The sequence below is a fragment of the Necator americanus genome, chromosome IV, assembly GCF_031761385.1.
Source record: "Necator americanus strain Aroian chromosome IV, whole genome shotgun sequence".
Taxonomy (NCBI): Eukaryota; Metazoa; Nematoda; class Chromadorea; order Rhabditida; family Ancylostomatidae; genus Necator; species Necator americanus.
This window is the reverse complement of record NC_087374.1, coordinates 37,280,951-37,402,846: the sequence shown is the minus strand read 5'-3', so window position 1 is coordinate 37,402,846 and position 121,896 is coordinate 37,280,951. Positions and strand designations below refer to the sequence as shown.

At 38.0% G+C, this 121,896-nt stretch overlaps 10 protein-coding genes across 18 annotated transcripts; 6 read left to right on the top strand and 4 right to left on the bottom strand.

Annotated features, from left to right (window-relative positions):
• Positions 1–2,151: 2,151 nt before the first annotated feature.
• On the top strand, positions 2,152–3,150 carry RB195_003900 (uncharacterized protein; the record flags this gene model as incomplete). Its single annotated transcript, XM_064201768.1, has 3 exons — positions 2,152–2,319; positions 2,378–2,900; positions 2,972–3,150. The coding sequence occupies 3 exons, from the start codon at positions 2,152–2,154 to the stop codon at positions 3,148–3,150; spliced, it is 870 nt and encodes a 289-aa protein (XP_064057649.1).
• A 6,282-nt stretch (positions 3,151–9,432) lies between these two features.
• On the top strand, positions 9,433–30,080 carry RB195_003899 (uncharacterized protein; the record flags this gene model as incomplete). 2 transcript variants are annotated; one of them, XM_064201767.1, is made up of 18 exons in its annotated part: positions 9,433–9,490; positions 9,550–9,573; positions 13,811–13,855; positions 14,375–14,512; positions 15,992–16,123; positions 21,982–22,117; positions 22,180–22,264; positions 22,349–22,470; positions 22,551–22,683; positions 23,871–24,005; positions 24,119–24,222; positions 24,382–24,493; positions 25,597–25,722; positions 26,180–26,320; positions 26,826–26,928; positions 26,989–27,089; positions 29,729–29,902; positions 29,982–30,080. In XM_064201767.1, the coding sequence occupies 18 exons, from the start codon at positions 9,433–9,435 to the stop codon at positions 30,078–30,080; spliced, it is 1,968 nt and encodes a 655-aa protein (XP_064057647.1). The 2 variants fall into 2 exon arrangements, with proteins under 2 accessions (XP_064057647.1, XP_064057648.1); XM_064201766.1 differs by lacking the exons at positions 9,433–9,490; positions 9,550–9,573 and having other exon boundaries at positions 13,819–13,855.
• Positions 30,081–31,838: 1,758 nt separating this feature from the next.
• On the bottom strand, positions 31,839–46,781 carry RB195_003898 (uncharacterized protein; the record flags this gene model as incomplete). Of its 2 annotated transcripts, XM_064201765.1 has the most annotated exons (41): positions 31,839–31,901; positions 31,974–32,096; positions 32,224–32,337; positions 32,401–32,491; positions 32,553–32,633; positions 32,711–32,805; positions 32,882–32,998; positions 33,958–34,036; positions 34,106–34,261; positions 34,380–34,563; positions 34,629–34,884; positions 34,942–35,028; positions 35,485–35,545; positions 35,609–35,709; positions 35,774–35,898; positions 35,999–36,089; positions 36,157–36,277; positions 36,336–36,400; positions 36,526–36,612; positions 36,867–36,933; positions 37,472–37,582; positions 37,652–37,782; positions 38,319–38,496; positions 39,120–39,227; positions 39,362–39,512; positions 40,080–40,149; positions 40,411–40,502; positions 40,844–40,964; positions 41,023–41,154; positions 41,216–41,403; positions 41,465–41,575; positions 41,742–41,875; positions 42,208–42,326; positions 42,381–42,501; positions 42,574–42,671; positions 43,153–43,229; positions 43,641–43,702; positions 44,728–44,803; positions 44,920–45,027; positions 45,240–45,273; positions 46,710–46,781. In XM_064201765.1, 41 exons carry the CDS (start codon positions 46,779–46,781, stop codon positions 31,839–31,841), a joined length of 4,458 nt encoding a protein of 1,485 aa, XP_064057645.1. The 2 variants fall into 2 exon arrangements, with proteins under 2 accessions (XP_064057645.1, XP_064057646.1); XM_064201764.1 differs by lacking the exon at positions 46,710–46,781 and having other exon boundaries at positions 44,920–45,032; positions 45,240–45,283.
• A 132-nt stretch (positions 46,782–46,913) lies between these two features.
• Positions 46,914–47,300, top strand: RB195_003897 (uncharacterized protein; the record flags this gene model as incomplete). Its single annotated transcript, XM_064201763.1, has 2 exons — positions 46,914–47,007; positions 47,140–47,300. 2 exons carry the CDS (start codon positions 46,914–46,916, stop codon positions 47,298–47,300), a joined length of 255 nt encoding a protein of 84 aa, XP_064057644.1.
• Positions 47,301–47,715: 415 nt separating this feature from the next.
• RB195_003896 (uncharacterized protein) lies at positions 47,716–48,984 on the bottom strand (the record flags this gene model as incomplete). The annotated part of the gene is made up of 6 exons (XM_064201762.1): positions 47,716–47,936; positions 47,996–48,130; positions 48,190–48,324; positions 48,422–48,538; positions 48,598–48,732; positions 48,792–48,984. 6 exons carry the CDS (start codon positions 48,982–48,984, stop codon positions 47,716–47,718), a joined length of 936 nt encoding a protein of 311 aa, XP_064057643.1.
• Positions 48,985–56,370: 7,386 nt separating this feature from the next.
• Positions 56,371–60,222, top strand: RB195_003895 (uncharacterized protein; the record flags this gene model as incomplete). Its single annotated transcript, XM_013449940.2, has 5 exons — positions 56,371–56,451; positions 59,462–59,608; positions 59,678–59,848; positions 59,921–60,001; positions 60,064–60,222. The coding sequence occupies 5 exons, from the start codon at positions 56,371–56,373 to the stop codon at positions 60,220–60,222; spliced, it is 639 nt and encodes a 212-aa protein (XP_013305394.2).
• A 12,628-nt stretch (positions 60,223–72,850) lies between these two features.
• On the bottom strand, positions 72,851–82,742 carry RB195_003894 (uncharacterized protein; the record flags this gene model as incomplete). Of its 5 annotated transcripts, XM_064201759.1 has the most annotated exons (20): positions 72,851–72,972; positions 73,773–73,834; positions 74,232–74,422; positions 74,487–74,553; positions 75,263–75,363; positions 75,413–75,565; positions 75,654–75,794; positions 76,282–76,351; positions 76,428–76,519; positions 76,638–76,747; positions 76,804–76,864; positions 77,176–77,253; positions 77,515–77,627; positions 78,121–78,224; positions 78,289–78,331; positions 79,582–79,643; positions 79,695–79,865; positions 80,609–80,656; positions 80,754–80,868; positions 82,658–82,706. In XM_064201759.1, 20 exons carry the CDS (start codon positions 82,704–82,706, stop codon positions 72,851–72,853), a joined length of 1,953 nt encoding a protein of 650 aa, XP_064057639.1. The 5 variants fall into 5 exon arrangements, with proteins under 5 accessions (XP_064057639.1, XP_064057640.1, XP_064057642.1 ...); XM_064201760.1 differs by lacking the exon at positions 77,176–77,253; XM_064201758.1 differs by lacking the exons at positions 79,582–79,643; positions 79,695–79,865; positions 80,609–80,656; positions 80,754–80,868; positions 82,658–82,706 and adding an exon at positions 78,464–78,511 and having other exon boundaries at positions 78,289–78,356.
• A 563-nt stretch (positions 82,743–83,305) lies between these two features.
• On the bottom strand, positions 83,306–83,756 carry RB195_003893 (uncharacterized protein; the record flags this gene model as incomplete). Its single annotated transcript, XM_064201756.1, has 2 exons — positions 83,306–83,449; positions 83,586–83,756. 2 exons carry the CDS (start codon positions 83,754–83,756, stop codon positions 83,306–83,308), a joined length of 315 nt encoding a protein of 104 aa, XP_064057637.1.
• Positions 83,757–85,334: 1,578 nt separating this feature from the next.
• RB195_003891 (uncharacterized protein) lies at positions 85,335–113,141 on the top strand (the record flags this gene model as incomplete). 3 transcript variants are annotated; one of them, XM_064201754.1, is made up of 9 exons in its annotated part: positions 85,335–85,377; positions 85,709–90,531; positions 90,798–91,970; positions 95,305–95,415; positions 96,354–96,509; positions 96,636–96,761; positions 97,300–97,509; positions 97,721–97,789; positions 97,849–97,959. In XM_064201754.1, 9 exons carry the CDS (start codon positions 85,335–85,337, stop codon positions 97,957–97,959), a joined length of 6,822 nt encoding a protein of 2,273 aa, XP_064057634.1. The 3 variants fall into 3 exon arrangements, with proteins under 3 accessions (XP_064057634.1, XP_064057635.1, XP_064057633.1); XM_064201752.1 differs by lacking the exons at positions 85,335–85,377; positions 85,709–90,531; positions 90,798–91,970; positions 95,305–95,415; positions 97,849–97,959 and adding exons at positions 109,583–109,725; positions 109,922–110,077; positions 110,513–110,638; positions 110,709–110,848; positions 113,042–113,141 and having other exon boundaries at positions 96,357–96,509; positions 97,721–97,835; XM_064201753.1 differs by lacking the exons at positions 85,335–85,377; positions 85,709–90,531; positions 95,305–95,415; ... (3 more) ...; positions 97,721–97,789; positions 97,849–97,959 and having other exon boundaries at positions 90,804–92,195.
• RB195_003892 (uncharacterized protein) lies at positions 85,780–90,621 on the top strand (the record flags this gene model as incomplete). Its single annotated transcript, XM_064201755.1, has 1 exon — positions 85,780–90,621. One exon carries the CDS (start codon positions 85,780–85,782, stop codon positions 90,619–90,621), a length of 4,842 nt encoding a protein of 1,613 aa, XP_064057636.1.
• Positions 113,142–121,896: the final 8,755 nt, after the last annotated feature.

Below are 121,896 nucleotides of genomic sequence, written 5' to 3'. Positions count from 1 at the left end.
TGGATACACAAACATGCCACGCTCCAATCGTTCAAGGAGTCACAGACAACCATCACAGAAGCTCTCGTGGCAACAGAGACGGAGAGCACTGCAGAGTTACAAGAGAACGTGAAAAGAAGAAACATATAGAGTTGAGTTGAGAGTTATCGAAGTTATATAATAGATACGGTAGGCTCGTAGTGCAGATAGAAAATGAGCCTGTACACGAAGTTTAGAAAGCTGTTTACTTAGAACTACATGACAATATGTTATTAAATAAAATATTAACATTAAATAAAATATATTAAATACATTGCATATTAAATCGTGTGGTGGTCCAGTAAGAAAGAAGAGGAACTAAAATCGCCTCCATATTATCCGCAAAGAGTTTAGAAATCTATCCGAACAAACACTTTCCTTTTAAGAGGTCAGAGATACAGAAGGTCTCTCGCTTAAACACCTCTTTTTCATCCGTAGTTTTTTTTTTATCTTTTATCACTTCCATTTGTTCCTACTCTTTCGAGGTTACCACAACAATTCGTAAATTTCACACGGAGGCAACTTAAGCTACAAAAAAAACATGGAATCTACGAGAAATCGATTATCGTCATCCGATACTTCTGAAGGCAGGAAAGTTCCCTGTTTTCATTTTTTTTTAAATTTACCTGTATGAAATTTGAAGCCAGAAAAGAAAAAGAAGCCTAAAATGCAGATAGTTCTATTATTTCACGCAGGATTTTGCCAGCTTCTGGTGTGGTTACAAAATATGATCACACATTACATAATAATATTTCTCCTCAGGGTTTCCATTTGGAGAAAATTCCGATCGATATGCCTGATTTTCAATATCTCAAAAAAGTTTGTTATTAATGGAGATCAAAATCCTTTTCAACGCATCGTATGATCGGTTAGGTAAGGTTACTTATATGGGCAGGACGGTATAGGGTAGGTAAAAAAAAAAGTAATAAAACGACAGTGGATTTCCTCAGGATACCCTCTATTGCTAATTACACAGAGGAGGCATTAACGGAGGCATGCTGGAAATCCACGGAAATCCAAGAAAATATTTATCCACTGTCTATTATTCACATTTTATCAGAGTTTAGAGCAACGAGAATTTGGAAAACAAGAACATCGTTTCATTCGTTCATACACAGATTTTTCATATAAAAATGAATTCATCAAAAAAAAAAAATCCAAACAATAGCTTTAGAAATCGTCAGAATTTTCACTTTTCTTCTTATTATTATTCTTATTTCTTATTTTATAGTATAAATTGATCGAACAATTCTATCATTCAAGTTATTAATAAAATACCTAACAGTAATACTTGTGAGCAATGCACTTAGTGAAAGGAGATACTAAAGAAAGTTTAAGGAACCAAACGGTAAACTTACTTCTGTGATTTAAAATATTTTTTTTTCGCCTTATACACTTAAAATCATTCTGACCATTCTGATTGTTAATGTGTTAAATGTATAAAACTATTTTAAATCACATTTAATTGTGCCGTTTTAATTTTCCTCTTATGAAAACGACATTAAATGATTAGGAATGAATGGTGAGATATTTCATGGAACAAAGCGAAAAAATCTATTTTATTAAGGAAATGGAACTAAATACAATGCGTTTGATTTGATTTTTCAATTGGTTCAAAGAAAAAAAAAAAGAAAACAAAGACTACACCAACACATGGGTTGTTCCGGTGCTACTCGCAGGTTCCAGCATTTTTTTCCTACTCGCGTTGCGACCTTCAGCATGTTGACATTGCTTTTTTTTCGCTACAGTAAACTTGTAATGAAAAAAGTGAGCACTTCAACAAAAAATATGAATGATTGATGTAATATAGACTCCAGAATTTGTGACTCAAAGAGGAAGTGGAGGCAGAGTTCTAAATTTGTGGTAGAAGGCATTATGTTATCAGTGCTGATGCTTCAAACACTTCGCAGTTCATTGAATTTGTGCAGCGAGATATCGAAACTATAGAATTCCGCCATGATTTTTACAATCACGAAGATTACTGACAGCGTTTGGAAATCTCCTTGGTGTGACCACGGACTGAAATCTTATCATCAAAGCGAAATTAACAGAAAAAATGGCCGAAGAAGGACGTTAGTGTAAACTTACTATGGTATAAAAGCGGAGCCACACGAAAAATCAGCACCTCGCAAAATGGAGGCAGATGACAGGCATCGCCTGGCTGCATATCGTTTTGTCGCCTACTCTGCTGTCACCTTTTCGGTGATAGCAGTAGTCTCCATCTGCATTACTCTGCCCATGGTGTACAACTACATCCACCATGTGAAAAGATCCATGAGGACAGAAATTCACTATTGCAAGGTAACAAGATTAAAACCGAAGACGACCAAATCTTTGATCCTCACTTCTTTCTTTACAGGGATCTGCTAAGAGTATCTGGGGCGAGGTGACCCACGTGAAAAGCATCCCCTCCTCTAACAGAACTACTAGACAAGCAGGAATGTGCGACGATTGCTGTGCGCCCGGACCAGCAGGACCAGCAGGAGCACCAGGAAAGCCTGGCCGACCTGGTACTCCGGGCGCACCGGGAATGCCAGGTGCACCCGGTCGTCCACCTCAAAAACCTTGTGTACCGGTTGCACCTCCACCGTGCCCACCATGTGCTGGCGGACCACCTGGACCACCAGGTCCTCCTGGTCCTCCGGGACCTGCAGGGCAACCGGGCACGGGTGGCTATGAAAGAGGAATGGGTCTCCCAGGTCCTCCCGGGCCAAAGGGACCACCAGGTCCACCTGGAAATCCAGGCGCACCCGGTGCTCCAGGAGCACCGGGAGATTCGGCGACAGGGACAAGAGAAGCTGGTCCACCAGGCCCTCCCGGACCGCCAGGACCCGCTGGTCCGAAAGGACCCGATGGCATGGGCGATGTAGGAAGAGGAATGGGTAAGAAATTACCGTTGATTGTTTGTTGTGTCCACATTTCCAGTGACAATGTTGACTGAGATTGACTTCAGGAATTCCTGGACCAAAAGGACCTCCCGGACCTCCTGGATATCCTGGTTCTCCTGGAAATCCTGGAGCACCAGGTATGCCCGGAGGAGCAGGAACAGGTGGCGAACGTGGTATCTGTCCGAAGTACTGCGCTCTCGATGGCGGAATCTTCTTCGAAGACGGAACAATGCGTCGACGCTAAGGGATTCCGACATTTTCATAATGTAGTTCTGTGCACTTTGTGGAAACTATTTCTACCAATAAATAGTGCGGAAGCGAATTCGTATACAATTTAATTAGGCCATGTCAAATGTCAACACAACTAAAACACGAATGAATTTAGAAAAAAATGAATTAATGACTTTGTTTCGGTCTTCTTACAATATTCCATCTCTATGAAACTTTCTCTTTCTTAGTATCGATCGATCGAAAATGCGCTACGGTTGAGATCAGCTTTGGAATGTCACACAAAATAAAAATGACTAGTTTAGCCGCATGTCACTTTCCTTAAGAATCGAATAATCTGGATGTTTTTCAATCCAGTATTTGAAGAATCGAATATCTACATTTTTCTGAGATTTGAGGCCTTATCCCTGAGAACTCGGACTCGGACGAGTACATCCAAGGAATGAAAAAGCCTTCTCGCATTAAGGATATTTGGAATTACATCAGTGAGTACCGTACTCCATATATACATTTTTCATCACACTTTCTATACAGCGACGGGTAAAAGGGGTCCTGAAATTTTTCGTCTGTGTCTTCTTACTTTTTTTCAAGTTCATTCTGTCTTTTTTTTTTTCTTAAAATACTCAATTGCTAATATCCTAGAATTATTGAAGCATTGGTTGAAATGTTTCGCAGAGTGTGATTACTTTGCTATTGCGGACAATTCAGTCCTTGCTCCAGTGAATTGTGAAAAATTCAAAATATGATGTGATCCTCAAAAGTATGTAAATCATTCTGAATCATTCTTGTGATGAATAGAGATGAAACTCTGTTATGACGTAATTCCGATAATTCATTGAGTCACATAATTTTTTTAATTCCTCTTCTATGGCTGTCTTTTTGTTGTAGAGATTACTTGAATCCACTAATCATCCTGGAACATTGGATTTTCAAAAGCTATCAAGCTTGTGCATAGTATTTCGCAGGATTTTCTTGAAGATTGCAATATTTCCGCAGCTCATTCTTGTGACTAGTTTTTGGATTTTTTATTTTTTAATTTATTTTTCAGTTTTTTGAATTTCATAGAATATGTAGTTTATATTGTCTTAGAAGCGTAAAGTTCGACTTTTTTTGGGTCTTCTAAAAACTTCTGCAACATGGCGAGCACATATGTGAAATGTTGATGGTCTTCGTCGAAGCTAGCCTGAAATCCCAGAACATTTGCTTTAAATCAGAGATCAGAGCAACCCAATTACAAAGATTCCTTTTGAACCTTTTTTAAATCATAAAAATCATAAGGAAAAGTCAAATTTAAATCATAATCAAATTTAAATACATGAATAATAATTTAAAAAATATAATTACAGAGGTATGGCAGATTCTCATAATTTCTCATAATCCTGAACAACATAAACGCCTCATCTGGAACAAATCTCACCACTCCATCTTCAGAATATCACGTCCGGAACCAATAAACAAAAGAGCCCTGCCTACACGAATAGCCGAGGCGCTGTGACGTTAGTGGTCCACCACATGGGAGAATTTTGCTGTGCTAACATTTCTTGGGATCCGATTCGCATGTGACCGTGCGGATCAAAACTCAGAAAGTTCCTACTCTTAGAGCCAGCCCGCTGGTACCACTGGCTGGGTTGGTACTCAAAAAAGCATTTTTTCGTTCCTGAAATATAAATAGTGCTGCGAACAATGGATTTGACAGATTTACCTTCGACTAAGCGAAAGGAACGTGTTCGTACAAAACCAAATTTATAAAATATAGGTTCTACGGATAATTTAAACGATAGAAGCGCTACTAGAATAGGCATGTACTGTCAATTGAGACGCATTTTAAAAAATCCTTTAAAAAAAAAGCCTTAAAATGCTTCAATTGTACTGTAAAATAATACTGTATACCTTAAAATAATACTTTTATAGGAAAAAAATTGCAGGAAGAGAAAAAAACGCATCAGATTCCCATATGCATCAGATTGCATTTATCTCTTTTTTTTATAAAACTTTATGAACTTTTCAACTTTTTTTAAAAAACTTTATGAACTTTTCAACTTTCTGCGATCGTAGTTGTCTACTGCGCTGAGCAAATTCCGTTCCATAAAATCAGTGCAATGATTATTGTGTAGCGCAGCAGCAAAGCTCTGTGAGAAGGTTGCGGTTAAGCTTCAAGCTTTGCAAATCCATGACGGGCTTACGGCGTGTTTGTGCTTTTCAGTCTTTCATCAGAATCATTAATTTTTTTTTTATAAATGTAGTTCATTATAGTGTTAGTTTTTTGTATGTTTAAGAATATTATATGAAAATATTTTTCTCCCGGCTAATTTGCAGTTGCTAACGGCATCGATTCTTTCCCCCTCCATAACTTTCCTTTACATCTCAAGTACTGCTGTCGAACAATGCAACAACGATGGTTGAGTAGAGATGCTTGAAGCGCACTTCTCCCTATAAGAATCGTTTGAAGAATTGAAAGAAGAACACACAACGACAGCGCCGTTGATTATGTATTCGGCAAATCAAGCGTATCGCTTCGGCGAATCGCTTCCCTGATGAGATTTGTTGTTAATTGACTAACGATAGCTTTTGATTTAAGTTTTGCGATTGTTTTTTTTTTCTTCGTAGAATTGCATCTACTTTACAAATTATGATAGAGAAAAAGTAAAATTTCTAAAGAAAAAATTTGGACAATTTTAGTCTCCCCGAAATTATGGTAATTATAGAAAAGCTAATTTTTATCTTGCTGATTCCAAGATTCCACTATAATTTAACGCTAGAGGGATGAAATTCTTTTCAACTTCAACGATTTTAGTAGTAGTTAATCAATACGACGGTAATTTGTTGCTATTTCCAAAATAGTTGACAAAATCACGGCCATAACCCTACAAAATCCAGGAAATTTTTAAGGGAAAAAAACGGGACTTTTACTTTACTTTTGTGGGAACTTGAGACTGCACATACTTAGGAGGAGCGAAAAAAAATTTCTACGTTCCCTCCTAAATGATAATTGTCTAGGTTGTAGATGTTTTCTTGAATTATGAATGCCGAACTCGAGTGCAAATAATTATTCGAAGACTTAATTCACTTACATCGTTGGCAGGTATTGTGTAGTGTAGTGGTAAAAGGTCAGCACTACGTTCTCGTAACCGAGGGTTCAACATCGCCGAGAGCATTCAAAACGCCCTCCTTCGGCAGGACGCATTTACTATCTTAAAACTTTGACGATCCTAGGTTGAAGACTAATACATTGACGTATCTCGAAACAAACTATCGAAAGGTAGTATTTTTCCAGAATCCTCAGTGTTTTAAGAAAGTATAGCAGCCAGAAATGATCTACAATGAATATTCACTATGTATATAGTTGCGACTTTTACAGTTTTATGTCATTTTCATACTTATTATAAACTATTCACGATTGTTGACGCCATTTTGCCAAGAAAAATCGAGGAACAAATTATTTCCTATCAATTATTTCTTAAATTTTTTTCGAAGAAAAACTGATGTATGAAAAAAACTTGACCTTCATACACTCTTTACAAAAAGTTCGTTTAAAAGAAAAATCTTAAAAACTCGATAAAAGCGCTGTTTAGTAAGAAATATTTCAAAAAAGGACCTTAGCTGGGGTCATATATCTTTTTTGATGACTCTGTAAGCCTTCAAGCTGCTGGCATAGTCATGGGACCGCAATTTTTAACGGAGGTGTGTACCGTGGGGACAAATTAAAGAAAGGTATACAGTTTCCGGACTATTTTAAGATGTTTTGTTGGGGTGGATCCCGATTAGAGCAAATTATATAGATTAGAATGCGAAGATTAGTTTAGCCGACAGAAGCTAACGAAATAAGAAAAATAAATTTAAAATAACTTTTAAAAAGCAATTAACCATGTAATGAAGCAAAGAAAATTTTTCTAAAAAGCAGTTAGCTAATGAAGCATGCGTTCTTAGCTGCTTTATACCGAAGCAACCGGATAACGAAGAGTGTTTCTGTCCTTTTTTTAAATCTAAAACCTATCGAAAGATAGCATTTTTCCAGAATCCTCAGTGTTTTAAGAAAGTACAACAGCCAGAAATTATCTACAATGAATATTTATTATGTATATAATTGCAACTTTTACAATTTTATGTCATTTTCGTTCTTATAAACATAAATATAAATATAAAATAAATATAAATATAAATATAAATATAAATATAATATAAATATAAACTAATGACGATTGTTGACGCCATTTTTTCCATGAAATATCGAGGAACAAATCATTTCCTATCAATTATTTCTTACAAATCACGGTTTAAGCTTAAGTTTAGTTGCATAGATGTGCGAATTCTCAGCATTTCTTATATTCCTAAATGGATGTAGATGGTACACCGAGAAGATTCATATCGCGTTTTTCGAGCGAATTACTTTAAGAATTGAGTCTTTTCTTGGGCACCTGTGAAGTGCGAGAGCGTGTTCTCATGAAATATGAACAATAAAACCATGTTTTTCAAGGAAATATGGGAAATTTAATCGCATTAGCGAATTCATAGTTGCAGCGATTCTCATTTCAAAATTAAAAGGAAATATTAGGGATTTCCGGTGTACCGCAATATTACTTCTTACTATTTCTTCTCATTATTATTTCTTAAGATTATCGGCGTAGCACAGTCAGGTAAGAGTTCCGGCCGTGATCAATTGGAGGTTCGAAACTGCCCCAATGCTCACCAAGACTTTCATCCCTCCGGGGTCGATAAATTGCTACCAGACTTTTCTGGGAGAAGAAAAACACTGACTTGACACAGCGGCTAACCCCCGCAAGTCATTATATAGGCCACGTTCGTAAACCTCAACGGATTCTGATTTGAAATGAACGCAGTGACGCATCCTCCAAGCGGGTGGATTAACACGAGACACTTTACACTTTTATTAGGAATTTTACGGGAGAGAATACAACTTGAAAAATCTTTCGATTAGAAGGATTCGTTAGACGAGCTGCTTTCTATTGGCAATAATAATTTTTTAACAAAGATATATTCCAGCGCGTTGCTTTCTCTTCTTAATAAATTTATTTGTAATTTACATCCTATCGCGAATCCCGACTAGTCATGCTCTTCACGAGTTGCGAAGTCTAAGCGGTAGTGAAAAAAATATATACATACAATTAATTCTTATTCTTACTTTAAATAATAGCCCTGATAGATGAGTCGCCTAGGAAAGTTATATTCTTCTTTAATATTTAATTAATCACTGACCACCAGACTTGTATTATCATATTACTAATTATAATATTAGGTTTAAAAAAAGTTATTTTATTATTATTATAATACTAGGTTCAAAAAAAGAGATTTCTTCCCTTTGCAAGCAGGATTTTTATTCAAGAGCACGGATGTTTATTCAAAATTCCACAATTTCTACATATCACATGAGTTTGCCATTAATATACATATTTATTGCTTATTTTCACAATGGGAATAGCACATATGTGTTCAAAATCGAAGCAGAATTATGCCGTTTAAAATTCACCACATTCGATGAGGTTTCGGTACGAATTTTTGAACAAATTTGTTCAGCAACGTTCATAGAAGTTTATAGCTGTCTAAATATTCCAGCGGTGGTTGAAAATCGGCCTGAAACCCGCGTCGGTTTCTTTCGTCTGGGTGATTTTTTTTTCAACAGGTGAAAACAATGAGCTGCGCGATCAAATGTGCTCAAACGAGACTTCTGGAAGATTTATTCTGGAATATAAGTGGAGGTTTTCTCTTTTTATAGGTGAATTGATTGATCTTGATCAGTAGATGTACCGTTCCACTTTGTTATTGTAGGATTTTCGTCACCATTCGGATCCACTCTACGTAATAAGGCGGGTAAGACGTGTTCGTAACTCCTCTTAGCCATTTTAATAAGTTAGGCATTAATTATTTTTTTTTATCAATTATTAATTATTTTTTACTAATTTATTTTAAAAGATAGTGAGTTTTTTCAACTGGAAATAAAAGATGGAAGAAATTATCCTTAGATAGGGAACGTAAAATAGAGGAGTTATTAAACAAAGGTGCAGAAAACTTTTAAAAAATAAAAATTGAAAAATAATTGATTGAAATAGAGAACAACACACTTTAATACCTTATATAAGTTGAGATTAAGAAAAGATTAGTTCACAAATCAATTCAAATTTTTTGATTAAGGGTAAAAGTCGACTAATTACAGTAAACAAATCTAGTAAACAAGTTAACGAAATAATGATTACATAGTTCGTAGATGGGAAGTTCAATCTCTGGGATTTATGGATTTCCCTGTATTTTGATGTGATTTTCAAATTCTAGCGATATTTCACGAATGAATAATAGCTGTGATCGTTCGATGACGGTGCTATCAACATCACTGATCGCGCTGAGTGAGCAACACTCATACACTCTGACCATTGTGTGCTCTTGTGAGGTTTTCTCGTGTGAGGCAAGCGATTATCATCAGATTACGGTAAGCATCGTCAAATACTGAATTGAAGCTGAGCTTTTGTTTTGTTTTTTCTCTTATTTTCTTCTCCATTCTAATATTTTTTCTTTTTCTTTATTTTCTACTATTTTTTTGAATTTATTTTTCTCCTTCAGGAAGATTATTCCGAGAAAAAGCAGATATTTGTTAGCAAATATAAATTATGAGCAATAATAGTAAATACTTGTAACCCGCCGCAAAAAAATACAGCGCCAGTCTTCTCTGACAATAAATTGGGTTTCGGTTTTAGTAAATTTTGTATTTTTTTTTGTTCGTAAGATTCTCTGACTGAGACAACGTGCGTTCTACTTTTTTGTCTTTCTTTTCTGGTGCACCATTGGTGTATGTGAATAAATAAATAAGTAAATAAATACATAAACAAATAATAAGATAAAATAATAATGACAACATATGTAAATTAATTTAAATAAATAACAAAACGATTTCAACAATGAAATAAATAATGAGAAATAATAAAATAATAATAAATAATGACTATACGAATATAGATTATAAATAATAATAAATAGTGCGTTTAGTATCTACAGACGCAACGCTGATTTCCTCCGGGATAAATCCGCTAATAAAAACTTTGTCAAATGTCGACCGTCGATGCTTGATAAACGTGATCGTCAAGAGTTTGAGCGATAACCGAAAACTTAAATATATCGTTTTGTTTTTGTTCTGATCATGTGTTGTGAACCACATTCTCTGCCAATATCATATCGCTGTGGATCATAGATGTGATGAATCGGGGCCGTACGCATCGGGCGGCAGTGAAAAGCGACAACGATGGTCTTTCTTATGAATTTTTCATATCCTGTTTCTATACGGCTTCAGTGCTATTTCATTGCAAACTGTGAATGAATGACACATTTTATTGATGATTTTACCTGGAATTTTTGATAGTTTATTGGTGCGGAATCCGCTGAAAATTCTGGGAAAAAGCTTTAGGATTTATGAGAAATGTGCTCATAAACATATGTCGTTCTGAAAGTGCAAAGTGGAGCTGACTCAAGTAGACACATAGACAGATGTCCTGTTACTGGATAACTGCCATATTGAAGTACTGATAGAGTTGAATGTACACGAGAATTTTTAGTTTTTTTTTAATGAAAATATCGTGAAAATGACTCATTTCGTATATATCCATCCTCGTTTATTTTTTCCTTGTTTTTTTTGCATAAAACTGCCCCCATATGTACAGCAACCGATATGAGCGCTTAAGAAACTGTAGGTTGCATATATTCATTCCTAGGCTAACAAATGAAAGCTACAATTGTTCTTACTGTACAGAATTCTTGGAATCTGGATAATTTCAGGATCTAGGCAGCTGGCACCAGTTCCACAAATAAATTTCTAGCCGAAAAATTGTTGTTGTTGAAATAGAAAATTGTTGAAAATTGTTCTTAAATAAATTACTAGCCGAAAAAAAAAACATCTTCTGTTTGCTTTCCGTAGACATTTCGGATTCACGGTCATTAAGATGTTCTTTTTAAATGTAGGATTACTTGTTACCCCTCTCTTGGACATCTTCTATAGCATAATAAGGATTTAAAACAACCTCACATTCCGTCAAATCCCTTTAGATGGCGATATTCCACTGAATAATAGGATAAAAAGTTCAAATAGCAGTGTATTCCAGCGAAATTAAGCATTTCTTGCGATGCGAAAAAAATTATTGATTAATTTCTTAGAGAAATACTATGCAAGCAGTGGAATCAAATGAGAAAATCGGGCTGAAATTGGATAAAACGCTCGTAGTTCTATAGAAACCACAAATTTTTAACGCAATATCTTAGATGTCAAGAAAAAAATCTCTGAACTGAATGAAAGTTTTCCTAAGGTCCTGGATCCAATTAAAACAGCCAGAAGAGCGTATCGAGGGTCAGAGAGGGGTAGAGAGAAAAAAGTGGGCGGAGCTGTTGCTGGCAGGCGCCCATCGTTGCTCACAAATGTTTGTGAACTCTTAACCTTTATCTTCATCTCATCCTTCATTCGGAGCTAAAGTTATATCCAGGAGAAAAAAAAAACTAACTAATAAAAATATTCTCCAGTTTTTTTGTCAACTCCTCACCCTGAGTATTTTTCTGGATTTTTCCCTGGATTTGTTAGTAATTTCCATAGTTTTTTCTTGTCACGTTTTCTCTGCTTTAATTTTCTACGAGACTTCAAAATGATCACAGCATGGTTTGCATGTTTCTCCTTATCTGTGAATTTTAACACATTTTTCATTGTTTTGCGTTGACATCATTGTCTGGATTACACAATTTCCAGTTTGAAAAGTTACTAGGAATAAAAACCACACGAGAAGATGGCTGTTTCTTCACATATTTCGCACATTCATATTATAAAGTTCTTTATTCCATTCATTTCATCTCAGAAATTCTTTATTCTTTTGATTTATCTCTAAAAGGAAAAAAAAACCATCCAATGTGTTTCTGACTATTAGAAGATTTATTAATCTGATTTATATGTCATGTGACTTCTTGCAATATGGATTTATTTCCTTGGAGTTAATATCAATTTTTACCCAGCGCAAACATTTTACTCTTATTTCTTACAATGATTCTGCCGTAATATTTATTCTCTATCGATCACTGTCTGGAATTTTCTCTTAATTTTTTCACTTCTTTTCACTTCCGAAATTCTTTCGTGTAGCTGCCTTTTGGAAGACGGGAATTCATCAAATAAATCTTTTCTATTAGTCTGGACAAGATTCCGCATCCTTTTTTCACGACTCCTTCATGGATTCGCCGGTCATGGTGTCATAGTACCTGTTTGCGAATGCTTCTATGGCACTTAATTTGTTACTGACGATCTTGAACAAAGCAAATTTTTGTCAAAATTACTGGATATAGTGGGAGGAGGTACGGTCCTGAAACGACTAAACGAATAAAACCGAAACTGATGAATTTAAAAAATGCTTTAGAAATTCCAGAACATCAAAAATTTGAGAATTTTAAATATCCATATTTGAACAACAAACGCGAGTATAGATATCTTTCATTCATATTTCTACCAGGATCTGCACAATGAATGGTTTTTCCTTAAATTATAGGTGTCATGATTTTTGGGAACCTTAATGCAAAAGAGATGCTCCTATTGATTTTGATAAATAATAAATAGAAAGTCAATACTTATTATCACAATGAGTGATTTTAATAAATTGAAAATAAGTTTTAAAATATAATATATGCAATAAAATAAAATATAATACATATAATAAATAAATCGAAGTGTGAAGTTTTTCACAATCATTTTCATCTGTACTCGAGTCTGCTTTTTGAATATAGAAATTTTTTGAAGAAATTGGAGTCGGAATTTAGTGCTTTTTCAAAGAATTTTTCTAAAATTCAATAACTTGCCGCAACTTTTCTGATTTAGTAAAAGGTACCTAAGTGAGGTTTAGCAAAAATTTTTTTAATATACTCATTCAGTGATGCGGATTGCTGAGAAATGATCCACTCTAGACGTGTGTCTTCTCATACATTCTGATTTTTATCGTTAAAAAATGCTTACATTTTATATAAGAGCACTTTTTGTTTATTTCATCGACCATTTGCTGTAATTAGCTGTTACAACAACAGAACAAACTGAAAAACAACAATTGATTTCACTTTTCATTTTAGTGAGCTGATCAATCAAACCATTCCTGAAAAAAAGCAACATTCTACCGCGTTGCACTTGTACAACATGTCGAAAGTGTCGTGAAAAACTCGGACACAAAGTTTAATTTCCCGACCATGAACAGCACTAGTTTATCATTTTTTTTTCATCAAAACACTTTCAAGAACGAGTTGATAGGCAGCTGCATTGCATCGAAAAATTCTTGGTTTCTATGGCTGCTTGAAGGAGTCAGGAACGGATTGAAAAAGAAAAAAAAACACGCATAGCGGTTTTTCCGAGCGGTTATGGTCACGTTCATGCGATTTTCTGAAGCCAACTGACTCAGAAGATTTCTTCAACAAGTAGGTAATATGAGCACTGTTATGACGTTACGAAGCGGATCAATAGTTAGTTTTTATATTTTTTTTTTGAAAAACGAGCTCTCACCTATAACTATGTGATGCTTCCTGCCTTCCTCAGAAATCGTAACTTTCTCGAATAAAGCTTATCAGTTCAGTTATCAGTGTTATCCTTACACGCGCTACTAAGCGAACACAATTATTCCGTAAAATATTTCCTAAAATATCAGGACGGATTGAAAATTTAATTTCAGGAAATCTTATGGGTGACCGAAAACCGTCTAGTCATCAGAATGACAGTGAGTCTGCGTTTCTTCACGAAATATTTCTGCATTTTTTCCTCGTTTCTTATATATTTTCCTACATATTTGTTCAAGAAAATGAAACTATGACACTAATTCTGTTGCAGTGTTTTTTTTTTTCTTTGAAAGGAAAAGGACATTAGTAAATGTACTTTTGATGCAGAAGTAAATGAATTTGAAGGAGTTCACGTAGAAAATGTCCGGAAAAAAACGAAGGCAATACTATTTGCATTGCAAAATGTTCGTTTTTTGAATTTTTTTCTCCGGAATTTCCCTAATTGTAGTTTGAAGCTATCATTTTGTGCACGATTTTTAGTACGTTTCAGTTCTTCAGAGCTTTGTTTAGATCCTCAATTTTTGCACTTTAAGAATTGTTCTCTTTGGGATATTTCCCGTTCGATTTCAGATAAGATTGAAAAGGATTTCCCATAAGAAAACGATGATTATTTCGATTCCGGATGGTTTTTACAATTCTTAAGTGAAATCCTGAAATCCTGAAAATATCTGCTCTTCCAGCTCTGCTCGAGACGCATGAAACCGCACCACGCGAACAATGGAGCTCATGGGCGGATTTTATCATGAGCTGTATCGGCTATGCAATTGGTCTCGGAAATGTATGGAGATTCCCCTATCTGTGCTATCAGAACGGAGGAGGTGAGAGAAATCCCGGATTTACGCGTAAAACAATAAATATTTAAGTTTTGCGGGTTTTTCAAATTGGTAATTGACGATATTGGTGGGAGTTCTTCTCCAAGTGCTTCTTAGATGTATGTAATCTAATCCAGATGTGGTATGCACAACGCCAGATTGTGCTCGCCTACAAAAAGCTGGTGGTGTTGTTCTCCACGAGCCCTAAGGATAGCACCATCAAGGGGTTGAGCTAATTCCAAACCCTGTTTCTTTAGGAATTAGTAGGAAATAAAAAAATCTTAGTTGTAGCAGTTCGCACAGTCGTGGTTGTGACAGAAACAGGAATTCCTTGATTTCCGAGGATTTCAGTCCCCATAGTAGGTCTCTAATAATAATTTTCTTGACGCTTGCCCTCAAACCACAATCAAACTTTTTTTCAATGATCTCTAAGGAAGAAAAGCTTGCTTTTTGCTATGGTAACATCCCTGTACTTCTGAAGGTCCCATATATTTCTGTCCTCACAGAACTGAAACTCTTTATAACCTCTGAAGACGGCGAAAAAGCCGAAACGTCAAGCAAATAAAAAGGTTTTCATCCAAAAACCTCGCAGGCACACCATCTTTATAATCTCTTTTTTTCCTTTTTGCATGTGAAAAGAGTAAGAGAAAGAAGAACTCTTGAAAAATTAAATTTTTCTGGAGTTTTCCACTGGAATACTTTTCTTTTGATTCAGAGAAACTAAACTGAGATTATTCTGTTCGGATCTATTTGACAGGAGATTACTCCATTCCAATCTATAAATTCCTGAATAATGTCATTCTTTTTTCCGACGACAGTATCTTATTGTCGAGAAAACCAGACATTTCTTCGATGTAATAATTAGACCATCCGAAATCCGAAGTATCCGCCGCCGGATGTAAGTGGAAGACGTTGTGTGACCCTTAGGTCGCATAAGAGTCGGCTGTTTCCCGTTGCTGCTGTGTAAGACCGGCGGCGGATGGTGGTTGTAACCGAGGACCCAACGGGCGTTGTGCCGGAGCCGAATCCGAGAGCAGTCGACATGACTGGCGTTGTGGATTCGATTAATTGCATGGCTTTGAGTTTGATTCATCGACACTAAATGAAAAATTGCCGACTGATCGATTGCGCGTATTGTTGGCGATGGTTAATGGGGAATTCCTTAGCGTATCATGGGGATAAAATACGGATTCGTCATCCCAAAACATCTAGTTCATCAAACATTCCAATCTGAGTGCATGTAACAAATTGTCAACAACATCGTTGCATTCTTACTGCATCATTGTTGTTCTGGAAGTGCTTATTTTGCATCCATAACATAAGACATATGATCTGTTGACGAAAAAACAACGAACAGCTGATTTGAAAAGGCGAACATTATATACATATGCTATATGCGTATCGAATGTCACAATTTACAGAAAATTGAACAGTTGTTTGTCAAGAAAAAAAATGGAATAGTCGACTTTTTTCCCTTCATTTCAGGGGCATTTCTCATCCCGTATGTGATCTCGTTGGTGTTTTGTGGAGCACCGCTGTTCATTCTCGAAACATCATGGGGACAACTATTGTCCGTTGGTGGCCTAGGAATGTTCAAAATATGCCCGATATTTAAAGGTTTGCAATAATTGTTTATGCTTGAGAGAATATTTCTATAGCCATAACTTCTAAAGGAATAAACAACGCGTCAAAATTTCACAAAGCAAAATAGTTTCTCTAAAACCGCATTTTTAACGAAAAATAAGAAAAGAACTCTCATACAACTGGTTGATTTTTCTACGCAATTACGTCTTGATTTTCCATTCGTGGATTTTTCATTCCACTGAAATTCAAATTTTGAAGCCGATCAAACCAAAAAAGGCTAAGAGCTGGGCTGTCACATTCACATTTGAAATATGACAAAAGTAAGTAAGGATCAGCTCATCCATTAAAGTAATGTGTTTTTTAATTCTTGTTCTTAAAAAAACTTAAACAAAAACAAAACAATAAAACTAAAACAATAGAACTTAAACATGAAATCTAAGTTAGTGGCTGCAAGATTTTGCGATTTTATTTCATTTTTTTAAAATAATGTTATACCAAAAACTCTGCACAGAATTTATATCAATTAATCAGGCTAGAAATGAATATGGTGAGAATTTTTTTTTCTAAAGTAGGTTAGACAAATAGCTCATCCCATAAGGAACGAGTTTTTTAAATTAAATAATTATAATTTTAGGCCTCTATGAATTAATACAGGATGGCTAGCAACTAATAATTCTATGCTTTGATGACACAGGACCGATTTCACCATTTCTAAGCAATGACTGAATCAGCTAAAAAATTTTCCTCCGTTCCTCAAACAACGCTTTGCAGTTCTCATTCACATTCCACCGAATGACTGGCGAAGCTTAAATCATTTTGCGGTAAACTTCCAGAAATGTAGGAACTGAAGAGAATTCTGACGGCGGCCTCGTTTGTGAGGTTGCCACTGTTGAAACCGCCGCCTGGTTCAAATAGCCATTGACAACCGGCATACTTTTTGACAACGCTGCCCGTTGGGTCAAAAAAGTGAAAACTCGTCTCCGGCGGGACATGCAGATGAGGATGTTGCGAAGGCTGTCTGACGTTACGACTCCTCACTATCTTAGCAGATAAGGGACGAGGGGATCCACTTCCAATAGTACGGATGTGCTCTGTCCGACGGTGTTCTCAAATTCGTTGACTCGCTACGACATGAGGGAAGTCGCCATCTACTTCATCATTCCCTTGGAGAAAATGGCACAGAATGACCAGCGAAGAGTATTGCGCCACCTAAAAGAACGATGGTTTCAAAAGAATAAAAAAAAAAACACACGTGAATACCTAAATACAACGTATCACGATGGTAGCGTGGGTCTCTGTGGGCAAACACATAGTTCATGGTGTAGATTACGATTATTCGTGCGGCCTCGCTCAATTCTACCGTACTCGTCCTGAAAAACGGCGTGGGAAACTGTATTTTTTTTCCAACGAAAGGAGTGAGAACGCGCCAACTTTGTGCACGCGCGCCCCACCAGGGGTCGAAAATCAATGAGGTCGTCTCAGCAGACTGTTAGAGTTAAACCAATAAATATTCTGCTAAAGGAACCGGAGCGTGTGCGAGGTTGTCACCTTCGTGATGCGTTGTCTTTGAGGTCAGAATATCCGTCACCTTGTCCAGGTGCTCATTTAAACAAGAATGAAACAACCTAATACAGTGCTACTTTCTCATTGTTAGCTAATCTCCGATGTGGTTACTCGTGTGGACCTTAAATCCTTGGAAATTAGTACCGTAGGAAGTCAAACGTGACAGTAAGCTCCTTCCGCTGCGAAGAAGATCGTTACTGCGTGAGTCTCTGCTGGTGTCGCCTTACTTAGTGGTGGTGTTCCGTAGGATATTGCTGTTTATTAATTCCTGATCCACTTTTTTTGCGATCGGGAAAAGTCATCTAACATGGACATCAAAGGTCTTTATCACTTTTTGATCAATAATTGTTTTCTTCAATTGAGCAGGACAATTATTGAAACATCAACATGCCGAGGTTTATCGAAAGTCGCATATGGAGACTTTTTGATCAATTCCAGTGCAGTCTTGCAAAAAGGAATGAATTTAGAGTCGTTATGTAGTCGAGTCAAGGCGACCAGACGCTCGGCGCAGCTGCATAAACGGCTACGCTCGAAGCGGCACGGTGGAGCGTAGCGGTTGGAATCGGCTGGGGACCATCGCTTGTTCCACTTGGGCTGCAACGATGAATGGTGTCGACGATGCGTCCTAAAACCTAAGCATTAGTCTTAAAGGATCTATTGCATGTATGCTAAAGCTACTAAGAGAAAAAAAAACAAAAGTCGAGCTTTCAGAAATAGAAGTGCGGTTGATTCCCTCCCTCCCCAAATTACATTTTCCTCCGCCACTTGCTACTTTTTTATCAATCGGTCGTTTGTAGCAAATTGTTCTTTTCTTTCCATATTCATGAATTTTTTGAGTTGATCAGCTCTGTTTTTTTTGGTGCACTTTCAGTGAATATACAGGCCAATTTCAAGATTCTTTTTTTTTCAAATAAGACCCAAAAATAGCGCAATAAATTTCAAATTTTTAGTTTTCTACCCGTTCAAGTGCTTTCACTTCTTATCGAACGTGGAGCTGAGAGTCAAAGTGTTCATTGAACTTTTAACACTAGACATACGCCCGTTTTTTTACAATTTTCTGAATGCAATAAAGTGCAAACGGTTAACGTTACACAAGGTTTGAAGTTAAAAATTTGCAGAAAAAAAAAACGTCACCGAAAAGTTCTTCAAGAACAGATATGTTGTAATCTTCTTCTTTTTTTTCCTGACATTTTGCTTCAGCTCCTCTTGATACATGACTTTGGCCCTCTCATACATGTGTTTGAGGTCTTTTTTGAAAAAAAAAAACACTCACTGGACATTCTCGAGTTTACATTGCTAATACCTCATTTCTTTTTCGTGCAACGGTGACGTAAAGAAGTTTGAACGGGAACGAGTGCATGTGCACGTTTGAAGGATTAAAGTATTTAAAGTTCGTACGCTTCTTGAAATGGAATTTTTTGTTTCTAGCAGAAAAAAACCTGCAAATTTTCAAGTAATCGTGATGTGACGGTAAATTTAAGTATTGTCAGTGGCAGGTATTTGCTGGAGGACCTTAACGGAACACAAGTGCGAGCAATTTGTGACCTTGTTCGACTCAATACTTCTTCGTAGAAGAGATCTTTCGGATTCCGATTTCCGGATCGGAATTTTCCCACAGAAATATAGTAATACACAGGGAAATTCGCAGAACCAACGGTAGAACTGTCCATCTACTCGTAACAAATAATCGCCAGCTGGATTCTTACCAGTAGTGACGACTGCTAAACCGATCCGTCCACAATCAATACCTATCTAAAGCACGATCGTAGTCGTTCAAATCGTTGGTAACTATAAAATAGAAGGATTCATTCATAGAAGTCTAACGGTATCCGGAACTTACTAGTATTTATTTATTCACTATTTACTACCTAGTATTTACTTCCATTATGAACACTGTTGATCAGTCTGGTTGGGATTTGATGACTTCCAGGACTGTTGTTCTGGAACTCACGTTCTTTCTGAGATAGCATCCCCCCGATCCGATGGTGGTTTCTGCAACGGTTGCCAAATTTTTCTTCTTTTCAGAAGCTTCATTAGTTCTTCGGCGCCCATCTTGTACTTTACTTTTTTCCCGGGAATTTTTCTTCTTTTTTTTAGTTCGTTCTCAGCATTGCAATTTTTAGCTCAACAGACTAAAACAATGTCTTTCCTTTAGGGTTTTTTTTTAAATTATAACATAGAGCCAAAGATTAGAAAGGACAATTGGAGTTTTTAGTTTGCTTTTGTTTGGCATTTGCTGCAGAATTGGGGGATTTGATGTGCACTTTTGTTAATAAATATTTTAGAGGTAATTCGTGCCACTAACATTGGAATATTAAGTTGGTCCTCTAGTTCTTTGGATCCTACAAGAACAAAAAGTATAAGAAAAAGATTGTAAAATGTGATAGAATTAGGATGGAACCGCAGGAAGAACAACTAACCATAGAGCCTCCTGAATACGCAAGGCGGTTTATGATTAACAGAAATATATCTAACGATCCAAAATGTGATAGAATTTACGAGGTATTTTTGAGGCTACCTATGGGATCGCAATTTATTTTCAACGACGAAAATTCTTCCGCTTTAGGATTGCTAAGAAATTGGAACCAGCGAAATCTAATTGGAACTTCCCTTTAATATTTATGGAGTAGCTTTGGCTTTGTAGCAAAAATTCTTCTGCGAATCCAGAAAAAAACGTACGTATTAGCGAAATGCAATAGAATGAGGATATTTAAACATAGAAGGTTAACTTGGTTATAACTTAAGGATAAATAACCAAGCCTACCTAGCCGTTCTTTAAATGTAAACGTTACCCATACGTATATCGAACCTTTTCAAGTACTTTTTCTAATAACTAGCTTTTTTTTAGCAAATAAAAATACTGTAAGGTCTCTTTTTCTGTAATGCAGTTGTTCAATAGGCTTCAAATACTTCGATTTATTTGATGCTATTTCGTTCAGCACATGAAATTCAAAAAAGAGAATGAATCCACATAAATTTGATGCAGAATTTTATCTGCTCTTCCACAGGTTCCGCACTCGTAAAACAAAGAAAAAGAGAATGCGGGAAGTTTTCCCTTTATGAACAAAGAAGCAGATTCTTTTTCCTTGGTCACAACGGAACGGAAGAGTGCAGCGAAGCGGAAAAGAATTTTCATTTGTTTTTTTCACGTGGTCACGATCTCTTTAGACATTGCGTCGAACATGCAGAGCCTTCTTTCTGCACGTGTGGATGCTTTCAGCAGCTGACATTGAAATGCCTTTTAATGAAAGAAAGCATCGAATACTTTCGAATAATATGTCGTTGTAATTTCATTTTCAGAGGGACTATATTTTTTTGAAAATCAGCCTGTAATTTTCTACCAACCATCTATTTTTCGCTGCCAAACGTCATCGTCACAATCGAATCCTGGGTTGATTTAGGAGGTTTAGAATGATTTTTTTGGAGGATTTTATAAGATGATTTTGTTATGATGAGCATCTTCAAGAATATCTAGCAAGCTGCTAACAAATCCCAATGTTCCACCGGTTTGTCACCTCAGGCACATCTTCGATATTTTGTTCGCTGGTCCCTGAGGGAACAGAATAAGCCTCATGTACGAATTTTTGAAAGCATACTGTTTAAGTCCACCATTTTGGTGGTATATGATGAGTGCGTTAATTTCTAAAAAAAAAAGTGTTCAAGAACAATATCAGCAAAAGATTTTCAATAAAATTTGAGCCAATATTTTTCCAAGGATCATGCTCTGGATTAAACTCATCACCCCACGAATCTGAGGTGGTGCAGATTTCAGGTGGAATATTCGTATACGGGATGGGAGACCATGGAGAGGGGGGTGATTCCGTCCATTTCTTCCCAATTGCCGTAAAAAAACGGTCCGGATGATGCGACGCCGCACAAGGCTGGCGCGCTCCAGTCGAACTCCTTGTAGAAAGTAGTGCGCTCGAAGCCGTATCTTCCGGGTCGTTTTTTACGGCAATTAGGAAGAAATGGACGGAGTCACCCCCTCTCCATAGTCTCCCATCCCTTATACGAATACTCCACCTGAAATCCGTACCACCTCAGATTCGTGGAGTGATGCCTTTAACTCTATAGGTGCGGCGTGCTCGTGTGATCAGGTCTCAACTGCGATCTGTCAGACACCCAAAGCCTTGTGCTACATTTTATGGATATAAAAGCTTTATAATTTTTTATTTTATTTCATAAAAGTATAAAACATAAATGTGGGATGTGCCACAGAAAGTCGAGGCTCAGTCACCCGCATGGCATCACAATTAGATTACTTAGCTTTTAGCAAACCATCTCTAAAAATCGTACGACCTCAGAATTGTTTACTCACTTCCTTACAGGGGTAGGAATTGCTGCCGCTGTGATGGCATTCTGGTTGAATATCTACTATATTGTCGTGCTTAGTTGGGCACTTTGCTATTTTTGGAACTCTGCCAGATTGGACGTGAACGTCCCGTGGAGAAATTGCAATAACGAGTACGTTGCGCTTGATTTATTTCTCCTAGCAATTATTTTAAATGTAAGAATAAATTTATTAGATGGAATACTCCAAGATGTAGATCCGAATATGAGAAACTTCCATGTGATAGTAATCGAACAATAGCCGACTTTTTCAATGTAAAAGTGAGTGCGCTCGTTTTCTGGTTCGATTTTTAAAATTAATTGATTTATTTCGATTTTTTCTAACAAATTATAAACTATGTGTAGGTGCTGACAGCCGATCACCTTCTCGAATACAAAAAGCAATTCTTTGTCGGACCGAAAGCGAATTTCACTGTTTGTACTGCTGCTGATCTCAGTGTCCAGTCACCGGTAAAGGAATTCTGGAAGTAAGTGTGTCTTACAATTTCTGGGAGAACAAAGTGAAGACAAATGTGCTGATTATGGGAATTGTTTGTTTGTTTTTCAGTTTCAAAGTGTTAGGAATCTCAGATGGTATTGATCATCCAGGAGGTCTACGCTATGATCTCGCTTTCTATCTCTTTATTGCTTGGGTGATTTGTTATCTGTGCATTTTTAAAGGAGTGAAATGGACTGGAAAGGTGAGTTTCTTTAGAAATTTTGTAGCTAGAACGCTTTCCATTACAAATGGGAAAATGTGTTTGAAAACGCTGTTAAGCCAATCAAAACTTTTTCTGAGAAAAGTAAAACAGTTCAGGAACTCTTAAGCCAGTTCAACAAAAATTACTTTTGTATTGTTTCTTGATCAGCTTAAAAAAAGTGTTGTTAAGTGATTTTATTGGCCACCGTTGTTCTGGCAAATCTTTGTGATTAGAGCCATAAATGTCCTATTCCAGCTGTCAGCCATGAGACTGTTTTTTTTCGATAATTAATTTATCTCTAAGACTCCGTGCCACAATGATCTCTAATGAATCCCATGAACAAATAATTTCCATATTGCACTCAAAACAGCCATGTGAGTGATGGTGCGATTTCCCGGATAGTCCAAATTCTCCTTCTCCTGATGCATCATTTTAAGACCTTCGTCTTGTATTCAAAAAGCTTCTAAAGGTTCCCAAACCAAAGTGTTACTATGTTGTTAGCAGTATATAGTAGTAGTTAGTATATGGTATATAGTTTCCATTTCGACTTGCATAAAAAAAATTTTCTGGTAAAAAAAAACTTCTCTCGTCATAAGTAAAATATAGTTAGGGATTTCCAGGAAAATAAAATAAGAAAATAAAATTCTCTACTCCAAAAGAACAGAATTTTTAGAAACTTCGATCCTTTCCATTCCTTCCCCTCCCTCTTTGCTCGCTGTGATGACAGCAATTTTCTGGAGTTTTTTTTTTTGGATTTTCGTTTTCACTAGATCCTCGGAGTTGTAGACCAGAAAAAATGACAATCCATCAGTTCACATTGGTTTTTGCTGCTCGTTTTCCGGCAAAGCTTTTCAATAAGAGATTTCCTACAGAAAATTTTTAAAATTCTCTTCTAATTTTAGGCATCTCAGGAGCGGTGATTAGCCCCAAAGCAAATCAAAATCTGAAAATTTGCTGAAAAAATTTTGCTAAACTAAAAAGTTCGCTCAACATTGTTTATCAAAAACAATAAGAGTGTTGGAGCGCAATATATGAAGTTTTTCATAATATTTTATATTTAAGAGTAAATAAGAAAGAAGTATGGTTAGAATCGAAATTCAACGAATAGTTTGGTGAAAATCTATGGAGAAAAAAGAAATTTTAAACTTCTAACATTCCCTTATTCTCTTCGGGATGTTTAATTACAGGTTGTTTACTTAACCGCATCATTTCCCTACATCATGCTTTTCTTCTTACTTGTTCGCGGTCTTACACTACCGGGCGCATCAACTGGATTGGAATTCTATTTGAAACCGGATTTCTCGAAATTGTTGGAATCGAAGGTAATTGTAGTTTTTAACTACTCCTTTTCACTATTATTCGGGTGATCGAATATTCTAAAATATGTTTTTTTTTTGTTTGTTTTTTGCCTCGAGCTATTTCAAACTATGTTTAGGTGTGGGTGGATGCTGTCACTCAGGTATTCTTCTCCTATGGTTTAGGATTAGGAGCTTTGGTGGCATTGGGAAGCTACAACAAATACCACAACAATGTGTACAAGTGAGTAGTATATTGGCAATTTTAGAATCATAGGTCATCTTTTATCCAAGACTGGAATTTTACGGAATTTTTTTTCTTTTATTTTTAACAATTTTTTTTAACTTTAACTGGAATTTAAAAAAAAACCTCTGTAAAAATTCTAAAAGTATTTCATTTTAGACAAGCGCTTACCGTATGCTTTGTGAACAGTGGAACCAGTGTGTTCGCTGGATTTGTTATCTTTTCCTTCATCGGATTTATGGCCACTCAACAGGAAAAAAGTGTTGCCGAGGTAGGAATTAGTTCCATTTTCATCACTATTTTATCGTAAAATTGTTCTCGTGAAGGAAAATGTCGGATTTTCGTCCGAGAAAAGAGCGAATGTCGGAGAGAGATCCGTATCCGTGGATAATTGAAGAAAATAAAGACATTTACGAGCTGCACAGGTTCCAAAAAATTCGCGAAATATCTCGGATAATTCTCTCTCCGATATTTTGTGTTCATCGCGAATTCTTCGTACCTTATTTTATAAAGTATCAAGAAGTATTTTATGTTTTTTTTTTACTTCTTCACTTTATTTCCCTCCTCTGGTGCTAGGTTTATGAGTTTTCCATGAGTGTTAGGTCATTATTAATATATTTTAAGTCATTTTAAACTAAATCTTGGATACAAAAAAGTGGATTAAAGTGGACGAAATCGCTGGTGATAATCCTGAAATTAGCAGAAGTCAAACGATGAGCCCGGATGAGAGCAGAGAGGTCCTCTCTGTTCAAAAACTTCGACAATCCTGTATTCAGTTTTAGTGAATCTTTAAAACTTCAGAAAAGTCTTATATAGAAAGAAATCTCGAAAAAAAAAACAAATCTTAACAGAAAGACCAAGCACCATGTAAATATCTCTCAATATACGATTCCAAAACGACGAAAAATATTTTTCGGGACTACACACAAAAAAAAATAGCATACAACATGCAACACAAATAAATACAAATAACATGTATGTAAAATGAAGGCAAAAAAAAGGAAACGAAACGAACCGTTAAAAGAAACAAAAATTCTACCGTTAAAAGAAACAAAAATTGGTCTAGAAACACTGATTTTTTTATAATATTTATTCTTTTCCTTATTTATTTAATGTTATTTGTTCTTTTCCTTTCTTTTCTTTAATTCTTTATAGAAGAAACACAAATTGGTCTATAAATATTGATTTTGTTATAATAGTTATTCTTTTCCTTTCTTTTCTTCTTCTTCTTTTTTTTCTTCTGTTTCTTCCTTATCTCAGAGTTAGTTTCAAAACCATTGTGACCTTACTGTTTACTCGGGATCATGTAAAGACTGAACGTTTTGTTCGAAAACATTATCCAATGTACGTTGATCGTGATTTTTTTCATTAAAGGTTGCTCAAGCTGGACCGGGCTTGCTGTTCTTGGCATATCCATCTGGAATCCTACAATTACCATACACTAACGTCTGGTCACTACTCTTCTTCTCAATGGTGCTATTCTTAGGCATCGACTCACAGGTGAAAATATCCGCTAAAAAGCACTTCATTGTTCACCTATTTCATTCTCAAGAGGTGTCTTAACGATCGCAAGGTGTCTGGATAACTATTGGGAAACTTTTGTTCCCTTGAAGAACAAAATTCGAGAATTGAAAAAAAATGTTATCATTCTGCTGTTATTGTTTTGCGCAACCTTTATCTTCCAACCCAGGCTCTCTAGTTTTTTTTTTTGATTTTTAAAAATTTTTCAAGTGGGATAAACATTTTGAGGTGGAAACGATATTCAGTAGGCGAAGAGGTAAATTATCTAAATTTTGGGGTTTTAATAAAGTCGCAAACGTACAACAACAAAGGTTTTTCTTCCTCGAAATTCCTGACGAACACCTTTGATGTTTGATTTCGTTTTGGTTACAATTCTGTGATATTATACGCTTACTATGTTTATTTTTCGTAAACAACGATATAACGACCAGTTCAGTTCTGCACAATGGAAGGTTTCTTCACAGCGATCATCGACGAATTCCCACAAGTGATTCGTAGAAGGAAGTATGGACGGGAGATTTTTGTCGGAGTTATATGTTTAATCTCGTACCTGATTGGACTTAGTACCGTAACCAGGGTACGTTTTTCCCACTTCACCCTTCCGATGTCGTTCAGCGAAATATATAGTGAGAAGTGGTCGAAGAAATGGTCGCTATGTTTTATTGCGTTGATTTTTATCGCGATAAGCAGGAACAGCTGCCGACAAGGCGCTAAGGACCAAGGATAACTTGTGAGGTGGTCGAAATGAGTCTAAAAAATGAGATGTTAATGTCTCTGGCGCAATCCGCTCGGGATGCGTCATCACGTTCACTTCAGTTCAGAATCGTTTGAGGTTTACGTAAGTGTAACTGGGCTACGCAATCGGTTGCGGGGCCAGCCGATGTGTCAAGTCAGTGTTTTTATCCTCCCAGACAACTCTGCTAGAAATTTATCGAACCCGAAGAGATTAAGGGCTTGGTTGGCAATGCGGCGGTTTCGAACCTCCTGATCGATCGTGTAATGACAGTCGGATCTCTTACCGACTGCGCTATGCCGATAGTTTTAAGAAATAATAATGGGAAAGAGGATGAGTTGATTTTTAGGGTGGATTCTATGTCTTCCAATTATTTGACTTCTATGCTGCATCTGGATGGGCACTTCTATGGTTACTTTTCTTTGAATGCATTGCAATCTCATGGAGTGTAGGTAGGAATCATCTCTTCATACCTCTTTCTCTCTCCTTTTTCGCATAGATCTCCACTTTAGGAATTGATCGATGGTATGAGCATATGAAGAGCATGATTGGATATTATCCTAGCCGATGGTGGAAATTCTGTTGGGTTTTTGCCACTCCTTCTGTTTGTATGGTTGGTTCATTGAATTTTTTTCAATTATCACCAATGTGTTACACTTCTGACTGACTGACGTACGTAGGTAACAGACACGATTTGTTATCGGCTCACTTTTTAAACGTATTTCGACCTCACGGAGGAGTGTAAGTAGGAGTGGCCAGTACAGTGATTTTAATTGAGATTATTCTCCATTTTTTATTTGTATCTTATTTTTGAAATTATTTGAAAGAGAGGAAATCAAGAAAAATCAAAAAAATTGTATTATATGGGCTTTATTTTATTGATAAGTATGTCAAAATGTATCCACATATGCAGCGCCTCATGACTTTTTTCTGATTTTACTGCTGGAAAAAAAAACGGAGGAAGGAAGACATCCTGACTCAAACTTCATTTAAATCCTACTGTAGTGGATTATCTAGCATTTCAAAGCTGTCTTTTTCGAAAGAATCGATTAGAAGCAAGTCTCAGCTTAAGCATACATATATCTGCAGACATACATAGTAATTATAAAAGTGATTTTTCTGATATTCTCGAAGGAGGAAGGATTTTCGCGGAAAATCTGAATTTGCAGAAATTTTTCTAGGCTTAAAATAAGAAAATGCTCGATTATTTAATTTGCAAGAGTAATGGTTTGGAGAGTATTTGTTATTGGTGAAAATTCTCTTTTCCTTTTTGACTTTTCTGATGTTTTTACCCTTAAGATATATCAAGAAATTCAAAAGTGTTTTTTATTCAAAATTATTCAAAAGTTTTTTTTTCTTTTTCGAAATTCTCAAACATAGAAGCTCATCTACTTTTTTTCGCAAAAAAGCACCTATCTAAAACAAGTTATCATCTATGGTTTTGTGAGGAAATCCTGAAAGGTTGCAAGAAGATCTCTTCGAGAAGAAATCTTCCCTCGGATTTTTTTTTTGTATTGAACCGTAAAACTGAGGGAGTTATTGTCTGAAGCGTTTATTATTGCTTGCTATATGCCGTGTAGCTTTTCGCGTTGACCTCACACCTCCACCAGCGCGGTCCGCTCGTGACGATGGCTGATGTGGAAGAGCTGTCCGTGCCCGGGAACAGTTGTCATTGACAGATTGGTGGATGTGCGATATCAATTTGTCTCTCATAGTATTTGATGGAAGGGAATAAACGAAAAAAAAGTCGTTAAAACAGAAATGGATCGAGTTGTTGTTCACATGTTCGTCAAAGAAGAAAAAACCAAAAGAAAAAACCATCAGAGTATCACCTGTTCCCTTGTACAACAGACACGAATGAAGTTGTGGGAAGGATCGCCTTTAATTCCGTCAGTTGATTGTTGATTCGGCCGTTATTGATTGATTGCGGAATATTTCTTCTTTTTTTCCGGGAAAGAAGTAGCGGGTGTCAAAAGGGACCCTAGTTGTGCACAGTTTCTCCTTTTCGCCATCGTTTTTGCTTTCAAGTTCACATCGCTTGTGCGACCCGTGTCTCCCATCACTAAATTTTTCATCTATTCTGCTTTTTCTGGCACTTTCGGTGGCACTGGAACAAATTTATAGAAAAAGGATAGCACGAATTTTTACCAGAGTACTTCACAGGTACTCATGCTTCCCTTTTTGATAACTTTCCGAAGCATTTTTCTAGAACTAGGCATTGCACAATTTCTCAATATCAGAGAGCATTACATTTGGAACCTACAAGTAAGAAAATATAGAAATATAGGTGAATCGAAGAAGCTTCAGACCAGAAAAAGTGCTAACAGATCTGGATTTAATCTTCTTTCTTCCTTGACTAACCGCAAATTCTTTGGCCTCATTCCAAGGAGTAATTCTTTAATGAGATGCGACGAGTAAGTGGCACGAAAAATTCCAAGTACTTATAGATACTCTTTGCAGGAAATAGTCATTTCTTCCTGAGGAATTTATGAGAACAGATCTCGTAGATACTATGGAAAAGTTCTCTTGTGCTAATTTCAGTGCCACTCTACCCATATACATATTTGAGATCAGATTCCTACGGAATCTAAATATCCACACAAATCTGGATATTGCTTAATATTTTTTACTGGAATATTTGAAACGATTGAATGCAATATGGATAATGATGAATGTTTGATAACGGTGACCGTTCAGGGAATTTTCCCCTATGAAAGAAAAAGAAGTATTTGGGCTGGAGAAAGCAGAAAAAAATATAAATATTATGAGAAGTCTCAAATGATAGAGAAATACTTGTAAATACTGAAGAAAGTACTGAATAAAAAACAAGTCAAGAGCAATTTTTTCACGAGCTCACAGAAATTTTTCAAAAGCTCCAGACTAGTTTGGAGAAGGCTTTGAACTCAGTAAGGTGATGAACTTTATTTTTTAAGCAAAATAGCATTTCACTGAAATTTACATTAATTCTTCTTCTAGTATTAGGTAAGTCCTGTTTTTATCGTTTTTCATGAATTTTCATCTATTCTTACGTTCGTTTTGCGTTCATATGCATTAGACATGTTATAAGTTGCTCATTAGCTCTGATAAGGAGCGTTGAACATTGAAAATTCCTGCAGAGGTCTGAATACATGTGTTTTCAACTTCTGGATCATAAAGATCAATTGTGTTGCAGCTTTTCAGAGGCTTTTCCATTACTTCACTATTTATATGTAAATTTTTCATCTCACCCGAATTGGTATCACTCAATTTCAGGGAGTCATGATCTTTGGTCTAGTCAAATATCAACCGCTACGAATTGCTGCCTACAATTATGATTATCCGTTCTGGGGACATGTCTTCGGATGGTTCTTGTCCTTATCGTCAATGCTTTGCATACCGGGTTATGCAATTTATGCTTGGGTCACTACGGAAGGGACTTTTTCGGAGGTATCATCGATTTTTTGGGATATTTTTTTCCATCAAAGTTTTCTCTTCTACACCTCTAAAATGCTGTTTTTCTTTCCAGAAATTCAAGATTCTTTGCCGTCCAGATATTGAAATTGAGAAGGCAAATCATGAAGTACGTGATGATACAGAAATGCATGATTTTCATCAGTTAATATAATCTCAGTAAATAATGTAACGATGAGCTGGGAAGCTCGAAGAGAATTTTTTTTTGTCTAGTCAACACTAGCCTTTTTTTTTGTAATTGTTGTTCTCGCCACAAACATTCCTAATTCCTCTAAAATCGCTCTAAACACCATTTATCTCTCTGTTTCTTTAGTCATAGATGAAACTTCCTCCGTTTCCTATCCATTTCCGCTACTTACAATGATTTTTTATTCTTTAGTCTTTGGATTGAGAGACACACACTTACGTTCGGCTATTGTTCATGTACTACAAGCGCTTTCTCAAGCAGCTACCATACTTTCAATAAATGAGTACTTAAGGATTCTTGAATGGACCAAGATGTCCGTAAAGAATGCTACAGCACTCATTAGAGAACATTAACCGAGAGCTTCGAAATGAAGCAAAACTGAGAATTTACGTAGTGTCACTAGAGAAATTGTATATTACATTATGATTTGTATTCGATGGAATGGCTACGATCTTTTTTTTTTCCTATTGTTGTTGAGATTTATAGATTTAGAGCTTGTATCAAGATTAACGGTGCAATATATATGTGAAATAATAATGAAAAAAGATCCCCTTAGGGGGGAATATCTCGTCTGCCTGTTATTCATTGTGAATGAAGCTGCAAAGACTTTTCTTATTACTACATTATTACAACTTAGATCACTTCGGATCAAAAGATGCATTGGAAGAGGTGACGGCGTTGTTGAATGGAAGTAAAGCAGTAATCCCGAATCAGTCATCAGCGAAAAGTTCTTATCTTCCCTACTCGAAAAAAAATGAACAGAGCAATATTGTGCTAGAATCAAAGTAGGACCACCATAATAGGAAAAAAAAACAAAGGACAAAGTGCACGACGTTAATCAACCCCTATGGGACTGTCCCTACACGCCCCGACTTTCCTACAGAATCGTTTAAAATTCATGAACCTCACCCAGCCAACCTCTGCAACCTTGCAATGAATTGTTTGCAGCAAACCAATGTGTTAAATCAGTGTTTTTATCCTTCCAGACAAGTTGAGTACCAATTTATCGACGCTGCATAGAGATGAAAGGGTCAGTTGGCACTTGAACGGTTTTGAACCATCACGCAATCACAGGAGAACCTCGTACCGACTCAATTCGGATACACAGAACAAATTCTAAAAAAAAATTGGCTTCTTGTTATTGACATTCTGAGAACAAAACCTTTACTAAAGCTAATGATATCAAAATTGTTCTATAAAACACCAAAAGAGAACACGAAAGGTTAGAGAGTAGTATGCTTCTAATCTTCAGGTGTATGAAACTACAAACATGTGCTAAAGTAAAATAATAAGCTCACAAAAACAGGTTCCGAGGTATCATAAAAGTCTGAGACACTTTATCAGCTACAAGAACTCTTCGGAAGGTCTGGTTTTCTTAAAGAATACAGAGATTTCTAATTGTATTGAAAGAAGATTATAAAGTGCTTCGCTTTAAAGCTTAACTAAGCAAAAAGTTCCTCAGAGGTGAAAATACACTTACAGTGTCCTACTTAATCAATTCACAACAAAAAACACAACAAGAACAAGATAAAAACGAGAACGAGAACAAGTAGAACTTGAATAAAATAAAGAAAAAAAAAGCGTAATCAGTGGGAAACGAATTTCTGGAGAAGAAAGAGGATCGTGAAGTGAAAACAGGTTTCATAAAACCATCATACGGCAGTTAATAATAAAAAATAGAATCAATTGAGTACTCCGAAGAGATAGTTATAAGGAGTTTACGAACTATATTGGCTGCTCGCAATCTTCAAAACTGAATACAGCAGTCGGACAACCATCCGCACCATTCTTCAAAAGAAACTATTCAAAGACAAACAGTGACGGCAAAGCGTTACTACGAGAATTAAAAAGAAAACAAACCTCCACTGAAACATTAAGGTTGATAACGCCAACGCTTTCTAACATTCTCTTATTTTCCTCTTCAGATAAACACGATTTTTTGTGTAAGTACTCCATCTTACGAAGCAATTCTTCTGCTGTTTCCTGGAATTATTATAAATTTAAGCATGATTACATGTTACAAAATAAGAATGCACATGATTTTTCGAAATCTACAGCAACTGGGTTAAAAGTGCACTTCCATAAAGTATATATTCTTAAGAAATCAAACCTTTGCAGAAGTGGTGGGGTCATTGTCCATGAAGGATTTAACCACCCCAGTGAAGTCGTTAAAGATCACGTCGTCGTCGAGAAATGGTGCAAAATGAGGAAGGAACGAGCACATCTAAAAAGAACAATTCAGAAGGAAATGAGTTTAAAAAAACTCTTTACTCCAATTAAAACGAACCTTTGAAAGTGATTTCTCCGAAAGGGTGAGTTGTGAGATGAAGTGAGAGAAATATTGGGCGATCTTCTCATTATTCTCCACTGCTTCTTTACTATATTAACGCAAGTAATATGCTGCCATAAAACAGCTTAAAAAATTATCTGAAAATAGACCTTCCACAAAAGTCGAAGCGATGGCACATCTTCTCCACCATAAAGTCGTGTGAATAATCTCCAATCATTCCCAGCAATCGACTGGAATCAAAACCGCATCCGTATGCAAAAATCAATAGATGTCAACAACAATGTCGCAAAAGATACAGAATACATACCTCACAACTGTTTTGAAAGCATCCATTGAAACTTTGTCTCCATAGCGAGACAGCCGACAGATGATGTCAGGAAGGACATTTACTAAAAGAGTCCCCTGCAAATACATTGCGAATAAGTGAATATTATTTACCGTTATTTATAATCGAAACATCGACTGTAAACATTCTTACCTTCTTTGATAGTTCTGTAAAAAGATTACAAGCAGCAGCAGCCACTTCTCTTTCGCCGCTACTCGACGACTTTGAAGGCAACATACAAAATGCAACATCTGACAGACAACCACGTGGCTGGAATTAGTTTTCTTTTGCAACTTGCCCGTTCTTTCTATGAAAATCTTACAAAAAAAACGTCCCAGAAATAAAATCAATGCAAAGTCAGCCAAAACTCTATCAAACTAATCGAGGAAGTGTTACATCATTAAGAAGTTCGCCACCTTTGCAAACAAGGTGACAGTTGATCCACGCAGAACTCGTAGCGGAGGTTCTTAAATTAGCTTCTAACTCATCTTTATGACATTGGCCTTTCAAACAGGACTGTTCTGTAGTGACAACTAGTAATGAAGTTAGACACAAGTCTTTGATATTTCCTTTTTGTGGTCATTGGCAGATTTTTGCCGGAATACGAACGTCAACGTGACCAGCTATGACCTGCGGTCAATCTTAGGGATCAGGAAGTGATAGCTGCAGTGTAAGAAGTCACAAACAATGACTTCTCAGCCATCTATTTTAACGAGTGTCTGGCCGGTAGAGTCGGATATTTAGTAGATTATTTTTCCATTAATTTCGTGCGGAATTTGTCACTTCCTCCGTCGTTGCTCCATTGCTATAAGTGCCTGGTTATTAAATCTCATTTCCAATCCATACTTATTCACCTATGCTGTTTACAAAATCCACCATGAACGTTTTAATTAGGGGCGCTGGAAACAGTGCATAGAAACTTGATGCAGATCTGCCTGCATTATCTGCCAAAGCAAACATCTAGGAGGTGCCGACAACTGAGTTGCGGTGAACGATCTTTGATATCCTTGTTCCATCCAGTACAACCCCACATAGCAAAGTTCAACATAACCTCAAATTCGCACCGACAAGGTCGCGAAGGAACTTCTGGTGGCGTTTACAGGTCAACTCGCGCCAAAATTTGAGTTGTATTCTATATTTGAGAAACTTTTGGATTTCAATAAAGAGTCCTACAGACGCAGATGTGTAGCACTAACGGTCATCTACATTTTAGAACTAGACTTGCGAACCTTAAGGAAGTCATTGGAGAGCAAATGAGTCAAGTGCAGTATCGCAGTAAGCCGAACAGATGCATCTTCGTCTCTTGTCCTACAAGATGAAAATAACAAAATGACATTAGGAACAAATTCCGAAACAAGTAATCAATGAAAAACTAACATTCTATAAATAAACAGTGCATATTTCTCCAACATTGCTGGAAAACGACGCAACACATCGATACTGCTTGTTAGCAGATATTTTCTCATTTGAGGTTCTTCGTCACAACAGAGGACTGTAAACAGAAACGAAGCGCCTCGTTCCGCCAAATGGGGACTGTAACGGGGCACGATTCTTTCGCTAACTTCGAGTTTTCAACGACAAAAAGCTTTAGAAAAATAACTTTAAGCCATAGCAAGTTTGTCGGAATCAAATGGTTGAATTCTCGACGAACCTAATCAACATGAACTTTGAAAACGTCCTTGTAGCAGCATCACGGATCGCTTTACAGTAACTAGCTGTCCTCATGCATGAGACAACAAAAGTGAGACAAACCCCCAACGTACTGCTTGGTTCCAACAAAGAATCTTCTAACAGCTTGTTCACATGTGTTCGTATCAGATCATCAACAGTAGTGGCTGAAAAGTCCAGCTGAGCCATAAAACATGCCAGCGATATAAGAGTTCATTTAAAAGATGCCCACGATTGGTTTGGCCTTTTTCTTCTTCGGAGTCATTCACCACTTCCGTAATCGGCTTACTTTTGTCATCTTTTTCGTCACAAACTTCCTGCTTTATGTAAATAGTAGTTTTAGTCGAAGGAACTGTTGCTATCACTTCGATATCCTTTTCACTGGTTGGTTTCATGTTGAATATGCCAGCTTCGTACGCAAAGTCCGTCTCTACTTCAGACCTGTTAACGTCAAAATTCCCATAGTCCTCATCCGTTTCATGGTCGCTCTGAAACAACAACTTGCAGCCGGCTGAAATTAATCGCAGAGCACTAGAAAACCTTACCTTAAGCTCTACTTCGACTAACTCTGCAACTCGCTTCAATTCATGTTTGAATGAGCCGCTGATGTGCACAAACATGGCTTCAACAATCTAGAAACGGTCTCTTAGAAACCTGATCAGTTGTTCGAGACGTAGCAACGTTAGTGGTTTTCGTGAGATGAGCACAAATGTGCTAGTGTGTTAGTTTTGAATGCTGCTTTATAGATGTTTGAATTTTCTTAATTCTGGTCGCTAAATGTGGTCAAGCGACGAACAAACAACCATCTCCTAACTGTTACAGTTATAGATACAAGTCACTAATTAGCAAAGCTAACCAAAAAATGAGCAACATTCCGGTTGGGGTAGAATTCTAAAGGCTGTGTACACCGCTTCATCGATAATTTGTTGTTCCAGTCTCGCAAACATAATTAGCTGTTCCAAATTAAACAGTGATAGTGATGTACGTTTCGTTTAGATGTAAAATAAACTCCGAATAATCAATTGCTATAAAATTAACATAAGTTGTAGCATCACAACAGTCGGTAGCAAAGGCACAAGAATAGTCACCTCTCCTATAATTGTCAACGTGCGCTCTAACGTCCTCTGCCATTTCATATTCCAGTAGACTCTGAGAAACGATGGTGAATTCCGTAAACCAACAGAAAACAAAAACAATGCTGCAAACACAAACCGTCTATCCTCAATAAGATCGGAATTCAAGTTTTTCTGAGTTTCCTTGAATTTTTCATAGAAAATAAGAATGTCTGCTGATCGTTTCGCGTACCAGATAGTCTGAATGAGAATGCAGAAACGCGAAACACGGGATAAATAATATTGAGCTAGATATAAAAAATACTTTGCCAAGAACCCGTGACATCATAAAATCTACTTCGCTAGATAAGGCAAAAAGCACGCGGATAGCGTTCCTTGCACATGTGTGCCACAATGTGGCGGTTGCTTCGGCATCGTCTGACAGCATGACTGCAAGTAATTTATTTCCTAGAGGTTCTAGAAAGAAGCACCCTAATTTCCTCAAATCAATAAAGCAAGTGGGAATACTCATTAAGAACGTTAAACTCACGCCTGAAGAGAAGCCTTTCGATATCTGGGAACAATGAGTCAAAAATGCGAAGACGAAAAATATCTCGATCAGATTTTTCTTCAGGGGAATCCTGAAAGATTTCCGTCATTTTCTTTCTTCACACATTTCGCATTTTTTCAAAAATGATGAACACCAACGCTATGAAGAGGTACGAGGTTAGAGAGCGCTCGAAGAGCTTCACAGGCCAGGATGTCATCGGATCCACGAATATACTTTTGGAATTCCCGCAGATGTTGACGCATAAATATTCTATTTCCTCTAAACGATGAGAACAACAACGTGAGTTGTTGCATTATGCAACTGCACTGAAACCCACTTAGCTAAAATGGTCAATGCCTTCATCGCCAGGACTCTGTCCTCCAGATATTTTGTTTCAAGAATCTTAAAGAGGAGTAGGACTAAGGCACCATGAGCATTATATAAGTTCCCACATATGATGCTTTACTTTTGGTTTAGAAATTCGAATCTGAGAAAAGCAACGTGAGAGTAAGAAGAGAAAATCTTGCCTGGAAAAGCACACAGGCCACAGTAGTCGGGTAGTTATACTGCTGCGACATCACACAAAACAAATTCTCGACGGCATAGTGATCGGTCTAAGTTGAAACAAAATTGTATATCATTCTGAAACTTCAAGCCTACAGAATGGTGCAATTCGTCTTTTTCTAAATACGCTAATAAAAAAATACTTTTTGGCTGAACAGCTCCTAAATATCTTAACCACAAAATGTACACAGTTTAAAGATGAATGGGAAGCCACTCTCAATTATTTGTGAATTTGTTACCCTGTCTCAAGCGCTGACAAATCAGAAAAATTAAAGGTTTCTAGGAAAACACAGTGGAACTGTACCTCTTCAACTCGCTTCAAAAGCTTCAACAGCTGTAGAGAAGTGTCAAATACTTCTATTTTACCATCTCTGAAAATAGGAACAAATGATGTAGATTGTAAAGTAGAAATTGAGCAGTTTTCCTCTTCAAGTCATCAATCAACCAATCCAATCCTTTCATTCTTGCAAATCCAAAACACTACTCAATAGCTGTGGCCGTACAGCTGTCACGTGCAACAGATTTCAACCGCTCATACGTTTCATGTTTGGAATATAATATAGAAATCTCGAAGTATTCCCCGGTTCAAATGTTAAGGTAAGAAACTAATCTGAAATGGTTATACCCGATACTAATCCGGTTCCCATCACTAATTACTTGTACATTTAGCATTAAAAGTCAATGATATTCGGTAAACAACAGGCAACAGATAACAGGAATCCAACATAACAGGAAATAGAAGAACTCAGTGCATCTGTTGAAACGCGATCATGTTTCACATACTTGTTTCCTTTGCCTCTAAGGTATGAAGATAGTGTACACTTTCTTTTGCTTCCATAAACTTCTGATATTCTGCACGCATTAGAACACATTTTGAGCAGTAAATAAAAAGAAGAGTAAGGTGTTTACGTTCTTCTGACTATAAAAAGAGAGGCGATGGCATCGATAACCTCCGTTTTCGAATCGTCTGATAAGTTCTCGACCCTTCTATATAGCTCAAAAAGTGCAGCTTCACATCCGCTGAAAACGAAGAAATAGAAATGAGAACGTTTCAGAAAGCGTAAAAAGTGAGAAAAACTACTAAAGTACCGGATTAAAAAGCGGCAGCAGATAAGAAGGAAGTTAACTGCTTCACGTACATCAGCCAAATCTTTTGCTACCACACTTCTAACGACTTCAGGAACCAATTTGTATATCTGATCGTGCAATATGAAAGCGTCCTAAATGTTTTCTTACGCAGATACATAATCACTAGTGTTTATTCACGACAATGAAAATAAGTAATAGACCTAAGAGAGTGATGGTGTGGTAATTTGCGAAGAAGATCGATACAACTCTATCCTTTCCTTAGATATGGTTCGGCAAATATGCAAAAACAGCAGCAGACATCATGACTTTAGTCTGGGTTTGGAGGAAGAATCAAAGAGAACGAAAAGGAAAGCTGACCGACCAGCCACTTTCGATTTTCTCCCAACAGGATTGGATTCAACTACAAAAGCAGGACGTGATTCCACAACAGTATTTTGAGCAGTTCTTGGAGATCATATTTTGTTATTAGCACTGGCTGCATTCATACTCTCACTCTACCACCAAATTGCAAAAATTTGTTGTTTGGGGTCGAGATGTGCAGACGTTATCTTCCACTAAAGTTCATTTTTTGCTACATTTATTGGCACTGCAAGGTACGTATCATTCTCGATCGCATATCTTTTCTGTTGCATTTCTCTAAATGTGAATGTTTGCTCAAGAGTAATACCTCTAGAAATTGAAGTTTCTTTTCATTTCGATCTGCATCATTCAAATCACAAGACAATGAACTGGGAACAACATTTGCATTCTCATCGCAACCGTCGACCAGTTCTTTTGGTGCATTCAAAAATCGCTGACGAAGCATGACCAGCAAAGAGTCGACTATCTCCTCCTTTGATTGCTCTCTGGAATTGCATGCACTGAATATGAAGCTCTAAGAAGCGTACAAATCCGAGTTTCTATGGCCTCTGGCTACCGGTAGAGCTTGCAGCTGCAAAGGCGGCGCCTTCCTGGTGTTCTGCGGAATAGTGGCCACTTGATAGCGACTCGCGCGGTCCATATTCAGCAAAGAGCTCAAGAACTCGTCGATTTCGCGGCCACAGACTTAAAGGCATCACCCCACGAATCTGAGGTGGTGCAGATTTCAGGTAGAGTATTCGTATACGAGATGGGAGACTACGGAGAGGGAGGTGATTCCGTCCGTTTCTTCCTAATTGCCGTAAAAAACGGCCCGGAAGATGCGGTGCCGCACAAGGCTGGCGCGCTCCAGTCGAACTCCCTGCAGAAAATAGTGCGCCAAAACGCCTGAAGCTGTATCTTCCGGGCCGTTTTTTACGGCTATTAGGAAGAAATGGACGGATCCACCCCCCTCTTCGTAGTCTCCCATCCAGTATACGAATACTCCACCTGAAATCTGCACCACCTCAGATTCGTGGGGTGACGCCTTTAACTGGCAGACTTGCAGGCCAGCGAACAAACAATTCTAGCAACAATCTCAAAGCCTAACCACAGAGTGGAGCAAACTTACAAACTCATATTGTCGAATTTGCCTAGATAAAATAACTTCACGACCACCTTCAAAGCATTCTGTACTGAGTTGGGGAAGAAAAGTTGATGAACAACTAACTGCATAACTCTGTAAAAGAAGCTTGTGAAGGCAAATCAAAACTCATAACAAATTCTATGAATACAAACTTGTGAGTATACATCAACTGCAACGAATAAACGAAAAAACATGTGTTTGGTAACGACTTGCACAAAGGGACTCACTCTTCTAGCGGTGTCGTTATGAGTTCGTAATCATCATGTTGAAGGCTGCTCTGCTCTTCAACCAACCTTTTCAGAATATTTCCAAGTTTGTCCGAAATAGAATCGAAGAACTGTTCTGCGATCCTCTTCAAGAAATCATCCGAGGCGAGACCTACAACACTTTCGGTGGGAATGTACACTGAAATGCTGTACAGCATTCAGACCTAACACCCAAATAGAAATAAATGGATAAATTAGTGGTAGACTTTCCGACGTACAATCCAGCGTGTTCAGATGATTATAGTAGGGTCAAAATGACATGAAGCACGGTGCAGTTGTGTAAGCTGTTGCGATGGATGCGGTGCGGCAAAGCGTAGCGGTTAGAACCCAAGAGAGACCTTCGCTGACTCCATTCCTTGCTTTATTTCATGATGTTTTATTTCGCAATTTTCGCAACAGCTGTCTCCACCGCCCCACTTACGCAACTGCACCGTGCTTCATGTCGTTTTGACTCGACTGTACATTTGCGACTGTCACGGTAACTTTTTGAGTACATATACTTTACCATACAAATTGTGAATAGATGCAGCGTGTTGTGAACAAGATCCTGTGAAAATTGAGAACTATCATATTCACTTCTAAGCTCAGTAGAAAAACACGAGTCTTGACGTTTTTGCTGCTCCCGATTTTCTGCACGATTATTCCTCTTTACAATAACATGATGTAACTGTTTACGCACCGGTATCTGTAGATAGCTTTTCAACAATTTGGAGTCTCTGGTACACGGCAAACAAATGGGAACGGCTAAGCTGAAAGGAAGGAAGAATAACTCTATGGAAGCATGTGGGATCTTTGGAGATCCCCTCGACAGGGGGGTTTGAGGAGAGGGAAACGAAAACAGACCATGTCAGCAAACGTATGACAGCGCCATATAATAGCAATTTACCAAACTTAGCTCACAATCTTTTTATAATTCTCGTAACTTATCTAATGATCCTTGTTTCTTGATAAAAAGAAAAAAAAACATCTAAGAAAGTGATATATCTTAGGTCGAATCATGAACAACTCACATTCGTCCCAAAGGGGTTCCTGGCGAGGTAGAATTTCAAGAATTTTACTGCAGCTCTTCTCAGAGTCGCGGTCTTTTCTGTTAAGTGTTCCGCTGCAAGTAGAAATGATCAGCAGTAGCCATGCTATGGTAAATCATGATGAATTACTTAGTAGCTATAAGTGGGAGCTGTTTAAAAACATATCATTGAGAAACGCAAGCGCAAAGTCAAATTTAAATTTCGTCAAAATGTCATGCCTTTCGGAATTTTATTATGTTCTATTGAATTGCTGTCTTGTTATTGCTGTCTTGCAGAAAATATTTAATATTCTGGCTGTGGAGTGACAGTAAAACAAGCGGCAGGTGCGAGACTCAAAGGGGATGGGAGCACTTGTAATGACATATTTACTGGTAATGCCCAAAAGTTTATTATTTTCTTATTAGGTGTGACTCACCAACAGCATTCACCAATCCTTTCCTTAGATATATTTCCGGGACGTTTCCGCTCTGCGCCATTTCAACGCAACAACTAATCGCTTTTGAACGAACTTGTAAAGCAGTATCGGAGAGATGGAGCTTAACAAACGGTTTTAGTCGACCAAGTACTAGAATCCTGTATGAAAAAAACCCGCACCTGGATTTCATCTACCATTCTCTCACGAATTATTGCAGTGTTCTGCTTAACAACGGAAAACCGTGTTTCTTCTACGCCCGTGGTTAGCATCGTAGAGAAAGCAGAAAGTATCCGTGAACGAAGCGTATATGGCTAAATATTGGAGTAGTTGAGTTCTACGTAGATTAAGAATAGAAGAAGGTTTTAAATTTACATCATAATCAAGAATCGGTATCAAAGGCGCAATGTTTTCAAAGAAAATGTAGGGTGCAATTTCAGCCATCGACTCAATGAAAAGAATGTATGGTCGAGGTATATGGCAACATGACGTCGATAAAAAATTGCGATGAAGTTCGTCCATCGCAAAATAGTACATATAATACAACAAATGGTCCAAATCACCTGAAAATATTATTTCTGTTGTCAAAGCGGAAATATTTTTCAACAGGATAGGAGAACGAACCATCTACAGACACAGATTTCACTGCCGCAAGAAAAGGAAAATTCTCGATTGTGGTTGAATCCTTGAGATACTTCAATTCCATCGTTGTGGAAACAAGCAACCACGCAACCGCTGAATTCAGGTTAGCAAAACAAATCCAGGTAGAAATGTTGAAAAAATATAGCACATTTATGTCATGGACACTGTAATAGTAGCTGAACGAAGAACTTTCTGTAGCAATCAATACTTATTTTGTAATTTCATGAAAAAGAGCGGAACTGAATGTAGCATGAGCTACCTTTGTGTTGGTTGAATTCGACGCAGATGGGCCGCAAAAAGCAGAACATTTGACGGAGGCTATTAAGAGCGCCTGTGGATTTGCAACAGAATTTAGGATGTTTAATGAACTCGATGATTGCCGAAGCCATTGTGCTGAAAGGAAATATACACATGAGCAAATTAAACAACAATTTGCCAAGCGATATTCATATTCACTTTAAGGGACTACTTGCGATATCTCCTTCTATAACACAATATGCTACGAGTAATTTTTTTTTATTCGAACTGTTTATGTTCACTTTCCATCGACTACGAGAGTTTACGGTTTAAAATGAAGATTCGCAATAGTTCGGACACCAATAAGTAACTTGTAAGCTGCACCTTTTAAGTTTGCCGCAGCAAAAGAAGGTAATTAGCGATGAATAAAGCTGGCCTTCGCGTTTTTCCTTAAAAACGTTGAGAGAATCAATTTTTGAAGTTCTCACCAAAGCAGTTCTTTGTCAACTTCTTCATGTTCCCAAAGAAAACGAAGAGCATTCCGTATTGTATTACCCGTTCGATCAGGAACAGAAAATGTGCAGATTGAGTGAAACATTTCCAAAACCTGTAGTTAGGATCGTTTCTAGCAAGGTTAACTATGTGCAAATACGAACACGACCTTTCGCTTGAGAATATCGTAGCATTGCAACACATTGTTGTCAATATCTTCTCTTTCTGAGCACAGCTCTCTTTCCCCTAATCTACAAGTGTTCGCTTGGCTAATAATGTTTGCATAGGCGCTGGAACACAAGTAATTCCACAGAATAATCAGAGTACTTGGTTTTGCAATATACTAACAGAAAAAAACTAACATGCTATTGATTTCATCTTCACAGATTTCAGTGATGGCTTTAACCAGGCTTACGATCACTGATAAAGTATCAGAAAATGCCAACGCCTTCTCAGCATCCTGTGAACGAGAATCTTTTTAACATACCTCGCAAAGAAACCCCTATAAAAAACAAATAACTGATTATTATTAAGCGGAGCTCGGGACAGGATTGCCTGTGGTAGAATGAGTAGATTATTTGATGCACGGATGAAATATAAAATATTGGACGATTTAACGAATTTCATGTCACGAATTCGATAAAAAAACAACAAGCGAAGGGATCTTTCCAGAAAATCTAGTTGAAAATTATTTTACAGCGATGTGTAGACTCCTATATGCTTATACTTGCGTGGATGCAACACGTCCACAGCAATTTAAGCATTTTCTCTATCCAACACACACAAGTTCCCTCTTGTCACAATCGAAGGAGCACCAAACAAGCGAAGCTAACGTCTTTTATAAAATCATTTATAAGACGACTATTTACAGCAGTAAGCTGGGTCTCCATTCACCACAACCAAAAAAATAAGCAAAAAAAAGATGGTGTAGCAAAAATAACCTCTTCACTTCGATCTTGTCCGCAATTAAGAGAACGAAACAAAAACTTCATTAGGACTGACTTCATCGAGTCGAATGCTAGAAGGAAAATAAATAGAAAGAATGAAATGGAATCTTGAACTCTACAAAATCTAATTATTTCGAAGTGTTCTCCTATGATAATGCTTACTACATCTTCATGTTTCTGACAAGATTTCACGCCACAGGTCCGGTTTTAGATAAGCAGATTGGACAAAATAAAAGCTTTTGCTTCAGTAGAATGTATCTAATAAGACGACAGTAACGCGGTTGGCGCACTCCTCTACCTCTCTTTAGTCTCACTCTTTCTTCTGCCTTTCCCTAATCGAGAACGACTTGCGGTCACTTAGTTGAACATATCGTAGCAAAACTGTACTACTGAATACGGAAATCCGATTTGCATTTGAAACAAATCTCCAGAGATTGCGATGTGGGCCAAAAGAGGAGACTTCATCCAATAATAAAATGTACCTCTCAGAAGTGTTTCTAAAGTGATCAGTCGCAGTTGCCAGGTGAAGCCATTGTTAAAGTCTCTGAAAGAAAACGGAAAGGATAACGACAAAACTACGTTGTGCCTACTAGGGTATCTGATCGATAGTCTTTCGCGCTATTGATCAGTTGGAAACACCCAGCGTCAGCTGAGCTACGGCTCGCAAAAGTCCTAATGTGGCAATAAACAAAAAAGAAACTGTGGCAGACAAATAATCTTGCATTTCTGCAGCTTTTCAATTGTGTTTCGTTCCGCTGTTCTACTTACAGCAATTCTGTTTGCAATTTCACGAAGGCAATCCAATGGAAATAATAGTCTTGACAGCAACTTTAAGCGCAAAAAGTCTGGCAGTATAACTGTAGAAGTTAGCAGCTCCGTGTGATTTAATCGCACGACAATGGGAGGAATGCTATGTTCCATAGCCTGGTCAAAACGAGTTGAAGTTCGATGCAGTTGTGTAAGCGGCTGCGTTCAAAGTGGCACGGTGGAGGCAGCCAGCGACTGGGATCGAGGTAAACCCTCTCTGGCTTCACTATTTTTGCACTTTGAGTGGAGCCAGCGATGTTTCCCTCATCGCGACGGTTCGAATTCAGTCGTTTACGCAACTGCAGAGAGCTTCAGACTCAAATGTACCTTCTCCAAATTTAGAAATTCCAACATTAAAAAAATTCAATTGATTCCCATATCACACAGGAAACTGTAAATGTGTATATTTATCACGGTAACCCGTACGGTTTAATGATTGTTAGGCATGGTCAAAACGCCCTCACCTAGTGAAAATGTGCGGCTTTCAAACATTGATCTAGCAGTAATGGTAAGAAGATCAAAATTCAAAATATTTGAAACCAAAAACAGGTTTTTACTTTTACAAACAAGGTTTTTACTCGGCTATAGTTTAACTGACAAAAACTGAAATATATACCAAGATACACAAGATTTCTCTCAAAAGTTAGTCTTTTTCTCAATAGTGGCTGCTTTCTAATGAAAATGAAATTGATTGGAATCAGAAAGTGAAACGACAGCTGGACAAGTAAACATTATGTTCATCACAGAAGTATGCCAAATCACCTGCACAAGAATAGAAGACTGTCGTAGTATTCTGGTATAATTTCGTAGCCCTTCTCATCGAAGACTGTTTCAAACTCTGAAAACACCTAAATCTAAGGAAGAAAATTAATGCCGAAAAGATGGTGATGAAAGCAAAATAGCAAATGAATTAGCGGTAAAAAATAAGTTGAAGCAGCGGCAACTTTTTCTCACCATCCACAAGTTCTCTTGGATTCACGTACTCTTCGTCTTCTTCTTCTTCGCCTTCACAGCTCTGGTCGAGCCTCTCTGCTGGTTCTCCGGAATTAGATTCGTACCCCTCTGGCCTTACAATATAGTAAGAGAAATAGATTTAAAAAAAAGAAAAGGAACAAATAATACTACAAATCTTTACATTGACATATATACATGACTAACACTTTTTTGATAAGATTTTGTGTAACGAAGCTATCTGTAAGAAGTATATGGCACAACGGGATACTAACATCTAAGGTTCCCTAGAAAATAGAGAATGTAGAATAAAAAATTCGAACCTGACGCTAGCACTACAGTTTGATTCGCTGCTTGCTGAACTCATAACCTCAGTTGAGAGAATTTGAGAAGCCCTCTAAAACATACAACAACAAAACAAAGCAGAAAATCCTGTACTGAAAAAAAAGAGTTGAAATTTAAGTGAATCAGCAACAGGCACACACAACACAAATAGTGCGATAGCGAGACAAACGAACACCACAAACGTTGGAACAAAAAACGTGGAGTGGAAAAAAGATGGTTGCACAATAGAACATAATTCTAGAAAAAAAAATAACGAAGGGCAATAATGATGCGACAAAAATGAAACGCATTTAGCCACATTTAACCCAAAAATAGACAGAAGCATAGAACGAGTATTTTAAGATAATTCCTCTCAGTATTCAGGGAAGGTAAAAATTTGAAAGGGTTCATTATGACAGTTGGTTGTGTCATATCAAATACATGAAAATAAGCGCAAGCATGCCATGTTGATCCGATCGTGGTCTCTGCATAACATTTGTCACGAGCTACCACGTGCACCACAGTGTACCATAGACACAGCGCAGTCCAAAGGCGTGCGGAAAAGTTTAGAAAAGGTCTTCGCGTACGTTGTGAAACTTATACATTTCAAATGTCTTCCTGAAATTGAATGAGTTTCCCTTCAAAACAGATAGTCGCTTGCTATGGGAACTCCACTAGTATCTGCTCGTTTCAGCCACGCAATATTAGGTCATCAGACTATTAGACTGGTGCATAGTCGGGTCAAAACGACATGAAGCGTGGTGCATTTGCGTACGCGCTTGAAACGGCATTGTGAGGCAGCAGTTGGGAGCGTGGAGCAGCTGGGACTTGAGCTGTAGCCAAGATTGGTATTGATCGTTTTTATTAAACAACGGCTAACGTTTCGGCGTTTACGCCTTCGTCAGAGCCTGGAAAATTCAAAGCCATTAGTGATTTATCCTCTCAAGCGCCTCATCACCCTACAGAAAGCATCCAAACGGTAGGAAAACTTCCATAAGGCTTATAACCGCTGCGCCTCACCGCACCGCCTCGAGAGAATCTGTGTACGCAATTGCGCCGTGCTTCACGTCGTTTTGACCCTACTATAACTTCAAATGCTTCATCTAACAACTCATAATTTCTCTATTTTGATTTTTTAGTTAGTGGGAACAACTGCGATTGTGTGAATGTCAACGTCGGTGGAATTGAAAGTTGGGTGCGCCTCTTCCACTTGGAAAATTGTATTTGCTTACCTTGAGTTAATGTCAGCGAAGCAGTAAAGGAGAGATGTTTTTCGGTCCAACGTAAGTGTCTAAACGTCAGACTCCAGACGGTAATGGAACGTCCACCTAACAACCTTTGAGGCACAGTGCATTTCAATGCTATTCTAGGCAAAAAAAAATGCCTAGTATCAAGGGAAAGAGGACGTGGAAAATGTCAGGATTTTTCCTCCGTGATGCTCGTCGTCGTCCAAAACGTGTGAAACGAACACTGAAATAGTGTAGGATGAAGATCTCCTCAGATTTCTGCTCTGTCAGGACTGACTCATGACATCCTTGCATCTCGCGCGTTGGTCCCACCAAAAGCCTGCAATCAAGTGATTGGGAGGTGCAAGGAAGGCGGTTTGGAGTCGCCTTCAACATATAAGCTCCATTTGCCCACTCTGGGAAGACACAACGTTTTCCCACTAACCCATGGGACTAAAGGGTTGCACAGGCTCATGGGTTTCGAAGTTTTACGCATGTCACAGTGTTAAGAAAGAATCTCCTGGCTCCGCAGCGAAGCCTGGTACGGTAGCTCCATTAAAGAAGGTGTGGGGGTCATTTAGGCTGCCGTTACGGAAAAGGACAAGGATGGCGATTTGAACCTACAGCACCACCGCTGGAAACCGAACGGGAAACTAGAAAAAAATCTTTTTAGGAGCAACCGTACAGGAGCTGATGGAGTTGATTTCCTCGTCGACACCAATGTGGCAAAGAACATCGACACGACCTGAATCGGATATCTTCGGATCAACGCCGACATTGACTATTTTCGTCGCTCACGGTCCAACATCAAGCTACGAAGAGGAAGCTACATGAATCTAAAGAAGTTCTACAGAGAAGTTCGTACCTTGTACAGAGTCATCGATGGTGATTTCGACGGCAAAATTGGCCCAAGAAAAACGCCTGAGGAACTTCACACCGAGAACCAAGATTGAAAAGATTTCCCTTCGCACGAAGAGAAGAATAATAAACTTCAGAAAGCGAAGTCCAATGACTATCTTTAATTGAGGTCTCGCTACTGCTTCGGGAAATTTCCACAATGGACAACATTAACGAATGTTCGACTGAGAATGGATTTCAAAATTTGGGCCGAACCGGGATTCGAACCCGGGACCTCTCGCACCCGAAGCGAGAATCATACCCCTAGACCATCCGGCCAGACGACGACTTTCAAGTTCTACTTTTCCAGAGTGCTTTTCCATTGTTCTCAGTGTCATTTTCAAGTACTCAGCTATTCTGGTCTGCCGATAATGTTCGGCTGAGGATGGATTTCAAAATTTGGGCCGAACCGGGATTCGAACCCGGGACCTCTCGCACCCGAAGCGAGAATCATACCCCTAGACCATCCGGCCAGACGACGACTTTCAAGTTCTACTTTTCCACAGTGCTTTTCCATTGTTCTCAGTGTCATTTTCAAGTACTCAGCTATTCTGGTCTGCCGATAATGTTCGGCTGAGGATGGATTTCAAAATTTGGGCCGAACCGGGATTCGAACCCGGGACCTCTCGCACCCGAAGCGAGAATCATACCCCTAGACCATCCGGCCAGACGACGACTTTCAAGTTCTACTTTTCCACAGTGCTTTTCCATTGTTCTCAGTGTCATTTTCAAGTACTCAGCTATTCTGGTCTGCCGATAATGTTCGGCTGAGGATGGATTTCAAAATTTGGGCCGAACCGGGATTCGAACCCGGGACCTCTCGCACCCGAAGCGAGAATCATACCCCTAGACCATCCGGCCAGACGATGAGTTTCAAGTTCTACTTTTCCAGAGTGCTTTTCCATTGTTCTCAGTGTCATTTTCAAGTACTCAGCTATTCTGGTCTGCCGATAATGTTCGGCTGAGGATGGATTTCAAAATTAAAAGGATAGATTTAAAATTTGGGCCGAACCGGGATTCGAACCCGGGACCTCTCGCATCCGAAGCGAGAATCATACCCCTAGACCATCCGGCCAGACGATGAGTTTCAAGTTCTACTTTTCCACAGTGCTTTTCCATTGTTCTCAGTGTCATTTTCAAGTACTCAGCTATTCTGGTCTGCCGATAATGTTCGGCTGAGGATGGATTTCAAAATTTGGGCCGAACCGAGATTCGAACCCGCGACCTCTCGCACCCGAAGCGAGAATCATACCCCTAGACCATCCGGCCAGACGATGAGTTTCAAGTTCTACTTTTCCACAGTGCTTTTCCATTGTTCTCAGTGTCATTTTCAAGTACTCAGCTATTCTGGTCTGCCGATAATGTTCGGCTGAGGATGGATTTCAAAATTTGGGCCGAACCGGGATTCGAACCCGGGACCTCTCGCACCCGAAGCGAGAATCATACCCCTAGACCATCCGGCCAGACGATGAGTTTCAAGTTCTACTTTTCCAGAGTGCTTTTCCATTGTTCTCAGTGTCATTTTCAAGTACTCAGCTATTCTGGTCTGCCGATAATGTTCGGCTGAGGATGGATTTAAAATTTGGGCCGAACCGGGATTCGAACCCGGGACCTCTCGCATCCGAAGCGAGAATCATACCCCTAGACCATCCGGCCAAAACACCGAATCTCTCTTGTTTTTTAGGGTGACCAGCGAGAATTAAGCGTGACTACGCTCATATTTGTAAATATGCTTGTAAATATTTATATTCCTGACTCTATCTGTTCGTGAAGGGATCCCAGCACCCTCTATTTCGTAGTGCTCTGCCTGTAAATCCAGAAAGTGGAAGGTGCCCAGTTTGTCCAACTAACTTTCCATTTTAATGATTTGAAAAAGGGAACAAGAATGAGGTTGATTAAAAATCATAGTTCCGTAACTTTGAATAGAGAGGAATTTTCTATGCAAACTCCTGTAGCATTCTGGCAGTATTTTTTTTTAATTTCCATGAATGCTTTTGTTTTTGTTTTTTAGTGACGGAGGGACAACTAGTTATGATAGTATCTCTAAACAGCGCTCTATTTCCGTAGTTTTTTTTTGAGTAGTAAGTTTAATTCACATGTGAAGGAGAATTTGATCATGAAAATTGCCTGTTTTCCCCTGTATGTGGACATTTTCCCATGATCGCTCGTAGTTTAGTTTGTTCTCCTCTTTCCTATCTTCTTTTGATCCATCTAAAAATCCAGTTTTCGGAAACTTTTTTTCCCCTCCTTCAGATCTGTTCATTGCACCTCGTCGAAAGAGATAAGAAAGCACAGTTCATATTCGGCAAATGTCCGTAGCGATCTTCTGCGTCATTAAATGAAAATCGAGGGTTTTCGGCGAAGTCGCCTCTAGTTCACACCGCCAATTAAATGAGACCTTCCTAATGTTGCTGATCTTTGATGCTGTTGTCGTACAACCAGAATACATCTAATCAGTCAAGGTCTCGAACACAATTGATGTCAATTTTCTAAACTCATTAGCATGGAAAAAAAAAACCCTTGGCTCTTTGGAGAAGGATTTTTAAAAAAAGCGTTTCTATGACTCATTCCAGAAGAAATGTTATGCTACCGAAATGTGGCGACAACCTTCGCGATAAGTCTCCAATGACAATTTCTGCGAAACCGAACCATCAATAATTCTACAAAATCAGTTAACGTTATAAAATCTTATGCACACACCTGTTATAGTCTACGATAACACCTGTACAGGAAGCATATTTATATGTCGCTATAAAAAATATACCTTAGTAGATCTGGAAACTTTTTCCACTTAAAAAATCAATTTGAGTTAATTTTCTAAACTTATGACCATGGGAAGAGCTCTGGATTGGAAAAGCTTAGAAAATATTGCTGCAATGTTTTCTTTTACTTCTGTCTAACTTGCTAACGTAGTGAACAACGATAAAGGAAACTTTTTTTCCCGCAAATACGTTTCTTTTTATCAGTTTTCACACACCATCTTGTTATTTTTCTAGTTCTTTTCCAGTTTTTTCTTTCTATTTTCTTTCGCTCAATAAAAATTGCTTTCTGAGAGAATATACACCAAATAATACGTTTAGTGCAGTCCAGTGTACCAAACTCGATCTAATAATGTATATGTAGATGGAGACAGAGGATTTTCCCTTTACACATACTTATTTTACCTCTTTCTTCATTCTTTATTAGTTTATTTCCTCGAAATCTAATTTTTTCAAAGTCAGTTTAACTCTTAGAATTGTACTTGGAAATGTATATCTTCTTCTCCTTAAGTTAATGCGTTAATGTGTTTTTTCGCCTTCCTCATTCTTCGTATTTGCAGTTTAGTCAACAATATGGAACGGTCATGTCATTTTTCTTGTACTTTTATGAATGAGATGTGCACAAATGAGAGAACCGTTAAATTGTTCCACTTTATTAGATGACAAATGGGTAATATGTATACAAAATGAATTTAAAAAAAAACGAAATGAAAATGAAATGAATTATGAATGAAATGTATGTTTACCGTGACCAATATCTATTTCTAAATTCCAAGAATTTTTCACTGTAAAGAGTTAACGTGAGGAGCATGTATGGCTTAATTGAAACACATCTTTTATAAATAGTAATTGTCATAGTAATGGAAAATTCATTAAGTTAAGAGTTGAAAAGTTATTATAAAACTGTACAATAGATGTCTACATATTTCGTGCCTTTGGAATTTTGTCTACTACTCATTAAAAATATTTTTTTCAGGTAATAAAACGTTTACAGTATTAGAAAATACAATTTCTTCAAACCTGAAAATCTGCGCTAATACCTTCAAGAAGGAGATTTTCCACAAACACACATTAACAATACATTTTCGTTTCCAGGATTCTTCTACGTATCATGGTCATAAATAAAATTCCCAATCAAAATCGATGTTTCTTTCGAGTTCTGTGGCAGTTCATACAGATTCGCTGTTTTTTTTCACTTTTTTGTTTTTTTTTTCTGTTTTTTCTAAGAGATCCGTACTTTAATCAAAGGACATAGGCGCATCTTTTCATTTTCTCTGTAAAAAATTCTTCTAGCAACTTTAATTTGAAATTGTTCGAAATTGTATTGTAATTCTTTGTTACATGGAAATAGACCACATCACTAATGCATTGCCTGTCCATGAAATTCAGAAACACAATAGGACAACTCGAAAATTATGAGTTTTTGAGTCCTATCCACTTAAAATTGAAGTTTATTTAACGTTCAGCATTTTAGCAGTATCTAAAAAATCGAAATGTCTTTTTATAGGTCAAATTCGCTGGTTGTGAACTGTAAAATACAGCGCTATCATAAAAATAGCGTTGAAATGCGGTTTATTTGCGTCGGCGATTCCTCGGCGAATCCTCGGCGAATCCCAATGAATTCAGAGCTGCTATCAATGGCGATTTTGACAGCGACTGTTTGGTTTTATAGCGCCAACTGCTAGAAATCCATCTTTATAGACGCAAGATGTTAATTACTTTAATTACATTAATTATTAATTATTACGTTAATTTCTTTATAACTCGATAAACTCATAGCGGAACTGTTTACAGCTACGTCAATTTCCAATCAGTAAAATCACCATTCAACGATTTTTCTTGCACTTTCACATCGCAGAGGTGACCTCCGTGTGAAACAAAATGGAAGCATAGATCGTTGTGCTGTAATATTCTTAAGTTCTCAAAAGTTCTCTTCGAAAAAAAACATTTTTTGAGAGAACCTAAACGTTGCAGCAGTTTGTTATTCGGCATTGAAAGAGTGGCAATGTTTGGAAATGAGAAAACATCCTTGATAAAGTCCTTCACGACGAACGAGCTCAACGAACTATTGTAATTTTCAACAAAATATTTTAAAAAATTCTTTAAAGAGATATCTAATCCGAGCAGCACAAAATCAATCACTGTTCAGGATGAACCGAGAGGAATGTACAGGAATATGGTGTTATGTCAGCGTTAATATCCAGACGGACAAAGAATGACCTCACGTCAGTCGGTGCTCTGATCCTTCTCCTTTAGGTTTTTCATAATAGATTAAACCTCTAGGTTCAATAGAGAGACGACAGTATCCAAGAAACCGAAATCCTCAGCTTTGAGGATGGCTCTCAATCCTCCAGGCATCCACCATCTCTAGCTCCTCACGAACTGGCCCTGGAGCGTCTCGTCACCCATGTTCGCCATCAGATCCTTTTGCTGTCGTGATCATTTAAGTTTTTTTTCGGATGGTTCGAGTTATTTGTCTGGTCGTACAATAAAGGTTCAGGAGCAGTAGCAAGAAAAATTTCAAACAGCTCACGTCCAGCAATTTGTCAAACCTTTTCTGCAAACCAGTAGGTAGTAAAAATTGTGCGAAACTGTACTGTAATTTCTTGAATTGTGGAAACAGGTCAATGAATATATCGAGAAGTTATTCTTCATAAATTTCTACTTCTTCTACGTGTTTCTCCCTTTCCCTGAAGGTGATCTCCTTAGGAACGTTTAGGAGTAGAATTTCGTCCATTGATTTTCATTTCCCTTAATACCAAGGTAAAAAATCCTCTACTAATGATCATCCAAGGTACTGGGTCCAATTGTTTTTTGATACCCTCCTTCTCTTGATATTCTCTGCGATGTCAGGACAACAGCGTTCTGACAACAAAAATTAGATTCTCAAAAAAAAAACCAAAAGAAAAATACCGAATCACAAAGGGTCTGATTAGGAGGATGTGGACAGCGTGCAGCGATCTACCACCCACAATGCACAATTTTTTTGTCGATGGACGATGGGTATAATGTGAAAATCTACAGAGATTTGTGTATAATACATAGAAACGGGCACGAATATGGTGAAACTAACAGCTTGGTTACTTCCTTACATTTCTAAATCATAGAAAAAATACTGCGAAGATTTATGAGCATTAAAAAATTAGGATAAAAGTTGGAATTAAATCAAAAGGAATAAATTTAACTGCTTCCACATTGAATTATTAATAGATTTTAAAAACTGTTTGCCGAGGAGAATAAAACGACCGTGGGCAGAAATTAAACACAATCCTAAAGATTTACGTCCTGATGGGCACAGGATTCGATATCGCCGGGAATAGAGAGGTGCAATGAAAGAGTGAAATTTGAGGTCATACCACCAACGTGAAGCTGTGATAGCGCAAAAAATTTCTGATCCAACACTCAGAGGCTTAATTACCTTGACAGTAGGGAAATAACACAAAATCGGCTGTGGAAATCTAAACTACGTTAGTCTCCCAAAATTCTATTACTTTAACTTTTTCTTTTTCGTTCAGAACGTTAATAAAAGCCTGAAAATTAATTTTTTTTCGACACTTCAATGATGGCAATGTAGTACGTATGTAGCTATAGTACTCGATCCGATAGGATTTGGGAAAAATCTACTCATCAAAATTTATGTGAACATAGCACTATAGCATTATAGAACAAAAACACTATTTGCTCTATAATTGTTGGTTGACGCGAAAACAAAAAAAAACGGTATGTGTCGTAAAACTAGTTGTATGTACAGTCCTAGTTTCACTTACGTTTGATACAGTATTTCATTTTCATACCAGTAATGCGTTACAACAACAGAACTGTGATGTTTGCGAAGAAATAAAAAAAGCAAAGAAATGATAATACTTTCACATGGGAAGCGTCGGAGAGTTTTTTTTTTTTTTTTTTTTTTGGAAAAGAAAATCCACCACCTAAACTTCCTAAAGTTAGTCCACATACCTTAACGGAAACCAAAATGATCCTACTTGAAGACCTGGGATCCAGAAGATCTACATGAAGTACTATAATTCAATCAATGGACAATAAGTATATGAATTTTTCAGTATCGAGCTTGGAACTGATTGTGTACTTAAAATTCCACGGAATTCTATACACATTTCTGTTTGGAATATGAGACTGAAATAATTTTTTTTGATCTCTCGACCACTCAAAATTCCAGTAAACGTCGTCCAGGTGAATTTTACTGAAGGTAAGTAAAATAAGTATTACTATGTAGGGTCGGATAAAGTTATTTCTAAACGTTTATCAGTATTTTGGTTTACGAACGAATGAACCGATCCATACGAAATTCTTTAACAGCATATTGAAATTTTTTAGTCGCTTAACAATGAATGGGAAAAGAACTCTATGGATTTTACTTTTGTTTAAATCGTCTTCCATGTCAATCCATGAATAGCATACGTTTAACTTCTTCGTAAATAACACGCAACTAGTTTTTTTTTGCCACAAAAGCAGAACTAAGCGCATAAATGTCGTTGTTAATTGTAGAAAAACTCTCGAGAAGTGCTGTTGAAATGATGAAAATAATTTTTAATGTGCTGAAACCACAATGCATAGCAAAATGTCATAAACCGGATCTCTTCCCGAAGAACCAACACCAAACATTTCTGCAAAATTCACTGCAGAAAGGTTGCAAATTGAGATATGGAAAAGGAAAACGGAGAAAGGAAAGTGAAAGGTGAAAATAATCAAATTCTGTTGGTTGTTTCTCTTTTTTTTAATTTTCTCTTGAAATGCGAACCATTGTTATTTGAACATAGTTTTACTGTACTCTGACAATGTTTTTTCTTTACTCAAAAAATTCAAGAAAAGTCGTTTAGAGATTCAATTGGTAAAAAATCATGAAAAATATGATTTTTTCTGATTTCTGATTTTGGGGTCTGTCCTCTCCTAAACAGACAGTTTTCAGTAAGTTTTGTTTTTTTTAAGATTAAGGACACCGTGGAGTGGCAAAAGAAGGCTTTGAAACATTTTTCTTGCTGGAAATTACAATGCATAGATCATATCAAGTTCGATTTTTCTGATTTTTCTAATCGTCATTAAGTCCTGAGATCTGGATCGTAGGATCCGAAAAAAACACAATTTTTCCAATGTTGCACTTAGCGCAAAAACAGCATCGAATCTCCGAAGTTTGGCTGAAATCATATTTTGTGTTTTTTTTTTTTCTGTGCAAGATCTACGTGATATGATCTTGAAAGATGTCCGAGAAGATTTATTGAAAGTATGTATCAATCGATTACAACCTGGATAAAAAGGTTGAAAAAGGATCACTTGAGATGTTAGGACTTAAAAGAATTTCTTTTAGTGAACTAAGCGTCATGTGAAGCTACATTTCTAGTAAAAGAAAACTTTAAACGATAGAACATATGACGAGGTTGAGAGGATATAAATAGATCTGGGAACAGCTTATATTACTACAATGACATTTTATTTCAATTTTACTGTTTTATTAATACTTCTAATATTTCTAAATATTTCTTGAATTCAATTAATATTTCTATTTCTTAACGTTGCACTTCAACTACGCTTAAAACTTAAGATATCATTTTTTTTTAGAAAAGATGTCAATCTACACTGGAATACTCTTCATCTTCTTTCTTAATTTTAAACATTTTTTTCATATTTTATATTTTTATTTTCTAATTTTATTTATGATTCCATTAGTTTTTTTTATTTTTTATTTTTAAAAGAATATTTCTTGACTAAATTATCAGTGGTGATACCACTCACTCGGATTAGAATTTATTGCAGCTGATATTTTTCCATTGAAAATTCCAGAAAATTTTCGAGAAGAAGGCAATTCCAAGGCAGAATTGTTTGAATGATTTTTAGGATCTTTCAACCAAAGCAATGATTTCTTATGGAAAGGTCTCTATCACTTTCGATCGGCATACATTGAAATTGGGCCGGAAGCTTTTCCTGAGATTTCAGGATCAGAAGCACCAATGGAACCGAAATTTTGTGATATCAGTAATAATACGAATATCAGTAATAGTATCTACTACGAGCAATGTTTTTTTTCTCTTCAGGAACACTTGGTACAATATTTTCTAGTTTATTTTCTGGTCTCCAGGAGGATGCGCGCACGCACACACATCCACTCCCACACATCAGCGTCACATTCGTGCACGAAATTGTTTGCCGAAAAAACAATAGTGCGCTGACCGCTGCCCGCCCCTACGGTACACGTATAAAACGGCGGGGATTCACACGGTTAGAGCATCAACGTCATGTCGCGAGCAGTTCACTTCTCAGCAGTTATCGTTGGCCTCATTGCCATGGTTAGCGCTCATGGATTCGGTAGAGGACTAGTGAGTTTTTTTTTTGACGATTTTCATCAATTCCCATCCAAATAAAATATGTTAGAAGTCTGGAAAGTAGTTAAAATCATCCATCACCAGGTACCTTAAAGTAACTTGAATAGGTTTATTTTAAGTAACTTGAATAGGTTTACGAATTTCGGAACTAGTTCCCAAAATTGTCAACAAAATCAGCTCCGAACCGACACTATATGCATTATATGAAAAAAATAATAATGCGATCCTTAGAATGTACCTGTCGAACCGGTACCTATGCATGTTCCCATGGTTTTCCACTAAAAATTTTTCCCAGCCATTAGGATCCTCTTAGTCATGTTTAATGTGTATCTAGAATTATTGTATTAGAGAATAGTGGTACTGCTTTTATTTTTTCCTGAACTATTTTGAGATATTTCAACGTAATTCTTATGTAGATACTTTGCATGAAAGTTAGGCAGTCCAATTTACAAAAAAAAACACATTAAAATAATCTCCAAGTCTTCTCATAAAAGAAAACATAAATACACAATAAAATATTTCCTTTTTTACTTCTCTTTCCTTATGAATTCGATCTACGTCAGAAATGTTTAGAGTTTTGAAAAAAAAAACAACTTAAACCTACCGTAAATTCAAAAAATGATTTGCCGTACTGTTTAAAAAGTGGGATACCTGTTTGTAAGATTTCTAACCAACCATGGAAAGACAACAATTTTTTTTTCTACTGAAGATTTAATATTTAAGAAAACCGAAAAAATAACTGGAACTATTATCTATTTATTATTTAGCCATTTTTTCGTGTTTGCTCGTACTCAACTGGTTTTCTTTAACAGACGAATATTTACATATAAACTTGAGTTTGTTTCCTCTGTTTGGAGTAATTTGGATTAAAAAAAAGTAAAAAAAAAGTAAATAGTGAAAGTTAAGTCAAGCTTTACCATAATCTTTAATTAGTGGGGTTATCCGAGAAAATTTACATGGGAATTTCGTAAACATTACTCAATGTAGAATTTTTAGTTTTTGCAAGTCATAGATGGTAATGGTCCTACATCGATACTTCCGTAACTTCTTACTTCTTTAACTCGTAACAGAACTGAATAAGGAAGGTTCTCTTCCATTCGTCAGAAATGTTCCAAGCCTTCGCTATCAATAGTTGTCATGGATTTTCAGGAATTGCTGCGATAGCTAATCCATAGATGCTATACAATAGCAAGGGTGACGTTAAGACGCTATTTTGATGTCTTCCACTCGTCCACTGTCTCATAAACACTAAACAACTTATAATTTTCCTAAAAATTTCCAATCGTTGAAAAAGATTTCATTTTGCCTGGCCACACTGGCTCTAGAAACCTCATTGACCGTTTCAAGTGATACATTCTATGATTTGCATGCCGAAAGACTTAAAGAGTTCAAAACTTGACCAAAAAATTAAACGATATAAATAAAAAATTTGAAGCTAGATTTGAAATGTCGAAAAATATAAATCAAGATGGAATTAGGTGTAAATTGGTGAAATTAAAAGTTTCTTACAATTATTCCATTTAGCAATTTCCCTTCATCGAACACTCTCCGATGAATGGAGCACAAATGAAAGAAGAATGAATGAATGAAGGGAGAAATTAGAGGAATTTCCAAAGCATAAAATCTTAGAGTGGCTTTTTACAGTATTGCGAAGAAATGCGCTTATTAAGGCATCCGTTTTTATATTCACAATCGCAAAACTCCTTACTGTAATAGGTCAGAATTGAGGTTAATTTCAACCACTCTATAGATCTTAGCGAACGCTACCTTTATTATTATATTTTATTATTTTAGTATTTATTTTTCAAGTGGGCAGCCGCGATCCTCGTCCGACTGAAGCCGGATAGAGATGTACATTGTTAGTTGGGGGACCAAAAAAAATTTAAAAAATCAAAATGCGCACAAAAAGCGGCAGCTATTCTATGGTGACCTCGTCAAAAATTTAGTCCTCGTACATCTTATGAAAAAAAAAGAATTTCTTAGTAAATTATATAAACTTGAACTTGGTAAAACTTCTGCGATGCTTTCGTCCCTCACAGTTCCTCTCGGTTGAACCTCCAAAATGAAGAAAAAAAGAGCGTAGCAGAGCTATTTGCCCGTTCTCTATAATTCTGACCACAATGAAAAAACCTCCATGTTGACCGTGTTTTCCAGATCCAGAATGTATTCGCGAGCAAAATAATATCCGCTGCGCTTTCAAACTAGCTGGACATACATTATCTGCGCTCGCTGATACTCCCCCATTATTACGCGTTGATCATGACTTCCGGTTTTGCCTGGGAATTTACCATATGATGGTGGTTAGAAAAAGCCAAGTGAATTTATTGGCTAGTTCTGACTTGCAAGTTGTAATTTCTAATGGTTAGATGTGTTTTATAGTAATAGGGGAAAATTTCAAAAGTTTGGAACCGAAACAATGGATATTTCTTCCGATTCTGGAAAAATCGTATTTCTAGTGTAATAAAAATCGAATGTGTGAGTGGAATCGTGGCGATCCAACAATTCGTAGATTTATCCACAGATAAATTACTTACTAATTATTTTACTATTATTTTTAATATTTATAAGTAGTTTACGTTTCTGTTTAAATATTCCTGAGCAAATAGACATTTCAAAGCGGGGACCTTTTTTCATTTTGCTTTCAATTTCATTTTCCCTCAATAAGGTTTCAAGGTAAAGGTCAAAATGGTTCATCCTCAATCTCCACACACAGGACAATCTTAACAATGGTAAATTCGTCCACCGATGGGCAGAAACATTTTTTATGCATCGAATTGTTTCCAATGGTGCATTTGCGGACTTTACACACTGTGGTCGTCATCTAAATTTCTCTGGTGGAAACTCGCCAACCTTCTGTAATCATATTTCGAAAAAGCAGCAAATATATATATATATACATATTTAAATAGCCGAATGAATTACCTCCTGGGATTTCATTACCCTTTCAATCACGGGTAAATTACGGAAAAGTTCAAGGATAAGATCATACAGTTGTTCTATTCAGTTCGGCCACCCACCACCTCCACCATGTGGACTTCCACCGTTCGTTGATGATCTACCAGCAGATGCACAGAAGAAGCTGAGAGAAATCTGGGCGGATTACAAAGAAGGCGAGAAATGCTACCATCAACATGGTCTTACCAGAGAACTCGTGAGCATTTCTATAAATTATCCGATACAATTTGAAAAATGTACAGAAAGAAAAATTCTAATGGTTTAGATGGACTCACTTCCGGATGACGTCCGTAGGGAGATTCACAAAGGTGCTTTCCTACCGCCACCGTTGAAGAAGGCTCCAAAGGATATTCAGGATCAGTTCAAAGCAATTATGCAAGATAAGAGCATACCTTTTGAGGATAAGCCCAAGAAAATGCATGAACTTGCTCAAAAGGTGTCGTGTTTTGTTATAAAACCATCCAGTGTTATCCAGAAAGTACAAGTGCGTAACAGAGAATGGTTCTAGATATTGAAAGGAGACATGCTGAAGGAGTTCAACGATTTCCACAATAAAATGGAGGAACATAAAAAAACAATCGCCGAAAAGGTACGTTCAACAGCAACGCTGCCTTCCACAATCCCCTCATCTTCCGAATGCAAAATTTTTAGGCCGAAAAACTCTCACCTGAAGCGAAAGAGGCTTACGACAAAATCGGAAAACTTGAGAAGGAAAAACATGAAATAATTCATAAACTTAGCGAACCTGCACAACAAGAACTGTTCGAGCTGTATCGGGAGAGACGCGACAAGTTCCCAAAACCTCTGTAAGCCGGGTTGTATACTAAACGAAACTATTTAAATGTGATCCAGCACTGCTTATGGTGTACATAACCTGTTAAAATCAGTGTTCTCGGCTTCCAAGCAATAAATTATTACAATATCTCTCTGATTTCAAACACAACTACGAAAAAAAGATTTTTAGAGTGAAGTTCAAGCGAACTGCTACCTATATGTGCATATGATTTTTTCCCAACAGGTCAAAATATTGAGGTAGACAAGCGAAAACATTTTTAAAAAAATTACAAAAGAAAAAAAAAATACTATCAAGGTAACCTAAAATGAAATGTATGTTTGGACAAAGCAACGCTAACTAACAATTTCAAAAAAGATGAGAAAAACTAGTGAAAAAACTCTTAAAACGATAAATGCAGCGCTTAGGTTGAGCGCTGCCGTGTTTTCAGCTGCGTCGTGGATTCCACCATTTTTCCACACCCTTACTGATTTCATAGCGAGCCCTATCGATAAGAAGGGATTCATTGCGGAGGCACCCGTACTGAAAATCCTACAACTCCTGATTTTCAAAAACACTGGAGTAAATTTTGATATAAAAAGGAATTGGTTTTTTTAAATTGATTTCATGATAATTTCATAGACTGCAAATATTATAATGCAATATTTATCTGTAAACCGTAATGTTATGCCAAATTTTTGGTTGTTTCTATGAAAGAAAAAGAAATTCTAGTTGGGAATGAATTGAAAAATTAAAATTGAATCGCAACACATCTTCTGTTCGGAGAATTTTTTTTTGACTGGAACCTATACGACGAGAAATTTTTGACGCCGTTATTTTCACTGCTCTGATGAAAATCAAGAAATAACTAATAAAAGTTTTCCGGAAAAATAGCAGTGAAAATTATTCCGAAATGTGTTTCATATTTCTGTCTGGTTTGTACATATGTTATTGCTATGTTAAATTAGTTCTGTTCTGTTATGTATTCTTTTTTTATTTTTTTCTCTTCTTCGAGAAAACGTTTATGAAGTAATGGATCCATAGTTATGAACTTTGAATAAACACTAGGACTAGCAACGAGTTCGAAAACGTGATTCCAGATTCTATTGTAATTTTCCTTCTGCTCGCAATCGTTTCTTCATTCTGTTCAGCAGAATTTTCTGGATTCGCGCTCTTCTTCGGTTCGATGTCGCATTGACGAACGGGTACAGTAATACCAGTAACACCGTACTGATCACTCTAACAACATAAAATAAATTTTCTATTTTTTTTTTGGAATACATTTCTAATAATCTTAATCTCCTACTCCGGTCCTAACTCAGCGCAAGAAAATAGCTACAATTCCTTAACGAAGGGGAAACTAAACAAAATTGAGTAAAGGCTACTTAATTAATTTGAGAATGAGTATTTGTCACATTTTTTCAAGCTTCCCGATAATTTAGTGGTGCGAAAAATGTTCCCCAAGGATGTTGATCGTTCTAAGACCAGATTTTTACGTTCTATAGATTGTTTGCACGTTCTATAGATTGTTTTCGGCATATTTCGAATTCGTTTTAACTTTCTGACAATTTCTTTAATAAAAAAAAGAAGTCAAGTCAACTTCGTCACACCTTTTCTCACATAGCTCTCACATTACAGCGCATAGAACGATCATTTTTTCTTTTCAAGTAACCAGTTACCGAACTGTAACGATTGTTGAATTCGGGCCTGCTCCAAGGAGACTCATAGAAATACACGTCTCTTCGATGCCGGAAACATATTTTTACAGAGGTGAAGTGTCTCGATTACTCAAAAAAAAAGTTGTTTCTGATGTATGGTGTTAGTGAATCGCGATGACGCAAAGAATTTATTACGCTGAGGTTTCTTTAACTCAATCCAAACTGCATTTGCTGACACAAACTATTCAGAATTAGAGAAAAAAAAACGAGGAAAAAATTAGAGAAAAGAAAGAATCCTAACATTTTTTACGAATTATTATAAACTTGCTCAAATTTCTAAATTCTTACGTAATTTTGGTCCCAATTCTAAATTAGAAAGTATCTGTTGTTTTTTTTCTGGCAATAGGAACAATATAAGAAGAAATTTTTGCTAATATTGATACTAATAAGAGATTTATTTTAGCTTCAGCCATCAATCTAACACACTATCAACCACCATATGATCCGTATAAGTTGTTGTATTTCCTTCGTGAAGTAAAAAAATAGAAAAAAAACAGAAAAGAAGAAATAAACGCAGATTTTGGAAGTGTTACTCTCCTACAAAAATATTAAATAGTATATAAAACTGGAAAAAATATATATCTCCGAGGAAAATCTTAGAGAGAATATAAAACTGAAATAAATATAAATCAAAAATATAAATAATAGTAATTAAATTTCCCGATTCTAACTGGTGCCCTTATCTCAACATTTAATTAACACTAGACAAATATAGTTTTCTTTTTAATAAATTCATGTTTTTAGAACCTCAATATATACCTTTTTCAAAAGAAAATAAAATAAATAGCAATAAGAAATAATAATAAGATTTTGCGGAGGGATGAAAAATTAGATGACTAATTGTAAAATTTTCTCAATGTATTAGTTCATTTCCAACCGAAACATACTAAATCACAAAATTTAATTTGTTAAGCATAATTTTTGGATAGGACAAAAAACCAAATAAATTTAGTAGTAGTGTTTAATTAGTTAATTAATTTAGGAGTAGTGTTTCTCGCGTATTTTCTCTTTAGGACCAATACAATCACAATCGAATAATTTTTCTAAGCCAACAAAAGAAGAAGGAAAATTCTGTTGTGTCATTCTACCTGTAAGGGAGTGTTTTGTCATGCATATCCTGTAATTACCATGTACCAGGGAGAGGTAAGAATATCATCGGACGAAAATATCATCACGAACCACAGAGATGAAACAGTACATAGAGGAAACTGATTGCTCTCACAGAACTCGGTGATTTTTCATCAAAAAAGAGAAGTAGCGATCATCACGCAGGTTTTAGCTGTTGTACGAAAATCTCTACGAATCAAACTTAAAGGCATCACACACGAATCTGAGGTGGTGCTAATTTCAGGCAGAGTATTCTTATAAGGGATAGTAGATTATGGAGAGGAGGGTTATTCCATCCATTTCTTCCTAATTGCCGTTAAAAAAAAGACCCGGAAGATGCGGCGCCGCGCAAGGCTGGCGCGCTCCAATCAAACTCGTTATAGAAAATAGTGCGCTAGAACGCCCAAAGCCGTATCTTCCGTTCGGTTTTTTACGCCAATTGGTAAGAAATGGACGGAATCACCCCTTCTCCATAATCTACTATCCCGTATACGATTACTCAACTTGAAATCCGTACCACCTCAGATTCGTGGAGTGATGCCTTTAAACATGAAGACACTCAATCCAATAACGTTATTTTTGAGAAATAAGTGAACTTCTTTATTCGTAATCAGAAGCTGATTGCAAATATTCTTTTCCTTCATCCATATGTGAATCTAAAAGTTGTCAGAAGCTTTACACTAGAAATCAATTAAAAAGCAACATGTTATTACTCGGAAAGAACTTGGCCGATAATTCTCTCAAGGAAAAATTGTTTTTGACAACAAGGCATAGGTTTTTGTTCCGTTACAGTACTGTTTTTATAACATCAAACTCGCTCTTTTGCCTTATTCATCAGTTATTTCAACCTTCGAACAGCTGTCAATAACTCACAATCAATGTTTAAGTTTTACGGATTGGCAGTTGCCTGAACAGAAGTCAAAACGATCTGAAGCTGCACTCATGCAACTGAAGCCCATTCTTTTTACCCGGACAAAGAAAGTTTCTTTCTTCACAAACTGTTGCTAATTGTTGCTCCTTATTTTCAATTGGCAAAATCGAGGAAGAAGCTGATTTTACAGAGAGAAAATTTCCGCAAGTTCCACTTCCTCTCAGACTACATAATTTGGTATTTGGAATAGCTTGTTTTTTTTCTGAAAGAACAATCCTTGAACAGCTAATGCTTGCTCCGTGTTACACCCTCTCAGCCTCGCTGTTCTGCTCAAAGGCATCACCCCACGAATCTGAGGTGGTGCAGATTTCAGGTGGAGTATTCGTATACGGGATGGGAGACTACGGAGAGGGAGGTGATTCCGTCCGTTTCTTGCTAATTGCCGTAAAAAAACGGCCCGGAAGATGCGGCGCACCACAAGACTGGCGCGCTCCAATCGAACCTCTTGTACAAAATGGTGCACCAAAGCGAATGAAGCCGTATCTTACGGTTCGATTGGAGCGCGCCAGTCTTGCGGCGCACCACAAGACTGGCGCGCTCCAATCGAACCTCTTGTACAAAATGGTGCACCAAAGCGAATGAAGCCGTATCTTACGGTTCGATTGGAGCGCGCCAGTCTTGCGGCGCACCACAAGACTGGCGCGCTCCAATCGAACCTCTTGTACAAAATGGTGCGCCAAAACGAATGAAGCCGTATCTTCCGGGCCGTTTTTTACGGCAACTAGAAAGAAATGGACGGAATCACCCCCCCCCCCCCCCCCCCTCTCCGTAGTCTCCCATCCTGTATACGAATACTCCACCTGAAATCTGCACCACCTCAGATTTATGGGGTGATGCCTTTGAAGATTGCCACGTCACTGGATCCTAGTGCCGCAGGCGCAGGGCCAAAAGCTCGTTAATATGTGGGACGCGAGAGGCGCCGGCACCGACATCCTAACATTCCAGGTATACAACAAAGTGGGTACCAGGCTAGAGTATACCTGCACGAAGAGATGGTAGCCATTAGACTTGCGTCCGGCATCGATGGTCCACGGGCTCCCTCGCGGGGACACCTACTAGGACGTCTTAGGGTTACCGGCGCACTTTCCTCTTTTTTACCATTACTTTGGTCTTATGCGGGCTCGTACACTAGAATCTGGAATATGCGCGACGTCGCTGGCCCTCTGATCGCTGTTCCTCCGGGGCCCATGCCTGCCCTACTTTAGCCCTTTACAACACACATTACGTACATACGTACATATGTACATTGGGTTGCTTAGCCGCCTCCTTGTGCCTCCTTTGTACTCGACTGCATTCAAAACGCAACGTGATATTACTCAGTCTTCATCCCACTTCACATATTTACACATACTACATACAGTAGAAAAGAGTGGTCCTAATCAATTTCTTGCTACGGTTCAAGCAAGTGCAAATCCTCGGATCCCCGTCATACGAGCCAAATCCGAGCGCGAGAACGTGCGCTCCACTGAACCAAACAGCCTCCCAGATGCCCGGTCAATCCAGGTCGCTACAGCTCCTCTTGTTCTTCCTCTGGCTGATGGTACTGCTCAAGAGTAGTGTATGTTGTTTTTTTCCTCGCTTAAGTTCCCAATTACCTGTTTCGCCCGGCGACCACGAATGAATGACGATGAGGTCCGAAACTGGGATCTTCATAGAGGCAAAAAAGAAGGTGGAGGCGAAAAGCGCTCGCAATGTAGGAGCGTTGCAGGGCCTCGTCGTACCCGTGTGGGCGGGCCCTTTAGATGGGAGGTCAACTAGTCGCGTTGAGATCGAAGATCATCAATGTAGACGACGAAGTCGTCTACATTGATGACGTTAAAAACATCATTTACGTCCATGCTTGAACTCTCATCGGAGGAAAACGAAAAGGTTCTCAAGGTGCTCAAAATTCAATCTCCTTCTTCCTTCTGTATTTTATTGTTTACCATTCTTCATTTTGCGTCTTTCATATCATTTTTCGTTATACGAGTCCATAGCTATTGTTTTGTTTCGAATGATTCTACTCGGAAAATTGTTTTCGGTGTGTTTTGTCCACAACATTGTTATGCAAGATTAGAGAGAAGGAAGTTTTGTAAGTAGATAATAGTTGTATTTAGGATGGCTACAAATGATGCATATACATTCCTCAGCCGTTGCAAATTTCCAAGGTTCTTAACTCTAGGATCTATCACGAATTCAGTTAGCTTTTTTGCCCAATATTTTTTCACCCCGAAATCTTTAATTCTCCCAAATAACTATTATTTGAGCGTTTCTCTTATTCACTGTCAAATTTTCTTATTTCTGATATTTCTTGATATTTCTACATATGTCATACTCTTTTGACACTTTTTGCTTTCTTGGAGAATGCTAAGACGAATTTATTGTTATCTCCTACTGCTTTTCTAATTTTCATGTAAGGTTTTATTTTAGGTCTCTCCATAATTTGCGCTGTCAAACCCTCTTGCTTTCGCTCGCCCGGACAATACGAAACCTCTCAATAAATACCAGTACATAAAAAGCTTTCGCACCGGAGAAAATTAAATTTGTTTGTGCTGGAAGCGAACACGGATCCGCCCAAGCCTAGAAACAGAACACAATCACCAGCATTTGTGTACAGTCGCAACGTTTCCGAGATTGCTTCTCATCGTTCACATCTTTGTAAACAAATAAATCCTTCTTGTTAGACAAGTGAGACGCTGAGATTCCAGAACTAATATCCTTTTCAAGGTGCATGTGTTGAATTTGATTTGAAATTAAATTGGTAGAATTTTCCTTTGATTTTCTTTGTAATTTAATTTTTTTTTCTCGCATGGATTATACAAAGTTTCAGCATTTACGTCGCTGTTTAAATTTTAAATTAAACTACAACTACTGTGCGTGTTGGCTACAAAAACATATTTTTTAAATTTTAAATTCAAAAAATATGTTTTTGTAGCCAACACGAACAATCCCAAGACGGCAAAACAGACTACAACTATAAATTTTTCTTCTAAACATCACCATTCATTTCGTTTCATAAAAGATGGAATTTCGGCAAGATCGAGCCCTCAACCTCACCCCCTCTTTAGGATTTTCTTATGTTTTTTTTTTCATTTAGGGGAAAGAGTAATATCAGATTCTCTTCTTTGTTTCTTATTCTTTGCATTTTTCTTCTATCTCAAACTCAGAATTTTCGTTTAAGTCCATCCTTTTGATACACAGTAACCTAGAGATAAATCTTTTCAATTCTATCTGACGAACAGTTGCAAACAACTACATCAAGGGAATTAATAAGCACGTCCTCATAATTGAGTTGTTCCACTGAAAACTATATTTTAGCAGAAAAAAAGAAAACTATATTTTCCTTTACTTTTGCCAAAATCATGGAATTTTGTCTCACTTTTCTTTCACTCATATACCACCATTGTTTAAATATCGCATACCGACCGAGCAAAGAAGAAATCTTTCGTAGAAGTCGGATTCTTGCATTCTCTTCAATGACATTGAAATTTTCTTCCGTTTTTTTTCCTTTATTCTTCAAAGGAGCCAGCTGTTGTTGATCATCAAGGAGATCTAATGAATATCCATATCCATATGTCTCTGAATACACGAGGAAGCGTTCTGATTCACGAAACTTCTTCGTTCTATGGAGCGAACAAATGAACATTGATGATCTTCTTGATCAGTTTTTATGCGGAAGGAAACTTCTCTACGCTACCAACCCAACTCACCAACTATTGCAGAACTTTCTGTAAAAATTTGATCGATATTTAACATCTAATCACCATTGTTTGAATACCTTCATTAAAAAGACGGCAAAATGTTCTAAGCTTTGTCAACAAAACAGCTCAGCTTCCTAGTGAAAAAACTAAAAAAAAAGTTTTTGCCTTTATCTTTTTTTCGCTTACTACGGAAACAAAAAGCGAAAGCAGGCATTAGAGCTTAGCTGTCGATCTGGACCCACGAGGATGAAAGTATTTGCTGACGAATCGTCTAGGAATTATTTTCGAGGTCTCAACGAAGATGTTCGTCAGTCATGAATAAACAAAAAAAGTAAAGAGCGGGCGCTATGCCGTTCTAGTCGTAGTTCTTTCTGTGAGTTCTCTTTCAACGAAAGGAAAAATTCTAGGTTATCAGTAAGAATAATAAAAGTAAATATTGCGGAGATTTTTAATACTGTAAATATTGCCCAGATGTTGAATGTGCATTTTAAATCACATTCAACTATTGGAGAAACGATGATTAGGCTGCTTACAAACGACGGAAACGTTATCAGTTTTTTAAAATGCCAATTTCAGTAATAAAACATAATTTTGATGCTCAATTTAATAACGAGGACATTTGAAGGAATTGTGAGCAAAATTGGATAACTCTAATGAATCATGAATCATTCATTTTCTGACATTTCATCCACCGCCATCAAAATGTCTCTTAGCGCTATGAAATACGTTCCATGAAAAGTTATGGATATTCTAAAGAAAACTTGCGTTCAACTAGTTTTTCATTTGTAGTGATGTGATTTTTTTTCTACACTAATGCGTCGGTAGTTCTAATCGCACGTTATAATTTTAAATTTAAATTTGATAGGCTGGATTTTTTTCTTCACTCGTTATCGCTTTGTTGAAATATTCCCAAAATTCCGTTCAGAGTATGAATCAATCTGCGACGGGTGCAGAATCCACGAATCTGTTCTCTCTAAATCCTATCAAAGAAGAACTTATTATTGGTGTTATATATTCTATTCTCGCTGTGGGGGCTATGCCGCTCTACGTCGTAGTTCTTACTGTGAGTTCTTCTTTGAAGGCATCACTCCATGAATCTGAGGTGGTACGGATTTCAGGTGGAGTATTCGTATACGGGATAGTATTATAGATTATGGAGAGGTGGGATTCGTGAGATTCCGTCTATTTCTTCCTAATTGCCGTAAAAAACGGTCCGGAAGATACGGCTTCGGATGTTCTGGCGTACTATTTTCTACAAGGAGTTCGATTAGAGCGCGCCAGCCTTGTGCACTCGCCGCATATTATTTTTTTTACAGGAATTAGGAAAAAAAATGAACGGAATCACTGCCGTCTCTATTATCTACTATGCCGTATACGAATATTCCACCTGAAATCCGTACCACCTCAGATTCGTGAGGTGATGCATTTAAGGGAAAGAAAAATTCTAGGTTTTCAGTAAATTCTAAATTCTAGGTTCATTCAGTTGACTTTATCTAATAAGATATCCAAAATAACATTTATTGCTAATTTAAAGACATCACCCCACGAATCTGAGGTGGTGCAGATTTCAGGTGGAGTATTCGTATACAGGATGGGAGACTACGGAGAGGGGGGTGATTCAGTCCATTTCCTCCTAATTGCCGTAAAAAACGGCCCGGAAGATACGGCTTCATTCGTTTTGGCGCACCATTTTGTGCAAGAGGTTCGATTGGAGCGCGCCAGTCTTGTGCGGCGCCGCATCTTCCGGGCCGTTTTCTACGGCAATTAGGAAGAAATGGACGGAATCACCTCCCTCTCCGTAGTCTCCCATCCTGTATACGAATACTCCACCTGAAATCTGCACCACCTCAGATTCGTGGGGTGATGCCTTTAACATGACTAGTTCAGCATTTACGTCTGCAAAAATTGCAAAGAATATCCATATAAGAGTAATGTTCCCTTTGAGGTAATGACAACGGATCGGGATCTCGCATCGAACAAACAATATCAGCTTATGAACCAGATTAATTTCGTCGACTTTGGTCAAACGATTATCCATATGTTATCAGGAATCTATTTAATTTTTCCGCAGATACAAGTGAAATACCAGGTTTTAATTCGAGTGAGTAGAGGATTGCTGTAAAGAACCTTATTTTCTCATTACATGTATTTCTTATTTTCTTTTTATATTTTTTTAATGTTTTTTCTTCTTTTTTTTTCAATACTTTAAAATTATATTCTAGGTGAGTGGTTGTACAGCTAATTCGTTATGGTTGGCTATGTTTCCCATTATGTCTATCCTTTCAATAAAGCAAATTTTAATTCTACGAGAAGCTATACGTGCAAACGTTACACCATTTGCGTTAAAGGTTCATGAATTCTTTGTCAACCTTTGTATATACATATTTTTTAAAATTAAAATCCATTTTTTTCAGATTTTGATGGTGATCGGTTGGTTGTACACGATAGGTGTATGGTTGTGGGGTTGTATAACACAGAATTTTTATTTGAGCGGTGTAGGTTGGTCCTATGATTTCACAAAGCTCGGAGCCGCAACCTTATCTGCCTTGGAATGGTATTTTTGCTTCCCGTGCCTTGGTCTCACATATTTAGCATATCTGATAATTGTACTTCATGTACATACGGTAAGTAGTTTAAAATGATAAAATAGAAATTTTCCACAGTTTGATGTTATAAAAACAATCGTGTAATGGAACAAAAACCTATGCCTTGTTGTCAAAAACAATTTTTTTCATTATCGGCCAAGTTTTCTCCGAGTAATAGCATGCTTCTTTTTAATTAATTTCCAGTTTGAAACTTCCGACAACTTTTGAATTCACATATGGATGAAGGAAAAGAATATTCGCAATCAGCTTCTGATCACGAATAAAGAAGTTAAATTAAGGATAAAGGATAAAGTTTCTGGCGTTAATCAATCCGCTTGGGATGCGCCCCCACGTTCACTTCAATTCAGAATCGTCCGAGGTTTACGAATGCGTAACTGGCCCATACAATGAATTACGGGGGCTAGCCGATGTGTCAAGTCAGTGTTTTTAACCTCCCAGTCAAGTCGGGTACCAATTTATCGACTTCGTAAGGATTAAAGGCTTGGTGAACACTAGGACGGATTCGAACCTCCGATCGATCGTACGGGAAGCCGAACCTCTAACCGCTACACTACACTCGCCCCTAAGGAAGTTTACGTATTTTTCAAAAAGAACGTTATTGTTTGGATTGAGTGCCTTCACGCTTAGCGAAGGCATATCTCTAGAGTCGTGGAGAGGCGAAAGTAATCAGCGAATCCTTCAAAGCTTCGCCTCTTCTTGGGCCAAACATATGACGAAACTCCAAAAACATATCTGGAATCAATGACTTGCATACCCTCGACTTTATTTTAGAACATTAGTTTTTTTTTTCAGATACACTGGTTTTTTTGACGTATCAAATACAGCGTATGACGAATATAGGGCTGGTGTAGTGTAGTGGTTAGAGCACCCGCTTCCTGCACGATCGATCGGAGGTTCGAATCCGCCCTAGCGCTCACTAAGCCTCTCATCCTTGTGGAGTCTATAAATTGATGCCAAGCCTGTCTGGGAGGATAAAAACACCGAGTTGCCCCGTAAGCCAGGCCCCGTAAGTCATTGTATAGGCCACTTACACGTTCATAAAACGTCAAACGATTCTGAATTGAAGTGAACGTGGTGGCGAAGGTCCCAAGCGGATTGACTGACGCCAGCGACTTTATCCTTTTTTATTTATCACTATTACTAGGTGACTACGTCTTCACATAGATTGACATATGCAATTTAGACAAGAAAAATTGCGAGCAGCAGGAGAACAGAAAAACACGAGATCAGAATATTTTTACAGTCTACTGTACTTTGCGTTTGTATAATGTTATTGATAGTATTGTGGCATAATGCAGGTATGTTTGGCAAAATTGCAATTTTTTTCACCATGCACCTGTTTTTATTCGATTAAATTTAGAATCATGGTTCGCTATGACAAATATCACTATAGCCGTGCTGAATAGTTCATGGATTTGTTTTTTGTATCTTAATCCTATATTTCTTCTTGTATTAAATAAGTAAGTTCACTTCTTCCTACTTGTAATTTTGCAATTGTTGATAGTTTTAATTTATTGATTAGACGTGAGCTATAGGAGGGGTGTAGGTACGGGAACAGTTCACCCTCTTCGAATAGGTTTTTAATGATTTCTGGACTTCTATCGCAAACGATAGATGTTTCGTATTTTTATTATTTTTTTTTATTTTTTGCTTTGTATCTCGTATTCGAGAACGAGAAACAACGCTTTGGTTAAAGAAAAAGTATATGGATTGTTTCAGCAAATTTAAGATTGATTTTGGATTTTTTTCCATTTGCAATAAGAAATTATTCAATGGTGTAACTTTTGTGAAAGAGTTTGGGCAGCTGATTAGTATTTTAAAACATCTGCATTTCTCAAACTGTCATTTTCAAAAAAAAACGAGTTTCAGGACCATACGAGCAAAGGTTTTGCGATTAATCAATAGTAAAAGTGAATCAACAACGAATTTAAGCATGATCAAAACGAATAAACGGGTGATGATGAGGTGAGTGAAATAGAGATGTGCTAAGCGCTTTTTTTTTTGAACTGAATCTATAGATAGCGTCGACATCGCCTCTAGGGGTCAGAGAGTGGTTTCTTTTCCCTTTTCAACGCTGTAGTATGAAAAGCTGTAATGTTGTCTGGATTGTATTATGGAAGTATGCTGCTCTCAAAAAAAAAAATCACTTAATGAGTAACTTAAGTACCGTTTCGATAAAAAAAAAAACGACGAAACTTTCTTTATTCTTCCCAATACAACATTCTTCCTTCCTTCCTGGTACACGGTTTTTTTTCAAACAATTAAAATAAAGAATATGAAGTTTTACACTTGTAAGAATTACGGTAGCCAAGCATTGACAATCTTATAATATTTCGGATTGAATAGTTTACGAGTACCGAATCTAAGGGGAAAAACACGAAAGAAAATGAGTAATTTTTTTTCAAAAACGATGAAAAATCGTTAAAACTATTTTAGCGCTTCGTTGAAAATCAGCTATTGCTGATGAAAAAAGTGTATACGAAAATGTGTTCTGTATTTCCTTTCGGTTCCTCCGATTTCTTTCCCCTCTTGTTGAAAAATTTATTAAGGTAAAATTGATCCATAAATATTTAAATTAAGTAAAGAATTGGATTAACAACTAGTTAAAGACGTGATTCCAAATTCTACTGTAATTTTCCTTCTGCTCGCAATCGTTTCTTCATTCTGTTCACCAGGATTTGTTGGGTTCGTGCTCTTCTTCGGTTAGATGTCACTTTGACAAAAGCGTACAATAATACAAGAAACACTGTAATAATTACTTTAACAACATAATGCCATAAATTTCTAATAATTTTATCCCTTCATAGTTTCTCAGTTTAGCACAAAAAAAGCTGTTCTTAATTTCTATCAATAGAGCAAACTAAGCAGTATTGATTGAAGGCATTGGATCAGTATCTCAGTATTGGAAGTGAGTTTTCTCGAAAATTTTCGTGGACTTCACCGTACTTCAATGGTGCGAAAAATGATCCCCAATTCTAAGATCAGATTTTCACGTGAATTTGGATGTGCTATAGATTGTTTTCAGCATATTTCAAATTCTACGTTTTTGACAGTTTTTTCAAATTCAAAAAAAAGTACAGAATTCAATTTTTTTGGCAAAACAGGACACAGGAAGATGCCGTAGATCCGTGGGCAGGGCGGTTTGTTGGAGTTCACTCGAACAGTGTTCGGCAGTCCAGTAATCAGAATAATGATAAGATTTCGCGTAGGGATGAGGAATTAGAATGCGTTACTGTATTATTCTCTTGCGTCTTTTAGTTCATATACAACAAAAACAGTTTAAATCACTACATTAAGCTTGTTATACATTTGTTGAGTTGAATAGTACTTAAATTGCTTTCTAAAAGAACCAGGATAGCTCTGCCTGTCTATTCTGGATCGTATATGTTCACTCGAATGGGTGCGATGCGTGTTTGATGGGGGAAGTAGAAAATAAAGATGTGTTTACAAAAAAATGAATGTAAATCAGAAAGAGCTGTGCGTTGGTGCAGACGCGTCGCGTTCACCTGACTAAACATATTCGGAAACGAGTATACGTTAGCTTACCTATGATAATAATTCCCCAGGTGATAACTTTTCCACTATCGTCACCCAGGCCAAGTCGAATGCTAAACAAAAAAAATGATAAACTTAATACTTTTTGTTTGTAAATTTAGTAATTTTCAATAATTTTTACTTTTAATAATTTAATAATTCAATAATTAAAAACTTATAATTTTTGTTTGCAGTGTTCCATTGTGTATTTTCTCTTTAGGACCAATGGAAACGTCGCCAATCACGGTATAATTACTACAAATCACACAGATCAAAAATATATGACTACATAGAGGATATTGCGAAAAATTGATCGTTGCTCCTACAGAACTCGGTAATTTTTCAATCACTTCTTGGTTGATTTATTATTTATTTTATTTATTTTTGGCTTATGATTTATTTATTTTTATTTGTTTTATATCGCAGAAAAAGCATGGGTTCTCGGACCCTTGAAATTCTTAATGAACAAACCTAGCATTATGTAACTGGATGTTAATTTTCCTTCCATCCGGCAAAGTTGCTTCCAGACGCCGCTTCACATCACGTGACGTTAAAGTCGTGAGTAGTAGATCGCCGCTTTTCAGATGCACTATTCCTTGTTCAAGGCAAGCTCGGGACGTGTCGTACCGCCCCGGAGGGCGTGACGATACTCGCCAACTTACCTAAATATGAGTATGTGGATGAAAAATTGGTGATACGAGATCCGCTGCGCTGCGAAATTCATACCCTTGTAGCATCAGTGGCAAACAACTCTTCTCTTATACGAATACGGTAACTCCGTCCAGGAACCATCCTCAACAAAGCCTTTATAAATACAAAAGAACTACTTCTCCGCTTTCGATACTGCCGCTAATCTACCGTTCAAGTGCATTTTCAAGCGTTTTAATTTTATTTCAAATATTTTGCCTTTTATCTGCTCCTTCATCCATTCATTCGTCTATTGATTCTCTTATTCATTTTTCCAACGTTATCGATAGAACCTGCTGTTCATCAGTTTATTCGTCCGCTCATTGGCTATTCATTCATTCATTCTTTCATTCATTTATTCATTCATTCATTAGTTCATTCATTCATTCGTTCATTCATTCATCCATTCATTCATTCATTTTTTCGTTCATCCATGCATTCGATCACTTATTCATTCAATTTTCTTCGACATAACTCACCTTTCATCCATTCATGTACTCATTAATTTGCGCATTTATTCATGCAATCATCTATTCATTCAGATTCATTCATTCATTCAATCAATAGACCACCAATCTAATTATTTATTGATTTTCCACCTTCACTCATATCTTACGAATTCATTCGTATTTTAATGCAAACATTCGAATAAATACCCATATTCGCATATTTTGTTATTTCTTACCGGTTTATAGCTGCTTAACCGAGATAAAAGGTTTTGTGTATTTTAAGGTTCGAAGAATTAATTAGTTAATAATTAATCAGCTACCGTATTTCTTGTAGCATGTGAAGAAAAACTGGAATTAAAGCCTCACTCAATGTCTGTATGTTCGTGTTCGATAAAAATTGTCTCAATCTCAGGCTCGTATTCAACGCACGGATCCGCTTCCCCCTCTAATTCCTCGTCGATTTTTGACTAAAATGTGATTCCCTCATGTAATTCTCCGAAAAGACTGACCACCAACCTTTATATTGATTTTTCGACATTCTGCTAGTTTAGCGCAATCGTACTTTTCCTCACTACAAGGTATTTCATCAATGTAAAATCCTGGATGATCTGGTATTTGTGGTCTGGTGGTGTTCAGTACATCTTTGAAAGCTTTGTAGTAGAGGTCCTCCTTCAAAATTTCGGGGAAATTTTGGTTTAGTGGGAAGAGAGAATTTCATATAGGCTTTCGAATAATAAATTACAAAGTGAACTCCTACTTTATATCGTTTCACATCCTGTAGACTTTCCATGCTCTCCCAAATTGTGGACCACAATGCGATACCACGTTCTTTGTATGGACTTATGGACATCATAGTTTGAAAGTCGGAGCTGACCGGCTTTGAATCCCATGGATAAATCTATAAGATATGGTTTATGGACAGAATCACCTAATATTTCACATTTGACTTTGTCTCACACTTTGACTCGACTTTGTTCCTTTTTTATAGCCGAGACGGGGTCGAATTGGGCCTTATTCTAAGGATCCGACGGGTTCTCCTCCTTCAGAATTTGAGAAGTTGGATCAACCACAAGTTGTGGGATCGAGCGCTCATTCTACCGTGCATAGAACTTTCAAAAACTTCATCTCTCAGTTTTTTTTTGCTTTCCATTGATTCCATCCATCCATCAGTCATTGCTTGAATTAATGAGAAGAGCGCATTTCTGAGGAACAAAATGTTGGATAGAGGGAACAAAACTCCAGTAGTGCTATGTGAGAAGATTTTTGTTTTGTCCGCTTTCTGCTAAAAAAAAAAACCAGGCACCTCAGGAGGGTGAACAGATTGATATTCAGGAATTTAGTGAATGTACATACTTTAGAAAGACATTAATTCGTCAAATATTTACCGGCTTATCTGGTTTGATCTTCATTAGCGACAAATATCCTTTGCGAATCTTATAGGACGATAACAATGCACTAAAAACGAATAAATTTTACTTTGGAATCATAGCCTCGCGGAAAAACAGAGGATTGGAAAATATGTAACCCGTGCCATTTTCTATCAGGTGTATAAAATTTTCCACAAAGAATTCCAGAACAACAACATGCTGAACAACATGACCAGTCATCCCAACTGATGTCAATCTTTACCGGAAAAAAATCACTTTATCACGGATTTTTCCATTAGCTATTAGCTATTTTCACTACTTTATATTATAGAGTTTCTTAAAGTTAAATGAAAAAGAAGAAAAAAAGTGCGGACCTTTAAATTTGTGCCTAAATCAAGTATTGGAATTGGATCTTTCTCTGTGATGGGTTTTTTCCCTTCAAGGCTCATCACTTTAATATCAGAGTATTTGAATTCTCTTATCCCTGAATAGAAATTTTTTTCTGAAAGCTAAGGCCTTCACCTGTTTCCCTTAACATACCATTAACTAAATAGTCCAAATTCATTATAACACCCGAACTTCTTGCTTCATTGTCGACGAGCTAAAAATAGATTGAAAATCAAAAACTAAAAAAAAAATAATAAAAAATTGGACAAAATAGACACAGATGTTACATAGAAAAAAGTTGAAGAACCAATTTCTTCTCTATCTAACATCTGCGTCAGCTGCAAGAGCTATTTCTCTTCTTTATTCCTCACAAGTTTGATTTTTGCAGACCCTCTGTTAACTACGCGCTTTATTTTCAGGGTTTTGAACACTTAAGAAAGTCCTCCATGCAGTAACGCTCGACGATAAATCCACTGAGGACCAGTTCTCGTGTCACAGATATGTATATTATTTGGAATTGCTTACAACTGCGCAAACAAGTGTGGACCACGGCTGGATATCAGCTCGCGAAAGAGACGACAATGAATCAACGTATGAGTTTATCTGGAATAATTCATATAATTTTTCGAAGCTTAAATTCCTACCAAACAATATTGCGCAGGCACTTAATCTGGCTTTTACGTTTTTCCAGGTTTCAGTTTTATCTAGTAATTTATACGAGATGATTTATTAAGGATTTGATGAAGGTCGATAATAAATTTCAATAAATACTAATAAATCAGGACCAGTTCTCGTCCCACAGGTGTGGATATTATTTGGAATTCTTAGACATAAAGTTGCGCTAAGCTTCAAAAATAACATCACCATGAGTTTCCCTTCAGGTTTCAAAAGAAAACCTTCTAAACCGCTGTAGGTGAATACTCCTGTATCTCGTCCGATAAGTTGTGGGATTGCAGTAAGGGCGGCAGTTTTTGACTCTGAAATTTCAAAGAATCTCCTTAGTTGATCCACGACAACTAGAATCCTGAAAATACTGTAAATCTCGACAATCACATGAACATGCACTCTTTAGCAATTTTCTCATAAAAGATACATTAATTAACAATTTTCAAATGGCTGTGGCCATGTGGCTTGAAAGCTGTAGCCCCTACCTAAGACTTCAGTCGTCGCAAGGACGGAAATGCACCTTCCTCCCTCCCGAATCTTCAAGCACACTCGTTTTGTAACCCCTTTTTTCTTTGATTCACATTTAAATTTGAATTTAGTGATTTTGCGGAAATTTCGAAAAATTTCTGAATCCATTAAATTTGTTGAGTGTGTCCCGGAAGATCAGCCGCCATTACCGGTCACCACTGGGAGTGGCCGCAGGCGAAAACCATTTACTATCTCAAGCGATCTAAGGAAGTCTCAAGACGCAGGACACGGCAAAATCTGTTTCTGGAAACTTCTATTTGATTTTCTGTGACTTACCAGCGTTTAACCTCGCCATATTGTTGATGACATCAGACAGAAATGTATTTGCCGCTGGCTTTCCTCGGTCCAGAATCCATTGAGTTGGCATTGAAGTGAAATTTCTGAAGGATTTTATGGGAGGAGCATTCTAGATGTGTATTATATTGCTGCAGAAATACCTCGTACCTCCCAGATACTTTATAGAAAATAGTAGTCATTCCAGTTTGTTCTGGATTTTTCGATAAACATGGGACCTGGAAAAGAGCTCTTCGTAAATGGAAGAAAAATTGTCTATGTGACTTCAGTCAGACATTGTAACTTTGTCCGGGTAACGGTAGAACGTCTGTTCGTACGCGCGCACTTTCTCTGCACGCTCCCTCCTTAACGTCCTGCCCTCCCTTGGATTCATATGACGGTTTTCCAATTAAGTTCCGGTACGTTAACAAGAATAACTAGTCAAGGAACTATCATAATAGACCAGTACATCAGCTTGCGGGAAAAAAATTGACTGTTCGTTAAATTTTGTGTTGAATTTGTTGAGGAGGGAGAAAAAGTGTTCAAAAGAAATAATACGTTCTATTCAGAATATCCAGTAAGCTTTTGTAGTAACAACGGGAAAGCGGAACTGTAATGATGTCACGCCTACTTTCGCTTTCGCCTACTTTCAGTAGATTTTCCCCTAGCTTCCACAATTCTTTCCCCTCTTCGAGTCATTCTCCTTGTAGGAGATTCCGTGGAAAAATTTTTGAAAATGTTTTTTTTTGGTAAGTAGTATTCTGGTGGGATGAAATGAGTACCAAATGGGAAAGCCAATAACTTCAGTTGAAACTGAATTCCTATCATGAACTTGCAATCCGAACATTTCGAATGACCTCCATCTCCCAAAAATCTTCCAACCATCCCCTACATCCCTGTTCGATTTGCCAGTCCTTTGAAACATTTTAAGCACATTTATTTCGATTTTCTATTCACATAAAATTTAATTTCGCTCTCAATTGTTCCTTATTTTTAAAAGCTTTTACTCTTTTGTTTCTCTGAATTTTGTTATCCGACATATTTCTTTATGATCTTAAGGAGAGTTCGAAAAAATGAGGAAAAGGAGAGGAATGATTGGTCTGAAAAAGCCGAGATAGTTAAGAACCTATTTGGAAATCATGTTGAATTTTTGTAAAATTATCCCTTTGTCTTCCGTAAATACGAGAATCCCCTTCTTGCAGACGCAGAATGCAAAATTTCTTTGCCAAGAAAAGTTATCCGGTGATTTCCATTTATGCTTATTAACCATCCTAATAAAATCTTGTTTGACTACTCCTGGAGAGAAAAAAAGAGAAATTTGCAAAACAATAAAAATTACTGGAAATGATGGAAGGTTGTGGGAGAAAAAAAACTACTTCTTTTCTTCTAATCTCGTAAGTTGTGTCGCATAAAACATTATTAAACACATTCCAATTTCTAATCCACTTATCTCAAATGGAAAACCGAATGGCTCATAAAATTGCTTGATTATTGTCCCATAGAAATCATGATTTCCATCTTGTTCTCTGCAACCACTGGTATTTTTTTTGTGTTTTTGAGTTTTTTCCTTTTCTCACCCGATGTACGAGGTCTTCGTGAATGCTGGCTCTGCCATCCATGCAGTCATCGCTCCGTCAAGATCTGTGTTCATATCCAACATGTGATGTAATGGTGCATCTCGCCAAAATGGCGTATCTCGAACGCCAATATATTGCTTTATTTTGTCTTCTACATTGGAAAACTTTGATCTGAAATTTTTTCTTTTTGTTTCTTCCATAAAAATACCAAATAGTCTTGACTGTGCATTGGGTTGGCCACCTTGTTATTAAAGCACAACAAAACAACCAATTATTAGCACGTACGCATTTTTACAGGAAAACAAAAAAACATACACAAGAAACTAAACACATATATTATACGAAAGTGTTGCCACAGACAACATAAGCCATTGGTGAGTCGTATGGAAGAAATCGAAAATAACGCTCTATTCCTCATTTCATTGAAATTTAAAAACATACGTGGTTTTATCTCACGAAGTTTCGGGATCTTGAGCACATGCTCGTGAAAATGATTTGGGTTTTTCACAAAAAAAAAGTTGCAACAGCAGAAATTTTTGGGAAATGAGGCAGTAAAATTTTTTTTGCTAGCACGAAGAACTTGATTGAGCCACATTTTTGGTGATAGTGACTCAAATGGTGAAGACTCTCTTACAACCTGGGTTAGCCGTTGACATGGCAACTTCTTTCATATGTAATAATCTAGTACTTTATTGTATTTTTATTACATTCAATCAAGAATTTCTTATGTATTAATTGAGTTTTTTTCCATTAAATGAATGTATACGTCTAGATCTGTTCCATGAAACAATTAGCATACACCTGCTAATAAGAGGGTATTTTCTGGAATACAAACAAGGCAAGACACCAGAAGTTAATAAAATAATCGTCCTCTCGGAAATAATCGGTTCACATCATTTAGCATAGAAAATTACCTGGGATAAAGCATTTGAGTAAGATCCTCAGCTTTCACTATCTTTTCTCTGAAATACTGTAAATAGTTCTTAGCTGGAAAGAAAGCGTCATTTTAATCCTCTATTCCCACAGACTAGGCTACTAATTAGGAAGATAAGAGCTTACCCTCGATTTCTGTATTTCTCACTGAAAGCAACTAATGAACCATCATCACGGAGTGGAAATTTATAGGAATAAGAAAGTATCGCTCGTGGTAGGAAAGGTGCTGTTTCACTCAGGTCTAGAAATGAACATTCATTATCATCGGCGCACTCTATGATCAATTCTTTGTTTGTTTCAATCCATGAGAGACATCCTAGTCTTTTTTATTTGAATCATTCATATAAAATGTTATCAGTATCTTTTTGAAATTTTGTTTTCTAGAAGGTCAAAGTCGTACTAAACAGGTAAAGATCATTTCTACTTTTGAATTCGCAGCTCTGATTAGAATGCACTTTGAACATCGCTTTTTCATGGAAAAAATTGCTCAAAACAGCTTTCGAGAACTTTCATATTATTTATCGTTTTTACTTATCATTTATTATTATTACTATCATTTCAAAGCTCCTTTCAAAATTTGTGAAAGTTCGACGGCAACGGTGTGGAATGTATCGGCGCTACTCGGATGCTTTGAAATCTGCAACTGCGACTGCGACTGTTTGAGATTCGATTTAAGCGATTCTTTTCGTACCGATAACAACTGATTAACTTAATTCGTCCACGACCATCTTGGAAAATCCTCTTTTTGCTGCTCAGCTGAATTTTGGTGTTTCCGTACTTCTCTTATGACCTCCGAATATTGTTATTCGGTCTGAGAAGACCTTCTTCGAATACTTCTATTAGATTGGTGAAAAATAATGTGCATTTTCCAGCATTCACTTCGAAACGCTACAACTCACCTCAAAATCAACTTTATCAATAGAAGCGAGAACCACTACATTCTACGCAACTCTGCCAACGAGATACCACTTTGATTATTCCATAAAACTGCATAGCATTTCTTGCATAAAACTCCAACTTTTGGAGTCCACGAATTTCTCTCCTTTTCAACACCCCCATGGTTTTCAAATGTTATCAAACATTCCAAACAGAATGCGCTACTAAACATTATACGGTTTTTAATAATAAAGATGAATGTAACTGGAACAAAATTGTCGTGAAGATAAGGCGACGAAAAATGCGCATTATTTTTGCACCAACCTAATAAATTCGCCTTCGTTCGTTAGGAGAATATGCTGGAATATTGCTTTCATTGCTGACCACTGTGCAGAGTGTGGAAGACGGTATTCCTAGAGATGATTCTCTTAGCCTGCCATCTGGGCTTTCTGACTTCCTGCTCTCAGATCTGACCAACTCTAGCAGATGCAGATCTTCGAGCCGATTTCAGTTGAGGTCGACACTCGCCGCAATGGACCTTTTTCTTGCCTCAAAAGCTCAAGATTATGTATGTAAATAACGTTGACAAGTGCTAGCACTGTTGTCCCTTATATTACTCAGATGCTTCATGTAGTGAACCGGGATAGACCTCAAAACCCTCAAATCTTGAGTGACAGCACTCAGAAGGAACAGGTACGCTACGTCGTAAAAGGGAGCTCGAGCTCTTCCATGTCGTAGTCACGAATATAATCCATCCAGATACAGATGATTATCACATTCCTACATTGATCTGGAGTAAGGTAATCCGTACAGATTGAGAACAACATTTAATTTGAATGATTCCCTTTGAACTTATTCGGTAAGGTGAAGGGAAGGATAATAGCGTTTTCACTAAGTACATTGTAACCCTGTTTGACTCCATGGCAGTATACTAGCGTAAAAGATTCACCGTTACGTAATTTGACGGCAACGTAGAAAAACTTTTTATTCTTCAGAGATATAAGTGAAAAATCAAAAAATTTGAGCTTGCAATTGAAAACGCAGCTTTGAATTGTTCTGTCTAAACCAAATCTAGTTCTTGCATAGAAGTGTACATTCGCTGTTAAAGCTTTTTTTCTGGAACGCAATTTGAACTCACTTTCCTGAAAGCTTACCTGGAGAAGGGTGATGTGGCACTTCCGATGTTGCTTTTATGTTGCGCATGAATAGACTGACAAAAAGTACACATACTTTGAACATCCTAACACGAGGGTGAATGAAAACACTGAGCTTTACTTTTTCATCTTCTCAGGTACAAATATAACGATAAAACATGTAAAACATGAGAAATGCCTTGAAAGCGTTATCTTTACCAAAGTTGAAATAAAGATGTATAATTCGCTCAAGAAAATGTGCGAAAGCAAATAAAACAGTGTCTTGTAAGGAAACGTTTGCGCTGCGAAACAATCAAGTTAATGTTTCCAGAGGTCTGTTTTTTTCTGTTTTTAATGTACTTGGGATTTAATTTGGGATTTCAGGAACTTTCCCTGTCTTTCCCACTGACATTTGAGGGAACGAATGAAAAAAGGAAAACAAGATCCTGATAGGAAAAATCCTCCCCATCAAGTATTTTAAAAGCGTCACTTCCACTTTCACTTCTCTTCGTTGCGCGGAAGCAGTAAACGAATCCGCTCCTGTATCTTGATAGAGTATCAAGGAAAACTCTAAGCCGCGAGTTTTTATCTTTGATAGCAAGTGGCAAATTTTGCTCATTTGTTTTTACAACCCTGCAAAATCGTAATGGATTGAATGCGCTTTGAGCGTCATCGTCCAGTAATACGTACAGCAGAAATTGCACGAGCTTTACGAATATCTGGTATGTAGTTTCCTTTTTTCGCAAAAAGAAGAAACGTCGATGAAAGGTTCTCATTGCTCGACGAGAAATATCCCCATTCTACTCTTTTACGCTGAACGAAAAAATATCGCATCAATGGGGTATTGATCTCTTACCGTTTCCATAACGTTTAGCGTCTATCGAGCCCTAGTTTGTAGCATAATTTTTCTCATTGTTCTCTGCAACTATGTTTGGACGTGACGACTTACACTTCTGTCAGCTTCCGAAAATCTTCTCTGCCATATGGCCTTCGTCATATGTTTCATATGCGGATTATCGACTTTCGAATATTGTAGTGCAATGGATTCGCTCCGGATAGGAGCGGCGGGCATCGGTGAATAGGACGCGGCTCCAACTGCACGGATCCGAGGAGACCACATGTCAGCTTAGGTTCTCAGACTCCAATGGCTAGTTTCCCACGGTCCAGTCTCCCCGTTCCAATTCCCTCTTCTGACGGCCTCATAACTACTTCTGTATTCCCGCGCTCCAGCTCCAGGTGATGTGAAAGCGGTTACTATTCGACGGTGCACGAATAATCACGAGAGTGGTTTATCCTTGTGACATCAATATAACATCAATACCATATAATGTGCACGATAAAGACAGATGACATATGGTACAAAACAGGCTATGCTACTGTGGTTCGATAGGTAATGGTTCTCGGGTCCATGTGGTAGTTAGTTGGCGGTTCGATTCTCGTAGAGTGCAACCAGCTGTTGGTGAAGTGGTGTGGAAGTGGTAGTGGTATGCGCCGGAAACCGATCACGAAATTACATTTCAAATTTCGTGCGAAAACGCAAAGGCAATTAGGTAACGAAATTTCAGCAAGATCTCGTCCGTGTGGTGGAAGCCAGCTCTTATATACGCCGACTGGCGTGGGAGAGTTGCTGTATACTTTTGCCAGTGGCAATTTTCCCGCGCGCTGACTGTGAAGGTCGTGCCAGGCAAAACACATATCTTATCTTAGGTCGAGTCATTTTCAGGTGCCTATTGTTCAAACATAAAGTAAAAAGATAAAGTCACTGGCGTGTTAATCCACTTGGGATGCGCCAACGCGTTTTACTGGAATTCGTAATCGTTAAGGTTGGACGCGTATTGGCCTATAACAATGACTTGCGAGGGCCAGCCGATGATTAAGTCAGTGTTTTTATCCTCCCAGACAAGTCTGGCACCAATTTATCGACCCCGGAGTGATGAAAGACTTGGTTTGCACTAGAGCGGTTTCGAACCTTCGACCGTGTGGCTACAACGGACCTCTAACCGACTGCGCCACACCCGCCCCATTGTTTAAACATACAATCGGTTACTGAAATAAGGGATTTTTTTATCGCTAACAGAACTTTGGTTAGTCTTTAGACAGTAGCCTAGTGTTATGTGCTGATTACGTTTAATTATTTTGTTCACTTTGGAAACGAAGAATCAAAGAATACACTCACGCCATGTGACGCTTTACGAATTTGAACAAGGCGATAGTTATGGTGTTAAATGATGTGCAGTGCATATATGGTGAAGAGGTGATAACCGAGCGTGCTGTTAGAAATTGGAAAATAAAATTCCGTTCCGGAAATGTGACCTTGAAAGAGATACCTTTGTGAGAGGTTGTTCTTTAGAATTTGACATTTTGAAGTCAAGATTGAATGAAACTCATGTCGAACAATGAGAGAGTAAACAGGGAACCTCAATACTTCGTAATCAGAATAAATCATCATAAAAATGAATGTATGAAAAACAAAGAGAGTGTTATTTATGGCTAAACCTAATACATTGTGTTGCCAGTAACGGAGGAAATATACTAAATAAAATCGTCTTTTCAAAGAACCGCTCTTTTTGATAATAACATAGCGTTCCAAAAAATTTTTGCCTCATTTTGTTATCCTCGCAGTTTTTATCATTTTTATGACCTACAATCTTTCTTTCATTATTAGATGGTTTTTCGTCATCTCAGAAATTTGGGTATCATGTCTGCTATCGCGGATCATCGCGATTGCTCGCCGCGCGATGGTATGTGAGCAGGACGGGTGCGCAGCTTATCTCCTCTCTCATCTAAAAAACAGTGCTGCGCACCCGCCCTGCAGACCTTCTTAAGCCTCCAGTGAGGCTTCTTTGTTTCATTGTCTTTTTTTTATATAATAATTCCATTTTTGTTCTTTTCTCTCTTGTACATTTTTTGGTTGATTTTTATGGGGTTTAAACCCCAGTATCTCAAGGTAATGAATGGTTGATTGCGTTGGGTGGTCGAGTGTCGTTTTCGTAACCGCGTGGCACAAGGCACGAGCTTAACCGCTACTTTATGGTGCATCGGCCGGGAATCTCAAGGACTTCATCTCTCAAGAGGCTTGCGCGAAAGCAGCGGTGCAGAAAGTGCTAGGGATAGAATGGAATGCAACAGGAGACTACCTCTCCATGTGCTGTACTTTACCATTCATAGGCCAAGTCACAAAAAGGATTGTAGCGCGACAAATAGCGGCCGTATACGACCCATTGGGGTGGCTGGTCCCACTGCTGACGCAGGCAAAGCATTTCCAACAAACCTTGTGGAAACACAAGTTCGAATGGGACAATATTCTTCCAGCATCCCTCCAGGAGCAGTGGCAGAAAATCACACAAAACATCAACGGGTTTGCCCGTACCTTTCCACGACGATTTTTCACACAACCTCAAGACAAGGACACTTGCATCGCAGTGTTCGCTGACGCCAGTGACATCGCCATGTCCACATGTGCGTACCTATTCGATGGAAAGCACTCCGCGCTGGTAATGGCTAAATGCAAATTGCCATCGATAAAAACGACCACTACAATGCCAAAGATGGAGATGAACGCATTAACAATGGCAGCTCGATTGACATGGTCAGTATACCAAGCCATGAAGGAGCCCTGGCCAAATATGTCCGCTTCTCCACCACAAATTGTCATCCTTTCGGATTCCCAAATTGCATTGAGCTGGCTAACAACGTCAGAGGAAAAGGCCAGTCCAGGTGTCCTTATTTCCAACCGAATAAAGGAAATACGCAAGATCACCGCGGCCCTAAACGACGAAGGTCTTACAGTACGTTTCGCATATGTAAACACAAAAGACAATCCTGCTGATGCGGGAACACGGGGGCTGAACCAGGAACAGTTACAGGACCATCCCTGGTGGACGGGGCCAGATTTTTTACGGACACCTATCAACCACTGGCCCACGATTTTTTATCCATATGACTGGCAGGGTACTCACGAAACGGAAGAATTGCAGCCTCCCACTGAAGCAGGTACAGTCTCGATCACAATGAACTCAGCATCAACGAGACTTCTGCAAGAATCCTGCAATGACCTGATCGACGCCAAACGTTTCAGCTCCTTCAAGAAAGCAAAGAGAGTGACAGCATGGGCGCTGTTGTTTATTAAAAAACTGATGCGCTCACTACCACAACAGTCAGTGGACAGGATATTCCAGAAAATACCAGAGCTACGGACCATACAGGACACAACAATACTTTTGGGGCAGCACATCAAAGCGGCACGGATTGCGCTACTCCGAAACCATCAATCTTCATTTCTATCACATTACCATAAAAAACTGCGGAATGACACTTTGCGTCTATATCAAGACAAGGACCTTCTATGGCGATCACAAGGACGCCTCCAGAACTCGACATTAGGAGCAGATGCGAAATCACCCATTTTCGTGGCTCCGAATACACCTCTGTCACAACTCCTCATCAAGGACGCTCATGGCGATTACCATCAAGGTGTGGAACATACAATCGCCACAATTAGACAAACGTACTGGATACCAAAAATACGGCAACAAGTACGAAAACTAGTGAGCAAATGCGTACAATGCAGACGACTAAATGCCCTTCCTTACCCATATCCAGACATGACTGATTTACCACAACAAAGGGTTATGCGCAGCCGTCCGTTCCAGCATATCGGGCTCGATTTCTTCGACTTACCCTCCACACACCTGGAAGCCGGTAAAACTCACGGCTATGGTTGCATTTTCACCTGCATGGTTACCCGTTTGATTCATCTGGAAATGGTAGACAGCATGAGCACGGAAGATTTCATCAACGCCTTACGAAGATTTGTGGCTAGAAGAGGTGTTCCTGACTCTATCACATGTGATAATGCCCCGTCTTTTCTGCTCGGAGCCAGCATTTTAGCAGGTTCACCTCAAGGGGAAACCCTCAGCTCAAGTATACATAACGCCACATCAAATCAAGAGATTCAGTGGAACCACATCACTCCCTACGCACCATGGCAGGGCGGTTTTTATGAGCGCCTCATCAAATCCGTCAAACACGCTTTATATAAGTCACTACGAGGCACAAATCACCGTTCCGGAGACCATTTACGAACGATCTTGACGGAAATTGAAGCTTGTCTCAACTCAAGGCCGCTCACTTACCAAGGTGATGGACAGGAAGACTTTTCTTCCATTCGACCAATCGACTTCCTCCAAAAGGATTTGACACTAACCCTACCAACCACACACCTCACAGATCCCATGACAAACGATCCCGACTACCATACCCCAGACGAGATTCGAGCCCTCCAAACTCGTCAAGAGGTCATTGCTTCCTTACAATCATCATGCGGTGCCACGGAACGATTTTGGACTATTTGGCAAAAACATTACCTGACCTGCCTACGGGAAACGCACAGAAGGACAATCTCAAGTAAACGACAGGGACGAGAGACTCCTACCATAGGGGACGTGGTTTTAGTAAGCGATCCAGTAATTCCACGTAATGAGTGGAAGCTAGCACGAATTACCGATACTCGAGCAGGACGGGATGGGGAAATTAGAGAAGTCGAGCTTCTCACGCCAGCGCGCAGAAAAATACGACGACCTCCAAACCTTCTCATCCCTCTGGAAATACAGCCTGCTACAACTCCGTCCCACACCACACCAGGAGATCACGCAGTATCAGACGGGACAGACGAACAAATACCCACTTCTCATCCTTACAACCTGCGTCCGCGACGCGCAGTACATTACGCTGATGAGCAAGTGGTTACGACAACTCAAACTGCAACAGTCAGACGTTTCCCACCAAAATGGTTCCTATTCTACATCATGATCATCACATTGTTCACAACTTCGTCTACTTTTGCCAACAGGGATATAAGCATGACGTGTAGCAACGAAGGTGTGCTCGTTCATACATCTCGGAACGATCCGTTTGAAATCTGCGCGGACCACCATTGTCAAATGATCACCCCAGTGACAAACCCCTTCCTTGTCAAATTTCCACCAGAGGTAACACTTCATGACTACCTAGTGTCACTTAAATGGAATACCGGAGATCAACTGGCAACCATGGAGACAATGTGCCATCGCCTCAATTTCTGTCAACAACTCGATTGTTGGATATGCTCAGCGGTCGTCTTCAACCCCGAGTGTTGGCCAATGGGTGCAATAGTCATCACAGCACTCCTCTTATACGTTATAGTAGCCATACTATATGTACTCCTGTATGTTCCCATGACTATGGGAAAACCGATCCGTATCATTCTCATCGTGCTGAGAAGGATCCTCCTAATTTTGGCATCTGCACTCATAAAGCTCTGCATGACACTATGCCGCAGGATGAGACGACGACGGCCACAATCGCACAGAGACCGTTTGCTAGCAGTTTTGGCAATAACTCTTGCCGTATCCACATATGCGATCCATGCGTGCCAACAAGTAAATGTACTTGAACATCGCTCCACTGTATGTAACAACTACGACGGACACGAAAGTTGCTCGATTTACCTGAACGAGCTTCTCAAAATCAACACTTTCCATCGTGAAGCCTGTCTACGACTCACTCGAAACGCAACCTTGATCGCAAACGTCAAACTTCGTTGGAAAGGCCTCTACCTACACTGTGAACAGGAGTCGAGGATCTTCACACGAGCAGTGGAGCTGCAAAGGATTGACAGCAAACGCTGCCCGCACATGGGCTCGTGTCAAGGTCAAAAATGCGCCGCGATCCACCATTCAAGTCTGATACCGGAACTTGAGGAAGGAAATAAATATCCAGGTCGCACAGGCTGCATGGAATCGTGCGGCGGCCCAGGATGCGACTGTTTCTTCTTAAGTTCCGGTTGTCTGTTCTACCGCGTATACGCGGTGCCGAAGAACAGCAAAGTCTACGAAATATTCCGCTGTACCCGATGGACTGAACAAGTAAAATTGGAGGTGACAATTGAGGACCTCAGCTCCTCTGAAGGAAAAAGGCGATATGTCCTCGCTATAACTCCGAACGTGCCCACGGAAGTACCGTCAATGACAGTTACGATGACGGCGGTAACTCTACCTCCTCTACCCAATCTCTCCAAAGAGTTTGTCACAGATGGACGAGATGTCGCGATCTGGAATAATCCTTTTACACCGGACCTTCTCTGTGCTTCTTGGCGCCACGCTAGAGACATGAACTGCACCCTCAAAGATGATTGCAGATGTCACGCCGCGGAAAACAGTGTCAGCTGTGCATGCCCTACAAAAGATATCCTGGCATATTTCAAGCAGCTCAACTTAGTTCTCCCAGTGAAAACAGCTTCCTGGGAGCTATCGCGACGACTCAATGAGACAGTCACAGCAAAAATTTCACAAATGGTATCAGCGGACTTTGTTGTTCAGTTCAAGACGGTCATCGAGACTGCGAATCTCCTTGTCACCAACAATGTGTGTAACATCGCCAACAGCGAACTGGAGGGATGCTACTACTGTGCGAAGGGAGCTACAGCCAAGGTCACCTGTAGATCATCAACTAACACGCTCGGAGAAGTCCTGTGTGGTCGCCATGCCTTTGTGGTACCATGCGCTCCCACTTCACCTGAGTCAAATCTCTATTTCCACTTGGATTCCGCACGCCAACTTCTCAATTGCTCGATCAGATGTGGAGAAACCGTGCATTACTTCGTTCTATCGGGTATTCTACGGTACACGAGCAATTTTCATGCTGCAATGACTGACTTTATTCAAGGGAACACTACCGCTTACCATGGTTTCCAGCTCCCAGACTTTCACCACATACTGAACGTCTTCATGGACTGGTACAAAGTACTGTTTGTCAGCATTCTGGCAGTGATTTTTGCCTTATTGGTGTCCTACTTGTGCCTACAATCTCTGGGAATACGCCTCATGACGCTCCTTTTGCGCGGCGCACTTACCCTGGTATGCTACCCGGTACGACTGCTGGCAACCACGCTAGAGAGATTTCGCACACCACGACCAAATCGGGACGCGCATGAAAAATGGCTCTGACCCTACACGCAATGAGAATACCCATCTGTACACGATTAAGAGACAACATTCGATTTTTTTCTCTCTCTCTTTTACACAATAACAAAGTATAAAACAAAAAAAAAAAAGGAAGGATACCATTTTCCACAGATAACGCGTAGGCTAGTGAATCGCCAATGTTGTGCCTATTTTTTCAGCAAGTTATGGAATTCAACTCGGCTCCTCCTTCGCCAAACCCTATCCATTCGGCATCCACTTCATGTCAGCTACGTAGCTTACAGCACGACTATGAAGAGCTGCTACACGCTCTGCCGCAACTCCCCACCCCCCAACAGCTCGTGGACCAGATTGCGCGAACCGTGGAAACGCTTCACAGGACGATGCGCTCCATCCTTCACCTGGATACTCAAATAGAGGCCCTCCGAGCGGATGATAGTTCGTGGCAGACCAGATACTGGAAACACAGCATGGCAGCCGCTTCCGTGGATAAGCTACGCCTCGAGTTGCTTCTGTCGCGAACGACACTCACGTTCCTTTTTTCCTTTCCTCCACTCCTCGTAGCTACACGCGTGATATCGCTGGAGCAATGGAACGCCAAACTAGCCGAACCGCGCACGGATACTGAAGGTGATACCTTAGCCATGGGACTCAAGGACTTAGAGAACACCATTTCAGAGCAGCTCGGATTCCTTCAACATTACTCCGGACTACTCCGAACGATTGGCGAGAGCATTGCGGAAGACCAGTTTCAAGATCAGCAGATCGAGGACGAGGACAACCGATTCTTCGAAAACCTGATAATACGCAAGCTCGACAACATCACGCACATACTACGAGGATCCCAACTGGAGCATAGCGCGACGCAGACCGAGTCTGCGGAGGACCATCGCGGCGCGGAGGCTGCGGAGACGCAGGATTCGGGCGCGCGGCGGCAGGAAAGCGAAGAGGGACGGGAACAACGCGCTATCGACGACAACGCAGAATTCATGGAAGAACTGCAAGAGGAAATCCGTCCCGACGACGTTTTTGTCGTTGTAGACGAGGTCGTGGGAGCCGAGGTTACCGAGGAGAACGCTTATCACGAGGAGGCGCTGGCACCAAAAGATACGAGCGAGACAAGACGTCTCAACGAGGAGATATTACGTGTTCTCACCGAAAAAAGGGACCTGGAGCGACGGATTCACGAGATGGCGAACGAGAAGACTTGCCCTCGCCGCAGATTTGAAACAGGGCAGATCAGGAACGAAAACGAAACGACGATGCCGTGCGTCTTTTGTGGACTAATCGGCGTGCATTACTCGGACGCTTGTGATGTCTACCCCGACACCCGCCGGAGATGGCGCATAATACGCGAAGCCGCACGTTGCAGGGTGAGTCTCAAAAAACGCTGCACGGGAGGACATAGGTGCGACAAAAGGACAACGAAGTGCCGGTACTGCGCCGATTACGGACATCACCCTTCGCTGTGCTTTCGGCCTCAGAGAAGCGAAGAAACCCGACAACAGCTAGAGGAGTTGAAGCGTCGGCTGCGGCAGAGCGTGCAGCGATTAAAACTCTTAAGAAGACAGTTACACCTTCTGCAAGATGTAGAATAATTGCTTCATTTAAGATTTGTTTTTGTTTTGATCGCCGATTGTGTATTTTATTCTGGCAGTGTCTTTTATTTGGGCCGCGGGGAGTATCGCGGATCATCGCGATTGCTCGCCGCGCGATGGTATGTGAGCAGGACGGGTGCGCAGCTTATCTCCTCTCTCATCTAAAAAACAGTGCTGCGCACCCGCCCTGCAGACCTTCTTAAGCCTCCAGTGAGGCTTCTTTGTTTCATTGTCTTTTTTTTATATAATAATTCCATTTTTGTTCTTTTCTCTCTTGTACATTTTTTGGTTGATTTTTATGGGGTTTAAACCCCAGTATCTCAAGGTAATGAATGGTTGATTGCGTTGGGTGGTCGAGTGTCGTTTTCGTAACCGCGTGGCACAAGGCACGAGCTTAACCGCTACTTTATCTGCATACTCAGTCGTTTAGAATTCTTCTCTCGTACACAGTGGTCTTTTGTGCAGTATTCTGTACTTTCCTAGATAAACTGGAGCGATTAATTTTTGATTTTTTTTTGCTACAGAGTGTTTATTGTCTACCGATGGCCTCACGCCCTGCGCTCTAAAATTCCTCTCTCAACATCGAACTCCCCTCTTCTTGCTTTTTCCTCTTCACTGTTAGCCTCTTCACTCCTCCCTCTCCATCTTTTTCTCACCTTTTGTCCTCCTCTCTTCCCTTCTCATCCTCCTCATTCCTCTATACCTCATTTCACCTCCTCAGCCATCTCCTCTTCTTTCTTCGCCTCCCCCTCTCACGATTTGCTTAAGACCCTCTTACTCCCAATACCTTTTGCCACCCCTGTTGAGTAAATCTCAATGGACACTTCAATCCGGTACAATTTTGCTCCGTTCCCTCCTTCAAATGCTGTTTCTTAGGCTTTGTTTCACCCCCTACCTCAATATTGTGAGTGGAAAGCGAGAGGGATAGTCGGCGGACCGATTCAGTTCGCGTCGGTCGGACAAAAGGACAAATAAGAGCTTCACATTATAATATGAGAGACAGTAGCACTTGTATTTACCCGAACCACAACATACGATTTGGAAAAGGGCAGCGAGAATATTTCCCATGCTCAGAAAAGAACAAATTGTCGTTAAATATAAAGTTGTCCCATTAAATTTCTTTCCTGTCGTTAAAATCTTTAATGAGTATGATACAATATTGATTCGCAGAAATGGGCTCATTAAATATGTCCCTGTTAGGGGTATCGGCAAGCAATGTGTTCTCTGAGAACATGTATTCAAGCTCAGTCCAGTGGAGATAATGTAGATAACAAATCTATTATACTGCAACTAATAGCATTTTAGCATAAAATTTATGTGACATTTACTCTGATAAGATCTAGGCTTAGAATTCCGTCTTTGTCTTGCACGTCCTTTGTAATTTTTAATCTAAGATAAATTTGTAAATCAATATTATTTAGTAGACCAAACTACTGGAGTGTTCAAAGAATGCAGTTTAACCACGAACGTTCGAGTCCCTGTTTCTTTGCAGGTTCAAGCGGGCGGTTAGAAATCGATCCACCCAAAAACGTCTGTTTCCTCTCCTTCCATTCCTTCTGATATAGTCGCCCATGTAACAAGTAAGAGTTCGGTAAAACAAGTTAATTTTGAAAAATGATTCAAATTAATCAGATAATTAACTGGTTAAAAGGAATAAAATGTAGTGGACAACAAGTAATATAAATAGATATGAATAAAGACAAATTTACGGCGTTTACGCACGATATTGAGGTAACTTTAGCGATGAACTCTGATTCTGACTGGGTATTCCTGCAAGTTTTTTTTAAGGTAAGAATAAATATTTACAACTTAAAGCTGAAGGAACGTAGAAGGGAAATGACTGTGCATTTCATAGGGAACGTTGTAAAATACTACTTACTTCGTTTTAAGAAGAACAACAATTTTTGAAAATAGCTGAAAAGAAAGTTGAAAATGTAAACAAATTTCCCAAGCCCACGTTTTCTTATCTAACTTCTGAGAGAAAGGAAAAAAATGTGAGAGAAAGTAAACCAACACTTAACTTTGAAGAATCTCTTCCTACTACAAACTTGAAACTGAACAATTTCTACAGGATAAATGCTCAGTTACTGGATTTTGTTGGAGGTCACACAAATTTTGAAGCGCAGACGAAATTCCGAAGTTTTGCACCTTTCCTCGTTGCGCGACTACGATGTTGCGATAAAAAAACCCGCTTCCATTTCTCAATTTCCTTTCTAGAGCATAACGGGGAACACTTAGCCGCAAATTTTCGTCCCGTGTTTGTCCTGGTTCTCTCTAGAGCTGGCTAGAAAGATTGAAAATTAAATCGGAAAATTTACACTTTTTTTCTCATCAAGGTTCCAAAAAAAGTAGAGATGTTAGAAACACCAAACTTTGCAGGAATATTGACATAACCAGCCTCTACAACTCTGCAAAAAATGTGCTATATGAAATTTCCTGTGGATGTCGTTATTCAGCAACTCGTTTGCATTAATTTTCCCACTATTTCCTCTCCGATTGTAGATGCCTTTTTTCTCGTAGTGATAATGTCAAAATTTGATTTTTTTTTAAATTGATAATATAGAAGTCATCAGAAATTAGTTAGAAATATGCCTATCTATACAATGAATGCAAGAACCTCACTCTTGTCAAGGATTCGTCTATGATCGCTTTAATTTAAAAAAAAATACAGAGCTATACTGCAGCACTGCAATCACTAAGACCTTACATACTCCTCTCAACAAGGTAGACACTAGCTTTCTTAACGAATAGTCGGATCTTCAATATATTGAATTGGCCGTGCCATTATTACCTATTTCATATTAGATAGTTGGGGTTGAACCAGTTTTGAGTCTTATCTCGATTGTTTTCTCAAATACAACAGCATTTTATTTCAAAGGCAAGTATCGAGCATGACCCTTACGACCACCTCCCCCCTTGTTCTGTGAAAATCCCATTGATTAGTTCTGACGATAGAAAAGATGCATGTGATAATTTAAAGTAAGGTCATTTTCCACGGAAACTTGAACCCTTTCTCGTCTTATCTTCTCTAACGTTCGATACATTTAATGCTCATTGATGCTGGGAGGTTTTTAGCATAAAGAAAAAAACTACTTTTTTCACCTTTTAGGGAGCGTGCACATCAATTCATGCAATGGTTGATAGCGCAACAATCTTTTGCGGTCTCACATACTCGATCTTATCCGGTTTTCTGCTACCATTCTATATGATTTTAACATATGTAAGTTTTTCTTCAATTTTCATTCCATTCAGAATATGATAGCGCCTTGAGGAGCTTATGAAAGAGCTTTGTACCGGAGTACCAGCAGAACAAATTTGAAGATTTTTGACTTATGGCCCTTTAGTTTAAGAGAAAAAAAAGATAGAATTTCATGTCTTCCAACGGTACATTCCAAATCCGCAAACAAACGTAGGACAGCATATCGATGCTGTTCAAGCAAAAAAGTACCAGAACAGGAAAACGTTCTCAAGAAAATTTTTAAGTGATAAACGACAAGGAAGCACGAAGTAAAGAAATGTGAATGAGTCATGTTAATATAATGCTCTCCCTCTTATTCACGCGTTCCCGCCAAAACTACTCACAACCTGCACGCAAAGATCGTGTCGGGAACCCTCCGCGATCCCGTTACGCCGTTTTTTTTTTCTGTTTCAAATACAACTGCAGCTACTATTTGGGCACATACTCCGTTTCGACATTTTAGAGACCGACAGCAGCGTTCTTTTGGGAAAAAGATTTAAAGATCTATAAGATTAAGGAGGTCTGAAAACTCGGAATTGAAAGCAATAAAGTGCACAGCGTCAAGTCAGTGCCTTTATCTTATCCTCCCGGACAAGTCTGAACAAACCTGGTACCAGTTCTTCACAGTTCACAGACCCGCGAGGGATGGAGGGCTTAGTTGGCACCATAGCGATTTCGAACCATCGATCGATCGTGCACTCACAGGCGAATCTCTTCACGACTGCGCTACACTCGTTCAAAACGAGTTATTATACATGGTTAATGTGATGTGTGTCCTAACACGTAGGAATTAGATTTGAACTGAAAAAAACAACATCAAAGTCAACCAGTCAATATCAGAAAAACAATTTCAATAAATGTTAAATAATAATAACGTTCATTGTTTGCTTCAACTAATCCAACTCAGTTACTACACTCAGGTTATGGTAACGAACACTAGAATCACGAAGATGGTTTCAAATAGAATTGTTATCCAGCTGAATATTGCCGATTGTATCCAATTAGTATTACACTTCATCAGCGGTTGTTTAGTTCTGTTTCCGAAGATCATCGAAAAAGATCGTGTATTTGTTCGTGTGAGTTTTCTCTTGGATTTTGTTTTTTGAATTTTAAGGTTTAGTGCATAGCAGTGAAGTTTGGCTCAAGCTGGTGGATAGACGATAATCCCAAGAAAAGTGCTACTAGCCCATGTCCATTTTCAGATTATCGGTGCTACTATCAACGCATCTTGGCTTGTCACCTTCCCAATTTTATGTCTACTAGCATTTGCTCGAATACTTATTATCTTTAAGTATGTGTCGCCATTACAGATGCATTTTGGGTTAAAGGTAAGGGTATTTACTCCAAAGTTAAACATCAAAAATTTCCTTATAAAGAAGAAGCTTTTGCCTGCCCGCCCTAACTCCAACAGAATTGGTCACATAGTACGTAGGACTAAAAGTACCACAGATTTGCTAGAATTATTAGTTTACTCTTAAATTTCGACAGATGATTTGAGTGTGCACTACAAGAATTTTAAAAGTTTGACTTAGTTTATTAAGTTGTGAAAATAAAGTAACGAAAGTGTTTACGTTGAGAGCAACGAGATAAAAGTCAGAGAAACAGAGGGATTGTGAGTGCAAAGAAGAAAATTTTCGCTACTTTTTTGAGTACGGGACTTTTTTTTCGATACGGGCAGACCTGCTCCACCCTCTATCTGTGTGAATTTGACGGATATTTTTAAACGAGCTCAAGCAAATCAATCAAAACTACATACTTTTACTACTTAAAACATTAAAAAAACAAAAACAAAAAAAACGTAAAAAATAAATTAAAACAAAAACATGAAACATACGAAAACACTGTCAAGTTGTGTTAACAGTTCAGATTGCTAATACTGTTGCAATGCTCATGGGTGGTTGTGTGCTAGTTCTGGGTATTGCTGGATTACATTTCACATTTACGGATCTTCGTTGGGAATATGATATTCACGCACCGTTTGTCAATGTTGTGCGAAACATGGAACTCTACGCATTCACGCCATGTATACTGCTTTCATATTTCGCTTACGCGGGAGTAACTCTTCACATTCGTGCGGTATGTTCACAATTCAGCATTTTTTGTCGAAACTCTTATAGCCGGACTAAAACGACCTGGCACGTGGTGAAGTTGCGCTCAAACTGACGCGGTGGGACCCTTGCTCAGCTGTGCCCCACTACGAGTCAGGTCCATGAAGATTAAATATCAAAGTTTAGTCCATAGAGTAAACGAGAATCTGTTTTGTGGAACTACGCCCACAAATTTTCAGGTGCGTGGAATGGCTCAAAATTCAGTACTACCTCGATACGAAACCCATATATTTCTCCATTATTTTGTTGTATGTACATTTATGATTGCACTTGTTCTTACTTGGAACATCTCTGGTATGTTTTTCAGAAGATATTTCCAAAGTTTGTGATACTGATCGTGATAGAGATCTTAGAGGGACGTATCGTGAAATTTTCATTGTCTGGATCTTTCATGGACAATATGAAGGTCGGGATGTAGATTACGAGCGTGAACGTGGCCACACTCAATTTCCCCTCAACGTAGTAAAAATTGGCGTGGGAAACAGCATTAGTTCCTACGCGGCACGTTGGAACGGTCCACTGCTGTACACGTCTCGCGTGCTCAAGTAAGCGGACGAAAATCAATGAGTACGAGGTATGGCGTCCCTCAACAGCCTTTTCCAGTAAAGCCAATGAAAAGGCTGCTGAGGGAGTCGGAGCGTGTGTGAGACGCGACGCGTCCTAACAAACCTCGTAGGAAATAAAGGCGTTTCCAACGCCATTTTTTTTAGGACGATTAGGGCAAGTTGTGCATGGTCACTCTCATAATCGTAATCTACGCTCATACCGAACTCTATGCTCTCCAGACAGATAACCGAACAACCCGAAAAATTCTTGATACGCTGCCCTCCCTTCATACAACAAATGGATAGACAAACTTTACTGTTTTCAGCTATTTTTGAAGTCTCTTCAAGATTACAAGACTTTGTTACAAATTGTTGTTGGATTATTTGTTGCTACATCAACGCGATTGCTGTGATGACATTCAACAGGTATCTGTCGTAGTGCTCTAGTGTTTAACAATAAAAAAATGTCTCTTTCTCATGAAATGCCGCACTTGCTTTTGAAAAAAAAACAGTTCTTAATATATAGATGTGTTAACAGAGTGAAAAAAAAAACTAAAGTGTGATGCTCTTTTCAAAACCTATCCTTAAAAAAAAGGAGGATAATGGATAAAGTGTCTGGTGTTAATCAATCCACTTGGGATGCGCCACCACTTCCACTCCAATTCAGAATCGTTTGAGGTTTACGAACGTGTAACTGGCCTATGCAATGACCTGCGTAGGCCAGCCAATGTGTTAAGTCAATGCTTTTATCCTCCCATACAAGTCCGGTACCAATTTATCGACCTCGCAGAGATTAGAGCTTGGTTGGCATTAGGGCGGTCTTGAACCACTGATCGATCGTAGACTCGCAGCCGAACCTCTTACCGATGGCACTGCACCCATCCTATGCTTCATTACACGACAAATTACGCTGATAAAAAGGTGGAAATGGTGGCATTTCCGCCAAGAAATGAAGCCAGGAATCCACTCGAAGAAAAATAATTTTTTAAAATGATCGGAACGTATTTGTATGGTATCACTGTGACCTTGCTTACCCGCTGGGGAGCACACTTCCTCTTCAGACCTGCGACTGCTAGCTTTTGTTGAATTAATTAGTAGTAGTATTAGTAGTATTAGTAGTATTAATTAGTAGTATTTTTAATTAACTACTTAACAATGAAAAATAATGAATAAAATAATCCTTAGTAATAATGATAAATGATAAATAATGATAATTGTAAATGTTTTATTGATTTTTCATTTGATGAATTGTCTCGATGTACCTTGCCTGCCCCATGACATTATTTCAGAAAAGAAAAAAATGAAGACGACGATTAATAAATGGATAATTGTGATGCTTCAGGACAACTAGGAAAACTGTATGGTCATTCCTTACCGGTCGAAACGTCTCATGGTTCGCAGGCGTAGGATCTACCATGGTTTCACGCCCACGTAATAATCCAATGACATGAAACCTTCCTATTTCTTATTCGAGAGCAGAAATGGGAATAAAAGGATGTTGCCAAGGAATATTTTCATGCTTCAGTTTGGCAGAGCTTAGCACCTTCAAGTTTTTCTCTCCTGGAACAATGCCCTAAGTTAAATAAGTTGATGTCCCTGAACTACGATGTTAATTTCAATTTCATTCGCTCAGTATGCTATTTCCTTGCTCTTTTTCTTATTCGAAGTCAAATTTTGTTATTTTTTTTATTATTCCGTGTTTTTTCATTACTTCGTTGTTCTATTTCTATTTTCGCAAACATTTCTAGCACTTCTTGTTTCTCGGAGAACACCTGAACGGGTTTATTGTCGCGTTTCATTTCTTCTCGTTTTCTGTTCTATTTTGAGTACTTTTTCCAGAAATTGTGCTATCCAACACTCTTGTTTTAGATTGCTCGACGATTAGTACCTCAATTGATAGTAATTATAGAGCACTCACGGTGTCAATTTCAATTCATAACGGAAGTAAAAATTAAACTTATTTGTGCTAGAAGTAACCGTTAGCATGGGACTACATCGCTAGTGGCAAATTGAACGGATTCAGCACTGATCAGAAATTTGTTCAGAATTATTATGTATTTATTTTGCTATTTTATTTTATTATTGAATTTTATTGCTTTATCCTATTATTCATTAGTATTTCATTATTTATTTATGTTTTGCTTGAATATGTTTGAGAAAATTATTTTTGTAATGTTTCTTTCCTCATGTTGCTTTGGAACAAAAACAACTACATTCAATGTCAAAGTTCGTACAAGCAAGATAAAACAGTGGAATAGACTGGAAATTTCCAGAAACGAACACCAGGATGTACTCATCATAGGGACTATTAATAAGAAAGAGTGGTCGTCCTTCTTCAGACATCATTGCCTCCTAGAGAGTTAATCGACTGTACTGGAAACTAAGCCTAACCGAAAGCAGAAGCGGAATGCGCTGATGGAAGAACAATAAGATGATAAGGTAATTTCGAAGGAAATTATTGGACATGGTTGAGTCTCTACTGGTGCAAAGTGAAGGAAACAAAGGCTGAAGAGGTGGTCCACTTCCAACTCTTGTTTTCCTCATTCAATATCGAATTTTAAAAAACTGCACACTATTTCAAAGTGTTAGCGATGTTTTCGTTCATGTCACTGATATTTAATTCCTATTTTTCTCAAGAAATCCCTGGTCGAAGAATCAAAGTCAAAAGAATCGTATAATCAATAAGATTTTTATGTAGCAACATTCCATACAAATGCCAAAAGTAGTTCTGTCGGCTTAGGTCAAATAACTTGGGGTAGTTTTTATTTCACGAAAACAAAAACAAAACCTAAAAACTACAGTAATAATTAAAGAAAAGAACACTTGAAATTACCGAACTACAAAAGGGAGATGAGCTTGATTGAGCTCACACTCATCACTCTCTACACCCTTATCCTTATTCTTTCGGGAAGCGATCACAACACCGTTAGTTCCGTGATACGTTGCTTCTGGGCAAATGCTAACATGAATAGAAACGATATTTGTTCCTGATAGCTCGACTGACACACTCTATAGATACACTAAAAAGAAAAGAATACGCTGTCTATTGTGAAGCATCACGAAGAGAAAAACCTTCCAGAAGTGAGTGTTTCTTCACACAAGCACAGAAATAATCAAACTATCCATTAATAAGCTGAATTTTGTCGGATTACTTAGCAATTTTCCGATGAGGGAAAAAATATTATATATTTGTATATTATTAACATTATATATTTGCTGTATTTGTATATGTGATATTTTTGCGTACCCATACACATATTAGTAAAGTTTTAATAAAATTTCAAAAGTTTTAGTAAAGTTTTTGATTTTTTTCTGCTCGTAAGATTCTCTGACTAACACAAAGTGTGTTCCATTTTTTATCTTTCTTTTTTGGTGCACCATTGGTGTATATAAATAGAGAAATATTCTTTCGAGATTCTAGAAGTTTGTAGCACAGAAAAATATCAAGGTTATCCAATTCGTGTCTGATATTTCATGTAATTCAACAAACTTTAAAAAAAAACACTTCTCCTCCTATCTAAAGGTGTGCTCAGATATTAAACGAATAAATTCATTCAAAACGATAGACATCTTAACATCTTTTCATATTTCATTTATTTAGTAAATAAGAGTTTTCTATTTGAAAATGAGGATTAGGACTCAGCTTCCTGTTAGTCTTCATGTGATCACACTGTGTGATTTTCTGGAACTTTCCTCTTACCCCTCGAAATCGTAGTTCACACATTAACGGCAGCGAGCTTCTTAATTATCGTGAGTGATTTGACACCTCAGTGTTATTTTTGTTCTCTCGTATACGACCATGGGTGTGTCTTGTATTATTTTCAATAAAATTAAGCTATGGAATTGTTTACTAGCTCACTAAACCCTGAGAGACGACGTCTTGCAAAGACAAATCTCGAATTCCTCGCTCTGATCCGCCCACACTCTCAAAAGCAGAACACAATTATTGTCATGCGTCTTGAATTACAGCGTTCCTGAGAGTGTTTTTTATTTGTTTACAACTTCATGACACCTTCACACTACTATAAACAAATAAATGTTTATTGCTAGGCATATGGGTGGTTGGTACTCAAAACCTAGCATCCTACCTCTAGTTGTATGTATTGGATTTAAACTGTCCTTGAAAAGTCGAATTTTTTAAAATTTACTTTGTTGTTTACTTCTTTTCTCTTATACAGTATACCAAGGTTCGTATCCTCCCACGTTGTTAGCTATAACGTTTTTGTAGTCACTCACGAACAATCCTAAGACAGCGAAACCTTTTGACTACAAATTTTTCGTACAACAGCGAAACCTTTTGACTACAAATTTTTCGTACAATGTCGTGCATTGTCGTTCATTTCGTTTGATAAAAAGTTGTGATTTCGGTGAATTGGAACCGTTTTCTCATCGCATCTTCGAAATTTTCCTTATTTTTTAATGCCTTTGCTGTTTGAAGAAAAGCAAGACAAGTTGTCGTTGTGAATTATTTACATTTTTATTGTTGTCAAAACCAAAATTTCTCTTCGAGTCCATCCTTTTAAACTTGGACAACCTTGAAATAAAACTTTTTCTAACTCTATCTGGAAATGCATGACGGACAACAACATCATGGATTATAGTAGAATTTATGAGCAAGATCTCATAATTAAATCGCTTTGTTAAGAACCACATTTGTCGAAGAAAATAGAGGGAAACCTAGAACTTTTCAAAATAACTTTTCATCTCTATTTATAACTCGGTGAATTTTTGGAAATTCTCAGTATCTCTTTCGCTCAAACATCAATCGAGCAGAGAAAAGATCTTCAAATCATTAGGGCTCGGTGCCTTGCTTTCTCACATACAATCTGACTTTTCTTCCCGGATCTACATTCCCTGAGAGAGAGAGAAGTTTTATTGATGTTACTATAGATAGAACATTACTTATGAATCTCCATGCTCTTTTGGGGAAACATAGTGATTTATTAGAATAGGCACGGCTCTAGAGAGAAAATTGAAGGTCTCATCGTTCTATTTTTATGCGGCAAGAAATTTGCATATTTTCTGAGCTGGGCGGGTGTAAAGTAGCGGTTAGAGGTTCCGCTTCCTGCACGATCGATCGGAGATTCGAATCTGCTCTGGTGCTCACCAACTCGTTCATCCCTCCGGGGTCGGTAAATTGGTACCAGACTTGTCTGGGAGATTAAAAGGACTGAATTGACACATCGGCTAGCCCCGCAAGTCATTGTCTGGGCCAGTTACCCGTTCATAAACCTCAAACGATTCTGAATTGAAGTGAACGTGGGGGCGCATCCCAAGCGGATTGATTGAAGCCAGACACTTTATCCTTTATCCTCTGAGCTACCTACCAGCCAATGTAACCACGGATTGAAAAAACTTGTTAAAAAAAGTGTAATTGCTGTTTACGCTGGATTCACCCTCATTTGACTTTCGTCACTAGAAGGACAGGGAAAATAAAAATTGACATCCGTGTAGTCTTTAGCTAAGTACAACTTTTTTATTTATTTGCTTATTTATTGTTTTATTCATCACATAGGTTTGTCTAAAGCTGTAAAGTTTGAACAAACGATTTCAATAGGAAACTGAAAAAAAAAGAAATAAGGAACTCATGGCAAAGTAGAGCGAAGTGGCAGCGAACAATAATAATACAAGAATTAATAAGAAATACAATAATTTACCAAAAATTTTCGTATCTGTCAAGCTAAAGAAGGCAAAAATCCGTAGAAACAATAAGATTCTTCAATTTTCGATGTTCAAAAGCAGCTATATGTATATGCAAAAAACAATTGTAGTGATACGTGGACTAACGAAAAGTTCCACACCTATGTATGTGTTTGGATTTCGTCACGCACTGTTGAAAGGAAAGAAGAATCCTCGCCAAAACTGTCAACCCGCTTAAAACTTCCCCAAAATATCGTTGCTTCGTACTCCCTTAGGAAATAATTGAAGTCCTGAGATAGTATTTATGATTTTGATAGAAAAATCTCGAAAAATATGTTATAGTTGAGCTGCATTCTGTGTCTCAAACGTCAAACTACCAAATATACTTACTTCATTAAAAGAAATTTTATTCACAAATTTTTTTTTAAATTTGAGATATTACATTGTAACACGAGTTCAAGTATATAATTTTTCTTGAAAATTACCGTGTTCATATAAGTTTATACCGATATTTTCCCGCGCTAAACACTTATAGAAATCCGGAAAAAAATGTTTTTGGTTGCTTTAAAACATTGCATCGACAATAAGAACGGAAGTGTTTTTCTTCGGCGGAAAACTGCTGAGTAATTTATCAAGTTTCGATTTATGAATGGATAAATTAGTGAATTGTGTATTTACGAAAACACTCGTTGACTTTCATGGATGTTTCTATTTCTCTTGTTTCACAATCGTCACCGAACCTTTTATCTTCCTTTTTTGGAAAGAATGTATTATTCCAGTTAATATTATTATTCTTATTATTATTATTCTTCTTATTATTATTATTATTAATGTTATTACTGTTATTGTTATTGTTATTATTGTTATTATTATTATTATTATTATTATTATTATTATTATTATTATTTCAATACTAGCGTATTACAAAACTGACGATGTCGGGGTCTCTCTGCCCGATAAAACGAGGATAGGTTGTTGAAATTGAGCTTAATCACTTCCAGTTCCCCTTGGATTTCCCCTTTTATCCGGAAGAAAGCGTGTGAATCTGTCACCTCACAACTCTATCGTCCAAAGTTCGCAATCCCCGCTTCTCGAACTCAAATAAGCATAAAATCATAATCGTGGACGCTTTGCGGGTTGTCCTCATTCCATCTCTCGTAAAAAGTTCAATCGTTGGGGTATATAACCACAAATGACTGGTTAACGGGGTTGGGTTTTTTGGAATCACACCACCATTACTATCTATTCGTGAAGATGGATCCAAACATTGTCAATTTCGTGACACTCTCCTTTCAAAAACCTTCCCAGTCAGCTGATTTTACGCAGAAAATTTGTGCGGAATACTTTTGCAGAGACTCCTTTACACTTTTTTGACCAAGAAAATCGTTTTTTTTTTCAAATAATAACTTTTTTGAGGCATTTTTTTCCGAAAAATTCTGTATTCGATATGATGATTATACAGCAGTGTTACATAGATGTCCATGATTGCCAAGAGTAGTTCGACAGGCTCAAGTCGGATAATCTGGATTTATTCTAACTTCAAGAAGAAAACAATAACAATTCTCATTGTTTTAAATTTATTGAAAACTCGCAGTAAAGGTATCATCACATCACAGATTTTCCCAATGGTTCCCTATTAGTTTGTTCTGAGATTCGTTTTTTTTCACTAACTATGAGATCCTTGTATATTCCTCAAAATGCTAAGATCTTTTTCAAAGATACAACTCTCCAAATAGGATTTTTTCTCCAATAAACGAAAAAACTCAGGAGTTCAGTTTTAAAAAAACGAGACGTAGCAACGTGATGTGGTAGTACTTCTTTTTTGTAGTTCTCAGTAATAGAAACCTTCTGAATTAGTGGTTTAATTACCCAGGTTTGAGGCCTTCGATAAGGACGAAGTTGCCGAAACGTCAGGCTTTGAACAAAGTTTCACCCAAACATCGTTGGCAAGAAAAAAGAATCAGGTGGTCCCAAGGACATAAATCAGGACACAGGGAGGAACGAAACTGAGTGAAGTTGAAGTTGCAGACTGAGACCGCTCCACTGCACGGGTGGCCTTATTTAGAACAGTAGCGAATACGTCCAAAGTGCAACGAAGTGAATGTCTATGAAAATTTGTACTCTTCTAATTAACCACCTACTATGTACACAGAAAAACGTGATTCTGTAATGCGTTGAATTATCGTACGAAAAAAAAGCAAAGCTTTACGCGCAACATCTTAAAAGCATCACTCCACGAATCTGAGGTGATACGGATTTCAGGTGGAGTATTAGTATACGGGATAGTAGATTATGGAGTGGGAGGCGATTCCGTCCATTTCTTCCTAATTGGCGTAAAAAGCGGCCCGGAAGATAGGGCTTCAGGCGTTTTGGCGCACTATTTTCTACAGGGAGTTCGACTGGAGCGTGCCAGCCTTGTGCGGTGCAGCATTTTCCGGGCCGTTTTTGACGTCATTCAGAAAGAAATGGACGGAATCACTCCCCTCTCCATAGTCTCCCATCACGTATACGAATACTCCACCTGAAATCTGCACCACCTCTGATTCGTGGGGTGATGCCTTTAAAATCAAAGGTACCAATTTGTGGTGATGAACCATCTGAATTCTATGAAAATATTGAATCAACATCGTGACGACGTTTGAAAATTCCAGGAAAACTTTTGTAGCAAATCATTTGACCGTGAAGTTAATGTTAACTACAATATATATCGTATAAGCTACAACACATCGGTTGAGAATAGGTTTCAATCACGTGAAAATCTCAAAGGCGAAAGAGCATTTTCTTTTGATTTCGCGTTTCGTCGCGCAAACTTTCGCCGTCTAAAGACAAAAATACTATTGGAATCAATGCGATTACGTGAATAGTGTGCTGCTTGACTACCTTAACAGAAAAATAAATTCTTGCATGACTTTCTTCATGTAATCATAATGTAATACGTCAATAATACTGCATCAGCTACTAAAATGTAACCAATAGGTGGTGTTTTCATGCTGAATCTCCTTAGCTGTTGTCTTAAATACTTAATAGACTTTACGAATTTATTTATTAAACAGGTCCAGGTGCAGTTTATTACTGTCTTGTCGTTATTTTTTGCACTTTTTGTTGTTGTCTTGTTGACTCCATCGCACTGCATATTTTATATTTTATATATTTCATTTCATATTTATATATTATATTTTATTATATATTATATTATTAATTATTATTATTTATTTATATTATATTATTTATCTGTATTATTTTTATATATATATTTTATTTTATATTTCTATATTTTTCTACTTTCTGGGCGGTTTAGGGCAGTTGGTGAGATTTTTCGATGCGGATGCAGCATGACCCATCAGAGGTTCGATTCCGCCTCAGTGCCAACCGAGCCATCCATCTCTCCAGGGTCAATATGTGGGCATCAGACTTCTCTGGGAGGATAAAAACACCGACGTGATCATCGGCTGGCCCCCACAAGTATTGCATGTAGGCCAACACGCGTTCCAAAACCTCTATGATTACACGAATTGCAGTAAAACTCGTCGGTGCATCCCAAGCGGATTAACCAACGCCAGACCAACTATCGTTTATGCTTTAACTTCCTCTCGGATAGATTTGTGCAGGATAATTACTCTCACTAGTTATTTCACATTTTGTAGTCCTCAGAACAAATTAAGTTCAGTCTAGTGCCAAGCAATTATTGAACTTAATTCATTCTGATTATTTCACATTCGCCGAGTACTACTATAATATTTGACACTATAAGAAGGTATTTTTAAAAGAATTATAGCGTTAATTAAAAGTTTGGGTAAGTAATCGGTTCATTTCTATGCTTTCTTCGTCTCTTAGAAATATGCTGGTTGCTGCACTTTTAGTGAAGATGAGTCGTCCAACTATCTAAGTAAGTAATCGGCTCCTAGTTCTAGGAAGGAATCAGCAAGTAAACCTTGAGCAAAACCCGGAGTTAAATAGCGCAGTGGTTAAGAGGTTCGCCTGCGACTACAACTCCCGACAGTTCAACATCGGTAACCAAGCCAATCGTCTCTCAGAGGTCATACAGTTGGTACCAGACTAGTCTGAAAGCATGAAAGCATTAACTACCATCCGTATGTCGTTCTATAGGCCGGACATGTGCTTACTAACCTCAAACGATTCCGAGATGTCGAACTGATTGAGAAGTAGAGCTAGAAACTCTTTAATTTGTCCTTTTTTTAATGTAATACCGTAATCCTAGCCTCTAAGTGTTAGTTGCATCACAAGTTGTTCTGCCAGAAGATGTAAGGAAAAAAGTGAAAGGTCGATAAAAAATCGAACCTTTTTCTCCGGATTCCGAGATCTAGAATCCGAGATTCTGGTCCTTTTCGGGGATAGCGCTTTTTTAATAAAGAGCTTAGTAGAGTAGGTTTATGAAAAGAGTTGTAAAAGGATAAAGTTGCTGGTGTATCAATTCGCTTGGAATGCTCCGAGGTGTTCCTTCAATTCAGGCTCGTTTTATCGAGCCAATGTTTTTTATCTCCCCAAGATGTCGTTACCGACCCTAAAGGGACTTGGCTGGCACTATACCGGTTTTGAACTGATCATCAATCGTACACACAACCGGACCTCTTACCTCCTACGCTATACCGTCCTCAACAAAATGAGGAATAGAATTTTGATGTTCGAGGTTTTTTTTAATGACATACTCCACAGTCAGACTTTATAAATTCATTTCGAAGACTGCTTAGTTGATTATATGTGTGCGCAGCAGTTTAAAAAAAAAACTCTATAATTCGTATCTTGAAGGAGTGTAGTTAGGAAAACTTCGCTCCACTTCTCAATTTGTTCACTAGCATTTCTTATAAATCATGAGACATTTTTTTTCTTATGTCTCACTACACTTTTAAGTTATAATGTAAAGGAAAGGGTCTATACCTGAATAATGTAAGCATAAAGATTATTGTCTTCCAGTCGCGTTCTAAGACAATCAGACTAGTTTATTTATTTACTTAACACATTTAGGATACAACAAAACAAAGAGCAGTAGTCTGCAAGACAAATTTCACATTTTCATTTTCATTTTTTCGCATTTTATTACGTGATCCCGTTACTCAAATTTTTCGATTGCATAATTTTACTCTATGTTGTCCCAAAAGGTCATTCTCCCTTTGAAAAATGCTGAAAAAAATTATCTCTTACGTCCCTTTTTTTAAGGGACAACAGATCTATGAGATTGGCTGCTCATCCCAATCCGGAAGTTAGGTATCACCCCAGAACCGTGAATGAACGGTTTTCAAAACCTCTAGCAAGACGTACAGCATCCTCGTTTTACCTTGAATCATTTTTCACCTCCTCTGAAGGGACCTCTGAGGAGACCAAACCAAGAGTAAGACAAATGACCTGGGACTTTTAGTGCTATACATGTCTTTTCTTTTTTTTTTCTTATTTCTACTTAATCTTTCTACCATACCTTCTGATTGATCAAACAATTCTATAGCCGACTCCAAATGCCAAAAATGTATTCACTTTTTTCAAACTATCAGTTCGAATTACTATGAAATAGATTGTGTCGAAAAAAATTACTAGAAACTGAAAGCAACACAAATTTCTCTCTTGAATTTTGTTTTGAATTTCAGTCTCATCCACCATCCGTAAAAACATTAATGCTTCTCTAGGTGTAAATTAAGAAAGAGAGGTGAAAAAAAATTGAGTTTTCTTAGTAAAGCTGCCTTCTCTGAACTAAATTTTCATTTGTGTTGACGTGCTGTATTTTTTCTTTGTTTAATACTGAGGTATACGTAGTTCTCCAACCATAAAATATAAGATTCGATTTCGATAGACGCGAGGTTTTTTTTTCGAACCGTTGAAGCATGTTTCAAGCACTGCTGAATTCAGTTAATAGCATGAATAACACGGTGACGAATGTTGAATCAACGTATCTATTTTCTCCAAATCCTGACAAAGAAGAACTAATTATCGGTGTCATATATTCTGCTATCGCCGTTGGCAGTATGCCACTCTATGTCGTGATTCTTTATGTGAGTTCTCCTTGATAAATTTAAGAAAAACAAAAAAAACTCTGGGTTTTTAGTAAGATTAAGGTGTATTTAGTCGATTCTGTCTAGTCAAATGCGATTATTTATTTTCAACTAAATTATCAGACCGTTTTTATAATTTATTCCTTAAAAATTGCACAGAGCGATGTAGTATAAGTGTACACTCACTCATTTTGAGGTAATGACCACGGATAAAGATATTACATCGAATCCACAATACCGACTCATGAATCAGATCAATTTCGTCGATTTCGGTCAAGCCATTATGCATACGTTATCGGGAATCTATGTGATTTTCCCGCAGATACAAGTAAAGTGTGAAGTTTTAGTTCGAGTAAGTAGTGGAATTAACCGATGTTAGGTTTTTTTTCCTCATTAAAGGCATCACCCCACGAATCTGAGGTAGTGCAGATTTCAGGTGGAGTATTCTTATAAAGGATAGTAGATTATGGGGGGGGGGGAGTGTGATTCCGTCCATTTCTTCCTAATCGCCGTAAAAAACGGTCTGGAAAATGCGGTGCCGCACAAGACTGGCGCGCTCCAGTCGAACTCCCTGTGGAAAATAGTGCGCCAGAACGCCCGAAGCCGTATGTTCCGGGCCGTATTACACGGCAATTAGGAAGAAATGGACGGAATTACCTCCTCTCCATAATCTGCTATCCATTATAAGAATGCTTCACCTAAAATCCGTACCACCTCAGATTCATGGAGTGATGTTTTTAAAACATAATGAAAATCATGTTTTTGTTTAATCATGTTTATTTTTCAGATCACTGGTTGTACAGCTAATTCGTTATGGTTGGCTATGTTTCCCATTATGTCTGTGCTATCAATAAGTCGAATTTTAATTACACGAGAAATTATGCCTGCACACGTTACACCAAATGCATTAAAGGTACGTTAGATACGGTAGTTTACCGTAGAATATACATATTTTCTCGTTCGAATACAGGTTTTTCTTTTAGATTTTGATGTTGATCGGTTGGCTGTATACAATAGGTGTATGGTTATGGGGTTGTATAACACAGAATTTTTATTTGAGCGGTGTTGGCTGGACCTACGATTTTACAAAGCTTGGAGCAACAACCTTATCTGCTTTAGAATGGTATTTATGCTTCCCATCTCTTGGTCTCACATATATAGCATATCTCATTATTGTGCTTCACGTACACGCGGTAATTCCTTTAATATGTGTTATTTTTCGATATCAATCAATCTACCAATCAGTGACTAATCTAATAATATTTCCAAGTTTTCAGTAATTCCTTCAGCAGCAATGTTACTTCCAAATGTCGGAAAAAATAGTAACTATTTTTAGCTTCCAGCCTACTTTTAGATTTGTAGTAGCAGCCCATAAACACTGTATTTGCCGCTTGCAATTTTAAAATAGTTAAATTCGCGAAACTCTCCCTATAAATTATTACGTTGAGAGAAAGTGCACAAAGCAGTTACAATACTTTTCAGTGCAACCTTTATTTTTATTCTAATTGCTACTGTCGTGCCTGGCACGACTTTCTCAGCCAGCCGGCACCCTTTCTCACGTGGTAACATTGCCATCGGGAATGTATAATGGTAGAGTTCCCCCGCCAGCCGCATTATATAAGGGCTAACTGGCTCCGAACACTCGGAGTCCAGTTTCTTTTTCCCTTCCTTTGTGGTGTTCGTTCTCTTCGATCGCCTTTACCCATCTTTAACCATCTTCAACCGCTAACCACGGTCCGCTGCCCTTGGCCTCGAACCGCATCCATCTCATAGCCCAGAACCGCAACCACTTTTCCATCTGACAGGCTCGCATTGATCCACCTTTAATGTCGTGTATATTGTTATTACCATGTGTTGCTGTCATTAGGCAAAACCGCATATGAAAACCACTTCTACCACACCGCATACTATAAGGTTTTGGGTTGGATAATGGGCATCTCCGAAGCTCCTGAAGGGGGGATCAGGGCAATGGGATGGGACTTTATGAGCGAGCCAGCAGACGTAGGAGAGGCTAGGGCAGCGCGAGCTCTTCAGGGCAGTAGGCCTCTGGTCCAATGCACCGATGTCTGGTGCTCCTCCTTGGAACGTCCCCAGGGTACGACAATTACTACTGAAGCGTGACAAACATATAAATTGCATTTTGCTAAATCTATTAGTTCCAAAGTCGGCCAGGTGCCAGGTACAGGATCATGTTTATTTGGATCTGGTCCAGGATTAATAAAAGATGATAGTTTCCTACGCGTATGTCTGGGCTAGAGCTTTACTGCTTCGAATTTCATGTGCACTTATTCAGAGATGAGTTCTAACTGTAGCTTGTAACTACCATGCAGGACCAAAAGATTAGATTATATTCGTAGATAAGTTGGTAGTTCTAGAGGGCGCATTGCAATTTTACTAAATGTTACACGCGTAGGTTTTCAACTGTTTTTTTTTCAATAAGAAGTATCTTTTATGTTCTTCGTTGTTTTCAAGGAGTGTCACACAACTTTCGCATTGTGCCACCAATTTGTTCAGTTACAGTACTGTAACCACTGAATTCCTCGACGTGATGGCAAAACTTCTTCGCTTTATACCTATCTTCAGCTGTTCTTGTTGCACAAATAGAAAAGATTCGAAATAATTTTGAAATTCTGTCTATTTCTATTGTATCGATTTTTTTAAATAGATGAATATGCGCAATTCAGACTAGAAAAACATCAAGCAGTATGACAAGAAAACACGAGATTAAGATATTCTTACAGTCCACATTCCTTTGTGTTTATATAATGACATTGATAATAATGTGGCACAATGCAGGTATGATTCAATCGGAAATTTCTCGGATCACCCCCGTTTTTACTCGTTTTCATTTAGAATCATGGTTCGTTATGACGAATGTCACTATAGCTATACTAAATGGAGCATGGATATGTTTTCCGTATCTAAATCCTATGCTGCTTGTTGCGTTAAACAAGTATGTTCAGTGGTTAGATTGGTTCTGATTTTTGCAATTTTGGTGCTTACTTACTGATAACGCGTAAGTGATTTATAAACGCATTAACAGTTAATCTTCAATAATTTGCTGCAGATACTAGGATAGGTATTTTAACATCTTGCGAAAATCTTGGTCATTGGTAAAAGAGGCGATGTTTAGGCTGAAGTTACAGTTTATGAATTGTACCAACAGATTAACAGTTAATTTCGTGGTTCTTTTTTTTGTTACAAGTCGTCACAAGAGTTTTTTTTCTGAATAGTGTAATTATGAGCAAAATTTTAGGCTGCTAACTAATATTAACTCCTTAACCTAGACTATCATCTTCGAAAAAAAATGTTTCAGGACCATACGAAAGAAGGTGTTGCAAGTGTTGAGAGGTAGAACCGAATCAACAACCAAGATCAGTGTGACTACGACCAATAAACAGTTTTCGCGGAGATAAGTAGAATGGAGGTCTGATAAACACTTTTGTTATTAAGTCTATAAATGACGCTGAGGGTTATCCGTGCTCGGTGTTAAACGTTTTTTAATACCTTATAGAAAATACTAGGTAATGGATAGAAAAACTACGTGTATATAGAAACATTCTGAAAATTATTCCCGGAACCTTTAAACGGCGCCACTCTTCATGACTGGAAGTGGTAGAAAATAAAATCAAAAAGGACTGTTCAGGTAAAGGTAAGTTCACTTCAGTTCAGAATCGTTTGTGGTTTACGAGCGCGTAACTGGTCCAGACAATGACTTGCGTGGCTAGCGGAGGTATCAAGTCAGGTTTTATCCTCCCAGACAAGCCTGGTACCAATTTATCGACCCCGCAGGAATGAAAGGCTTGGTGAGCACCGAGGCGGATTCGAACCTCCGATCGATCGTCAAGGCAACGAAACCTCTAACCGCTTCACTTTACCCTCACTCTCTGTATAGATATCTTTAACTGTTTAGATAAAATTAAGACATTCCGGTCATCGACGTGCCATAGCGATACCTTTTTGTTTGGTAGTGTTTTGAGTGGCCAGCAGCGTTTAACCGTTGTTTTTTTTTTTTGAAAAAAAAGAGAAACTGTTTAATAGGAAGGAAATTTTTGATGTTTTTGCATCACCTCTTCGGTTTTAGCACTTACGAGGAAATGAAATTCAGATACGCAAAGGTGCAAAGTTAAAGTCGTAGGTGATATTTGTGGTTGTCGAACTCTCTTGACCAATTTTCCTTGATTTTGAAGTATTACAAAGTCTTCTATACATATCTTCTGCCTTATATGGCGAATATGGTGCTCGTGTCGCCACCTGGTAGGTATCGACTATCGTTTTGAGAATCCTCTGTTTTTAGTCGTCATAAATGTGTTGGACCTTCCCTTAAAAAGGCAGAAACTCTCCTCAGATAATAGCGACGTGTCTCCGCCTGGAGAAAGCTAGTGGGAAGAGAATAGTGTATCGAAAAAAAAGATGCGTGCTTTTCCGCAGGTGAGTCATGCTTCTTTTGTTGATCCTTTCTAAGAGTAGAAACTGACAAGATTTATTTCAATGCGGTCACCAAATTTCCATTTCTACATGCATCTTCCTGATTTATCCTGACAAAAAGGCTGAGAAGACAGTAACGAAGCGGCTTGGTGGAGTATAGCGTTACGATCAAATTCGTAAACGGAATCCATAAAATACTGGTGAAGAAGAACAGTTTCATGAAAGAGTTGCCCTAGAAATAATGTTACAGATGAATGCTATGAATAGAAATATATTAAAATGAAAAAGACTATCTAAGAATAACCGTTACCTCCAGAAACCTAAAACGTCTGGCCGATAGGGATCCAAGAACTGCCGTCAGTGCAATAATAAGAAGGGAACAATGTGTAAGGATCTTTGCTTCATGACCTTTGCTTACACTAAAAAAAATGCAGGTGTGTTCATGCATGCTGTTTTACTGCAACATGTTTCGGATGGGTTGCATCCTTCGTAGGCACAGACATTGACCACCATGTACCACTTAGTCGTGCAACAATCGGTACGTCAATGGTGATGATGTCAACAGAAAAAAAGGATTTCCGTAATGCTTTTACTATGAAACAATTGAAATCACGCACAGTGCACGAAAGAAGGACAAAAAAGTGTAGAAAAAGCGTTGATCTTTCAATTATTCTATCATCGGACAGCCCAGTAAAAGTAGATTAATCTTCGTCATCACCGCTGACGTAACGAGTCCTCCTGATACGAGAAATTTGACAACTGTTTTTTATGACCTACATATTCTTTTTTACTGTGTACAACATAGTTAAATATCCAAATAGAGAAAATGTAAGCACTGTGAATCCATAGAGTACCCAAATTATGAACGTTCCCTGAAACAAAATCGAAAGAGTGGAACATCAAAGCAACTGTGAGCAATTCCTTCACCTCATTATACTTGTTATCCTGACTGCTTAACAATAAGGGAGCGGTGAGCCCCTTTACACCATAATTTGGATCTGCTATAAAATAGAGTGGAATAACGATGGCTGTTGGCATACTAAGCTGTAAGATTAGAAAATAGCCTCGTGATAGCGAGTTGAACCTCTAAAAGCAACATAGATGTCAATCAAATCTACAATATGCACTCGATCTAGTTAAATAACGCACACAAAGCGTATTCGACTGGATGAACTCCCCCCTCCCCCCACATATCGCAAAGCATGTCCTTTCTCTTCCTGATACACCCGTTCCTCTTCCTCCTTCTTCACTCTACCTTCCATTTGGACCCTCGAAGTTCACACACATCTTTGAACTTCGATTTGCTGCGGCCATGTAGAAACATTTTCTGAATTTGAGCCCGTAGTAATTCTTCCCTTCAGTTTGTTCCGTGCTGCATGCTATGTACTAGTCGAGTCAGTTTATAGGGCGTATCAAATAAAAGGCGAATTTGTATCACGTCCATATAGTGCGTGAATAGTGCTCGGGTCATTTTCACGCCTAAAACGTGAAAATCGACACCATAATACAATGTAGCACTACATTGGCGAAAGAGTTTCATAGCAGGATGTGAAATAAGTTACTGTAGAGAAAGAATTTCCAAACGCTATATCATCAAAATTCTACAAAGATGATTGAGTGAATTCCGTTCACTGGACTATATCGTTCTAGCTCGAATGAAAACACTTGTTTTGCACTTGACTTGGCGCATGATTTCCCTGTCTTACTGTACGGTATAGATTCTTCTTAAGTGGAACATATACGACGGCTGAACCATCTGTTCGATGATTTGAACGGCTTTTGCCCTAATGATCGTGCACCCTTACTCACCTTTGTTATCCCTGATAGTGCAAAGCAAACCGTCAACGTACGGCACAGCATTGTCAACATGATATTAGTTAACTGGATGTACAGAATATGTTCCTGGGTAATGAGCGCAAATTTCGTGAAAAATTTGGATTTATTAAGAGATAGAAAGAAAGTGGATGTTGCATAAAAGCAGCGTGGATACATAGTGAATGCATAAAAGACGATAGCAAAAAGATCCATGAAACCCTGAACTTAGAAGCGTTAATCAAGAGACAAATGTAGCAATTACCTCCACACCAAAAAAAACTCACCCCATTCCACCATATTTTAAAAAAAGAGCTGTTGAACGGTTTTGAACGACGCCCAGTAAAGGCAAAGTACAACGAAAACAAATACAAAATTGCGATTGAAAGGAGAATTAGGCCAATTATGCTCAGAAATGCTGCATACAAGAAATACATGGTGTCTCCTGCATGAGGACCACAGCCACACCCACCTTTTCTCGTAAAATAAAGAAAATTGCACTCAGTACTCATTATAATGAACGTAGCCAACAATCTAATTCACGTACCGTACACCGAATGAATTTTCTTTTGATATTTTGATTATAGTGATGGCGAATAATAGGCGTGCAATATATGTGTACAATAATACAATATAATATAATGTAAAATATGACATATAATAAATATAACGTATAATATATGTACATATACATTATACGTACCTTATATATACCAATCGATCAATAAGAAATAACAGTAACGACATTTTTTGTAAAATTAGAATTGTTTTTTTCTATCGACCATCTCTTAAGTTTTTTTTTACCCGAAAATTTAAGCATACATAGATGTAAAATTTTATGGTTTTCTCCCTAAGGGCGTCAGTTCTTTAATTGGAGAGCAATCAAACCTGATTTTATAATAATAATATAATGTTTTTCATTTATGTTTCTCTCAAACCTCCGCAATCCAGAAATATCATTCGAAGTATGAGTTTCCTCCGTTCTCAATTATTAGCAAAGAACGTTGTGCTAACATGAAATTACGTGAGTATCGCTATCGTAGTGATAAAAATAACGCTCTACGTCAGATCACGTAACTGCTGGCTACTATGTATTGTATTTAAGCAGCCGTTCGCTCGTGTGTTTCCTCTTTTTGGAAGAAGGATGTTAGCAGCATCAGGAGACGTGCGGGGAAATAATTGTGCAAAGAGACCATAGAAACCCATTCTACCGCCTTGGGTCTCCTGCTCACCAATCCGACACAGTGGAACCCATCTCTCCCCACTCTATAGCTTTCTATCTCCGGGCACGAATTCGACGCTGTAGGACCCGTCTCACCCAATTTTACCGCGTTGAGGCTCTAGCGCACCAAACCGACGCCATGGTATCCGTCTCTCTCTCTTTTTAGAATTTCTTGACTGAGACACACACATACACAGACGCACTTACGTGACAGAATACGCCCGTTATTATACAGCATACTAGTTTGCATATTTGGAAGTATAAATTCACATAAAAGTTTATTTACCTTCACTAACATATGAGAGAAACCAATTTGCCTTATCAAAGGCAACATACATGTTTGTACAACTTTCGACAATGGTGAAAAAGTTGAGCGCTCGCCTAACAGTGGCACGGCGATGGTTCGATACCTCACCGATGCAGAGTTTCGAATCATTATGGAGCATGTTCGTGACACCCAGACAAACACACATACACACACGGACTAAGCGCGTTATTATATAGCATATGTAAGACACAAAAGCACTTTTTGGTTCTCCGCTTGCTATTACCATCTGCTAACAAAATGACACAAGAAAGTTTAATTGTAGTTATATTATTAATTTAAGCTCTTTAAAATAAATTATTTCAAAAATCGAAATAATTAGTAAGTTATTGAAGTATATTTAACCACAGTGAGTGGACAACTACTGACTACGGCAACTGTATGGCTACCAGTTACTCAAACAACCCATTAACAAATAAATAAAAATAGTACAAATAATTAAAATAATGGTAATTAGACATAAATAATTAATTCAATCTTGCTGATGACATTGACGGATTCGATCTTTTCCTAAACTTTTCTAACGATACCATATTATAGCTATGAATTCCCTCTATCAATTGTTCTTTTCCTACATTTGTTACATTTACTGGTACATTTGTTCGACTTTAAGTATTTTTTTAGTTTTTTAAAGGTTTTATAAAGTTGTAAATTTTTTATTTAGGAAGTGAAAATCAAGGGATGTCAAATTGAGAAAAATGTGACCTCCGAAGCATTCGAGACGAGGTCGAGAGGAGCAAACGCATCAAAAAGAAGGTTCTACCGTACCCGGAGTGCTTATACCGGATATACTCTTAATTACGGATTCCAATCTCTCTCGATCGGTCTCGAACCGTTTCCACAGATTTTCCTTCAAAAGTAACATGAATTTCTGAAATTATGCAGGTGCTATTATCAATTATAGAATTCATTCTTTCGAAAATAAGTGAATTTTTCACTTGGAGAAGGTGTTACAAATAATGCAGGATTGTTGATAGTTTATTATCTGCGTTCGTGTTTGTTTATTTTGCAGTTGGCGTTGTACCTACAGGTTTATTTATATGAATATAAGGTAATATTGACTAAGGTATGTATTTACGTGGAGACTATTTGTGTACTTATTCCAAGAATAAAACAGTGGTGTGCGTAGTACTCATTATCAGATTACTGGCTGATTTATTGTTTCTTGGCGGCCTTTCATAAGCACTAACAGTAGTATTCGCAAAAATCTAACCAGAAGAATCTCGGAAATGGGGTGTGGTCTACCGAGAAAGGATAGTCACCAGAAAAGTTGAAGATTGTGAAAAGAAAAGAAAGGAAAGAAGACGTAGGTAGACTTAAGAAAGTCGGATTATGAGAAAAATATTTAGGCAAAAGCAAAACTTTGTTGACAAACTGTGAATGATCTTCAAGTAATTCGCGAAACTCTCCGAAAAGATGCTTGAATCATTTTTCTTGGAGGGAACATTTGAGCCATTCCGCTCCAGCAACTGTTGTAGCCGAGTATATTTTGATCGATGCAAATTTTGCTTAATGTTGGCGTTCAGTAGCTATCGCAATCTACTCATCGACTATAAACGGTAGCTTCGTAATGCCCTTCTAAGAGAAAATATGGAAAAATAAGGTAAGAAAGGAAGGTGGAAAAGATTTGGACGAAACAGATTTATCTCATAGAATGGTAAATGAAATTTTCTACTTTTCATTTGTGTTTGACCTTAGACGTTTCACTTGGGTTGGGCTCAGCTTGGAATGGAATAAATCCCTGGAATGTAATAAAGCCGATTGAAAAAGAGTAAAACAGAAGAGATTCAGAGCTGAGTTCACAGATTCAGAGATGAAACATCGTTTTTTCAACTTTTTTGTTATAATTTATGTTTTAAATATGATTTTACGCACTATCTGTCTTCTAGACGATCACAAATTGCTAATAATTAAACCGCGAATATAAATATTTTCCACATCGTCACGAAATTCTCAGAGCAGACAAAATGTTAAATTCTCAAGGGAACCGCTAGTTTAATTGGGATATTGTGGGCAACTACAGGGGATGACTATGTACATCCTAAAATAAGAAGTTATTAAAGCTCCCAGAACTAAATTTAATTTTTTTAAAATTTTTGCTATGTGAATATTAACAAATGTGCATTTACTCTTTCTCTCTCTCCGTATTTCATGCGTTCATTGCTTACATCATACAAATTTTCCACTTTTACATAGTAGCATATACTGAAATTACTGTAATTCTGCAAATTAGGCCTACAGACTGTAGAAAAAGCTTAGCGATAATGCACTTTCCGTCATTGAGCTTTCAAAGGGGCAGTACACTGCTGAATGCGAATGTTTCGAGTGTTTCCTGGTACTTCGCCTGTAAAGTGCGGAAGGATATCCGTGATATCCGTGAAGGAAATTAACCAGTAAATTAAATTTTATTTTCGTTCTTAGCCTTCGATAATGTTGCTCAAGCTGACTTTACAAGGTGAACGAATTAAAAAAAACCACATTATACTTTTTTTTTCAAGAAATTGTGCAGTGCAAAAGGAGCAAACCTGCAAAGTATGATCTCGTCTCCGCTTATAAGGTTGATAATTTATTTTTTTCTCCATATAATGGGCGTACAACTTCATTTCCAGGAAACCGCTATGCTATGGGCTTTGTTTTGCTCCCTGGGACGCTGTCATTTATCCTGTGTTTTGTTTAAGATATATATATATATATATACAAAGAAGTCGTTTATTGAGAAAGTTATTTTAGTGATGTGATATCAACAAAAGAAAAATATGTAAGACAAATGCGGAGGATACTGTAGCACTAAGAAAACTCATGAATGTAGGTGGCGCTCTGGATGTGGACACGTATTTCACATTAAGGCACGTCTGACGCATTAGGACGCCCTAATCTATGCCATTTGTACCTAAATGAGGACCACATACATAAAAAAAATTAACCAAAAATAAGTAGTTACGTAGTCAGACCTCCATAAAAATTTCTATGGATTTGAATGAGTTCTGATTGCTGCTTATTATGCTTCAGTTATACATATGTGTTTTGCTTTTAATAAGTCGTAGAAGGCCCTTGAGAAAAAATGAAAGATAAGGTGCCTGTCGTTAATCAATCCGCTTAGGATGCGCTTCCGCGCTTAATTCAAATCAGAGTCGTCTGAGACTCATAGTATAGGGTCTAGCCTATACAGTGACTTAGCAAGCCTGTTCAATGTATCAAGTGGTTGTTTTTATCCTCTACCCCTAAATCCTTATCCTTTAAATCTAGTACCCCTAATTCGACACAGGAAAGATTAAAGGTTGGTTGGCACTAACACGGATTCGAATCTGATCCGATCTGATCGATCCTTAAAGGCATCATCCTACGAATCTGGGGTGGTGCGGGTTTTAGGCCCGGAAGATACGCCTTCGAATGTTCCGGCACGCTATTTTCTACGACGAGTTCGATTGGAGCACTTGCAGCAGCGCCCGCCTTGTGTACGCGCCGCGCCATCTTCCTCGGGCTTCAGGTGGGGAGTTTTTTTACGGTAATTAAGAAGAAATGGACGGAATCACTCCCTCTCCTCCATAGTCTACGACCCTATAAACCTGAGGTCTGCACCACCCCAGATTCGTGGGGTGATGCCTTTAAGTCACAATGCAACCTCTTAGCGACTCTGGCAAGCCTCACCTGGCTCAGAGATTCCTGTAGCCTTAAAAAAGGCGCTTCTCGCAAATTGGAGATCGGAATAATGCACAAGACTTATTTATAACATAGTTGTGCGAATTAAAATTAATATATCAACGTATATTTGTTGGGGCGAGTAGAAATTCTGAAGGATACTGCTAAAAACTCTTCCAGAACACTCCCAAATTGATAATTTCAATCCCCTTTTGATCACTTTTAGCCATTTTTTTTTCAGAATGTAAACTGGACTAGAAACTAGACTAGACTAATTAGCTAGTAGTGGATAAAGCAGAGAACCTTTTTTGCCTATTTACCTATGTCTGCAGCACAAAGCTCAGGAAGACAAAAAAAAGTTGTAGTTTGCGTCAGCAGCTAAAAAACGTACGAGAGATAAACAACTGGGAACGAGTGGGAATGAAATCAAATTTGAATAGTAGGGGAACTAGCAGAATATAAAAGGTAATCGGAAGCTATGGAGGAAGATATAGGAGATATGAGAACTTGGAATTTATGGTACTAATGCTTTAACTTTTTAAAAATTTTTTTAAATTCTGTTTTGTTCTTGTTTTTTCATTTGGTGCACACAGAATCAAAATTTCATTCAGTACTTCGAATTTTAATGTTCTAGAGGATATTACGGAATGTTTACGGCACCTTTTGTAAAAAAAAAAATTCCAGATTGTTCTTCCTTAACATTTTTTTCTGCGCATTTTGAAATTTTTCCACGACTCTTTACATG